At 59.6% G+C, this 131,936-nt stretch overlaps 6 protein-coding genes, 4 long non-coding RNA genes and 2 other non-coding genes across 37 annotated transcripts; 8 read left to right on the forward strand and 4 right to left on the reverse strand.

Annotated features, from left to right (window-relative positions):
- Positions 1 to 5,695: 5,695 nt before the first annotated feature.
- Positions 5,696 to 9,495, forward strand: LOC118353904 (uncharacterized). The gene is made up of 2 exons (XR_004813461.2): positions 5,696 to 6,729; positions 9,017 to 9,495. It is a non-coding gene; the product is annotated as an uncharacterized LOC118353904 (long non-coding RNA).
- An 18,096-nt stretch (positions 9,496 to 27,591) lies between these two features.
- LY6L (lymphocyte antigen 6 family member L) lies at positions 27,592 to 30,627 on the forward strand. Its single transcript, XM_035699287.2, has 2 exons — positions 27,592 to 27,853; positions 29,893 to 30,627. The coding sequence occupies exons 1-2, from the start codon at positions 27,592 to 27,594 to the stop codon at positions 30,111 to 30,113; spliced, it is 483 nt and encodes a 160-aa protein (XP_035555180.2). The 3' UTR covers positions 30,114 to 30,627.
- A 1,663-nt stretch (positions 30,628 to 32,290) lies between these two features.
- LOC112662411 (uncharacterized) lies at positions 32,291 to 45,779 on the reverse strand. Of its 2 annotated transcripts, XR_007401629.1 has the most exons (5): positions 42,996 to 45,779; positions 38,438 to 38,580; positions 36,977 to 37,567; positions 36,815 to 36,870; positions 32,292 to 36,695 (listed from the first exon to the last, which is right to left on the reverse strand). It is a non-coding gene; the product is annotated as an uncharacterized LOC112662411 (long non-coding RNA). The 2 variants fall into 2 exon arrangements; XR_003138504.3 differs by lacking the exon at positions 42,996 to 45,779 and having other exon boundaries at positions 32,291 to 36,695; positions 38,438 to 41,713.
- A 5,047-nt stretch (positions 45,780 to 50,826) lies between these two features.
- On the reverse strand, positions 50,827 to 53,111 carry LY6H (lymphocyte antigen 6 family member H). Its single transcript, XM_049092832.1, has 4 exons — positions 52,934 to 53,111; positions 52,403 to 52,526; positions 51,635 to 51,754; positions 50,827 to 51,337 (listed from the first exon to the last, which is right to left on the reverse strand). Exons 2-4 carry the CDS (start codon positions 52,467 to 52,469, stop codon positions 51,102 to 51,104), a joined length of 423 nt encoding a protein of 140 aa, XP_048948789.1. The 5' UTR covers positions 52,470 to 52,526; positions 52,934 to 53,111; the 3' UTR covers positions 50,827 to 51,101.
- A 1,265-nt stretch (positions 53,112 to 54,376) lies between these two features.
- LOC112662280 (uncharacterized) lies at positions 54,377 to 81,096 on the reverse strand. 8 transcript variants are annotated; one of them, XR_007401635.1, is made up of 8 exons: positions 80,497 to 81,096; positions 77,283 to 78,385; positions 76,160 to 76,300; positions 75,452 to 75,564; positions 68,298 to 68,987; positions 68,047 to 68,210; positions 67,225 to 67,779; positions 66,547 to 66,892 (listed from the first exon to the last, which is right to left on the reverse strand). It is a non-coding gene; the product is annotated as an uncharacterized LOC112662280 (transcript). The 8 variants fall into 8 exon arrangements; XR_003138359.3 differs by having other exon boundaries at positions 66,549 to 66,892; positions 68,047 to 68,444; positions 68,703 to 68,987; positions 80,497 to 81,095; XR_007401636.1 differs by having other exon boundaries at positions 66,550 to 66,892; positions 68,047 to 68,987; positions 77,283 to 77,446; positions 78,132 to 78,385; positions 80,497 to 81,094.
- Positions 71,472 to 73,215, forward strand: GPIHBP1 (glycosylphosphatidylinositol anchored high density lipoprotein binding protein 1). The gene is made up of 4 exons (XM_025450896.3): positions 71,472 to 71,626; positions 72,073 to 72,195; positions 72,577 to 72,693; positions 72,826 to 73,215. The coding sequence occupies exons 1-4, from the start codon at positions 71,497 to 71,499 to the stop codon at positions 73,059 to 73,061; spliced, it is 606 nt and encodes a 201-aa protein (XP_025306681.1). The 5' UTR covers positions 71,472 to 71,496; the 3' UTR covers positions 73,062 to 73,215.
- A 629-nt stretch (positions 81,097 to 81,725) lies between the features above and the next one.
- ZFP41 (ZFP41 zinc finger protein) lies at positions 81,726 to 85,853 on the forward strand. 2 transcript variants are annotated; one of them, XM_049092837.1, is made up of 2 exons: positions 81,726 to 81,875; positions 84,648 to 85,853. In XM_049092837.1, the coding sequence occupies exon 2, from the start codon at positions 84,840 to 84,842 to the stop codon at positions 85,428 to 85,430; it is 591 nt and encodes a 196-aa protein (XP_048948794.1). In that variant the 5' UTR covers positions 81,726 to 81,875; positions 84,648 to 84,839; the 3' UTR covers positions 85,431 to 85,853. The 2 variants fall into 2 exon arrangements, with proteins under 2 accessions (XP_048948794.1, XP_048948793.1); XM_049092836.1 differs by lacking the exon at positions 81,726 to 81,875 and adding an exon at positions 82,808 to 83,132.
- Positions 85,854 to 86,132: 279 nt separating this feature from the next.
- Positions 86,133 to 92,253, forward strand: LOC112662277 (uncharacterized). 11 transcript variants are annotated; one of them, XR_004813496.2, is made up of 7 exons: positions 86,134 to 86,272; positions 86,582 to 86,633; positions 87,075 to 87,412; positions 87,852 to 87,985; positions 88,145 to 89,171; positions 90,904 to 91,414; positions 91,814 to 91,952. It is a non-coding gene; the product is annotated as an uncharacterized LOC112662277 (transcript). The 11 variants fall into 11 exon arrangements; XR_007401632.1 differs by having other exon boundaries at positions 86,582 to 86,629; XR_004813483.2 differs by lacking the exon at positions 87,075 to 87,412 and having other exon boundaries at positions 86,133 to 86,272; positions 86,496 to 86,633.
- Positions 86,414 to 95,312, reverse strand: LOC118353925 (uncharacterized). 2 transcript variants are annotated; one of them, XR_004813615.2, is made up of 5 exons: positions 94,672 to 95,312; positions 91,607 to 93,260; positions 87,837 to 88,440; positions 87,045 to 87,311; positions 86,414 to 86,552 (listed from the first exon to the last, which is right to left on the reverse strand). It is a non-coding gene; the product is annotated as an uncharacterized LOC118353925 (long non-coding RNA). The 2 variants fall into 2 exon arrangements; XR_004813612.2 differs by having other exon boundaries at positions 90,890 to 93,260.
- Positions 95,313 to 96,181: 869 nt separating this feature from the next.
- On the forward strand, positions 96,182 to 101,263 carry GLI4 (GLI family zinc finger 4). 5 transcript variants are annotated; one of them, XM_049092835.1, is made up of 4 exons: positions 96,182 to 96,554; positions 96,769 to 96,941; positions 99,431 to 99,547; positions 100,240 to 101,263. In XM_049092835.1, the coding sequence occupies exons 1-4, from the start codon at positions 96,184 to 96,186 to the stop codon at positions 101,166 to 101,168; spliced, it is 1,590 nt and encodes a 529-aa protein (XP_048948792.1). In that variant the 5' UTR covers positions 96,182 to 96,183; the 3' UTR covers positions 101,169 to 101,263. The 5 variants fall into 5 exon arrangements, with proteins under 5 accessions (XP_048948792.1, XP_048948791.1, XP_025306676.1 ...); XM_049092834.1 differs by lacking the exon at positions 96,769 to 96,941 and having other exon boundaries at positions 96,264 to 96,403; positions 97,498 to 99,547; XM_025450891.3 differs by lacking the exon at positions 96,769 to 96,941 and having other exon boundaries at positions 96,269 to 96,403.
- A 7,051-nt stretch (positions 101,264 to 108,314) lies between these two features.
- On the forward strand, positions 108,315 to 111,733 carry LOC112662282 (uncharacterized). The gene is made up of 5 exons (XR_003138366.3): positions 108,315 to 108,407; positions 109,090 to 109,341; positions 109,870 to 109,978; positions 110,714 to 110,970; positions 111,598 to 111,733. It is a non-coding gene; the product is annotated as an uncharacterized LOC112662282 (long non-coding RNA).
- Positions 111,734 to 113,090: 1,357 nt separating this feature from the next.
- On the forward strand, positions 113,091 to 120,505 carry ZNF696 (zinc finger protein 696). 2 transcript variants are annotated; one of them, XM_025450893.3, is made up of 4 exons: positions 113,091 to 113,208; positions 116,215 to 116,322; positions 118,906 to 120,007; positions 120,315 to 120,505. In XM_025450893.3, exons 2-4 carry the CDS (start codon positions 116,289 to 116,291, stop codon positions 120,355 to 120,357), a joined length of 1,179 nt encoding a protein of 392 aa, XP_025306678.1. In that variant the 5' UTR covers positions 113,091 to 113,208; positions 116,215 to 116,288; the 3' UTR covers positions 120,358 to 120,505. The 2 variants fall into 2 exon arrangements, with proteins under 2 accessions (XP_025306678.1, XP_025306679.1); XM_025450894.3 differs by having other exon boundaries at positions 118,906 to 120,000.
- The last annotated feature ends 11,431 nt before the right edge of the window (positions 120,506 to 131,936 follow it).

Genomic DNA, 131,936 nt, shown 5'->3' on the forward strand with positions numbered 1-131,936 from the left:
TTTTCTTCCTGTAACTGAAGTAAGGTAAATCTCAGCCCTAATTCCCAGGGGCCTGGGATGGTTGGACCTGTGCTAACGCTGAACTTAGAGTGGAATGGCCTCAATTTTCTCGGCCTCCACAGGATCCCTTGAGCTGCCTCCTGCAGGCTCTCCTGGGACCGGCTGGTCACTTCTCCTAAAATGCTACCCTCTCGCCCTGGGGGGACCCTGTGTGGCTTCCCTGAGCCTGCCCACCCCTCTCCGAAGAGCACCTCAGGCCCCTCTCTTCCCACGTTTCTGACTGGGATGTGCCATCTGTTCTCCGCCGGGAATTTGGCTGAGCCCGGCCCGAGGCTCATGGCCGGGAGGGACTCAGGCTGCCCGGCACCCCTTTGACCCTGTCCCCAGGCAGAGGATAAACTGACCCTCTCCTCCGAGAGTTCTTGGGGAGTAGAGCAGAGCTGGACCCTGGAAACCCAATGACCCAGCAGCCTGCCCTGGCTGGCCTGGGTTCAGGGGGGCCAACTGGAAGTAGCTGATGGGCCTCAGCTGATGAGGGAGACAAAAGCAAAAGAAAAACTAAATCTCTTTGCTATTGGGATGCCTGGGTGGCTCAGGGGCGTCTCTGCCTCTCTCCATGTGTCTCTCATGAATAAATAAAATCTTTTTAAAAAAATCTCTTTGCTACTTACAGCCCATTGGCAGACGCGTCCTGGAAACGGACCGAGTGATGTTCCCTGTTCCCCTAGAGCTTAGCTGCCTCGGTGTTAGCACTGTGCTGAGGGCAACAGGCTATGCAGCCCGACCCCCAGGACCCTGTGAGTCTACTTGAATGTATAAAAATTCTTTTGTTTTTTAATTTTTAAAAAATTATTTATTCATGAGAGACACACACACGGAGGCAGAGACACAGGCAGAGGGAGAAGCAGGCTCCCTGCAGGGAGCCCGAAGTGGGACTCGATCCCGGGACCCCAGGATCATGCCCTGGGCCGAAGGCAGGCTGTCAACCACTGAGCCCCCCAGGGATCCCCAAAAATTCCTTTGGAAACTTCCTCTATCTCTAAACCCCAAGATACGGGTTGGTTAGGGTTAGGGGTTAGGGTTAGGGTTAGGGGTTAGGGTTAGGGTTAGGGGTTGGGGGTTAGGGTTAGGGTTAGGGTTAGGGTTAGGTTTAGGGTTAGGGTTAGGCACTCGGCCCACGGATACACACCCCAAGGGTCTCCTGACTCAGGCCAACAGAGCTTCTCCCAACAACAGGCAGCCCCCTCAGGGCCCTGGACACCTTGCTTCCAAAGCACCTGGGAGGCCTGTGCTGGCCCTCACCCTACCCCAGCCTGAGAGTCCGTGATGGGCACTCCGGGGACCCCGGGGCCGCCCTTCCCGCCCTCGGGTCCTGTCCCCCTACCTTAATAAGACCACCTTTTTACACCAAGATGTCTCAAGAATTCTTTCTTGGGCCGTGGGCTCTGGACCTCAGCAACATTCCAAAACTACATCCCTTGGTGCCCAAAGTGGGGTTTTGAATCTCTCCATCTGGACTCTGAGCTGCGGTACAAACTTGGTGAGAACTTTCTCTCCTCTTCCTTCACGCTCATTGCAGAGGCTTCTGAAGGAGTGTGGTCTTACTGGAACACTTTCCTGCTAGTTGTTCAGGCTGCAATCCCCCAACCCCGGGGCTAATCCGTGGGATGCAGAAAGCCTGCCTTTGGGCTGGAAGTTAGTACCGTGGCCTGGATGGTAGTAAAGTCCAGAAACTCAATGCCCTCTCTGTATCCTGTCCTTGTACCAAGTTGTCTGTCTTGGGCACGGGATAGCCATCTGAGTCACCAGGTGACTCATCTGGTGATCTAAGCCACCTGTGTGAGCTTCCCTCCAGTTATTCTAAGGTGATCCCCTCCATCCCTGGTCCAGCCGCTTCTGGTGGTGGGGCCTCCACTGGGAGCCGGCCAAAACCAGTGCCCGATGGAATCAAAACCCAACGCAGGACCGTTTGCTAGGAGGTTGGCCCTAAGGACCACACGTGTGGCAATGTGGCTTAGAGCAGGATGAATTGCTGTCTTCACTGGTTTCTGTCAATGTCCTCTAACTACTTAAACTACAAAATTGGGTAATCCCCCTCTGTAAAACTTTTCTAGTGTTTTCCAAGGGTTGAAAACAGTCGGTTCTTCACGGTGCGGCAAGGCAGGACAAGGCAAAGTATCCTGGTCTATACGCCAGTGCCCATTTGCGGTCTAGAATGCGATGGGGAGGGACGCCTGGGTGGCTCAGGTTTAGCACCTGCCTGGAGTCCCAGGATCGAGTCCCGCATCCGGCTCCCTGCATGGAGCCTGCTTCTCCCTCTGCCTGTGTCTCTGTCTGTCTCTCTCTGTGTATGTGTCTCTCATGAATCTTTAAAAAATAATAGAATGCGATGGGGAAGCGGGGGATGGGGGGACTGTAGCATCCCTCCTCCAGGGCCTTCAACAGCTGCGGTGACCATAGCGATTTTTTTCAGGGACCCCTGGAGCTGCTTTGACACCAGAAACATATCCCCCCTGGGACACTACCCAGGAGTCCTGGGGTGTTGGGTTGGGATTTTCTTGGTGAAGGACCTTCTCCCTCTCCTTCAGTTCCCAAGGACTCCCCCTTGGGATGCCTTTTAACCCACAGGAAACAATTCAACTTGCAAAATCTAGGAAATGACTGAGCTCCTGCAACACTACCTGGCCTCAGGGGGAACTGCCAGTTACATCTCTGGAGCAGGAAGCAGGGCAAATAGATGGAGGTACCGTAGGTCCATCCAGGCCTTCGGGGACTCTAAATTAGGACCTGGGCCTAAGAGGCCTCTTGCAGAACGTGTCTGGTCAGTAACCAGGCCAGTAAACTCCTTCCTGACAGAAAGGATGATAATTAACTAAATGGGCCTCCTCCTGATAGAATCCAGGTTATTGGAGGAAACACAGGCCATCCCTGACGGAGGGGACCCTGACACTCGACACTCTCGCTGTTACTCCTAATAATAGATGTGGGGGCTGAATGGCTATAATCAGAGCCAACTGATTGGGTTGGGTGCCGCGGGAACTTTAAGGAATAATCCCAAACAGCTGCGGAAAGTTCCTTTGTTTCAGGGAAGGTTCCTGTCTTCTCTAGCCCCGGGACATGGACTGCATATTTTCACTCTTGTGGAAAAAAATCAAGCTGGTATCTGTCCATCTGTCTGAGCCAAGGAGGTTTGTTTGTTTGTTTGTTTGTTTGTTTATTTATTTTTGCCAAGGAGGTTTAGAACCAAGAACCCTTTTTCTCTGCCTTCTGGTGGTACCTCACCGCTTTGGCCCCCACCCCAGCCCCCTCCACCTCCTGCCTCTGCACCACCCAGGCAAGGCCTGCATAACTGGTTCCTAGACCATCCTGGGGCCTCCTCTGCAGTGCTCTGTGGCTCCTCCCCCACCCCTCGCTGTGAAGGAGCTAAGAGCACCCCCTGGACTTAACACCGCCCACTCGATTTCCCTGCCAGGGTCCAAGGAAAAAATTGACAGTGAGGAACAAATTGATGGAATTCTAAGTGGGCTGTTTTAATATGATGAACCCTCCCTACACCTGCCACACAATCAGGTTTTCCATCCACTGCTCATCTATCATATTGGGTAGTTATTCATGTGGGAAAGGGTGGGAGGCTCCTTCCAGGGTGGTGTTCCCAGCCTCGGGGATCCAGAGGGCCGCCGCCCTAAGGCATGCCTGCCAGCCACAGGCCACCAGCTCAAGCTCTTTGTTTACAAATCTCACTGGCTGTCGAGCTGCCCCGCACCCCTGGCCTGGGTAAGGACACCCTTCCTTTCTATCATACAAATCTTACATACAATTGTAGGTCCTCCCTGAGTAAAGCCTAGAATAACAGGATGGGGTCTTTTCCCATTTTTCCCATTTAAAGGTAGTTTTGCACTTGGGACAGAGCCCCGTGTCCCTGCCTGCCTTTCTTCGGGCAATCCTTCGTTATTATTCTACCAAGATTTGCTGAAGGTCAAATAACCTCATGACCTCTGTTGCAATTTGTTAGCAAAAAGATGACTTAAAAGGATGGTTAAGGGGCAGCCCCAGTGGCGCAGCGGTTTAGCGCCGCCTGCAGCCCAGGGTGTGATCCTGGAGACCGAGGATGGAGTCCCACATTGGGCTCTCTGCATGGAGCTTGCTTCTCCCTCTGCCTGTGTGTGTCTGTGCCTTTCTCTCTGTGTCTCTATGAATAAATAAAAACCTTTAAAAAAAAAAAAAAAAGGATGGTTAATTTTGTCTGCCTCAGTTTTTCACGGGTAATTGTTAAAATAGCTTTCAAAGTCTTTGGTGACCTGAAACTTTAAAATCTTACTCCGATGACAAATTGGGATTGAATTCATTGGACGTCTAGGACTTTTCCAAATAAGATAAAGTGCCACTGAACATAGGTTTGCACCTTTGACTTCTTACTGCAAAGAAACTAAGGATATTTGGGTCTGTCGGAAAACGTGCTTTGTGCTAAATAGATTCATAAATATGCCGTCCAAAGAATTCTGGTGTGACAGTTCACCAGTGGTTACTACTAGTTAGTTCTCACTGGAGACTAAGGTTTCTAAGAGTTAAAATCCTGCTAAATATAATGAAGACTGGGGGATCCCTGGGTGGCTCAGCGGTTTGGCACCTGCCTTTGGCCCAGGGTGCGATCCTGGAGTCCCGGGATCGAGTCCCACGTCGGGCTCCCAGTGCATGGAGCCTGCTTCTCCCTCCTCCTGTGTCTCTGCCTCTTTCTCTCTCTCTGTGTGTCTATCATAAATAAAAATAAATGAATGAATCTTTAAAAAAATTATATATATATATATATATATAAATATAATGAAGACTGATGGGAAAAAGGGAACTATCTCAGTATGTGTAAGAAAGACCTAAGAAATGGGAATACATTTTTGTTGAAGGAAAAAGAAAGTGGTAGAAAGTTTGTGAAGGGAAATCTTTGGAAAGCAATTCTATGCATGGTCAGGATGGAGTGGATTTTAAAAGTACACCATTAGGGGGACCCCCAGGGACTCAGTGGTGGAGGGTCTGCCTTCCAGGGCTCCCCCGCATGGAGTCTGCTTCTCCCTCTGCCTGGGTCTCTGCTTCTCTGTGTGTGTGTCTCATGGATAAATAAATAAAATCTTTAAAAAAAATAAAAGTACACTGCTATAAAATTGAAAGTGTGTTTTCTCTCTGTTAAATGACAAACTTTTCTTGGATTGTTGGTCTGCTCTTGATAAGAAAATATAAACAAAATTGCTTTCTCTTTCCTTTGTCCAGGAAAACCGGTTTCTACATTGTGTCTTTAGCAGGTCTTTAATGATCCGTAATCCTACTTAGGCATGTGCTGTAGAACTTTCTAACGTTCTACCAGACTTCCTTGATATTTAAATTGTAAACAAAGCCTCTTTGACTCATTAGTCTTGTTTATATGGTATGTCGTGTTCTGGTATAGTGTCACCACTGGATATTCTGATTATTGAAGTGTTATGTGTCACAGAAATAACTGAATTTACTTGTCAATTACATCATAATGAGCGCTCGTGTCACACTGTTAGAAGGTCCTTTTCTGAGTTTTTGTCATTTCTAGTCGTTCTTATTCTCTTGTGAAACAAGTTTCATCTTCAAGGAGATTCGTAAAGAAGGAGGTTTAGGACAAATAAAGGTATTTGATATCTTTAGGTTATAAAGCTCAAATGGGTATGAATTTCCAGAACTAGCTACAAAGCTGCATTCAAAGGGAACAAGAATTAGATGGGCTTTTTTAAAGATTTTATTCATTTATTCATGAGAGAGGCAGAGACACAGGAGGAGGGAGAAGCAGGCTCCATGCGGGGAGCCCGATGTGGGACTCGATCGCAGGACCTCGGGATCATGCCCTAGGCCGAAGGCAGGCGCCAAACCACTGAGCCACCCGGGATCCCCAGGGAACAAGAATTAGTAACATGGGACTCAATGAACTGAAGAAGATGATTATTGATTATAGTTTTTATGACTCTTACCTGACACATTGCTCTGTTTGCTTTCCCAGATTAAGGAAATTACTCTTACGATATCTATGACTTTACAGAAACATGATAAAATATGCATTTGTGAACAAACTGACACATTTCACTATTCTCCGTACCTGGACCCTCTGAAATTCAAGAGGTGTCCAAGAGTATTCTTTCTTCCATGGCAACCATGGTCATTTGCATAAGTTTAGTAAGAATCTGTTCTCCTTGTGACAGGACATCACTGGAAACATTGGTTATTTTACCAAGACTTTGAGTAAAAGTCTTTGAGTGGAAAGACTTTGAGTGGAAAGTCGTATTTGAGGGACATGCATAGATTCAGGTATGACCAAACCGCTCTAAGGACTAAGGTTGAATTTGTGAAACTCAGATATGACCAAACACCTTTGAGGAACTAAGGTTGGATTTATGAAACTCGGATATGGCCAAACAGCTTTGAAGAACTAAGGTTGGATTTATGAAACTCAGATATGACGTAACAGCTTTGAGGAAATAAGGTTGGATTTATGAAACTCAGATATGACCTAACAGCTGTAAGGACTAAGGCTGACTTATGAAACCTGCCGCCACAAAGCCCCTTGGAACTGCTGGCCCGATGCCTGGTTAGAGTTCCCAGCAGCCTCACCAGTGAGTAAAGACTGTCACTTCTTGGCAGGTGCAGGAAACTCAGGACGCTTTGGGGACCTCGTGAAAAGGAACTCCCCCAAATCCACAGGTATTACAGGCAAGTCTGATGGTAAGCACTTGGCTTGGCTTCTAGCCCGGAGAGGCTACTCAGAGTTCAATCTAGAGAGTCCTTATACAAGTTTCCAGCAAAGTACGTTTTACGAGATCTATATGGCCCATCACCGTTGTTATGGGGCTTATATAAATAATAGGCCAAGTTTGCTAACAATTGAACTTATTTTACAAACAAATTAGTCTTGATTTGGCTATCTCTGAAATAAGGGTGATTTTTGTGAGAAAATTGTTTTCAATAACCCACCTTCACAGATGTTAAATTCCATTTCTTTCTTTCTTTCTTTCTTTCTTTCTTTCTTTCTTTCTTTCTTTCTTTCTTTCTTTTTCTTTCTTTCTTTCTTTCAAGATTTTATTTATTTATTCATGACAGACACAGAAACACAGGCTGAAGGAGAAGCAGGCTCCATGCAGGGAGCCCGATGCAGGACTCGATCTCGGGTCTCCAGGATCACGCCCCGAGCCCAAGGCAGATGCTCAATCGCTGAGCACCCCCCTCCCGGGCTGCCCTAAATTCCAGTTCTGATTGTCTTTGAATGTTGTTTGCCTGAGCAGAAAACTGGAGGTAAACTGCAGAGAAATGACCACAGCAGCTCACGTACAGTCTTGCTTGTTACCCTGTGGGGGTGATACCAAGACCCCATGGGCATGTGGTGAAACAGCTGGAAAATGGGATTGATTCCCCAACAGTGGTGTAACCCGGCTAGCACCCCGACCGACCCTGCATGGCTGGGATGACAGCGGCCCTCCTCCAAAGCCGGAGCATACCCCCCCATGGGGCTTGTAGAGACAGGGAGGACCCCACTCTCTTTATGATTGCCTTGGACGATTCCTCCTAACTAGGATACAGTCCAGGCTGGACCTCGAACAAAGAGGGCTTCTGGATGCTTTTATTCCTCAGTCGTATTTATGCTAGAAGTCCCCTGCAAGTAGGGACTTCTGCCAAGCACAGGGCGACCGCCTTTCACTAAGCTTTCGCACTGTCACCCACACATGCACAAGTGGGCCCTCCAAGGCCAGGTGGCCCGGGACACGCCGGCTACGGGCCCAGGACGCCCGGAATCCCACAACTGGCTGCTGACAGGACCGGGGCTGCGAGGCTGTCACCACGTCCACGGCCCCCCGGGCTGGAGCGGCCGTGGGACCCAGCTTCTTGGCTGCACACGGACTCGGCACTAAGCCACTGCCTGCCCAGCCAACCTTCCAAACGTAAAACAAGGGTGGGCACGTTGTGCGTCTCCGGCCGCGACCACCCGCACCCACCTCTGCTCCCTCTTTGGGGGATGTGGTCTGGCACGTGGCCGCTCTGAAGGGTCCAGTCAAAGCCCAAAGTGACCCCCGAAGAGCAGTTCTCTCCGAGGTGCTGCAGTAACACAAAGGCGCGAAGCGGGTTGCCAGCCAGGAAGGCCCTGGGGCCGGCCGGCTACCGGGCTCGGGCTCGGGTGCTCTCCGTGCTCTCCATGCTCTCTGTCCTCTCCGCGCTCTCCGCGCTCTCCGTCCTCTCTGTCCTCTCTGCACTGTCCATCCTCTCAGTCCTCTCCCCACTCTCCGCGCTCTCCATCCTCTCCATCCTCTCCGTCCTCTCCGTGCTCTCTGCACTCTCTGTGCTCTCCGTTCTCTGCGTGTTCTCCATGCTCTCCGCGCTCTCCGTCCTCTCTGCGCTGTCCATCCTCTCAGTCCTCTCCCCACTCTCTACGCTCTCCATCCTCTCCGTCCTCTCCGTCCTCTGCATGCTCTCCATGCTCTCCATCCTCTCCGTCCTCTCCGTCCTCTGCATGCTCTCCATGCTCTCCATCCTCTCCGTCCTCTCCGTCCTCTGCATGCTCTCCATGCTCTCCGTCCTCTCGGTCCTCTCTGTCCTCTCCGTCTCCGCATGCCATGCTGTGGCCACGCCCCAGGCTTCCGCAAAGTCATCTCTGGGTTTCCAGCTGGCATGAATGCTCACCCGGCGCTTTAGAAGACCCCTCTCGATCCCTGGGTGGCGCAGCGGTTTGGCGCCTGCCTTTGGCCCAGGGCACGATCCTGGAGACCCGGGATCGAATCCCACATCAGGCTCCCGGTGCATGGAGCCTGCTCCTCCCTCTGCCTATGTCTCTGCCTCTCTCTCTCTCTCTGTGACTATCATAAATAAATAAAAATTAAAAAAAAAAAAAAAAAGAAGACCCCTCTCTTTCCTTCACTGGTTAAAGTCCTGGACTGGAAGAGGATTTTTGGCAACTACCAGAGGATGCTTACTTGGGTTTTCCTTTTTGTTATTCTCCTCACGTTTTGCTGTCTTCTCGCAGGTCCCACCCCCTGGAGACGCCTTTTGCTGCCAGGACTTCCAGTCAACGCAGGTTCCTTTGGACCACACATGTGGTCTCCCCGGCCTCTCGCCACTCGTACAGGTGTGGGCCCTGCTGCCCCGCCTTGACCACAGATGGGCCCCCCCCCGGACGACGCCGTGCAGGAGCGGAAGTTACAGAAGACCAGACCTTCCAGCCTCGGCAAGCTCAAAGATTTAAGGGTCAAAGCTGTTCAGGGGAGAATGATGTGGGAAACAAAGGCAGAAGAGCAATGAAATGTCCTCACCGCCTCCAGCGCACTGACTCGTCCCCAAAACAGGCAGGGACCTTCCCCTCGGAGCTCAGCTGCCTCGGTGGTAGCACCCTGCGAGGGCCGCCGGCAATTCCAGCCCGACCCCAGGCCCCTGGGAGTCTACTTGAACATATAAAAATTCCTTTGGAAAAAAAATATAAATAAATAAAAATTAAAAAAATAAAAATTCCTTTGGAAACTTCTCTGTGTCACCCCCCCCCCCCCCCAGTACGGCAGATACATACCCCAAGGGTCTCCTGACTCAGACTAACAAAGAACTTCTCCCAACAATAGGCAGCCCCCTCAAGGTCCGGAGACCTTGCTTCCAAAGCACCTGGGAGGCCTGTGCTGGCCCTCACCCCGCCCCAGCCTGAGAGTCTGTGATGGGCGCTCTGGGGACCCCGGGGCAGCCCTTCCCGCCCTCGGGTCCTGCTTCTGCGCTTTAATAAAACCACCATTTTGCACCCGAGACGTCTCAAGAGTTCTTCCTTGACTGTCCGCTCCTGAACCCGCGCCTTGCCTACATCATCAGCTCTGGGGTTCTGGGAGCAGAGACCTTAGGTTGACCTGGACTTGGGATGCTGTCCATCCATACCCCACAACTAACAGAGCCCCCAGGGCCGACAGAGGGGCCCCGGAGCCTCTCCACCTTTGGTCGGGACTGCCCAGGCTGCCCACCCCCACCCCCGATCCTCCAGTTTCTCCCAACCCCTGACTCTGGCTTGCAGCTGTGGGGCCCTTCCTAGGACTGGGGCAGGAGGCTTTGGCAGAGAGGAGCTGCCGGTGCCTTATGTGGGACACAGACTCCGAGGCGGCCCATGGTCCTGCTCCCTGCTCCTTGCACCCTCCCGGACAGCAGGCGGGCCTGAGGCCTGCTTCCAACTGTTAACGTGGTGGAGGTGACGGCTTGTGTGTGATGATGCTCCACAGACCGAAGCCCCACCCAGAGGTAGATGCTCCCTCTTGCTGGCTTTGGAGAAGCCACCCCCGTGGGGTGGTGGAGAGGGTGGGGCCGGGGAGGGCGGGTGCCTGTGCTCACGTGATGCCAAGGTCTCCCCCATGCGGGGGGCCGACAGTGGATGTGCCAGCACACTGACATACTGGACGCAGCAGGTTCCGTGCAAGTGACCAAGCTATGTGCATGTTCCTTAAGGTTTCGGGTCCTTGCCCCTGCTCCCAGCACAGCCAATAAAAGCTTCCCACTCTCACCCCGAAATGACTCCGTGCTCCGAGGGCTCTCTCCTGTCCCCTTACCTGCTGCAAGGAATCATCTTGGGGTGACAGACCCCCCAGGTCGTGGGCCCTTTGTACCCGGGGACAGGAGGGGTGTCTCAGCCTGAGTACAGGCCTGCAGGACCCCCAGGGAGACCGGGGCCCTTCCTTGCTTTGGGCACAGGGTCGTGACTTAGCCCGCATAAAGGCAACCCTTTTGTGCTAGTGTTTTGGGGAGCCACTCGATGGATTAAAACGACCACCATTCCATGAGAACGATCTCTCTCTGCTCCTCCTGGCACGAGGAGCCCACAGCAGGAACAGGAGGACGCTCCTGGGGGCGCCTGGGGGTTCTGTCGGTGGAGCATCCGCCCCCGATTTTGTCTCAGCTCTCAGTCTCAGGGTCGGTCGTGAGCTCGAGCCCCACATTGGGCCCCACGCTGGGTGGGGAGTCTGCTTGGAGATCTGCCCCCCTCTCCCCCTGCTCCTGCGCGCTCTCTCTCAACAGAACAAAACAAAAACTCCCACCAACTCCTAAAGGGGCTCCGGGCCAGGGTGAGATAAGAAAATCCCAAAGCTGATACTGGATTCAAATCTTTTCATTCTTTCTTTGTTTTTTTTTGTTTTTTTGTTTTTTTTTGTTTTGTTTTGTTTTTTAGACACACAGAAAGAGGCAGAGACACAGGCAGAAGGAGAAGCAGGCTCCCTGTAGGGAGCCCGATGCCGGACTCCATCCTGGGACCCCAGGGTCACGACCTGAGCTGAAGGCAGACACTCCACCGCTGAGCCACCAGGTGTCCCTCAAATCCTTTTTCTTAATGAGGCCTTTGCTTGCTTGCTGGTCACCTTTGGCTATTGTTCAGAGTTCAGAAACGTTGGCCCTGACGGTGTTTCCATCAGTTCTCCCCGTGTTTCTGCCAAGGAGCGGGCCCTGGGAGCTGTCCCGCACCCCCCATGTTGCTTTGTCCTCCCGTCTTGGAGATCTCTCTCGATGCATTTAGGAGATTAGCCGTCCAGCTGTATTCATGTAGCAAATACTGTCTCAGTTTGTTGGTGGCTTCTCATTTTGTTTTTGGAACACTTCGGCATTCAGAAAGTTTAATTTGTATTTTACCGCCCTCAGCCTCATCGATCTTCCGCGTATGTGGATTTTGAGTCCTAGTTAGAAAGTCTTGCCAGGGGTCCCTGAGTGGCTCAGTCAGTTAGCGCCTGTCTTCCACTCAGGTCGTGATCCTGGGGTCCTGTGATCGAGCCCCACATCAGGCTTTCTGTTCAGCAGGGAGCCTGCTTCTCTCTCTCTCTCTCTCTCAAATAAATAAATAAAATCTTTAAAAAAAAGAAAAGCGCGGCCCCCACTTTCCCTGGAGCTGCCCTATTTCAGACCTTCAGGTCTGCGTCCCGATCCACCCGCCGCGTGTTCTCGTGACTAGTGAGAGATCTGATTCTCCCAGTCCCCAAACCCTGCCTGGCTGTCCTGTGACAAAGTCCATCCTGGCCCCAGCCATTAGAGATGAAAATTGGAAGACCACCTCCATGTGAGCCCACGTGTCCCCCTCCGTGTGAGTGACAGTGAGACTTGCTTCCCACCGAACACAGAGAAGGTGAAGTGACTGGGCAGGTGCATTAAGGGCCCTGATTGAGGGGGGAGGGGGGGGCGCCTGGGGAGCTCAGCGGCTGAGCGTCTGTCTGTGGCCCAGGGTGTGATCCCAGGGTCCTGGGACCGAGTCCCGCAGCGGGCTCCCTGGTCCTCGGGGAGCCTGCTTCTCCCTCTGCCTCTGCCTGCCGCTCCCCCACTTGTGCTCACTCTCTGTGTCAAATAAATATGTAAAATATTTTTTTTAATAAGGAAAAAATATCTAAGTGTGATTTGGACTTGCTTCAAATCTCAGACCTGCTGTGTTTCCTTAAACACTCGGAGCTGGTATGAGATGTGACCAGGTGTAGGACGCACCCCTTATGCGGTCCCTGGGATGTCTCCGGGTTCCTCTCACCGTGGGGCATCCACTTCCATTCTTTGTCTTTTGGCTGCTCCGTGCCCTTATTTTTTAAATGACGGTTATAACCAGTTTATTATTTTTTACCCGGCCTGCACGTTTTGGCCTTTTCATGGGGAGGGTCGGTCCACGCACAGCAGGCTCGCACGACGTGCTGTCAGCTTGAAGGCCTGTGCCTCGTGCTTTCATTCTTCCCAAGTGTCTCTTCTCTTTGTCCTGCATCCTTCTGGGTTTATGAAATATTTTCCATATTTCCTTTTCTCTTTTATAGACATATTTCATATACGATCCTTCCGAGGTGACAGCACGCGTCTTTGCCATACTGTAGTTGGCCTTGACTCCGCGCGGCCGCCCCAGCCCCCAGAGCTCAGGCGCGGTCACAGGAGGACTTGGTCTACACCGGTCCATTTATCTTACTATTCACTGCTCCGTGTTACTGACCGCACCACGCACACCGTAAACCCACCTTTGTGTTGAATCCAAATACCTCTCACTTCTGCTCCTCTGACCTTCTTCCTAAAGCTTCTTACTCCCATGTGTGGTCATTTTATTTACCTTGAAGAACTCCCTTTTTTATTTCTTGTCATCTAAGTCTTCTGGCAAGGAATTAGCTGCCCTTCTGTATAAAAACTTTTGTTTTCTGTGTCTCTGAATACTACCTTTGCTTGGCACAGAATTCAGGGTCGCCAGATTTTGTCATTTATCCTTTTAAAGATGCAGTTTCATTTTCGGACGGCTTCCATAATCTTTGTGAAAAGTCAGCTTTAGACCCTAGTTGCTTTTCCTTGGCCATGTCCCTTCCCTGTCTGCTAACGGAAGTGTCTTGTTCCCAGCCTGTCGAGTACAGCGGGCTCGCGCGGCGACGTCCTTTGCATTTATTCTGCTTAGAGTTTTTGGGATTCGCGAATCTGTGGTTTACCTTTCATCGTTTTGAAAAATGTTGCCTCTTCAAGTATTTCTTTCCCACCATCCTCCGCCCCTCTTCCTGCTATTCCAGGCTCCCGTGAGTTCGACCCTTTGGCTGTGCCTCTTGGGCGCTGGTGCTGAGTTGTTCTTTCTAGCATTTTGTTCTCTGAAAGCTTTGCTTTGGCTATTTGTGCTGTCCTGCCCCTCCCTCCTTTCATATTGTCTTCTGCTCTTGAATTCTCCCAAATGAATTCTTCAGATATTTTTTCTTTTCTTTTTTCTTTTGAAGATTTACTGATTTATTCATGAGAGACACAGACTGAGAGAGGCAGAGACACAGGCAGAGAGAGATTGATGCGGGACTCGATCCTGGGTCCCAGGATCACGACCCGAGCCAAAGGCAGACACCCAACCGCTGAGCCACGCAGGCGTCCCAGATATTTTTTCTTTTAAATGTTTTATGTATTCGTGAGACACACACACACACACAGAAGCAGAGACACAGGCAGAGGGAGAAGCAGGCTCCATGCGGGGAGCTGGATGCAGGACTCGATCCCAGATCCCAGGATCACACACTGAGCCAAAGGCAGATGCTAGGGATCCCTGGGTGGCGCAGCGGTTTGGCGCCTGCCTTTGGCCCAGGGCGCGATCCTGGAGACCCGGGATCGAGTCCCACGTCGGGCTCCTGGTGCATGGAGCCTGCTTCTCCCTCTGCCTGTGTCTCTGCCTCTCTCTCTCTCTCTCTGTGACTATCATAAATAAATAAAAATTAAAAAAAAAATTAAAAAAAACAAAGGCAGATGCTCAACCACTGAGCCACCCAGGCGTCCCAGATATTTTATTTTTCAATTCCAGAATATAGTGGTTAATGCGATGTGTTGTCTGCACTGGGCCCCGGTACCCTGATATATGGCCCAACACTGTTGGATGTTTCTGGGAGGGTGTTTGTTAATAAGATTAACATTTCAACTGGTGACACTTTAGTGAAGCAGGTTGCCCTCTGGAATGTGGGGAATTGGGGGCTCTCCAATCAGCTGAAGGTCTGAATAGCACAAAAGACGGACCTCCCCCAGGTGAGAGGAGCAAACAGCCTCCAGGACGTTGGCTCTTCCCTGAAGACTGGACCTGCCGGCCTCCATAGTCAGGCCCTTCTAAGAAATCTTGGTCTGTATGTAGAAACATTGTGTTGGTTCTGTTTCTCTAGAGAATCCTAACTAATACACAGAATATCCATTTAATTTGTTTTATAGCATCCCATTCTCCATCAAAACTCTGTCTTTAAATTTTTTTTTCTTCCTTTCCTCTATTTTACTGAACACAGTTGTCATTGTTATTTTTAAATCCTTTTCCAGGGCCACCTGGGTGGCTCAGTCTGTGAAGTCTCTGCCTTTGGCTCAGGTCATGATCTCAGGGTCCTGGGATGGAGCCCCATTCCCCGCTCCCTGTCCTGCGGGGAGCCTGCTTCTTTCTCTTCCTCTGCTGCTCCCCCTGCTGGTGCTCTCTTTCTCTCAAATAAAGAAATAAAATGTTAAACACACACACACACACACACACAAATAAAATCCTTTCCTGCTAACTCCATTATGTGGCCCATCCATTGGTCTGTGTGTGTCTTTCCCCCCTATTGTTACTGGTTGCATTTCCCTGCCTCCCGAGATCTACGAACTTTTTATCGTGTGCTGGGCATTGTACAAACCCGAACCATAGAGGCTGCGTATATCCATACATCCACAGGGCGGGGTCCCGCGTGTCCTCCTTACCAGATCAGTGGGTGTGAGGTACTAGTCACACCAACTCCATCACAAGCTGAGCTTGGTTGTGGCTGGACTGCAGTTTGAGAAAGACGCACATGACCTCCTATTGACCCCCCTGCCTCTGGCTGAGGCTTCGGTGGCCTGTCTCCCTGGCCCTGGATGGTGTGAGAGATCCCACCCTCCCCACTCACGGGCGTCTTTATGCCCTGCCACCCTCCCGTATGGTTTACCAATCTGACAACACCGTTCAGAGCATGTTCAGACATGGGACTGAAGCAGGCCTCTTCCTCTGTGGGGCTTTGCTGCCTTGCAGTTAGGAGACCCCTGGAGGTGTCACACTTCTTGCAGCTGTCCCTTCTAGGGCTCGGTCTCTTGCACCCACAACTCTGCATGCATTCCAAGTGGGAGAATGCGCTTGTAGAACTGGTGGTAAGATCTGCACACGTTTCCCTTGCCCAGAGCCGAGGCCGTGTGGACCACACGCGTCCCCTGGTGCCTGGAGGTGGCACATGGCCATGGGAAGGGAAGGGCCCCTGCATCAGGCGCCCTGGGCGGGCTTCCCTCCACTGGTTCCCGGGCCCCTCAGCCCTCGCTCCTGCCACAGCTCTCCAGCATGTTTTAAATACCACGTTTGCAGTCCGCCTGGCTTTTTCTCCGTGGTCCAGCGGAAGCATTTGAGGGCCTGGTCTCCCTCCTCTCACACAGGGGAGGCTGATGGCTCTGCTGTTGTGGGTTTGCTCTGCATCCCGATTCATTGGGATTATTTTCCACGTTGGCGGTTTTTATTACTTATTCTCTGGGATTTCCGGGTACTCTATCATCTACCAATGGAACTGATTTTACTTCTATTCTTTTTTTTTTTTCTTAAACATTTATTTGAGAGAGAGTGTGTGTGTGTGTGGGAGAAATAAAGGTAGAAGGAGAGAGAATCTCAAGCAGGCTCCACGCCCAGCACGGGGCTGCATCTCATGACCCTGAGATCATGACCTGAACAGAAATAAAAAGAGTCTAATGCTCAACCGAATGAACCCCGCAGGCGCCCCTTCTTTCCATTCTAATGCCTATTATTTTTCAGTAGTTGCTAATTGCCTCAGTGGGTACTTCTGATTGCATGCCAGATTGTGATGGGAACACTTCTGGTATTTTTCTTACAATGTAAGACGATGTGCTCGCTTCAGCAGCACATATACTATAATGTAAGACGATGACTTTGGGAGATTATAGGAAGCTGAGCCACCCAGGCATCCCAGATAATATTTTTCTTAAATACTTTTATTTTTTAAATTTTTATTTATTTATTCATGAAAGACACACAGAGAGAGAGAGAGAGAGAGAGAGGCAGAGACACAGGCAGAGGGAGAAGCAGGCGCCATGCAGGGAGCCCGACGTGGGACTCGATCCCAGGACCCCAGGATCACGCTCTGGGCCAAAGGCAGGTGCTAAACCGTTGAGCCATCCAGGGATTTCCCCTCTTAAATACTTTTAAATGAGAAAGGATATTCAGGGCAGCCTGGGTGGCAGCGGTTTAGCACTGCCTTCAGCCCAGGGCCTGATCCTGGGGTCCCAGGATCAAGTCCCACGTCGGGCTCCCTGCATGGAGCCTGCTCCTCCCTCTGCCTGTGTCTCTGCCTCTCTCTCTCTCTCTCTGTGTGTGTCTCTCATGAATAAATAAATAAACTCTTAAAAAAAAAAGAATTTTTGTGTGAAATCCATGCCCAGCCTTCTTTGCTGGGGTACTTTTTTCTTTTTTTGCTCCTGGGGTACTTTCTTGCTATTTCTATTTTCTACTGAATTTGAGATCTTCAAGCTTTCTGTCTCTCCCGGGGTACCTTCGGGTTGTATATTTTTCTCCGCAGTTATTTATGTAAAGGTATATGATGTAGTCTCTTACAATTTAAATTTTTTCTTGTTTCAATAATAACTTTGCTCTTGGTGTTTATTATTTTGTGTATGTCTACTGTCTCTCTTTCATTGATTCAGTTAGCTGCTTGTCTGGCTATTGTAATTTCTTGGAGAACCAAGGTTTTAATGTACTGAGTCTGGTTTGCTGGATACGCTTCTCACTTTCTCTTACCTTACAACTTCCTTCCCTCTGCTTTCTGCGGACTTGTTTCTCCTCCAGTTTGAGCTGAGATTTGACTTGTGTATTGCCAATTCTCTTCCTTCTCAATGAAACTGAAATTCAGGCTTTCAAATCTTTGTCTGTAGCACTGACACTCGAAGGACTCCATGACTACATAAGGAAATACTCACTTCAAACTTTATTTTTTTGAGTTTTTCTTTTTATTATTTCAGCTTCAGTGTGTCTTGCTTGCTGTAGAGAAGTCTGATACCGAGCTATTTTTTCTTTACATATATTTGGGCGCCGTAAGTACAAAGCACTATTTCTGGATCCTCTAAGCCACCATTTCCACCCAGCCGGTCTTTGTCTGCACCCGTGGCTGCCCCCGCCCCCCTCCCACTCGCACCTGCCCCTGATGCCCACCCCAGGCTGCACCCCCAGCTGTCCCCGGGCCCCCAGGATTGCCCCCAACACCCCAGGCTGCCCCCTCCGCCCCACTACCCCCTCCTCCGCCCCCAGCTGTCTCGGGGCCCCGCCCTCCCCACCGCTTCCCCCACAGCTGTCTCACGGCCCCCTGGCTGCCCCGCCCCCGGCTCGCACCTGTGCCTGATTCGGCGACCCCAGGCTGCACCCACCCCGCCCCTGGCTGTGCCCCCAGCTGCTCCGACACCCCCCAAGCCGCCAGCCCCAGGTGACCCCAGTCACCCCTGCCCCCGTGCCCGCACCTGCGCCCCCCCTCCCCCCGCCCTCACCTGCGCCGCCCCCCCCATCCGCAGGCCGGTGTCTAGGTGTCTACGCTGCCCTTCCGCTTCTTGTCTTCGCTCCGTTTCCTCCGTCCTCACTTCCTCCCCGCGGGCCCCCGGTAGGAGGCTCCGATCGCTGCTGCGGTGTCGTCCCGTCTTCCGGGGTTTCCGCCGCGTCCGCCCTGCGACCCTCGATCCGCGCCCCGCCGCGCCTCCCTGACCCCCACCTGCGGGCGCGCGGACCGCGAACACGGCTGCCCTCTGCCGGCGGCGCGGCGAAGTGCAGCGCCCTGCCCCGTCGGCCCGTCCGCTCCGACCGTGGGTCCCGCCCCGGGGCCGCAAGGACTTCCCCTCCCCCTCAGCCCTTCCGCTTGCCGCCGAGCCTCCGAGGGCTGCGCCGGGTCTCCGCGCCGCGGTGCGCACTCCGGCCCCGGGTCCGAGCCCCGCGTCCACCAGGGCCGCGCAGGAGCCGGAACCTCGCTGACTCCGCCACCCTCCGACACCCCTTGGACACCCCTCGGACACCCCTCGGACCCCCCTCGGTTCCCTCCTGCCTCTCGTCTCTACCCTGACGCCCCTGCAGGTGCCCCGGGGCCAGCCTGGGGGCTGCCCCTGTCTCCGGGGCCTGCCCAGGCCACTGCGAGGGTGGGGTTCTGCTGCTTCTCTGATGACCCGCACCCCCTTTCTTGCTAGAAACGAGTAAGTAGCAGAAGTTACCCTGGGGTCTCCAGAATTCAGTGTGAGATTCTAAATGTAGCGGTAGTGCGAGGAAAACAATTGGGTTTCATATATTGATTTTACAGCCAGTGACCTTGCTAAATTTGTACATTGATTCCAATAGTTGCTCTGTATCTCCTATTGGACTTTCTTTTTTAAATTTATTTAATTTATTTATTCATGAGAGACACACATTGAGAGGCAGAGACACAGACAGAGGGAGAAGCAGGCTCCATGCAGGGAGCCCGACGTGGGACTCGATCCCAGGTCTCCAGGATCACACCCTGGGCTGAAGGCAGACGTTCAACCGCTGAGCCACCCAGGCGTCCCCAAAATGGTGGTTTTATTAAAACCCTGGGACAGGACCTGAGGGCAGGAAGAGCTGCTGGCCTGGGACAGTGAGTGGTGGCTGATTATATACCTGGGGTTGGGTGAACTAGAGATAAGGGAAGTTTCTATAGGACTTTCAGCGGCTGACAAGACCCACAGGATACTGGAGGCCTTGCTAGTGTCAGACCAAGGTTGTTTCTCCCTGTAGCACGAGCGTGAAGACAGTTGGGGGCGTCCTGGAGGAGCGCTGTACTCGGCCCACCCCGAGTATCTGTCAGTGGGCTGCAGGCTATAAGGACATTTGATCGTACCTACATTTCCTTCTGGAAGTTACTTGTTATTGATAAGTATGCTTTGCTCTTGGAAATCAGTAAGACATTTGTAAACTGAGGGAGACTCCGTTCTTGCAGGACTGTGCCCTCTAGAAGTTAATATTTGTTTTTCCCTCCCTTAGCTTTAGGGCAGCCAGGAGTCTGAGGCACGACCCACACACCCCACCGGCGGGGTGGGGGTGGGAGTGGGGGTGGGGGTGGGCATGGTGGCCTGGGCCTCAGCTGGCCTTCTGCTCCCTCATCAGAATCACCGTGTGTGTATGATTTTTTCTGTCTTCCCTCTTAGCATAATGCTTTTGAGACTCATTCCTGTCACTGCATCCATCTGTAGTTTATCCCTTTACATTTGTTGGAAAACAAAGTTCCACTGAGTAAATCTAAATATTTTTTTGGCTTTATTCACCAACTCATGAGTCGGCATCCCATCCAGCTGATAGAAGGGTCCTGTGGAGCTTCATGAAATACAAGACCTTTCCGGGCAAAAGGCAGTGGGAGAAGCCAGCAGTCCCCTTCCCGCAGGCAGTGGGGGTGCTCGCCAGGGGTGCCCCGGGCAGATCAGCTCCCAGGTGCGGAGCAGGTAATTCCAGACTGACTGGTTTAAGCTTCCACTGCCAGGAGAGCTGCCAGCAGGGGTTGGTGCCCGGGGCTGGGCCTGGAGACCCCATGGGGGCTGTCGTCTCGCATGGAGCACCTTGCCAGGTGGCTGTGCAGACGCATGGACGAGCCTCTGTGAACGCGTGCATCCAGGTCCGTTTGGACCTGTCTTCTTATCCCCTTGGGGTAAAAGCCCAGGAGCGGGACTGCTGGGTCACGAGCTAGGGGTATGTTAGACTTTATAAGAAGCTGCCAAACATTTTCCCAAACAGCAGCTCTGGCCACGAGTGGGCTCCGGTTGCTCCCCGGCGCTGGCGCTGCCGTCGGTGTGGTCTCAAAGGACGTTCTAATGGCTAAAGAGGCTGAACGTCTTGTCCTCAGCTCTTTGCCATCTGAACTCCTTCTTGGGTGAAGTGTCAGTTCAGACCCTTTTTTGCCCATTTATCATAGAGTTGTTTTTTTTTTTTATTTCATCATATGCACTACTTTAATATACACAAATATTTACTCCTGTCTTTGGATTTCAATTTTATTTCCTTAAAGTGATGTGGAAAACAAAGACAGAAGGAAAATTGTCAAATTTCCTTTCAAGGGGAATCCCTGGGTGGCTCAGGGGTTTAGCACCTGCCTTCGGCCCAGGGCGTGATGCTGGAGTCCTGGGATCGAGTCCCACGTCGGGCTCCCTGCATGGAGCCTGCTTCTCCCTCTACCTGTGTCTCTGCCTCTCTCTGCCTCTCTCTCTGTGTGTGTCTCATGAATAAATAAAAGATTTTTTAAAAATAAGAATATAAAATAAATTTCCTTTCAACTCACAGCCCATCCGCACGTCCCTGAAACAGGCAGGGACCTTCCCCTCGGAGCTCAGCTGCCTCAGTGGTAGCACCCTGCGAGGGCCGCCGGTAATTCCAGCCTGACCCCAGGCCCCTAGGAGTCTACTTGAACATATAAAAATTCCTTTGGAAACTTCTATCTCTAAACCCTGAGGTACCACAGATACACACCCGAAGGGTCTCCTGACTCAGGCTAACAGAGCTTCTCCCAACAACAGGCAGCCCCCTCGGGCCCGGAGACCTTGCTTCCAAAGCACCTGGGAAGCCTGTGCTGGCCCTCACCCCGCCCCAGCCTGAGAGTCTGTGATGGGCGCTCCGGGGACCCCGGAGCAGCCCTTTCCGCCCTTGGGTCCTGCTTCTGCGCTTTAATAAAACCACTTTACTGGGACACCTGGTGCTCAGTCAGTTAAGCATCTGCCTTCAGCTCAGGTCATGATCCCAGAGTCCTGGGATCGAGCCCCACATCAGGGTCCCTGCTCAGTGAAGAGTCTGCTTCTCCTTCTCTTTCTGCCCCTCCCCCTGGCTCATGCTGTCTCTGTCTCTCAAATAAATTTAAAAAAAAAATTTTTTTAATCACCTTTTTGCACCAAAGACGTTTCAAGAGTTCTTTCTTGGCCGTTGGCTTCGAACCCTAATGTCTTTTCCTGCATCAAAAGCACCTTTCTGAAAGCAGAAGTTTTAATTCTGATGAAGTCTAATTTATGTTTTTCCCTTTACAGATCAGGCCGTTGCCTAAGAAACCTTTATCCAGCCAAAGTCACACAAATTACCTCCTGCACTTGTTTCTAGAAGTGTAAGCTCTTTTGTTTACATATTAGTGCCATCCCATAGATAAATGACCGATAATTGCACCCAGTGCTTGAGTAACCACGGCTAGAGATGTGGTTCAGATTCACTTTTGTCATGTGGAAGTCTAACTCTTCCAGCGCCGCTGACTGGAGACACAGCCCTTTCCCCCACTGAATTACCTTGATGACTTTATAAAAATCAATTGACCATATATGTGTGGGTTTATTTCTGAACGTGCTGTTCTATTTCATTGATCCATGTGTCCACCCTGAGGCCTAAAGCAAAACTTTCTTAATTACTGTAGTCTTCCAGTCTGACTTAAAGCCAGGTAATGTTGTTCTTCCTTTTCAAAGTGTTTTTGGCTGCTGTAGCTACTTTACATTTTCATGTAATTTTTCTATTCGTCTCTCCCAGAAGCCAGCTGGGGGCTGACTGAGGTTGCATGGAGCACCAGACCAGTCTGGGGAGGTTTGGAGCTCACAAGAGATCTCCCTACATTCAAGTCCTCTTTATTTTTTTTTTTTTTCATTTTTTTTGAGTCTTCTTTAATTTCTTCTGACATATTTTGTTGAATTTATTGCTAAGTATGTCATGTTTTGATGATATTCTGAATGACATTGATTTTTAAAATATTTTGTAATGATTTTTTTTTGAGAGAGAGCACGTGTGCATGGGGGAGTGGATTAGAGACACAGAGGGAGCGCGAGAGAGAGAGAGACTCTTTTTTTTTTTTAAATATTTTATTTATTTATTCATAGACACAGAGTGAGAGAGGCAGAGACACAGGCAGAGGGAGAAGCAGGCTCCATGCAGGGAGCCCGATGTGGGACTCGATCCAGGGTCCCCAGGATCACACCCCAGGCTGCAGGCGGCGCCAAACCACTGCGCCACCAGGGCTGCCCCAGAGAGAGAGACTCTTAAACAGATTTCACACTCAGCGCAAAGCAGGGCTTGATCTCATGACCCTCAGCCAAAATCAAGAGTTGGTTGCTCAAAAAAAAAAAAAAAAAGAGTTGGTTGCTCAACCGACTGAGCCACCTAGGTGCCCCCCCTTTTAAAAGATTTTATTTATTTATTCATGAGAGACACAGAGAGAAGCAGAGACACAGGAAGAGGGAGAAGCAGGCTCCCTGCGGGGTTCCCGATGCAGGACTTGATCCCAGAACCCCAGGGTCATGACCTGAGCCAAAGGCACTCAGCCACTAAGCCCCCCAGGCGTCCCTTTTGTAATTTAATTTAAAAATTTTTTATTGGAGTAATTGTAGATTCACATGGAGTTTTAAGAAATAACAGAGTGATCCGTGTACATTTTACCACTGTCTGCTGATGGTTACGTTTGCAAAACTGGATGTAATATCACAACTAAGATGCCTACACGGATGCAGTCCCCCAGGCCCACTCCCCAGGCACTCCCTTGTGTGTGTTAGTGCTACGATCTTAGCACCTGGGAGGATTCCTGTGTCCACCACCATGGTCAGGATGCCCATCAGCACCAGCACCTCCCTCCTGACCCTCTACAACTGCACTACCTCCCTGCCTCTCACCCCTTCCTCCCTAACCTCTGGCAACCGCTAACCTGCTCTCCATTTCTAGAAATTTGTCATTTCAAAAATTTTACGGAAGTGGAGTCGTACACTATGTTTCTTTCTGGTATTGGCTTGTTTGACTCCACTTAACTCCCTGCAGATTCATCCAAGTTGTGCGTATCCACAGTGGGCTCCGTTGACTGTCAAGGAGTGTTCAGGTGTGCACGGGCCACAGTTTCACCTGTTGAAGGACATCTGGGCTGTTGCCGTTCTTGCCATCACAACTGAAGCTGCTGTAAGCACGCACATGCACACGCGGGTTTTCTGTCTACACACACATTTCCACTGCTCTGAGATAAACGGCCAACAGTGCAGTTGCCGGATTCCACGGCAATTTCATATCTGGTTTTATACGATATTTCAAACTCTTTCCAGGGTGGCTGTACCATTTACCATTCCATCAAGTGAGGTGTCGGTGGGGCAAGGGCATACCCAGACATCTCAAGAGGTGTGGGATGCAGGTCGGGAGGTGACATTCCTGCCCAGAGCCCCAAAGCACCCCCTAGCCCCCATTAGAGCTGTGAGATGCCAGGAGCCCCGCTGAGCTGCCAGGGGTCAGAGCAGCTGCTTGGAGCAAGAGCCACGGTGGAAGGAGCCCTGCTACCCGTCCTCTCCCCCAACGCCGTGAGCAAAGGGCTAACGCCAGGACAAAGTGCCACCGGCCCTGTTCCCTTTGCCTCTGTGGGACGTGTGCCTGTCAGGGCCCAGGGGCCAGCCTCACTGATGAGGCTTGGGTGGTGCGGTTGACGACCCGGGGATCAGAGAGGGGGAGGGGGAGCAACAGGGGGTCCCGGTGAGAAAGCTAGAGGCACCTGGGCTGGACTCGGGACTGTGTAAGGGCAGGGACCCCGGGCTTCGGAGCACAGGCGGTGCCCCACGAGGCGGGCGCGGGGAGCCTGGTCCCGGCCTGCGGGGGGCTGACCACACTTGAGGTTTCAGCCAGGAGCTGGCTCTCCTGGGGACCTGGGGGAGAACCGTGGGCTGCCCCATCATGGACCCGAGCACTGCCCGGGGTGGTGCCGGGTGGCCTGGCGGGGAGGCTGTGGCTTGCCGAGCGGAGGTGACGCCTCAGCGTAGCGGGTGTACACGAGAGGCCCGGGAAGCTTCCTCCTGAGGGTGGCAGAGACCTGGCAGCGGCTCGGGCACCCACAGCCCTGGCCGGTACCCCGAAGCTCACTGGAGCCTTGCGGGGCTGGGGCAGTGTCACGACGGTCAGGGCACGTGTAAGCGGCTCAAGGTCCGTGAGGATAATGGGCCCCCAGTGTGGCCTCTGTCCTGGGGTCTCCCGTCCAGTTGGGGGGCTCCGTGCAGCCCTGGGGCTCTGCGGTACTTCGAGGTGCTCCGCTCTGCTTGTCCACGACATCAAGTACCCCCCACAGGCTGGGCCACATCAGGAGGGCTTCTGCGCACTCCGGCCAGGAGCTGACTCCCTCTGCCATGTCGGGTGTGACCCAGGATCACTGTCACTCACTGTCGCTTCGAAAGACAGCACCCAGAAGATTCTGTCTTTGTTTTGCTTTGTTTTGTTTAGGGGGAGAAAAAAGCTTTCTGGAGCAAGTCTGGGAAATGGAGATCACCAACTAGGAACAACGGTCCCCTGGCCCAGGCCTCTCCCGGGGTCAGGTCCTCTGTGTCGACTGCTGTCATCTGCATGTCCTGTTCAGTAACCAAAATTTACATTAAAAGAAAAATTATTCCCCATTTTCACCTAGAACTTTAGTCTGGCGCCATTGGATACAAGAGGGACAAAAGTATTATTACGGAAAAACATTCAGGAGTTGGTGAGCACAGGTCCTGGATTTTTTCACTATTTTAAAATAGGTTTATAGAGGTTGCTCAGCAACCAGTTTATAGGAGCCTTCAGACAGGGGCATAAGGGTGGGGGGCCCTCAAGGGGTCCCCCGTGCAGACGGCAGCTCATTCATGGCAAAGCAGTGCGTACCGCTGGGCCGAGGGTCAGTGGGAAGCGCCTTTCTGGGACCTGGTGCATCGAGACCCCAGACTGCTGCTCCAGACGTGTGGTCCCTCTGGGGCTATCTTGTCCCCTCCCATCAGCTGCCTCAGCCTGTCCCCCACCTGTCCATTAGCATGCTCAGTCCGCACTGTGGCCTGGGGAGACAAGGAGCCCGGGAGCCCCTCACCTGCCCTAGGACTGGGCCCGATTGGCTGCACCCCACTGCTGTGCTGGAACCTGAGCAGAAACCAAACACAGGCACGGAGGCCCCAGAGAGTGTGGCCCGGGGCAGCAGGACACACTGGGCTGAACCTAGACAGAGTATCAAGGCAGCCAGGGTCCAACGGACAAGGGGCAAGACGCCCGTGGGATCCCCCCAGAGGCACCCTCTGCCCCTCAGCTCAGTGCCTTGGTGGGGTCGGCCCTGTGGTTTCCACCCTGGAGGGACATAGTGCACACAACGTCCAGCCTGGGATGGTGTCTGAATTGCCACGGGCCATCCTCTGGGGGAGCAGGAGGTGACCCACTGGGCACCTGCTCTGGGATGGAGGACACTTTTTCTCTGTGTTCAGCTGACAAATGAGGGTTGTGGACGGGCCTCTCCAGTGGGCGGCCACATAGTCACAAAATGCTTATTGGGAGAATTGCTTGTGAGCCCAATGCCTGTCCCCACGGGGGGTGGGGCTTGGTGTAGGCCAGCGTGGAGCTGGCCAGGGGCCCACTCACAGCCCATGAGTCGGGAGCCCTATAAGTGCCCCCAGGGGCGGCCCTACCTGAGCAATCCTTGGGGGGCCCGGGCAAAGGCTGGCAGGTGTGCAGGACAGCACACCAGCGTCAGTGACACGTCCTGTGGGGGGAGCAGCGCCGCGGCGGCTAGGAGGTCCCAGAAGCAGAATTCTCTTTCCCTCCTGCTGCACCTGAACCTCAGCAGGGCCTCCTGAGCCTCCTGGTGACCAAGGGCTGTAGGCCCCACTCCGGCTCTTGGCTTCTGAAAGCCAAGAGATCTGGGCCTCGGGGCCCTCCCCTGTGTCCCCCCAAAACAGGGCTCTCTGTGGAAGGCGACCAGCGCTCCTGCACCCCCCGCAGGGAAGCAAGGGCAACTAGGAACTGAGGTCGTGGAAAGGGTCCTGCTGATGGCAGGCTGGCCTCCTGGCTCTTCTCTCACGTCTGCCTTTGCCTTCTTTGTGTCCCCCAGCCACTGCTGCCTCCCAGAAACCCCTTCCCCCGGGATCAGACCGGCGGCCAGGAGGGCAGCTGACGGTCAGCGATGGCAGCTCTTGGCCCCACCCTGACCGCCCTTGCCCAGCGATTGAGAGGAAACAGCCGCCCTGGAGATGGCCACCTGCTGCTCACGGGCTCACTGTGCAGCCAGGACAGCACCGGTCAGTCCTACTCTGCGGGGACGCACTTTGCCTCACCCCTCCCTGGAGAGACCCCTGCTCTGGCTCTCACAGGCTCCAGTGGCTGCAGCCGGGGCTTTAGGGGTGGGGGTGGGGATGGGGGCAGCGCTGGCCCTGGGCCCTGGGGAGGTGGCCTCAGGCTCTGGGTGCTGGGACCTGACAGCCCCCCTCCCCTCCCTGCCCCCAGGCCCCCCTCACAGCACTCCAAGGAGAAGTTAGACTTGGAGCCTGTGTCTGGTCCTCTCCGGTCTCCCCCCCCCTCTTCTCCCTCCCCCTTCCCTCCCCAGGTGCAGCCTCCACCTCCCCCTGGGCCTGTGACACCCCGGGGTGGGGGACAGGGACCCAGTGGGCCCGAGGCCCTGAGGCCCTGCTCCCGGAGCCAGCGGACTGACAGACGGAAGGACGATGGGGCTGAGGTCCCCGTGGCATGGACCGCAGGGGACACCCCGCCGGCCCCCCTCCTGCTCAGCAGCGGAGGCTGCGGTCCTTGGGACGGGGAGGCCCTCCCTGGGCGGGCGGGCCCTGCTGCCCAAGAGGGGCTGGCGGGTCCCCACGGCCCCCCACCCAGCGCCCGTCCTCCAAAGGCCAGCAACCTGCCGCGTGCTGGACGGGGTGCCGGGAGGGTGCTGGGCCGCGATGGGGGGGCGGCGCGGCCTGACGCGGGGAAGGGGGGGCGGGCTCGGAGGAGGGACGGGGGGAACAGGGGCGGGGGAGGGTCGGGGGACACAGAGGGGGGCGGGGGGAACGGGGGCAGGTGGGGGAGGGGTCGAGGGGGGCGGAAGGCACGGGGGCGGGGGGAGGAGGACAAGGGGCGGTGCCGGGGCGGGGCCGGGCAGGGCTGGGGGCGCGGAGCGCGGGGTGGGGGGCGGTGCCGGGGGCACGGAGGGGTGGGGCTGGGGGAGGACAGGGCCGGGGCAGGGCCGGGGCGGGGCCGGGCAGGGCGTCGGGGGGCACGGAGCGCGGGGCGGGGGAGGCCGGGGCACGGAGGGGGAGGGGCGGGAGACAGGGGCGGGGCGGGGGTGGGGCCACGGAGCGCGGGGCCGGGGAGGCCGGGCCTGGGCGAGGCGGAGGGTGGGCGCCATGCGGACCCGGGCGGCGGTGCTGTGGGCGCTGCTGCTGTCCGCGGGGCTCGGCGGCGGCGAGCAGCCGCGGAGTAGGGGGGCGGGGGGCGGGGGCGCGGGCCCGAGCGCAGCCGCCCCCCCCGCGCCGCCCGGGCTGCGGGCAGGCGGGAACCTGAGCTGCTACCAGTGCTTCAAGGTCTCCGGCCCGGCCCGCTGCGCGCCCGCCGCCTGCCACCCCGCGGACCGGGTGTGCGTGTCGCACGCGGTGATCCTCCGCAGCCGTAGGTCCCGGGCCCGGAGCGGGCGGGCGTCCCGGCAGCGCCCGGCTCTCCGCTTCCCCCGGCCTGGGGGTGCACACGCCCCGGTGTTCCCCTCCCCCCGCGGCAGCGGCGCCTCCACGCTGCTCCCCCGGGGACTGTCCGCGGGCAGGGGCGCCGGCGCGATGGACCGCGGAGGGAGGCCGGTCGCCCAGACGGCTGACTGCGCGGAGCTAGGCCGAGCGGGGGAGGGTGAGCCGGGAAGGCGCTGCCCGCCGCCGCCCCCCAGCGTCGCCCCCAGCGTCGCCCCCGCTGCTGGGCGGCTTTCAAAACCAGCTTTAGAGGAGACTATAAAGTGGGACGGGAACACCCTCCCTGCCCTCCTGAAATGTCACAGAGCAAACCACCAGAAATACTCCTTTATAAAATTATAAAAATACCCAGAGAGAACTGGACGTGGGGAGACCCATCTGTTCTGAGAAAGCCAGCGGGTGGCTGCGGATTCCGGCCAGAAGGTTCCAGATCCCTGGGCACCTGCCAACACCAACGGAGCCCCACCCCCCACTCCGGTTCCAGGCCTTGGGCCTGCCTGGAGCAGCGGTGCTCAGCTCCCCATAATGAACCACAGGAGGTGTCTTGTTGCTGGCCTTTCCAGTAACGATGCAAGAAAATCCATGTTGCACAACTGGGCTGAGCGGGTGAGAGGCACAGGCATGTGGCTGGTGTTGGGCCCTTGGGGGACCACTGGGACCTTGGGGGACCAGCATTAAGGCCCTTGGTTCCTTTCACCTTCACCTCCTAGAAGGCTTAAAATAACATTTCAAGACAGACCCAGCCGCTGCCTGTGCTTCTGGCACCTGGGCAGGAGCACAGAGTGCCTTGCCCAAGCTGCACCCCCTTGTTCTGGCTGCACCCCCTCCGGGCCTGGCTGCACCCCCCTTGGGCCTGGCTGCACCCCCTCCGGGCCTGGCTGCACCCCCCCGGGCCTGGCTGCGCCCCCTCCGGGCCTGGCTGTGCCCCCTGGCCCTGGCTGTGCCCCCTGTGGCCCTGGCTGTGCCCTGTCCGGCCTAGCGTTTCCTTATCGAGGGCGGGAATGTGCGCTTGCGGAGGACATCAGTACTGTGACTGCGCGTTGTTGGAACCTCTTCCACTGGTTTTCATTTTCCCTAAGCAGTTTCCTTGACCTGGGCTCCTCCCTGGGCTTCTGCTTCTGGTTTTGTGGCCTGGAGGGGGGCGGCCTGTTAGTGGCCCTCCCTGCAGGAACTGGACCATCTCTCTGGGCTCTCCTCAGGGGCCCCTTTGCCCCCACACCTCCACCTGAGCAGTGGGGAGAGAGCGCTGGGGACTCCGGGAGGGGGAGGAGGCCTGTTGCCCACCATCAGGTACCCCTAACCAGGGAGCCCCAGCAGCATTCTGGCAGCCCACCACCTGCCCTGACACGATGTCACACCATCGTCACTCATAGAACCTCACAGAATTCAACACGATGAAACCAGCACAACTCAGCACGACCCACAACATAACGTACTACCCCGTAATAAAGGGGGGGGGGTCTCCTCCTCTGCAGCTGGAGTTGTTTCGAGTGTTTTCCTTCCTTCCGATGGTCCCTTCCCAGGCTTCTGCCGCATGTCTCCAGGAGCCTGAGCCTCTGGAGCACAGGGCTGAGGCCGGGACAGAGCGAATAGCCGCCGGCACAGCCCAGGCCAGCCTCTCCTGCTTTCCCTGAGATGCTCCCCTGCACACCCCGAGAGTGGCCCGGGGGGGAGTCCAGGCCCTGCGTGGTCCGAGGAAGAGCCCCCCCCCGGGGCAGCAGTCCCCAACTCTGATTTTGTTGTGACCTCGAAGGTGACCCTGGGGAGCCACGTTCCCACTGCCCTGCGGGGCCTGTGGTGGGGGGTCCTGGTAGCCCTTGCGGGACCCACACATTCTCTGATTCTCAGGCTAACTTCGGGCTTTTGCCGTCACTGGGAAGCACCCCTCCCCTGCCTCCATGCCTCCTCCTGTGACCACCCGCCTTGCTCCCTGCAGGCTGGCGGCCACCTGCCACCTCCTCTGTTTTGCAGAAACAAAGGTGACAACTATGCTCAGCAAGCGCTGTGCCCCCAGGTGTCCCAACACCAACATGAAGTATGACTGGATATTGGGACCCAGGATACTTGGCAGCATCATCAGGCAGTGCTGCTCTGGATGTCTCTGCAACAGGGCGCCTGCCACACTGGAGGGTCCCTGGGCCCTTCCAAGGGGGTTCCTGCTTGGAGTGGGCCTCCTCTGGGTCCTGCTGTGAGCACCTGCCTTCCTGCCCCCCAGACCCACTGTATCCTCCCCCTCCTGCCTCTGCCCTGCCTCCATCCCTTTCAAGACACTGGGTGGGACCACCGCCCTCTGAGGTGGTAGGAAAATGCCATTGCCTCCGCCCGGCCCTGGCTGCTTCTCCCATCGCTGTCATGGGCCCCTTGCTCAGACAGCCCGGAGAATGCAGCCCCATCCCACTGAAGGAGAAAGGGCATTTCCCAGTATGGGGTAATGACTCGGCTTCCAATATAAGATTGCTTGCCCTGAACACACTGTCCAGGGCCCCGAAGGGGGCAGGAAGAGTCTGGGCAAGGCCAGAGGGTGGCTGCAGCCCTGACTCTGGCCCTGCCTTGCTCTGGTTCTGATGTGGCCCATCCCCTCCCCCTGGCCTGGCCCCATCTGTCCACAGGAGCCCAGGTGGAGTCATGCTGTGGGTGCCCACCTGTGCATGGAGACCACAGCCATCACTCCTTCTGGAGACAATAAACTCATTGCCTGATCGCACTGTGCCCCTGTTCCTTCAGCTGCTTCCGCCTGTCACCCCCGGACCACGTCCCTCCAGCCTCCTTCTCTACCCGTGTGGCTGGGCACTGTCCAGGACAGGAGTGGTCAGATCTGGACAAAACCATCCAGCTGGGCCAGCCAAGCGCAGGATGGCTCCTGGGTGGCCCCTGGGTTCTGGGCCTAACGCTGGGTTAGCAGGAGGCCAGTAGGCCACTGCGTGGACGTGGGGGAGACCCTGGAGGGTCGGAGCCTGGGGAATGTGGGTGGTGCCCATGCGAGGCACTGGTGTGCAGAGACGCTGGGAAGGGACGGCTGGGCAGTGGGGCCGTCGAAACCCATGTGTGGTGGGCAGCTGGGTTGGAGACAGGAGGGCTGGTGGAAGGGCTGGAGGTGCCTAGGACAGCCCCCCGCAAGGTGGGGGCACAGGTGAGGAGCACTTAGAGATGAGGAGAACCAATGAGAAGCTCAGGGCTGTGCAGGCTGAGCTGGGGCACCACAGGACACCCCAGGGATGTCCTGGAGGACGGGGCTGAGAGTAGGGCCCTTGTGTAGTGGAGGAGGAGGAGGAGGGCATGTGGGCAAGGGTGGCATCAACAGGCAGCACATCCCCCAGAACACGGGAGAGTGCTGAATCCACGCACCTGCCCCCATGCCCAGCTCCTCAGGCCTGCCCGGGCCCAAGTCTGCACACCTCCACCCCCCATGCCCCTCTAGTTGCTCTCCACTCCCCTCATCTTCACACCTCAGCAGGGTCTGCACCAGCCTGGCTCTAGGTCCTTACACCTGCCTTCCATGGCACACGTACCCCCAATCTCCAACTACTTGTCATTTCCCCTGTGGGCTCAGGTGGACTTGGCTGCTCCTTGGTGTCCCAGGACCTTTGCAGGTTCAGGACAACCCTGGGCCCTGGCTCACCTCTGGAGGCCACTGGAGTTAAGCTGCATCTCAGGTAAGATGCCCTGGGATTCCCAGCCTGGAGCAAGACCTCCCTTTCACTGTGCTTGTGAGTTTTCCTGCTGGATTTGAGCCTCACCTCATAACCTGGGCCGTCCGGGCAGGCCTGTCACCATCTATGGCCTGAATCTCCCCATGCGGGGGCCCCGGCACATGGGGGCATCAAGAGTGTCTGGTTCCCTGAGCTCTGGGCCAGCTGGAAAGCACATGCAGAGGGGAAATGGCCACGGGTGCAAAGGGTCAGAGGTCCTCCTGCAGAGCTGCATTTAGCTAGGAAGTGTGTGTGCGATCGGGTCAGGGGCCACCGTGCTTCCCTCTCCATGAAGATGGGAGCCTCTGGAACTGGGGGCTCTGCTCCCTCCTTTGGACAGGGGAACAGGGGTCGCAGGACCTCAGGGTAGCGTCTCAACTGGAAATCAGAACTTTTGTTGAATAAATGGGCAAATGAGTCACTAAAGAATTAGTGAGAGGAGCGGACAGGGAGAGTGGTGACAAGCGTTTAGCAAGGCTGGAGGCCCGGCCGGGGGCTCAGGGCCCTCAGCAGGGGCACCCGGTGGCGAGGGGACGGCCGCCCTCCGACCCGGCCCACGGGGGGCAAGTGCAGGGTGACCGGGGGGAGGGGGGGCGGTGAGCGTGCTAGTCGTGCACGAGTGCCGGAAGTTTAGCTGTCGACTCTCCAGGGGCCACTTCCCCGACACTCGAGGCTGGAAAACTCTAACCCTGGCGAGAGCCCACCTTCCCTTGTGGGGACGCCGGGGTGGCCCACCGCCCGTCCCCGTCCATGCTGGTCTTCCACCCACCTCCTTCACAAATAACTGAGTTTCTGATTCTGCTTTGCACCCCCATAGCTCTAACTATGAAACGGATTTGGGGACTCAGCGATCATAATCTCTCTCTTTTCGACGGCGGTCCTTGGTGCTGTGCGCAGGGCGCTACCCGGGGAGTCCCTGTCGGTAGTGGGTCTTGATGGCACCGACGGGCCTCGGCTGTCTCCGCCCGGACGTCCTGCGTGACGAGGGGGTCTCAGGAGATGCTTGCCAAGCGGCGCGGGGGCAGCACGGGTTTGTGGATCCAGGATGGAAAAGCGGCCGGTGAGGGTGGCCCAGTGTGGAGAGGGGACCCAAACATCCACAGGCCAAGGCCGCCGTGTGTGCCGTCTCGGGCCGTGCACTGGCTCACATGCCCACTTCACGTGCCGGGGAATCGACACGTCCAGTGGCCTCTGCAGGCTCCGGGCCCTTGTGGCCCCCACCCGCGGGTCGGCCCCGCTGAGCCTGGAGCACGGTGGCCAGTGTCCCCACTTTGCCCTCCGTGTCCAGATTTTCTCATTGAACAATAAATTATCCCGGGGGCCATTCTCCGACCAAACTAAATGGAAATACAAGGAAGGTAAAGTTGAACATCCCAAATATTTGAAAACCGGATGATCGCACTTCCATCAGTTCATCTGTCGAAGAAGAAGCCATCAGCACTCTTTAGTTCCTTGCACTGAACAGGAATAGAGATCAGTGCAAATTTACATTTTAACACGAGAGTGGCTTTTTGAGGAAAAGGTAAACTGAGGCCTCACAGGAAGGGGTGGGGGCTGAAATCAGTAAGCCGTGTGTTTAATCCTGCGCAGGCGTCCACGTGGCCAGGGCTCTGGGGCTTCGGATCCGGGAGCCGGGCACTTACTGGCCGAGCGGCTGCTCTGAATCTGCTCTGACGTAGTCGTGAGCTGTGTAAACCCGTCACTCACCGTCCGCTTACAAAGGGCGCTCCTTGGACTGCGTGTAAGTCACACTCCAGCAAAGTCCACTGAACTATCACAAGAGATTCTTTGCAAACCTCTATGGAATAAGGTAGAAAATTCAGAGGAAACGGAGTCTTTCCTGGTAAAAACACAGCTTACTCCATTTAACCCCAGAAGTCAAATTTCCAGGTTTCTTCTACAAAGCAAGCGCGACAAGGGCCTTGGGCTGGACCCGTTCTCCAGCTGATGCTGGTGATGACGCAGGGAGGGCGGTTCTAGTGTTTCTGTGCTTCGGTGCAACCTCAGAATATTGCAAACCCCAATCCGTGGCCCGTCGCCTGACACCCTGCGGGCGCGGGGGACCTGCTGCAGGAAGCCCCAGGCCCAAGGGAAGGGAGGAAGCAGCCTGGCCCGCTGCTTCCCGGCATCGTCCTGCAGGCGCGAGCAAGAGAAAACAATTGGAGGCCTGAGAATTAAAGAAAATACAATCCCATGTGCAGCCAACCTCGCAGTGTGTTTCAGAGACCCTAAGGGATCAATGTTAAAGCTAGAAAAATCAATAAAATCGTTGAGTAAGGCTGTAGAATATGAAATCAAAACAAGGTTGAGTGTCTGCTAAAACACTCACATGAAAACCCACAGCCTTTTATAAACAAGCAAGAGCCACCTAGAGGGCATAATGGGACAGAAAACCTCACGTACGATTGGGGGAAAGAAGACTTATCCTTGGAATTAAATCTGCCCCCAAATGTGCAAAATCTAAAGGACGAAAACTTAGTACGCTTCTGAGAGACACAACAGCAACCCCGAACAATTGTAAAGACACCTCTCGTTCTCAGACGTGACGACTCTAAACAGCATTGAAATGTCTGTTCTAACATAGATTTTTCAATTTAATGTTATTTCCATAACAATTATGACTGGTTTTCTTCCTAAACTGGACAAGTTGAAATATACATAAACAAAAACTTCTCAAGACCAGTTAGAAATACTCTGGGAAAAAGGAGAGTTGTGGGGACCTTGGGTGCTCAGTGGCTGAGCATCTGCCCCGGGGTCCTGGGATCGAGTCCTGCATTGGGTTCCCCGCATGGAGCCTGCTTCTCCCTCTGCCTGTGTCTTTGCCTCTCTCTCTGTGTCTATGTTTATTGTGAATAAATTTTTAAAAAATTAAAAAAAAATAAGTATGTCTTATTCCATCATTGAATAAAAGGTGAAAGTCAATATCTATATATTGTTTCTGATGTTATAGGGAATGCGAATGTTGCCCTCTTTCAATGCGCGGTAGGTTTTTTACAGACAATCGTTACCAGGTTAAGCTAATCCTCTTCTAGCCCTACTTATGAGAAGTTTTTCATGAATTTGTGTTAAATTTTTTTCAAAAGCTTTTTTCTTGAAATAATCAGGTGATTTTCCCATTTCATCTGTTCCTAAAGTGATACTCTTTTAATACATTTTCTAATTTCAAGCATTCTTTGCAATCCTGCATTAAACCTACCTTGGTCATCTTGAATTATTTTTTTAAGACTTTTTTATGCATTCATTTGCAAGAGAGAGAGAGAGGTCATCAGTAGTGGGGAGAGGCAGAGGCAGAGGGAGGAGCAGATTCCCTGTGGAGCAGGGAGCCCGATGTGGGACTCGATCCCTGGATCCCGGGACATGAGCCGAGGCCAGATGCTCAACCACTGAGCCTCCCAGGACACATCCTCACTGCGTTGTTCATTTCTTAAGTTCAAAGTTGGACCATTTTAGCTTCTCTTATTCTCTGTTGTAAGTGGTTAAGGATAGAAATCACCACTTCCTTGCAACTTCAAATTTTTGATATGTAGTTTTTTCTTTTCTTTTCTGGGGGTTTGCTTTTTACTTTTTAAAAAATATTTTATTTAAATTCAATTTGCCAACTTATAGTATAACCCCCGGTGCTCATCCCATCCAGTGTCCTCCTTAGTGCCCGTCATCCAGTCACCCCATCCCCCTTCCCTCCTCTCCTAGTTTTTTCATTAGTATGTGAAGATAGTTTTGCGTTGTCATTGTGATTTTATTTTTAATCCACAAATATATCAGAAGAAGAGCTTAAATTTACTAGCACAAATAAATTTGTACTTACTTGCTTGTATTAACACTTAGCTTAGGTGGGTGGTGACTGGAGAGTGTGGCCGTTGTGATAAACAAGACCCTTAGGGGAAATTCGGACCTTGAGGATGAAATTTACGTTTTCAAATGTAGTGTTTAAGGCTCCGCAGCAAATGCCCATTGTTCCTGTCTTGAGATGCATTAATTTTGCCGAGGGCAGGGGGTGAGGAAGAGACACCGACCCTGTCATTTGTGAGACAGGAAGTTGGAAGACTAAACTGCGTTCCTCGAGAGTCCGGGGAAGACATCGACGGCCCCCGAGCCCCGGAAGCTGGTGACATGTCGAGGCTGTGCCCGTGGCGCGGGAGCGTTTGGGACCTTCCCACGGTGCTCGAGCGTGCTCACCACTGCCTGGGTGTCGAATCAACCCTGGGATCCATCCGTACCTAAGTTTATTCTTTGTTTCATCCCCAGAGAGCTGAAAGGACTCGGAGAGAGACGTTCGATGGATTGGGAAGCAGAGGCAGAGCTGGGGCAGGGTTCGCAGGAGCTGCCATGCGCGGGGCTCCCGAGGTGGGGCGGTGGAGGGCCAGGCCCCCAACACCTCTGGTGCAGACCCAGCGTGGAGGGCCGCGGAAGCGGGTTGTCAGACACTCCAGGCCTTGGAGGGAGACACGGACGGGGGAAGCAGCCAAAGGTGTGACATTCATGCGTGATGGAGGGGCGAACACAAGGCCCTCGTGGGCCCTTTGCGGGAATGCTGGGGACGGCCACCGGAGTCCAATGTGAGAAAACAGGGCAGGTGCACCCTCCTCCCACCTGTCAGTGAAGCCGAGCGAGGTCCCCAGGTGGCCAAGTTCCAACCCAGGGTCCTCACTGAGGAGACGGTGCCAAGAGGCAGGGCTCCGTCCTGACCCACACAGCACAGGCCTCGTGACATCACGGGTGGCCCATCTGAGTGACCAGAGGTCCACTGCGTCTTCTGTGCTTGTTTACCCTATGGACTGGCAGTTGGCAACAGTGATGTCACGCTGCACCCGCCTCGGCGACCTGGGTTGATCCGGAAGTCCCTTCAGGAAAATGAGTTGAGTTCGGTCCTGTAAGCCAGTGAGTGGACAGTCCACGGCCACGACCCATGTGAGAAATACAGTACGGGGCCCCGGGGGGCTCAGCGATCCAGCATCTGCCTTTGGCTCAGGGCGTGACCCTGGGTCCTGAGATCGAGTCCTGCCTCGGACTCCCCGCAGGAAGCCTGCTTCTCCCTCTGCCTGGGTCTCTGCCTCTCTCTGTGTCTCATGAATAAATACATAAAATCTTAAAAAAAAAAAAAAGGATACCGTATGTGGGTGTACAGACACACACACAGGCACAAACTCACTGTCACCAGCACACAGTCACACACATGCAACCACGACACACACACTCACATGCACCTGGAAAGGACAGGGCAGCAGCTGACACAGCTCCTCCTGCCTCCCCCGGGGATGCCCTTGGAGAGAGAAAAATAAGGAGAATGGCAAAGGTACCAGGCACATTTCCTCGTCAACTTGTAACTAGTTGGTATCTCCTGGGGACAGAGAAAGAGGTGCTCTCACCTTGGCCTGCGTAGGCTCATCACAAATATACCAGGGTTCACAGGGCGCGGCCCCTGGCAAACCCCAGCATCTCCCAAGTGATTCCTGGGAGTTGAGGAGGAGCGTGTCTTATGATGGCAACACCTCTTCGGGAAGCGATGGCCTCGTGCACACTGGGGGCTTTCTCCCTACACGTGGCTCCCAGGGCGTGTGCGGTGTCGGAGGAGGGGCCGCGGGGGCACCCGGCTGGGCGGTCGCAGCTCCCTGTGCATCACTTGTGCGGGAGCCACGCTGCTTTCTTTCTAAGGACTGTGACTCTGGGGTGAGAGGAAGGAGCCAAGGCAAACCTGGGGCTCGGGTGCCAGGGCACCTGTCTCCCCGCCCTCCACGTGAGACCGTGAAAGCCTTGAGAAGAGGGTGGGCCTGGACCCCGGGGACTGGGGGGTGGTGGTGGGTGGGGGTGGGCAGCAGGGCCTGCGGGGTGAGGTGCTAGGAAACGGGGCTCATCCTTCGGCTGCGCAGGGAAGGCCCAGGAAGGAGCCAGGGCTTCGGGAGCAGCTGGGATAACGAGGAGAAGTCCGTTTCTCCGCTCGGGGGAAAGTCTTCTTTCTCCTGTGACCAATTAAACAGATGCTACAGTCACTTGGAAAGTCACTCAATTAAGAACATTGATTACACAGAAGCCGATGCTGAGGACCGAGCCAGGGAGGCGCGGAGCCCCAGAGGGTGGGGCGGGGAGCTGGGCTGCCTTGGGGGCAGCAGGAGTCGGAGGACTTGTTTTTTGCGTGGGTTCTTAAACCAGCCCTGAGACGGCGGGTGCACCCCTCGTAGGTCCTGCGACAGGAAGCGACTACTTGGAGGGGGTCCTATGGCTGCGGGTCCCTGACCCACCCCAAGCGGATGCTTCCCAACATTTGACGGCCAACTTGCTGTCGCTGGCGCCCGACCCGCAAATGGTGCGCTCCTGCCACAGGGGGACGGACGGGGCACATGGCCTCCCGGGGGCGTGTGGCAGGCGCTGGGGCAGAGGCTTCCCCTTCTGGTCACTTGCCGGCCCCAGTCCTGGGGGCCGCGGTGGGAAGGGCCCGTGCTGACTGAAGGGGGGTGACGGGCAGAGGATGGAACATGGGGGCTAAAACCAGGTCGATTGCCCGCTACCTGCTAAGGAACGGGATGGAAGGTGGGGCCCCAGGCCGGCCAGCCCCAGGGCGCTGCTCACGTAGCATCACTGTCCGGGCATCAGGGGCCTGTGCGGGCCCATCGCCCCTCGGAGGGGCCCCATCTGGCTGCTTTCCCCCAGTTATGAGGAGGGGGAGTTAGAGGCAGGCAGACGTGGCTCCGTGTGCACCTGCCCGCCATCTAGCTGTGCCCCCAGCGGCGGCCCCTGGTCCCGGGGGGTTCACTTGCCGCCCCCGGGAGTAGTAGGGCCTGTTCCCTGCAGGGCCCACTTCACCCCTCTGTGTGGCTAGAACCTCTCTTTACCTGAAGCATCCCCTTCACATGCGGCTGGGACTTCTGTCTTTGCACTGCCACAACGTGGGAGACTCTCGGGTTTGCGGGAAGTCACAGCCCTCACCCAGGAACGCCGTGACCCCTGGGCCCGGTCGGCAGGAAGAGGCCAGAACCTGAACGGCCGTTGCAGACACGAGTGTGAGGATTCGCAGGGAGTGTGGTCCTGCGGTCCCCTCGGCAGAGGACACTGCCCCCCGCCTGCCGCCAGTGCCCTGGAGACCCCGCTGGCTGCGCCCGTGAGGCCGCTTGGGGGCCACCCACGGCTGCCTGCGCACTGCCACCCACCCAACCCCTGGAGCTGCCGCACCATCAGCCCCTCGGAGGCCTGGGAGGCCTGTCCCTACAGACTGCAGTCGAGGTGCCGGCCAGGCTGGGCTCCCCGCCAGGGCCCCGGGGATCCTCCAACCCGGCGCAGAATTCTTGTGGGGCTGAGGGCTTGTCGTAGGTGGGGGCCCAGCTGGCACGCCCTCTCTGCCCTACAGGACCCCCATTCCCTCTCCTGAGCAAGTCCTCCTCAGGCCTCAGTCTCCCTGCCCTCCTGCCCCGCTTGCCCACACCCGGGATCCAAGGGCCTCGGCTGCTCATCTGCAAATCCCTGCACAGCAGCACCTGAGTAAGTGCCAGCTCAGCAACAGGGACAAGAATCTTGGAGGGACTTGGGGGCGCCTGGCTGGCTCTGTCTGTGAAGCACATGACTCTCTCTTTTTTTTTCAGTACATGACTGTTGATCTCAGGGTTGTGAGTTCAAGCCCCACACTGGGTGCAGAGATTACTTAAAATCTTTAGAAAAAAAAAAGAATCTTAGTGGGGGGCTGTGAGTTCTGCACACCACCACCCCGACGGTGGAAGGCGTCAGATAATTCTGGGAGCAAAATGCTGACCACGTCTTGGGTGACGACAGAGGCCATGGACCCGAGACCAGAGAGGGAGCAGCTGCCAGCTTCCCCACTGGATGTGTGTCACCGTGCGTCGCTCGGCAGGTGGCAGGGCCCCAGGAGCCCCGACCTGATGGTGGCCTCTGAGGAGTCCCGGCCTGTGCGGTGTGGCCGGATCCTGCGGTTTCCTCCCAGCAGAGGCAGGTGCCAGAGTGTACGTCTGCTTCAGGACAGCAGGTGGGCAGCGAAGGCCGTGGGGACATAGCTGGCAGCGAATTTGCCCCAGGTTTACTCTGAGATCCGGGGGTTTTCTCGGTGAAAAACGAGGGAGGTGTGTATGCTCGGGGGCTGTTTGGGTTTTACAGCTCCGGCCGTCGCATTAGCACCACAGGGTAGTCGGGCAGGTGGGTCCCTGACGATGGGACAGTAAAGCATGTAAGTCCCTGGAGGCCGAAGGGGAAGAGCCCACCTGCCCCTCATGGACGCCCGCCCACCGAAGACCGCCACCGGCATCTCGGGGGCCAGCCTGGTACCTTGGTCGGAGCCCCGGGGGCCCCGGACGAGCCAGCAGGTGGGTGCCAATGAGGCCGCCCGGTGGGGAGAGACAGGGCTCCGGGTGGCAGGGCCACTGCAGGCAGGGCCCCTCTGCCCCAGCAGAAGCCCCGGAGCTAAGTGAGCCTGAGCAGGAGCTGGTGCTGTGCTGAGTCGCTCCTGGGCGACAAGCAACCGTGCAGAACACGATTCTCTGCCGGTTCGGCAACCCCGACGTGTCTCTTCTGACGCAGGCACGCCCATCACTGCCTGCAGGGGCCACAGGGGTCCAGGAGCACCCCAATCCCAGCAGGGCTCCCACGGACACCGGGGTGGAGGTGGGAGAGGGTGGCCGAGCCAGTTACTGGTATGAGCGGAGGATGAGGCAGGTGGGGGCCCGGGGGCACCTCCAGGATTGCGGGGGGTGGGGGGCGGTACACACCCCATACCTTGTCCCGGGCCCTGGTCCCCCAGGCCCTGATGTCCCTGCCGTGATGCTGAGGCAGGGGCCACGATCCTTGGGAGGGAGCAGCCTGCTGCATCCCCGAGCCCCCAGCACCCCAGTAACACCCTCCTACCTCTCCCTGAGGTGGTGGCCAGGGAGGATAGGAGTCCTGCCGCCTCGCAGCACCCCGGAGTCACCCTAGAGCGCAAGGGAGACAGCACGTCCTCGGTGCCCCTGCTGGCTGCCCACCCTCCCTGGCGATACTGACCATCTGCTTATTTTTGCAGATGACCTGCGTGCCCTCGGGGCGGCCTCCAGTGGCCTGGCAGCTGCCTGGGGGAGGTGGGCCGGGTTGCTGCCTCCCCTGCAGTGTGGGAGCAAATCCCGTCCCCCGAGTGTGCCAGCTGCGGGTGTGGATGAACTCCGAGGATGCACGGCTTCGGTGGCCCGATGGCACGGACAGGCCCCCCCTCCTGCCGCTGCAGGGACCGCCGGGCCTGTGCGGGAGCCTCTGGCAGGCGAGGCCAGGGGTAGAGCACGCCCAACTCGGTTTACCCTCACGGACAACACAGCTTTGGAAGTATGCCAGCTTCCCAAACTGAGCTGACTCCACCATATTCGATGACAGAAACACGTGTGCTGACCCCGTCCTGCCGGAAGTCCTGTGGGGTTTTAGGATGTGGTGTTGAGGCTACTGAGTCCAGCGAAAATGACCCTAGAAGCTCCTCATGACCAAGAGGACCTTGGCTGGAAATTAGCGGGGGAGGCCACCAGGGGCCATCAGCAAATGGTCACCCCATCGGCACCCTGAGGAGGGGGCTTGCCTCCTTCCCCACCCAGGAGGGCGTGCAGGGCGCTCTAACCTCTGGGACCCCTGATGCCTCTAACGGTCAGTGGCCGGGCAGGGGTCGGGGCAGGAGGTCTCGTAGGAGACTACAGCAAGGCTGAGTCACGGGAGGACGTTGCTGGTCAGCGTGGGCCACAACCTAAACAGAAGCCGGACTCTGTTACCGCTCAGCCGGCTGGGCCGAGCATGGCCCCTCCCCGCGAAGGGCAGGTGTCACCGTCCACCATTGCATAACGACAGCTGGAAGCCTGAACCTGCAAACATCTGTGCTGCTGAATGACCACCTCTTGGCAGCTCCCACATCCTGGGAGCTGGAACGTGAGCGAAGATCACTCCTGCCACGAAGGAACAGGAAATGATGCTGTACTTTCAAGTGTCATGTAGCAGACATCATTTTCATTCCTCTGCCACAGGCGTGTGGAATAACAAAGGGCTTATAAATATACTGATAGAATTAAATTAAAAAGAAAAAAAAGCAGGCAGATGCCAACCATGATGCCAGGAGGAGAAAACATTCAGGGTGGTGTTGAGGCAGAGGACGTAGTGGGATGGAGCGGGGGGGGGGGGGGGGGGGGAGGGGGGTGCAGACCTGGCCTGAGCCCCAGCCCCGCTCCCTCCCCTGTGCCCGCAGGAAGGAACCAGTCCCTTTGCTTCCCTCTGGCTTCTCAGGGACTCCCCAAACCGCCTCCCTGAACCCGCCTCCCCAACCGGAGCTGGAACAGAACAATGCCCACACGCTCACACCGTCAGTGATAGTGGCAGGAACTCTCCCCTACTAAATATTCCATTTCTCACTGGAAGTTCTGATCATCTTTGGGCAACTGTTACAAAACAGAGGAATCTCTTGAAGTGTCCCCTCCTGGCCACGGAAGAAAGTAACATCTAGCTGCTGGAGGCTCCAACCAAGGGGCAGGCAATGGGGGGCCTGCACGAACCCCGAACCCTCCATCCCGGTCTTGAGCCCCGATCACCTAAGGCGATGTTTCCAACGACCCTCCTAGGCCGCAAATAGAGTCAGTTCTCATTATCCGAGATGGTTTTGTTCCACGGCGTCACGGCAAACACTGACTTAGCCAACGCTCAACACTGCTCTGAGGGGAAGCGCAGAGTTAGGCTCCCCGCAAGCCCCTGGCTGCGTGTTTTCATCAACCAACCAACAAGTAAATCTGTGCAAACCTCGCACCTAGTATAGAGAACTCCTACAACTCAAAAGCAAAAAAAACCAAATCATCCAGTTACAGACATTTTCCCAAAACTAAGCAAATAGCTAACAGCTACTACATGAAAAGGTGCCCAGTACCCCCGTCATCAGGGAAATGAAATGCAAATGAAAACCCAGTGAGACACCACCTCACACCTGTCAGGTTGGCTAGTACCAAAAAGACAAGAGCTAATAAGTGTTGGCGAGAGAGCGTGTGGAGAAGGGGGAGCCTCGTGCGTTGTTGGTGGGAATGTAAACTGCTGCAGCCGCTGTGGAGAACAGTATGCATGGTGCCCCCCAAAATTAAATACAGAACTACCGTATGATCCACCGATTCCGTCTGGGTACACAACCACAGAAATGAGAAGAGGACCGTGAAGAGGTGGCTGTACCCATGAGGGAGTACGCACAACAGCCAAGACGTGGAAAGAAGCTAAGTGTCTTTGGATGGACGGACAGATGGATGGATGGAGGGATGGGTGGGCAGATGGACAGATGGGTGGACACACAGACAGGCAGATGGACAGACAGATGTTAGGTGACACACACACACAGATGACACAGAGCTTCATTGTCCCATCAGACACAACAGTGTATGGTAGGTGCTTCCGTCATTTGTTGGGACTCACCTTCCCAGTCTCGTGCTCCCAGCCTTCGTCCGTGCTGTTTCGTGACCAGCTCACTCACTGCAGCTGCTACCGAGCCCTCCGCCCCGTGACTGCACACCTCTCATTAACCCACGATGGTCGTTTTGGCTGCTTTCAGACAGTGCAGCCATACACATCCTCACACACGTCTCCTGTATACGCATGTGACACGTTTCACTGGATGGTGTGCCAGGGAGAGACCGCTTGGTCATGGGGAACAAACTATCAGAGAGCACCCCACACCCCACCTGTTCCACCAGGCGGCTATACCACGGCGGGGCCAAGGTGCAGGGTGCGAGAGGCCCTGGCGTTGCACGTGGTCTCCATGACGTGGCCTCATCGGACTTGTGAACGTTTGCTAACCTACGGGTACGGCTGACTCTGCTCGTGACTCGCATTTCCCTGGTAACTAGTGAATGTGGACACTCCGCTGCCGCGTGCACGCTCCATGACACACTGCGCATTCCCCCGCAGGTTCCGGGGGGTCCCCTGGGCTCTACTAAACCTCCACAGAGTAGGCATGAGTCTTGGCTTGAGCAGGAGGGCTCAAGGAAACCCAGAGGATTTGAAGGCATGGTAACCATGGTGATCACTGCATGGGACACTCTCCAAGGAATGATCTCATTTCTGATCAGCTAATCTTTAGGTCTGTCCAGCTACGCTCCTAGGTAGACCAGCTCTCCCCGCCAAGGCCTCCCCGGATCAGGACCCCCCATCGTGTTGCCTCAGGAAGATGAACGCTTGTCTTTCTGACCCTCTGTGCGTCTCCTTGCCCGACTGGGCCCACGTGTTGCCTGGTCCCAGGTTAGGGGACAAAGGCCAGTGCTCTACAGGGGTTGGATCAGGGGCCCCAGGTTTTCCCTTCAGAACAGGAGACTTGGGGAGACAGTCAGTTGAAGGGAGCCGGGGCCAAGGGCAGTGCTAACTCTGGGGGCTCCAGCCTTCACAGCTGCGTGGACATGCACCTCCCCGCCAGCCCCCTCCTCAGTAACCCAGGACTCAAGACTTACCCAACTGCTGTTCTCCACCCCTCACTCATTCATCTTTTATTTCACTTGTTCATTCATTCAGCAAAATTGCCAACTGCCCGCCAGGCAGCTGGCCTGGGAGGCGAGTTCCGGGGGTCTCTGTCCAGGGAAGGCCCGGGGTTCTCGGCTCCAGATGAGCAACCTCCCAACAACCTCCCCACCTGGGAGGAAGGGGTGAGGGAGGCGGGGTGGAGCCTGACCCTGACACCCTGCCCACCTCGACCCCCGCCCCCCACACGAGCCAGACAGCTCCCAGGGCAGAGCAGCCCCCAGCCTCGCTTCTGCCTCCAGACCCTCCCACAGTCACTGAGTCGCCTGACCGGACAGACAATCGACAGGTCTTTCCAAACCCTCCCCCAGCCCTCGCCCAGCGGACACTCCCGGGCTGCTCTCAGCCAACCGACCAGCGCCTGGAGAGTGTGAGACAGGGGGACTTGGGGGGAGGTAAAGGGGGGAGACGTGCCTCCAGCCTGGGGATTCTGGAAGGGCAGGAAAGGCAGGTGATACGACACCACCTTGGCCACAGTCTCTCCGCCTCGTCTCTACACAAGGACCCATCCTCTGTCTCTCCATCCTCCAGGATGTCCCTCTTGATGTCCCGTGCTCACCCCATACAGCCCTGAGCTTGTCACCGGTTCCACCCACCCCAAACTGCTCCTCACCTGTGCCTTCACCAGGGCGACCCTCCGCCAGGCCACCAGCCCTCACCACCACCCAGCCGTGCTCTCCCAGCATCCTGAGTTCTCCTGCCCTTGACAGGCACCAGCCACCCTGTCGCATGCCCCAGGCCCCGACCCTCCAGGCCCTCCCTCGCCTCCACCTAGTGACCCACTGCTCCTTCTGAGAGCCTGGATGTCTCGCACATCCCTGCGGGGACCGGGATGCACCAGATCCTGTGGCTCAGCAAGGCCAGTCAGGGCACTTGCTCCCCAGATCACCTGCTGGGCGACGCACGGGACAGTGAAGCAGCCCCAACACGCAGGGAGTAGAGCCTGAGAACCCGAGCTGGACAGTGAGAGGATGGGAAGCCCCTCTGCACCATTGTGGACAGACCTGCATCTCCCGGTTCCTGCAGACACCCTGAGTACAGGGGCCCCGGCCGGGTGGTGGTGGGGCTAGGGCGGGAGGCGCTCTTCTCACTTCACCCGACGGGAATGTGGCGCCAGTCTTTGAACAGTTAAAAGAAAATGGAGAAGTCCCTCAGCTACTTCCCAGACCTGGGGTCCCTGCACCCCTGCCCCAGCAGCCCCCTCCAGAAGCCCAGGGGGGGAAGAAGGTCTGGCCTCTCCTGGTACCCTCACCTGCCTGCCCAGTGCTCCATCCCCAGGACCTGGAGCCTAGCACTTAGCTTCTAGAAAGTGGAAAATGAATCCATAGCACATAAAATCATGAGCTTGCTCTTCCCATCTCTCCTGGTGGCCACCCTCTGCTTGCCATGGGCTGTGAGCGGTGCAGATTCTGGAGCCCAGACCGCACCCTCTGAGTCGGGATCCGGGTGCAGGGCCTGGGCCTATGCACTCAAGCCCTCATCTGCTGGGACCTCCCAGCCACCGAGGAGCTAGCAGGGAGCAGCGACTCCCTCACTTGCGTCAGGGAAACGTCCACTTTCCTGCAAAACTCAAGGGCCTGTGGGTCTCTAGCGTGTGGATGTTGGGTGAAGGTGGGAGATCCCTGAGGCATCCACGTACATGTCCTTTCTATAGAACCTGAGGAAGCCGGGTGCCGGGAGGACCTTTGTCCAGCTCGGCTCCACCCACCTGCCGTTACCATGACCTGCGTCGTGTGCAGGGCCCCCCCCCCCCGCCCCACAAGGAGGAGATGGAAGCAGCTGGGGCTGAGGGAGTGGGGGGCAGGGCTGGAGGTGTGGAGAGACGCCAGACACAGATGGGATCAGACAGGGGCATCCCGGAGGGCTGGGGACACAAGCCCCGGGGAAGGGGGGAGAAAGACCCCAGGGAAGGTGCCCCAGGAGATGCTGTGCCAGAGTCTGGGAGGATGGCTGGAGGGCAAGCCTCAAGCCCCGAGAAAGGAAAGGCGTCCACCCTCCCACCCCCTAACCACCCCCTCCCCACTGCCTTCCACCAAGTCATTGCCGGGCCGCTGGAACCGGGTTCCTCTGCCTGCAAGCCCTGCCCACCATGCCCCCTTGAGCTGCGTGTATCCAGGGGACGCAGAGCTGGGTCACGATCAAACAGCAAGACATTGGGGTCCAGGCGTTTCCTGCAAACACAGTAAAGATCTCAGAGCGTCAAGGTCTTCTCTTTTCCAGGTCTGCTTCTTAGGGGTCAAGTGGGCACAATAAGACCTCTAACCGGGCGGAGGTCAGGTGCAAACGAGGAGATGGGCAGATACTCCGAGAGGGACAGGCCCCAGCCCCACGGGAGGGTGCCCAGCACCCACCGGGCAAGGAGGTGGGGGGCGTGCAGATCAGTAGGGCGTCCCCACCCACTGATCCTGCAGCTTCCTGAGCCCTCCAGACCCCCCAAGGGCCAGACTACTCCAGGGGGTGCCCAACCCCCTGTCAGGCCGCCACAATCCCGAGCTCACCTCCAGCGAGGACACCGAAGGACCAGAGACCCATCTCACTGTGAAGCAGATGCCTGAGTCCTCTGATGCGGCTGTGCTGACCCAACAGCGGCCCCGGGGTCTGGCGGCGCTGCGGGACACGCCGCGACCCACCGGGTTTGTCACCACCAGGAGACGGCACAAGAGAACCCGCCGCAGCAACTAGTAATTAAACGAGGGGCTACGTCGAGGATCAGCACGTAGTGAAAGGGTATTTCTCTCAAATTCATCAGCCGTTCGTCATGAAAAAAATCTAATGGAAATGTGAATAAGTGAAAGGTGTACGTGAATAAAGACCCATTTTCAACTCCAAGACCCGGTGTCAATTCAAGGCACCGCAGGGAACACCCTCGTGAACACAGACACGCCCAGGGCCCGGGTCACCGCTCAGCACCTCGCGGGGCCCAGCTAACGCGACGGAAACAACCAGAATAAGCCCTGAAGTACCGGGAAAGCAGGCTGGAGCTGTCCCCACTCGCAGACTGCCCGCTTGTAAAGCCTGAAAAGCTAGGAGATGGTGCCGACAAGGGAATATCATGGGGTGCGGGGCTGGACGGTAGCTCTTCCGCGCCTGTGCTCCCACGGCTGCCCCACGTCACCCCAATGCCCTCTGCACCCGCGCGGCTGTGAGCCCCTTTTCTGGAGTTCAGGAGCCACTCGGCAGCCTCCCAGCCCCTGGGTGTCCCTAGGTGACTGCTTCTGCCGGGGGCCCCACCAAGAAGGGCTGGGGGGGGCGAGAGCCTGCTCTCTGGCGCCCGGGGCAGCCCCCCCATGGCCCTGGCAGCAGAGATCCCCCCTGAAAGCCCTCCTTGGGCTCTGGGGCCGCAGGGCTGGCGCCCTGACGCGTGGGAGCACAGCCCTAGGGCTTCGAGCCGTGAGAGGCCCACCGCCTCACCCTCACCCCCGACACCCCGACCCTGCACCGCCCCAGGGCGCACACAGGCTGTGCCAAGACAGCCTCACTCAGTCCCCGTGGCCTTGCCCAGCCCCTCGTGCGCAGGCCATGTGCAGCATGGAGGTGCCAGGTGTGGGCAACCCCCTCCGCACACACCGCCAGCTGCTACCACGCGGACGTCCTGCCCCGGGAGCCTCGCTCCGGGCCCACCCCACCCCGCTCCTTCCAGCCCCCTGCCCTCTCAGCCAGGGGCACGTCTGCCTGGTTTGAGGATGGGCCCTCACCCCCTCCCTGTCCTGAAGTGTCCACCGGCTTCTCTGCAGACGCGCTTCTGTCTCAGAGAGGCCCGCACACCGTGGGTGGGGCCCCTGCAGACATGGAGGCCAGTGACCCACGGGCCCCGCGGCTTGTCTGCCCCCCACCCCGTCCTGCTTAGGCAAAGGCCAAGTGGGGGTGGGTGCTCCTGGAGGGAAGGGCACGAAGAAAACAAAAAGCATCACCTCACGACCCCACTTTCGTTTAAAGAAAAGGAGAAAGTCCCAATTACAACCAGCAAAACCACACGTGACCCAGCACTGAGACGCCCACGGAAGTACAGGCCCCGCAGGAGGGAGATGAGATGGCACGGGGCGCTATCAGGGCCCCGGGCGGACCGGGAGGTGCGCAGTGCTGTCGCGTGGGAAGCCCTGGCACGGCGGAGCCAGCCTCTGTCCCCAGCGTCACACCCAGATGCGCGGAATTGCGGTCAACACACCCGGTGTTATTCTGCAACTGGACAAATGGATTCCAACATCCATCTGTCAGAATAAATCTCAAGAAGTGGTGGTCAGCTTTTACAGACGCGCAGGGGGGCCTGGCCTCACCGGCTGGTGAACCTGCACGGACGCTGCTGGAGGCACACCCAGGGGCACACGCAGCCTCGCGCGCGGAGCACTCCGTTTCCAAGGCGGATCTTGGAGTCACCAGGAAGGGCGGGTGACGTCATGAATGGCGCAAGGAGGTTCTGACACCTGCCCAAGTGGCGAACGGGCTCCGGGTGGACCGGACACCTGAGGTCGTAGCCACATCTGTAACCGGATTAGAATACAAGATTGTTTCCTAAGATAAGGGCAGGGGAGGTTCTCCTAAGATCTGAAACCCAGAAATGTAAAAGAACACTGGGACTCAAGCCCGCGGACTTGAGGACGCGCACGTACGTACCAGGGAAACGCCAAGCACGAAGCTCCAGCTGCGTGGCAAGCAGGGGCCCCAGGAAGCCTCGCTCGCATCTGCAAGAAAAGACAAAAGCCACGACGGCAATTCGAGCCAAGGGTGGGACCTGCAATTACAGAAGACACACTCCTAGTCGTGACACGCTCGTGCCATGTCTGATCTCATGCTACGTTTCCCAATGGAGGTCGGGAGAAGGTTCTACCCTTGTGTGCCAGGCTGACGGAAGCCCCCGCGCCCACAGCAAAGCCAGGGGGAGCCGGGGAGGGACCAGCCGCGGCCGTCCTTTGGGGACATCTGCTCCTGCTGAGGGGACATCCTCCTGGCTCAGCCGCACGCTCCCCAAGCCCGCCGGAGATGGAGAAGCACTTGAGCCCATAAGGACACGAGGACGAGGGTGGTCACGGCAGCGTGTGACCAGAGACGCAGGGGGACCCCTGTGCCCTCAGGTGAGAGGTGATTAGGAAAAGCGCGGTTGGCTCCCTCAGGAGAATAACAAGCAGACGCTGAAAAACAAAAGGTCCGTGTGGACCAGGAAGGATGCCCTTGGAGGCTACTTCCGGGAAATAACCCAGCGGCACACGGTTTATTCGCACTGTCCATGCGCCAGCCGGACCCCAAAGGCCGCACGCACGGTGGGGCGCCGCCGCCAATGACCGCGCTTCGGGGGAGATGAGGCAGCTGGGGAGCAGAGCGCGGAGGTCAGGGCAGGCTCTCCCGGCCTCGCTGCCCCCCCCCCCCCGGGCCCTCTTCACCTCGATCCCACGGCTGGGAGAGCTCCCGGTTTGTTTTATACATTTCTCTCAAATAATAAATTCAGCACACACGGGGGGACCTAGAAGTTGGTTTGAAGCTGGTGTCCGTGGGTGGCCCCTCGTCCTCAGGGACCCCCCGGGGCCTCCACTGCGCCGCATCCTCGCTGGCGCCAGCTTCCCGCCTCTGAATCCTCAAGCCGCTCTTCGCCCTTGCCTTAGGTGACAGTGCCCGGTCCCTACGCTCCCCAAACGGCAGACACAAGCGGTGGGCAGCGCACTTTACAGAGGTCGGGGTGGGGCGGCGACGGGGTACATCGCAGAGCAAACTTGAAATGTCAGGGGGGACAAGTCCCCAGCCGTTTCCACCAGCGGGGAGAGGACGCGGTCTCCAGCGACCCCTCTCCTCTCTGTTCACCCCGGGTGTCAGCAGAGGAGCCCCACAGGGAACGCCAAGGCCGGCTCTTCAGCGAAGCCACTGGCCTTGCCCAGGAGTCCAGGACCCAGGAGCGACCATGGTCTGGGTCAGCCACAGGAGGACGAGGAAGAGCTGGCCAAAGACCAGACCCCAGAGAGGCCTGGAGGGGCTGCTGACCTCACTGAGCCTGGGCCAGAGACGACCCACGTGGCCGTGGAGTGCGGTGACTGGGCTGCACCCAGGGCCGTAGGGACAACTCCAGAGACCCACCGCTGGAGCAGGAGAGGCCAGAGGGGCACCCTAAGATTTACCTGTGTATCCTCCCCTGCCTCCCCCACCCGAAGCACCCAGTCCCTCTGCGCTTCCCCACAGGGCCCGCCTCCAGGGCCTGCCAAGGAGGCGCCCTTGTGTGGGGGAGGCAGGGGAATCCCGTTAAGAGGCAGAGTCTGGGCACAAGAGCGCTCCCAACACTCTGGGGAGCTGGCCCCCGAGTTCGATCACCCCAGGGCTGTACGAAAGAGCAGGTGAGAGCAGGACACGCAAAGTGTGGGTGCATGTGTGCTCCTGAAAGTGCAGGACACCGAGGGCCAAGAGTAGTGTGCACACAGATGTGCTCGTGTGGGGGCATGCCAGTTCAGGAGCTGCTGTGATGTCCGTGTTTCAGTGTCCACACGGGCGGAGTCTGCAGGAGCGAGCATGTGGATCTGTGCGCGTGCAAGTGTGCATATCTGCACGTCTGCTGTCTGTGTGCATGGCCTCACCTCCTATCCCGGCCCCATGATTCCGTCCACTCTAACCCCCTCCGCCTCCCCACCGCCTGCCAGGTCTGAGGCACCCCAGGCAGCCCCGCACACCCACAAACCCCCAGTCCCAGCACCCCGCACCTCCAGCCCGCAGCCTGGGCTTCCTCAGAGCCCCACCCCACACCCAGGCTCAGACCCGGGTCTCTGGACCAAAAGTGAGTTTATTTCTCTGCGGAAGATGCCCTTGCAGCCAAGCTGTTGGGCTCAGCCTGGATCTGCCTGGCTTCCCCTCAGAGACCTGGGGGTCCCAGCCCCCAGCCCGCTCCCCTGGGGCCTCCTGCAGACACTGGGTTCCCTGGAGGCATCCTACTGGCCGGGACTCAGAGCTGGTGGAGAGAGGGAGGCCTCACGTCTCAGGGAGGGGCCAGGGCCAGTAAGCTCGGAGCCCTGCTGGGGCAGGGGGGTGAGGGGGAGGGCCTCAGGGCCCAGCCCCGAGGAGGGCAGGCCCCAGGCTGAGCAGGAGCCCCCCAGCCAGGGCCCAGGGACTGCCCCCCGCCCCCGGGCCGCCGTTGCACAAGTCTCCCCCGCAACAGTCCACATCCACTTTTAAGATCCCCGAGTTAATGAAGCCCATCAGATAGTCTGAGAAGAAGTGCCGCTTAACGAAGTCACAGGACGAGGCACACATCTTGTTCACGGAATGGTCCTTCCTGCCTGGGGAAGAGGTAGCAGAGCTGAGACGGCGGGACCCACACCGGAGCCCTCTCGGCCTCAGGGCCCAGCCCAGGACCCAGCTCAGGACCCCTGAACAGCAGAGCCATGTTTTCCAACCCACCCATGCCATCTCAACTATACAGAAAGGGCCACACAGGGGCCGAGGCAGGACAGGCACCTGCTCACCTTCACACAGCAGGGCAGTGTCCTGCGCACAGACCTGTGCTCTTGGCCAAGGACAGAGGGGCTCAGATATACCCCCAACCTCTCCCCACCCAGGCCCAGGTCCTGACTCACTGCTACTGGGATCGGTGATCCGGACGCTGGCACACACTGTGTCCGATGGCTGGCACTGCTTTGGGGTGCAATGGCTTGAGTTGGTGGTCAGTGTGCAGTCCTGGCACCACAAGCCATGAGCTGGGCAGGGCACAAAGATGAGCATGACCAGAGGAACTGGGGGCCAGCCGTCCCTCTTGCCCCCTTCCACCCGCCTGCTGCAGGCACTGCTAGGACAACCAGGCCCCTGGCCAGGAGTGACCAGGCCAGACTGGCACCTGGAGGTCAGGCCTTGGGAGAACCTCTGCCTTCCAGGCGGTTTGGGGGGAGGAGCCCACCGCTGGAACTCTGGGAGCCCCCAGCACCCTCTGTGGCCCCACGCACACACGCACACACATGCCAGCCACGCAGCTCACACCTGCGGTGCTCTCCGGCACACCCCCACCCCCCACCCCTCCTGCAGAGTTCAGGTAGTTCCAAGCTAGAAAGGACGAGGCAGGACTTGATGGGAGGCCAGCTGGGGCTCCAGAAGCCAGGGAGGGAAGGGGCGCCCGGCAGGACCGGCGGCGCTGGGAGCCCCCGAGGGAAGTCGCTGGAAATCGCTTGCTTGCTCAGTGCCCTTTGGAGCCAGGAGGGCCCCGCGTGGCCTGGGCGGGTGCTGGAGCGTCACGAGTGAAGGCGACCGGCGCGGGGCGGCTGCGGTCGCTGGGGTCCGGGCGCAGGTGTGCATGTGACGGCCCCGTCGGAGGCCGGTGGCTCAGCAGCCCCGCGGGCCACCCCCAGACTCACCGGGCGCCGAGCACAGGAGGGTGGCCAGCAGCACCAGGCCGAGGCCCTTCACGGCCGCGGGCAGCATGCTCCAGGCGGGCTCGGGAGGGCGCGGGCTTGCTGGCGCAGGTCCTGGGGCGCGGGCCTGGCAAGGAGAAGCCGCGGTCAGGAGCCCAGCCGCCCGGCCAAGCCCCCCCGCGGCCCCCGAGCGCCCCCTCGGGATCGCAAGGCCCCTCCCCCAGCCCCTCCCCACAGCGCCCACCATCACCGCCTCCCTCCGGGGAGAGGTCCGCCGCCTCGGGCGGGGTGACAGCTCGAACGGCCCCAAGCCGCTCCTGGCACCTGTGGGTGCGGGGGGAGGGCGCGTCTCCTCCTCCCTGGGGAGCGGGAGGCGCGTCCGGAGAGAAAGGGGCACGGCCAGGTGCGAGCGCGCGGTACCTGCCGGTGGGGGAGGGGCGCCGCCGCGGCCCCCCCCCCGCCACCCCTGGGCTGGGGGCCCGGGAACCCCGCGCCGCCCCCCCCCCCGCCTCCTGCGCGCGCCCGGGCGCTCACCGCGGGTCGGGGCGTGGAGCGCGGGCCTCGGCCGGAGCGCACTCACATCCCGGGGGGCGCACGGGCTGCGGGAGGCGCGGGGAGCGGCGCCCTTCGGTCTCCCTGCGGACCGGAACCCGGGCGCAGCCTCGTCTTTCGGGGAACGCAGCCGCAGACGCGGACCCCGCGCGAGGGGCGGAGCGGAGCCGGGGCGGGGGCGCGCGGGGCGGGGCGCGGGGGCGGGGGCGGCGGGAGAGGCGCGGGCGGGGCGGGGCGCGGGGCGCGGCGGGTCGTGGTCCCGGGCGGTGCGCGCCCCTCGACAGCCGGCGCCCGGGCCGCGCGTCCGCCCCTCGGGTGCCCGCCGCCGCCGCCCCGCGCGCCCCGCCCCGGCGGCCGCCCTTCCCCCTCCGCCCGGCAGACGTCCCCTCGGAATTGCTCGGAAGAACGTTTACTGCGAAAGGAAGCGAGCGGAACGTGCGGGGACGCGGAGGGGGGGAGGCGCCAAGGTGGTTGGCGCAGGGCCTCGGCCGCGGCGCGCGTACCTGGAGCACCCCCCAGCGCCGTGGTCCGGCCTCGGGGCTCCGCGCCCCCGCCCCAGCCCCGCTGCCGGGGCCTGCGGGCCCCAACCGCGCCCGCCTTCCAGGGCCGAGTCCCGAGTGCTGGTCGCGGCGTTCAAGGCCCTCCGCCGCCGGCTCAGCAAGTTGCTCAGCTTTGTCTCTCGCCTTCCCGCCCCACAAAGCTGTTAAGCCCTGCGCCCTTGTCCTTGCTGTCCCCGTGCCTGGAATCTATGTCTGCTGAGCACTAAGCCCCGGCTGCTGTGCAAGGGTTGGGGTCGTTCCTTTCTGCCCTGCCTTCCTCCGGCCGGCAAGCACTCATGGAGGAGCCCCGTGAGCCCGCCCGCCGCTGCCCTGGGCCTGGGCCGGCGCAGTGGGGAGGCTTCTGCCCCCTTCCCCAGTCTTGCTTTACACAAACGATTATCACAGATGTGCCCTTGTGAGGTGTCGTCGTACTGTTGGCGGAGCACCTAGTGTGTCTTCTGTTCCAGACGCAGGTACTGTGTCCTCACAGCCTCACCACCCCCCCTGCTGCGAACTATTATTGACATCCCCACCTTATAAGGAGGAGACCAAAGCACAGAGCTTGAGCTCCCTGCCCAAGGTCACACACTGAGCAGGTGACACAGCCCAGGTTGGAACTGGAGCAGCTTGGCCTCAGAACCTGTGCGCCTCGTGCCCCGCCGGGGCTCCGGGGGAGCAGAGGCAAAGGACACAGACAGGCAACCCACCTGGGAGCCTGTGGTTCCCGAGGGTTCCATTCCAATATGAGTTCAAAGTCAAAATCAGCAAACATCCAAAGAAAGAGGCCTCCAAAGACACCACAGAAGCAATGAGGAGGAACAGGTTTAAGTCTCCACAAATTTTCTAATCTGAAAGTGTTAAATATAGAATATAAAATTAACCTGCCTTGTGGGTTTAGGATATATTAAGGGAAAGAACAAGGAATATCAAAACTGACAGTGCTTAGCTGAAAAACGGAGAGCCTCTGGAAACGAGAAACTTTTCACTGAAATTAAAAGGTCATCAGAAACTTTGATTAATGCTAAATGAAAATAAAATCCTTTTGAAAAACATACATGGTGTGGCTTCATTTGTATGAGACGCCCAGAATGGAAAAATCCAAAAAAGAGAGAAAGTAGACATGCGGTTGCCTCCACTGGCGGGAGGAAGGAACCGGGGCTCCCGGCTAATGGTCAAGGGATTGCTTTTCAAGTGATGGAAGTCATGCAACACGTGGATGTACTAAAACCCCCTGAATTAGAAACCTTAAAAGGGTGAATTTTACAGCAGGCGAGTTACGTTTCAGTAAAGCTGTCGTGTAAAAAACAACAAACAGCAAATGCAGGAGGCGGCATAGGCGCAAGCGAGGAAGGAGCTTGCGAACTGGAATGTGAGTCCACAGAAATGATCAAGAACACGGTGCGAGGGGCGCGGAGGGGGACACGGAAGGAGAGGGGGCACACGGCAGGCAGCACAGAGGAGAGAGCCAGTGTTTGAAGACCCTCTGCCTCAGAGCCGGTGACAGGGGGCCTGGTGGCTCAGGGGTCAAGCATCTGACTCTGGATTTCTGCTCCGGATGGGCCCCCGTCGGGCTGCACACTCAGCGGGGGAGCCTGCTTGAGTGTCTCTCCTGCCCTCTCTGCCCCTCCAGCTCATGTATCTCTCTCTCTCTCTCTCTCTCTCTCTCTCTTAAAAAGAGGAAAAGAACTGGTGAAAGAGCATCGGGCTCCCTGCATGGAGCCTGCTTTTCCCTCCTCTTGTGTCCCTGCCTCTCTCTCTCTGTGTCTCTCAGGAATAAATATATACAATCCTTAAAAAAACAAAAAGAAACAGCAGCTAGGCAGGCAGCAGGACTTGAGCAGCAGTGGAAACCAAGACAGTGAGGTGAGTCCCCATAAGGTGCTCAGAGGACAGTAATGGTCCATTGAGAACTTTTCACACTGTTTTCCAAAAAAAAAAAAAAAAAAAAGTGCAAAATAAAATTTTCAGATAGTTAACAGCCCAGACAAATTTTTTTCAGATAAAATTTTGGAGACGTTGAGAGAGTTTGCCACTAGCAAGAACTTTTATTTTTTTATTATTTTTTAAAGATTTTATTTATTTATTCATAAGAGACACAGAGGGAGAGAGAGAGAGGGGCAGAGACAAGGGCTAGGGGGGAAGCAGGCTCCATGCAGGACTCGATACCATGTCTCCAGGATCATGCCCTGGGCCCATGGCAGGCGCTAAACCACTGAGCCACCTAGGAATCCCCCTAGCAGGAACTTTTAAAGAATGTACTACAGGAGGAAAAAATACCCCAGAAGGAAGGGCCAGCTACAAGAAGGAACCGTGTGCAAGACACTGGCTTACAAGGGGGAAACTGAGTCAGCCTCGTCGTCTAGGACAGCAGGAGCTCTGTGAAGTTGGAAGACTGAACCGGGAGCGACAGCATGTGGGGCGGGCAGCAGGACTGAGTCTCAGGGTCCTGAGCCCCTTGCGCTGTCTGAGACATGGCGCGGCTCACAGGGAGCTCTAGGTCGTGCTCAGACGTTGAGGATGCAGGGAAAGTTTCCATGGGACCAGCAGAAGGGCTGGGGTGCAGCGTCTCCCGTGGGAATCCTACTTGTGCAAAGGCTGGGCACGGAAACAAGGTCGGTGTGTCTGGCAACCAGTGACCCGGGGGACCGGAGGGACCCTCCGTGGCTTTGGAATCCTGTTACGGATCGTGGACCGTGTCCCAAGCACCGTAGTGGGAAGTCTCCGAGCTACACGTCGCATGATACCCATCCGTGAGTGGGATGGTCAGTTGTGTGTCTGCTTGGCTGGTTCATTGAGCCCAGATATCTCGTCAAACATCGTTGTGCGTGTTGCTGTGAGGCTGTCTTTAGACGAAATGAACATTTGTATCAGTAGACTTCGAGTGACGCAAATTGCTCTCCATGGTGTGGGTGGGCCTCGTCCAATCAGTTGAAGGCCCAAATAGAACAAAAAAACTGACTTCCTCTGAGCAAGAGGGAATTCCGCCCGTGGATGGCCTTTGAACTTGAACTGAAACACTGGCTCTTCCTGACTCTCCTGCCTGTTGGCCTGTCCTGCAGATTTAGGACTTGCCAGACTCCAAGTTGACGCACATGAGCCAACTCCTCAAAATAAATCTGTCTGTATAAATATACACATCCCACTGGTCCTGCTTCTCTGGAGAACCCTGGCCATTACAGGGCATGACTTACGCCTGGGAAGTAAGGGCTGTTGGGCCCAAGCTCCCCGGGGGCTCTGTCCCTTTCCCCTGACGCCCCAGCCCTCCTGAAAGGGAGCTGGGATGGCTTCGAGTGCAGTGGTCAGCAGTGTGGCAGGAGCAGGGCCGGGAAGGGCTGAGGCCGGGCACACACATCAGCTGACACTTTGGACGATCTGATCCCTTTGGCTGCTGAGTTGAGCGTGGCCTGGAAGATTCTAGATCAGAACGAGGGGGCCAGTGAGGATTGTGGCTCAGACAGAGGGGCGGCACAGACACGGAGCAGGGGTACGGGTTCCCAAGACCTGGTGGGGCCAGGATGCTGCCCTCGGCTCTGGCTCGGGAAGCAGGTGGGCCCAGGGCAGGACGCTTCTCAAGTGCCTGCGGGGCTCAGAGGAGGGTCTGGGGTGGAGATGTCCAGCTGGTCCCAAGGGAGCAGGTGGATCACCAGGTGAGAAGGTGGGGGGAGGGCAGGGCTACCCCAAGCCCCTGAGGTCACGCCAAGTCGCCGCACAAGCGCCTGGCGTTCCTCGGGTGGATGAGCGCCTCACCGCACGGCCTTGTTGCCCGACTCCCAGCAACCCTGAGTCCAGGAGCTGTGTTTCCATCTGTTCTCCTCTCGAGGCAACCGGTACCACTTTGGCTCAAGTCCCAGCAAGGGCCTTTCCCCACTCTGGTGCCACTGTTCTGCGGAGCCAGTCCCCCCCAGGCTATGCCCCACACCTCCAAGTCCCCCCGAGCCACCTGTGCCCCCGCTGTGCCCGCGGGACTCCCAGCAAAGCCCCAGTGTCCTCCCAGCTTTGGGAGACTCCTTGGCCCCACGCCACCCTCCCCCTCCCGTTCCTCCTCAGCCCTCCTCACAGCTGAAATGCACCCCACGCGCCCCCACCCCTGCCCAGGTCTGCATCTGCATCTCCCACAGGGGTGGTCATCCCCCCTCACCGCGGCACAATCGGCCCCTTCCAGGCTGGCGTCCTAGGGGCGTTTCTGCCACCAGCATCCAGCACCTGCACGGCGCCACCTGCCACCCTCCTCTGCACCCTCCCCGTGCCAAGGGTCCAGACGATCTGAGGAACATTCCTGCAGGGGGAGGTGCACCAGCAAAGCCTCAGATGGCTGTGCTCCTGCGCTTTCCTTCCTCTCAGCCCTTGCTCGCTCCTCACCTGGAACACCCATCCTGATACCTCACACCGGGGACACCGAGGCCCTCCCACCCCGCGCTTTCTTTTTGCCGTAAACGGTTCTGGGCCCCTTCCCGAGATGGACCATCCGGTGGCCCTGGACCAATCATAGGTCCTCCCATCCCCTCCTCCAAAGGCACTGCATCTCTAGGAGCCGCCCTCATCCCGGCGCGGAGCAGCTGGGTGACCCTGTCCCCCGTGCCAGGGCTCCATGGTTGTCGTGCCCAAGGTCAAATCTCAGCACGTAGAGTCTCCTCAAAGACACCTGAACTTTCTGGATGCTCAGGTCTGCTCCAAACAACCCCTTCCCACACCTGAGAAGCTCCTGGGAGCAGCTGCACCGAGGAAACAGCTGCAAGAAGCCCTCGGGGCCCCAGGGTCCAGGATGGGAAACGGCTCCCAGGGGGGCCCAGACTATGGCAGGGAAGGCAGGTGCACTCAGGGCTCCTCACAGCTCCCCTGCTGCCTGCACTTATGCACACATGCGCCCACACGCAACGCACGCACTCTCGTGTGCACACCGATGCCTTTCCACTGCCTCTCCTGCACTGGCACACACACGCTCACTCACACGCTGAGACCTCGCTCCCGGGGGGTGAGCCCTCTGGCTCCCGACACTGCACAGGGCTCTGTACTCTCATGGGCGGCTCATGTGTCACCGTGTCACCGTGTCATTGTAGCTGGCCTGGCCGGGGACCTTTCTAGGAGGCAGAGCAGAGCAGTGGGGAGCGCCAGGCCCCGGGCGCAGATGGCAGGCGACCACGGCCAGTGTGTGCTGCTCTGGGCTCTGGGCAGGCCGTGTGCTCTCCTGAGCCTCGGTCCCTCGTCTGCGGGTGGGGCAGCGCTGGTCACCGTCTGGAAGTGTGGCAGGGATCGCACACGATGCCGCTGGGGAGTGCTCACTGGGCGTCTGGCCCAGGCCCTGGGAGGTCAGCACCCAACATGGTCATCCGTTCCCGCTGCGCCAGAGACAGTGGGGCCCCTGCCCCGTGGAGGCGGGGATGACTGGGCAGACAGAAAGGTGGCTGTGGAGCCCTGGGAGCAGTTCTGGGAGCCATCGGGGGCGGGGACAAGGCCTTGGAAGGAGACACTGAGCCAGGGCCTGGGGGGATGGGGCTGCCAGGAGCTCCCAGAGATGGGAGAGCAGGAGTGTTCCGGAGAGGAGCCAAGTGATTTAAGGGGAGGGAGGAGAAGGGAGGGGCAGGAAGGGTGGAGGGGGGAGGGAAGAGGGCCCCACTGCCCTGTCCTGGGGCACTGCCCTGGGGCATGGGCTGTACTCAGCCATTTGCTCCTAGTGAAGAGGGGACAGAGAGACAGAGGGACAGACGTCACTATGAGACAGGATTATAACAAGACTGACGCAGGCTCCCTCCCACTCCTGGACCGCTCACCCTGGGGAAGCCAGCTGCCCTGCGGAGGGAGTGAGGCTCCCCAACGACCCCCCAGGGGGGCTGGATGCTGACCCCCTCCCAGGGCCCCCTCGGATGAGACCACAGCCCTGACAACAGCGGACAGCAGCATCCTGAGGGCCCAGCGAGGCCGGGCCTGGATTCCTGGCCCTCAGACACCCACCCAGGAGCACGAACCGTATTGTCTTAAGCCCCTGAATTTTGGGGTAAGTTGAAATGTAGCAAAGGATAGCACGGGCGGGTAGGGCCTGACGTGGGCATGACGTGAGGGAGCAGATGTAGGCGTCTGAGGACTGGTGCTCTGGAGGCTGGCGCCAAGGCCTGGGTGCGGCTCTGGGCCGTTCCCCAGAGAGCACAGCTGTTGCCCTCGCCCTCCCGAGCTGGGTGGGCTTGGTTGCCAGGGAGATGCTGGTTCCTAACCCAGTTTCCAAGCTGCTCAGCTTCCTCCCAGTGCATGTGGGTCAGCTTCACCCTATCAGGATCTTTGCAAACAAAGAATAATAATCAGTCCTGATTAGCAGCTGATTAGAGAGGGCTTTCTTGGAAGAGGCCTTGAGTAAGCGCCGGGTAAGCGCCACCGAGGAGTCCCTGTGCTGCTGGCCCTGCCCTCTGGAGCTGGGGAGGCTCTGATCTCTGTCCTCCCAGCCGCACCCCCCCCCCAGCCCCCGGATCCTGGGGAGGAGCCGAGGTGCTCCCCCTGCCGGGCAGCCCAATCCCCAGCTTACCCTCAGGGCCAGGGTGATGCCAGTGGGCCGTCCCACAGCAGAGGCAGCTCCCAGGTCAGGACCAGGGACAGCGTCAGGAGGCACTGGAGCCCCTAAGGCCACAGAGGCAGCAGGACAGGCGACTGGGCCAGGCCCTGCAGGAGGGGCCGATGCTGGGGTCCTGCCTGAGACAGGCTCCCAGAGCCGCCTTGTGTTTTGGCCAACCCTGTCAGAAGCCCTCCCAGCCAGCCACGGTGGGCGACATGGCTGCAGTTCCCCAAAGACTGCCCTGCCCCATGGGGAGGGCCAGCCTCTCTGCCAAGGGGCGGCAGGGACACGTGTGCCACACGTCAAGCCTTTCCCGAGGCCATCCAGCCTCAGGGAGGGAGAAGGCTGCTGACCCCAGGAGCCCCCCAGAAGAGTGGGGGCACGCTGTGTGCTGGGCTGAATGGTGGCCCCAAAAAGATGTCAAATCCTGACCCCCAGAATGTGAACTTCTGTGGGAAGGTCTTTTGTGAAGGAGAGTAAGTTAAGGACCTGGAGATGAGGTCCCCCCGGATTTAGGGTGGGCCCTGCCCCCAGCACCTGGCGCCCTTGGCCAGGAAAGGAGAGAGTTGAGGCATAAACACACGGGAAGGGTGACACGTTCTCGGGAGGGCTGTGGCCATGGGCCGCCCACCGCCTGGAGCCACCAGGTGCCTGAAGGAGCAGGAAAGACTTGGCGCATCTTTGCGGTTTTCAGGCCCCACGACTGTGATTTGCTGCGGGAAACAGACTCAGGGTCCGAGGCGCTGCATGAGGTGAGGCGCAGGGACGCCTCCAGGCCAGACAAACAGCAGAGTGAGGTCCTGGCCAGGCCCCAGCTGGGGTGAGGGGCGTTGGAAGGAGGGCAGGCAGCAGAGCCTCCACGTGGGAAAGAAGCAGGGCTCCAGCTCCGGGTGGGGGGGCTCCCCCCAGGACCCCCGGGACCCGCAGGGCCACCCCCAGGGCACAACCCCAGCCAGCCAGCTCTGCCCACCTAACATGGCCTCCAGTCCCCTACCAGAGCGACACTCACTTGGCATGGGGAGAGGGCGGGCCACTCTCAGAGCCCTCCAGCTCCTCTGCCCCCACCTCCGCTGCAGCCCTACCCCCTGGCTTTCCCATGGGGTCCCCCCACCAGGCCTGACCTTTCCCTGCCCCCGCCCCTGGGAGGAGCTGGCGCTGAGCTCCCCCGGGGTCCATGTAGGGACCCCAGCAGGGACCCCAGGCAGAGGAGCGTGTCCCCTGCTCTCCACTCCCCGGTCCACCGTGCAGAAAGCCAGCACACGGGCCCAGCTGCAGGGCCTCAGCCCCCCTGAAGCTCCCAGGGGGTTCAGTGGAGGGACAATTGATGTTGAGGATTCTTGCTCCCTGAACGAGGTGCTCCAAGAGCGGTGTGGGGAGGGCAGGAGACCCTAGGACACCCTCTGAAGAACCCTGCACGCACATGTGCAAACACACACACATGCAAACACATGCACGGAGTCAGGCACTTGTCCCCAAAGACTAGAAAAGCCCACATCTTTGGGGAACACCCCCCGGTGTGGGACGGTGGGAGGGTGGCCCCAGCTGAAGGGAGAGATGGGGGCAGGGGTCGAGGCCCAGAGGGGAGACCGAGCCAGCTCCATCTGCCTGCTGGCCCAGCAGTATTCTGGGAGCTCTCCATCCATCTGTCATCCTCCCCAGGCCTCACCTGGTGGGGACTCAAGCATCCCTCACCTGGACCCCTACCTGGGCCTCACCTGGGCTCCTTGTACCCACTCCCACCCACGCCGACCCATTCTCTAGGGGAGGCCAGAGCGGCTTCGGCAAATATCCCTGTTTAAACATTTTGGGGGCTCCCGACTGTTGTCAAGATAAAGTCCAAAGTTCCCTGCGGGGCCCACAGGGCTGCAGGGCTGAACCCACTGCCTCAGCTCCAATCACAGTCCTTTTTTCAGCCCCTTGGAACTGCCAGCCTCCTCTCGCACTCAAGCCCTAGGTCCCAGAACAGGAGTGTGTGGACGGTTGCATCAACTCTGGGATTGGGGCCCAGCCCACCCCCTCTGGGGTCCCCACCCCAGTCTCACCCTGGGATCCACCTTGTGCCAGAGAGGGTGAGCCCCTCAGCTCATCGCTGTGGGCAGACACCCTAAGTCACACGGGGCTGCCCCACAGGGACACTGCGGTGCACCCTCCTCCCTGTTGGGCAGTCGGCTCTGACATATGCATTCAGGAGGCACTGTCCATGGCCAGCCTGGGTCACCCCAGGCCCGTTTCCAGTGGCTAACATGACCAGGCATCAGACTCAGAAAAACACATTGAATCCTGGGAGGAACCATGAGTAAAATAATGTGCCAACCTGTCAAGCACGAGCACCCTGAACATATGAGAACTCAGCCCAAGGACACCCTGACCAGGACTGACGTCCTAACAAAAACAAAAATAGAGGGATGCCTGGGAGGCTCTGGGGTTGAGCGTCTGCCTTTGGTTCAGGTCATGACCCCAGGGTCCTGGGATCGAGTCCCGTGTCAGGCTCCCTGCATGGAGCCTGCTTCTCCCTCTGCCTGTGTCTCTGCCCCTGCGTGTATGTGTGTGTCTCATGAATAAATAAGTAAAATCTTTTAAAAATTTCAGTAAACCATGCTGTAAACAGATGACACTCATCGCGGCTTTCTTGTTCCATTGACAGGGTCCTAGGACTTTCAGAATGGTCAGTGAGCACTGGCTTCACTGAGGGTCACCAGCTGCATTAGCCCCTAACAAGGGAGTCGGCTTGTAGCGGCAGCTTTAAAGCCAGGCAATGACGTCTCCTCTCCAACCACGCCGGTCCTAGACGGCACCTCCTTCCAGTACATAATCTGTTGCTTAGTGCAGCACCCTCAGTAATTATCTGAGCCTGATCTTCTGGAGAACTGGTTGCAGCTCTGATGTCAGCACTGCTGGTTTGTCTTGTACTTGCCTGTTTGGAGACAACTTCTCACTTCTCTCCTTCAACCTCGAGAACCTCTGCTAGCTTACAGCTTTCCCCTGCAGGCTCCTCATCTCTCCCAGCCCTCCTGGAATTGAAGAGAGTGAGGGCCTTGCTCTGGGTTAGGCTTTGGTTCAAGGAAATGCTGTACCTGATGTGATCTTCTATCCAGACCAGGAAGACTTTCTTCCTATCGGCAATAAGGCTGGTTTTCTTATCCTTCATGTGTTCACTAGAGAAGCACTTGTGATTTCCTTTAAGAACGTCTCCTGTGTGTTCACAGTGTGGCCGTGTGGTGTAAGAAAAGAGGGCTGGCTCTCCACCCGTCTGGGCTTTCCACATGCCTTCTCACTAAGCTTGGTCATTTCTAGCTTTTGACTTAAATGAGATATGTGACTTCTCCTTTCCCTGGAGCACGAGGGGTTATCGTAGGATTATTAACTGGCCTACTTTCAATACCAAAATATGACACAGAATCACAAAGTGAGCAAATGCTATCGGATAAAGTGTGAATAGACTTGCTGGCAAGGTTGCCACAAACTCATTTGTAAAAAAAAAAAAAAAAAAAAACAAACCACAGTATCTACAAAGCCCAATAAAACAAGGTGTTCCTGTCGGTATTTCTTGTTACAAATCACAATACCACAATGCTCTACTACTGTGACTCTTGGAGATTTTCATAATGAAACGTTTACATGTGGAGCAGGGCTAGACCTTGTCCCCATGCATCTCCTCGACTGCATAAGGAAAGTAAAAAAACAAGTTACCTAAACTTCTGTCACTAACTGAATCTGTTTTCTTTAAAGTTAGTACACAGAGTCCCAGACACCAGAAAGGGGATTCTGGGACCAGTCATGGGAAAACAGGAACATGGGGCACAGAAGAGCTTGATCCCAGGGCCCCGCTCGGCTGTAATAGTGTTTATTATGCAGTTTTGACCCAGTGTTGAGTCCCGGCTGTCAGTTCCCTCTCATGGGCACATCCCAAACACATCTCTCATCAGGCTTCCACACTTCAGACTCTGGTCCCAGGGCTGGGTACCAGACAACCAGGATCTGCCCCAGTGCCTAGAGATGCCAAAATTATTAAACAAGCCAGTCTGCAGGGATCGTGTAAAACCCAGCTACCCAGCCCTGATGGCCATTCAGTAGCCACTCCTGCAGCCTCCTGGCTGGCACAGCCCCTGGTGGTGCCCCTATAAGTCACAGAGATCTGACTTCCATCTTTCCCAGTGTCACCCTCCTGTGTCCCACCATCAAAAGAACCTTTACATTTTATAAAACTGATGTAGAAGGACCAGTGTTCAGGTCCCAGTGGTTCTGCTTACCAGCTGTGTGACCTTGAGCCTGCTCCCTTGGCTTTCCCATGTGAAGATGGGAAACATGCACAGGGTCAGTACCTGCACTAAGTGAGCAGGTGCAGGTAGAAATCTTGGTAGAATGCCTAGCTTCATAAACACTTACATGATTCTTCCCTACACCCCCAGCTCCTGGCATGGAACTGCACCCCCAACCTTGCCCTAGAGGTCATGCACGCCAGCATCATTCTGACTGGACATTGGCAATGAGCACCACACCACCCCCTTGCTTCCCTGATGGCTGACTTCTCAAGGTAAAGTCATTGCAGTGGCTAATGCTCCCACTGACTCCAGAAGAGCCAGATAAATCACAGAAACCATCTTGTTTAAACTCTAGAGAACTAGGGAAATAATAAAGACAAGAGGAATGAAAATCCAGACACAGCAGATCTGCAGACCAACCCTCTAAACAGCCAGTCTCCCGAGTGCATGATGCCTTGTGATTGCTGATACCTTGAGGATTTGACCTTGGTCAAGGTCAAACCTCAGTTAAAGCCGAGGCCACCCCTGGGTGACAAAGAAACAAGCAGGCAAAGTTAGAGAGTTGAGAGGACTCCAATGTATGGTTGGTCTCATATAAATTTTGGAATCTGCTTATCAGTTTCCACACACAAGAAGTTAAAAGCACTGTGAAGCACTACTACACCCGCTGGAATGGCTACAAGTTTAAAAATTGACAATACGAGTGTTGGTAAAGTTGTGGAGCAACTGGAGCTCTCCTACAGCACCAGTGGACACAGTGGGTAAGATCGTCCCTACAACACCAGTGGCGACAATGAATAAGAACTCCTACAACATGGGTGGAGACAGTGGGTAAGAACTCCTACAGCACCAGTGGAGACAGTGGGTAAGATTGTTCCTACAACATCAGTGGAGACAAGAGTAAGAACTCCTACAACACAGGTGGAGACAGTGAGTAAGAACTACAACACCAGAACTCCTACAACTCTTACAACAATGGGTAAGAATCCTACAACATGGGGTGGAGACAGTGGTAAAAATTCCTACAATATGGGTGGAGACAATGGGTAAGAACTCCTACAACACCAGGGGAGACAGTGGATAAGAACTCCTACAGCAGTGACGGAGACAGTGGGTAAGAACTCCTATGACACCAGTGGAGACAATAGGTAAGAACTACAGCAGCAGTGGAGACAGTGGGTGAGAATCCTGCAGCAGTGGTGGGAGGTGAAAGGCAGTCCATAACACAGCTGGCACCTGCAAGTCTCAGCCCCGTGTTCACCCAGTGGACATGAGGGCTTGTCTACACCAAAGCACGTGTGCCGTGTGTGCAGAACAGCCTGCTTCATAAAAACCCCAGACTGGAAACAAGCCCAGTGCACCCGCATTAGATCAAACACCAGCCTGGAGTTCCCGCACCGCGTAACACCCCCTGGCAACAAAAATGCATGTGGACAAACCTCGGACACACGTGGCCCCAGGGTTGGTGGAAGTGGTCAGACACGAAGCAGCTGATACTGTACGAGGCCATTTACATGAAGTTTGGAAACAGAACCAACATATAGTATTCGGGGTCAGAGCAGTGGTTACCTTCAGTGCTGGACACTGACCGAGGGACCCTTCTGGGTTCTAGAATGCTCTGTTTTGGTATGAGTGGTTGTTACTGTATATACGTGTTTTCATCAACATGTACACTTAATGTTTGCACACTTAGCTGTATGAACATTTTATCACAATCTTTTTCATGTAACAAAAAGACATGTGCTAGAATGTTCACAGACAAAAACCAAAAACTGCCCGCAGCTCAGCAGCTGTAGGGTGGATATAAAAACCATGATGTGTTCCCAGGACACAGCAGTGTCCAGCACTGAAATGAAACGAAGGACATTGGGACTCCTGGGTGGCTCAGTGGTTGAGTGTCTGTCTTCAGCCCAGGGCATGATCCTGGGGTCCCAGGATCGAGTCCCACGTCGGGCTCCCCACAGGGAGCCTGCTTCTCCCTCTGCCTGTGTCTCTGCTTCTCTCTCTCTCTGTGTCTCTCATGAATAAATAAATAAAATCTTTAAAAAAAAAAAAAAGAAGGACGTCTAAGCTCCACAATGTGGATGGACCTCCCAAGCCAGACCGCGGTAAAGTCCAAACACGAAAGGGCACCTGCGGTCGGCCTCTAATTAAACAAACAGGTTTCAGATAAAACCTTGTTTTTTAAGGCTAATAGCTTACAACTTTCCCACCTCACCCTCCTTCCTGCACCCTCCTTCCTGCGAGAACCCTCCGTCATGCACAACTTCTCCCTGCTTCCCTCTACTTGCTAGACGATGGGATGGTGCCTGAATCACGCATCGCTTAATCAAGCCAGCTAGATCTTCACATTTACTCCATCGAATTGTATTTAACACTTAAAAATAAAACCACCAGTTATTAGGGGCCAGCAGGAGGCACCTCCACAGAACAAAGCAGGGGAGGCTCTTCCATAGGGAGAGGGGCAGGCTGGCAGGAAGCATAGTGGCCCCTCATCAGCTGAGCCGTGACAGTCTCTCAGTGGGGTTTGGGAGGAGGACCCCTCCCTGTGTGGGGTGGTTCAGCACTCACTGCCCGTGAGGTGCACCTCTCGGTGCTGGGCCTGCAGTTGAGGAGAGAAGTAGGGCTGAGGCACCCCTGCTGGCCTCCAGGCTCCACTCTCAGGGGGAGGCTCCTTTTATTAATTTGCACACCATGCAGGTGAAGACCTGCCACCGCGGCTGCCACGAATCCACATGGGACCTCTCCGGGCCCGGTCACCCCCCTGGGGGCAGTGTCACCCCCCTGGGGGCAGTGCAGCTGCTCTGCTGCTGGGAGGAGCTGGGCAACCCGCTAGGCCTGCGGTCCGGCCCCAGCCCGGAGCCCTAGGAGGGAGCTCGTGCTCAGCCTGGGGCTTCCCTGGCTCCGTGACCCCCGCCACGTGCAGACCCCTACCTGGAGCTCCACCATCAGTGTCCGTCTTCCAGGCCCCCAGGGCTTGCACAGGCACACACACACTCCTTCCTTTGCAGGCGGTGCACAGGCCCAGGGGGGTAACTCGAATGGAAGACGGCAGCTGGGAGACCTGGGTGCAGGGTGCTGGGAGTCCTGCACGGCCTCCTGTTCCTCCCCCTTCATCCAAACAGTAGAACGTGCGCGTGCTCCTCAGCGCCTGCTGTATGCAGGTAATACTTTCCTGACTCAGGACACAAAGAGCTTCTTCGTGCCTTCATGTGGCTGCAGAGAACCCCTGCCACATTCTTTTCAGTTTTTCTTTCTTTCTTTTTTTCTTTTTTAAGATTTTATTCATTTATTCATGAGAAACACAGAGAGAGAGGCACAGACACAGGCAGAGGGAGGAGCAGGCTCCATGCAGGGAGCCCGAAGCAGGACCCAATCCTATGACTCCAGGATCACGCCCTGAGCCAAAGGCAGGCTCCAAACCGCTGAGCCACCCAGGGATCCTTCTTTTCAGTTTTTCTGTCATGTCAGCATGAGGGAGATTGATTTCTATCGAGACAACGTAAACAACACGCTCCATGTGCCCCCGACCTTAGATTTTCCCAAGGGAACCCCAATGTAAAGCACTGGCACCCCAGGCGTCTGGGGGCTGCCAAGGAGCCCCTCCGCAGGGGTGGGGGGTGGGGAGCAGGTCTCGGGGAGGCAGAGCCCGGGGTCCCTCCAGCGCCCCAGGAGCAGCGGGGCGGCCGGTGGGCAGGATGCTCTGATGGAGGCCTGTGCTCAGTGCGGTTTCACGAGATCCGCAGGCGTGCTTACACGTGAGAGGAGAAGAACCAGTTAGCCATAGCTCGCCGTCTACCCCAGCAGCTGCACCCCGACTGCCCCCTCAGGAAGTGAAGCCAGGGTCCTGACGGGGTCCCGGGTCAGGTCCGCACAGCGAGTCACCGCAGCCAAAGCCAGCCAGGGTCCCAGCACTTCCACTACAAAATGCAGTGGATCCATCAAATGGAGTATTATCAGCGTTAAAGAGGAGGGGAAATTTGCCCCACGCTCCGACCCGGGTGCACCTGAAGGCATGACGCCGAGTGACAAGAGGACACACATTCCCGGTTTCACTTCCACAAGGCTGCGAGTCACCAGGTTCAGAGACCGCAGGGAGACGGTGCTGCCCGGAGCTGCAAAGGGAGCTAGTGTTTCCCGGGCAGAGCATCGGTCTGGAACGATAGAAAGTTCCAGAGGTGGATGGTGGGGAAGGTGGGGCAACGGGAGCGCTGACAGGAGCCGCCGGGGGCTGTGGGCAGCCCTGCAGAGCTGGTGCCAGACACCAGGGACCCCCGGACCCCCTCCACGTGGGGCTCACAGGGAACGGGGAGCTGGGAGTCCCGGGGTTGATATGGGGGGCCCGGGGGGGCGAGGACTAGAGACAACTGGGGTGCGGATGTGTGCCAGGGGGGTCGGGGACACAGGCTGACCGAATGAACGACTGCAAGCCCGAGGGAACCGATGGCTGAGCTTCTGAGACCCGGAGAGTCAGCTCACAGGCTCCTGGTGTGGCCTGTCCCTGGGTCGCCCCCCACGGCTGCTTGTCTCTCAGGCCTGGGTTCCCGGGAAGAAGGGGGCTTGTGCCGCTTTACAAACCCCAGGAGCGGCCTGCCTGGATGAGAGAGACCCCCCAGGAGAGACCCCTCACGGCCCCCTGCCCGCCTGGGTGACAGGCTCTGGCCTCTGCTCCAAGAAGGAAGCCTCTTCCTCTGCTCCTGGGGACCGAGAGCATTATCTGCAGAGAGGGTGGGGAGCTCCTCCCCGGGGCAGTTGCAGCCCACACGGCCCCCCAAAGCCCCATTCCCCCGTGTCTGTGCACAGTAGCCAGCCAGGTGCCCCTCCTGTCCACACAGCTGCTAGACCTTTGCCCCTCCGTCAGAAACATTGTTCACCCTTCTCCGGGTCTGGGTCTGATTCAACGTGGGGAGGCTGAGGAGGTACAGAATAGGGACTCAGAGCTTGAGACAGAGCAGCACCGTATCCCTGAGGAAAGCAGGGCCCACGCCCCCCATCTCCTCTGCCAGGCCAAGAGCAAGTACGGCTGGCCGGCATGCCCTGCCCACGGTGACACTGAGGTCTGAGCCAAGGCTGCTGCTGCCAGGGAGAGCAGGGTGACCCGCGGGCTTCTCTCGGCTGGAGGACAGCAGGCCTGGGGGGCGGGGGAGCCCCAGACCAGCAACATCCACAAGGCCGCCCCCTAGAGCCAGGTCTGCCAAGCTGGGCGGAAGGGGCAGGGCCGGGTCCACACTGTGCAGGGCTCTGTGGGCAGGGTCTGGGGCCCTGGGGCTGCCTCTGGATGTGGGCTTGGCTAAGGGACAAGGGCTCTGAGCCCAGGGCCCAGGCCAGTCAGCATGTGGGCTCTAACATGGGCCTCAGCTGCCCGTGGGGCCACCAGCCCAGAGTCCTGACTCTGGGAGTGTCTCAGGAGCCAAGTCCCTGCATTGAGGGTCTGCAGGAGGTGCCCCTGCCCCAGAAGCCTGGGATCAGGGAGGGGCCCCTATCAGGCATGTTTTTGGACCAGAACGTCTGAAGAAGCCTGGGTCGGGAGAGGGATGGGCGCACACACACCCCGACCTGGGGGCCTGGGGTCCCAAGGATGCCAGGTGTCTGCCATCAGGGTGTCGGGTAGGGGCCCTAGCTCCCCCAGCCTCGACGGACCTCGTGCACACACATGGGCCAAAAGCCCTGGCCACCTGCTGCATCTGCATGGGCAGAACTGGACCTGCTCCTACCCTGGATGGGGCAGGGGGCACCAGAGTACCTGCAGGGGGCGGGGCTGAACGGGGGCCAGGGGGGTAGCTGGGCCTGAACCCTACAGCCCCTTCAGCCCCTCGGGCTGCTGAGCAGCAACAGCAGTTCATTTTAATCAGTGAAGTAGGCGGGATTGTTATGATCCCTGCAGGCTCCTCACAAGTGCTGGCCTGTTGGGGGGCAGGGGCACCGGGGGCACCAGGGACACCGGGGGCAGGGGAACCCCCTGGGCCTTCCTGGGAACAGCCCAGGGGCAGGGGGCGCAGCCTCCCCTTGAGGAATGAAGACGGGGGGTACAGAGCCGTGACCCCCAACAGATGGGACCCTGGCTGGGGAGTGTCCTCGGCCCCGGTGTGAGGATGGACTGGGGGCGGCTTCCTCCAGAAACTGAGGTGGCTCTGGGGACAGCGAGAGGGCTTAGCTCCCGAGGACTCAAGGAGGGACAACACCTCGGGGAAGCCAAGACTTCAGAGAAGTGTCCTGAGGGATGGAGGCAGGCGCTGTGCTACAGGCCCACGGGCACCGCTCCCAGGATCGAGACATCCTCTGCCGACCCTGAGGACCAGGGGACCAGGGGGCGGTCCCAGGCTCAGGGGGAAGGAGCCAGGCCCCAGGGCCAGCTGGCCTCAGCCCTGCTATAGGTGGCCGCACAGAGTGTCCACCCGCCTGCTGACAGAGACAGTGGCCCCAGGGGAGCCAGGGGAGGGCCAGGCGCTGAGGCACCAAGCCCCAGGCGGCTCCCCGATAACCCAGCCCCACTTTTCCATTGCCCCCAGTGGGGGGAAGCGGCTCTCAGGACGCCTTCAGGCCTGTGCCCGCAGAGAGAGAGCTGGCAGGGGCCAAGGCGCCGGGAAGGCAGGCCCGGGGTGCACTCACTCGCAGGCAGCTTCACCCCTCCACCACCTGCTCCAGCCAGCAAGCAGCACGGAGAGAGCTCCCCAGGGCAGGGGCACCCTAAGGTGGCGGGGACAGGGCAGGGGATGGGTGATGGCTGGAAGGAGTCTGGGAAGTGACGTGTAAGCAGGTGAGGGGATGAGCCATGGGGATCTAGCCCTCCAGGCAGGGGTGAGGGGTGAGGGGACAGGGGACAGGGGACAGCAGAGGCACAGGGAGGACACCCCCTGTGTTTTCATTTCATTTCATGCATCCCTGGACAGTGGGTGAGGCTGACTGAGTCTCAGGGGACGGGTGAGTGATGTGCAACCAGAGGGTCCAGGAGGGCAAGGTCCGGTGACCACGTAGCCAGGGCCTGGTTCCCACGGGTCCAGGTTTGCTGGCCGTGCCCCCCCAGCAGAGGCCGGGCCAGCCGAGCATGCAGGGGGGCAGGACGCCCCCCGCGATGGCTTCCTGTCCCCCAGGGCCCTGAAGTCAGGGGGGAAATGGCCGTCCCTGGCCTGCTGCCTGGCACTGGGGTCAGTGTCAGGCCCATTGTTTGAGGCTGGAGCTGGGGGGGGCCTCCGGGAAGCCCCTGAGATGGCCTCTGTCCCACTTCCCACAGATCCAGAGCCCGAGCGAGAGCCGGACCGCGCAGACCCCGCAGCGCCCGGCGGGATGACGGCGCTCCCGACTGTCCTGCTGGCCCTGCTGCTGTGCGGACGGCCAGGTACCGGGCAGGGCCACCCCTGCAGCGAGAGGGGACAGCTCAGTGCGGCCAGCGGGGGCCTCGGGGTACCCGGCCTGGGGGCAGGACGCGGCATGGGGAGAAGGGGGCGAGGCTGGAGTCTGAGGCCAGAGGGAGGTGGACGTGGGTCCCCAGACCCCACCTCTTTGAAAGGCAGGCTTCAGGGTTCCCTGCCTGTCCCCCCTCAGTGTCCTTTTCTGTCAAACAAGCAGGGTTTACGGCGGGGGGGGGGAACAGGTGCTGGAAGGGACAGGCCCCCACAGCCAGTGACCGGCAGAATTGGCAGGGTCACCAGCTGGGAGCCCACGGGGAGGACAGAGTGGGGAGGAGGCGGCGGAGGGGGCGCCGGGCAGGGCAGGCGGGGACGCAGCACTGGGCCCCGGGCCAGCCGTGGGGGTTTACGGGCGTCCCTGTGTGGCACCGCACAGGGCGGGCGCAGGACAAGGAGGAAGAGGACGACGACGCAGACTTTGGGCTGGACGGCTACGACGATGACGACGACGACGAGGAGGAGGAGGCAGCCAGTGTGAACGCCGGCGGCAGGGGCCAAGGTGCCCACCCCCCCAGGGCTCAGGCACCCACCCCTCTTTGGCAACACCGACCGAGCCTCCGCCTGTGACCTTGGCTTGGGGGCCGGAGGGCAGGGGAGAGGAGAGAAGAGCCCTAACGGCGCGCACCAGCTGTGACCCTCGGCTGCCACCCAGAGCAGGGAGCCCGGAGCAGGGGTGGCTTCTGGGCAGGGAGGCTGAGCAGGAGTTCCCGGGGCAGAGACGGGCGCAGGGAGGCCCAGCACGGGTGACCCCCCCCCACCCTCGAGGCTCCGGGCTGGTGGGCAGGGCGGGGAGGGGAGGGGGGACAGGCCAGTCCTGAGGAGGGGAGCAGGAGGGCCTGGGCCTGGGCCTGACCCCCCCGCCCCCACCCCGTGCCCCCAGCGCTGCTGCGGTGCTACTCGTGCCAGTCCCTGCACAGCGGGGAGAGCTGCGGGCGAATTCAGAACTGCATCCGCAGCCACAGCTTCTGCAAAGCCGTCATCTCCCACGGGAACACGGGTGAGCCCGTCCCCCACCCCCACCCCCACCCCCACCCCCACCCAGAAGGCCTTGCACCCCGGGAGGACCTGCTCCCCATGCCCAGCCGTCCAGCCTGACGGCGCCTTTGTCGCCCCACTCCATCCCTCCCAGAGTCGGGCCCTCTGACCACTTACTCGGCGTGGTGTGCGGATGCCTGTAAGCCCATCACCAAGACGCTGGAGGGGACCCTGATGACCCTGACCTGCTGCCAGTCGGCCCTCTGCAACCTCCCACCCTGGCAGGACCCCCTGGGCCGCGGGGCGGGTAGCCCCCAGGGCGACACCGCAATGGTGGCCACTGCTCTGCTGCTCAGCCTTCTCCCCGGCCTCCAGGCCGTGGGGTCCTGAAGGGGGACCCGGGGACCCACCCCCACCCCCACCCATACCCCCACCACGGCCTGGCTCACACCCTGGACGGGTTCAACCACAGGGTTGTCCAGTGCCTCACCCACCCGGCCCCCACCCCAGCTGTGGTGAATAAACTCGGAGCATCGTGCACGGTCCCGCCAGCCCTGGTTCTGCTCAGCCCCTCGGCGTTTCCTATTTCCTGCCCCTCTGGCCTCCCGGCCACTCCTCCTCCTCCTCCCCCCCTACCACTGCCGGGGGCAGGGTGAGGGGCCAGGGCCAGGCCTCGGGGGCTCCCAGGGCAGGTCCATATAGCCCGGGTGCAGAAAATACGCATCCTATGCCGAGGAAGGCGGCCACATTCTCCTCCCACCCCTGAAACACCTCCACCCACGACTGTTGCCAGGGTTCCTAAGATGAGGACTGGGCGGGGGGTGGGGGTGCCCAGTGCCCTCTCTAGCCAGGCGGCCACCACTGGCTGCTGGGCTCGTGGCCTTCCTTGACCGGTGCCCAACAGGACCCTGGGATAGGAGGGAGGAGGCCTGGGTCTGGGCCTCAGTTTCCCCATCAGAGCAGTATTGAACAGGCTTACAGGACCCCTCGATCCCCACCAACTCAGCAGCCCCTGGGGAGGGAAGCCCCGAGGCCTGCCCTGCACATCAGGTAGCTCCGGCAGGTGGAGAAGCCTCCCACTCTCCGCTTTCTTCTTTCCTTATTAATGAAAAGCTCAAGGCCTCCCTGGGGGCAAATCCCTGGGGTGGAGGAGACAGGGGTGTTTTTCCTCTCCTTCCTCCCTCCTGCTGCTTGGAATGCTGGCTGGGGCTCCGCAGCCACTTTGCACCATGAGGCAGCACAAGAGGCTGGTGGGGCAGCATGGAGGAAGGGGTGGAGATCGCTGGTGACCAGGAGCCCCACACTGCCTACCCCGGGACCCCTCTCCCTGGGAGGGAAACCAATGGCTGTGGGGTTGAAGCCAGTCTCACGTCTCTGCCATTGCCTCCTTGCACACTGTCACACACGCACTCCTGCAGGTACCTACACTCTCGTGTTCCCTCCGCCAGGGCGCACACTCACCGACACACGCTCACCCACACAGTGCCCACTAAAGCACAGCAGATAAAGCACAGCTCGGGGGTCACCCTGTCTGGTTTAAATGTTCGTTAAGGCCACGCCCCACGCCCCCCCACCTGGGTGAGCCGTGCCCGCCTGCGCCGTGACCCAGACGAACCCCTTCACCTCCCTACGCCCCCACTGCCCCAGCTGGGTCTCCTTGTCTGCTAGGTGGCAGGTCGGTGGCGCCCCAGCAAGCCCGACACAGGGGTGGGGCCAGACGAGGGCCAGGACGCAGCTGGATCCCAGGCCAGGTCCAGCCCGAGGCCCCAGTGCACTGTCCCCAGCACGACATTTAGGCCCAGGAAGGAACTGCCGGCCGCAGGTCAGGAGGTGGTTCGTGGGGCCACTGCCTCCCAGCCAGCCGCATCCTCCCGGCCTGGGAGCACGTCCTGCTGGGTCGCCACATCCGTGTCCCAGAACTGCCATCGCTGTGAGCGCGAACCCAGGGGCCCAGCGCGCTCCCTAGGGCTCTGGAGGTCAGAGGTCTGAAATGAAGGGCCATGTTCCTCTCGGGGTCTTTGAGGGTCCACCTCATGCACTAGCCTCCCTGGGTGGAGGGAGGCCCGTGAATCAGCGTGTCTGGGACAGCTTTCCAGAAGACATTAGAGTCTGAGTAAAAAGAGGGCCCCTGCCCACGCGGGTGGGCCTCACCCAACCCACTGAGGCCCAAATGGAACAAAAAGCTGGAAAGGGCAACTCCACCCTCTGGAGCTGCCCCAGACCCCGCGGCTCCCGCTTCTGAGGCCTCCAGGCTCCAGCTGGGCCAGTACCCACGCTCCTGGGGCTACAACCTGGGACCCCTCGCCTCCACGCCCCCTGAGCCAGTCCTGCGGCCACCGACCACCCACACCTGCCCTGCACGCCCCACAGGCCCGCCTCTCTGGGGAGCTGCGCACCTCGCTCTAGGGGAGCAGGGCCTCCGGCCTTCCCTCCTGGCCGCCTGACCCGCAGCTCCCAGCACTTCCTCCACCCTCCCACCCCTCACTCCTTCTCCCTCAAATCTCCCTCCACCCCCATCCTGAAGGCCTCTGTGATGACCTAATCCAGGACAATCTCTCATCCCAAGAGACCACATCTGCATCACAGCTGCAAAGTCCCGTTGCCCGAGAGCCCACACATCCCAGTCTGCGGGGACTAGAACGCGGGTGTCAGCCAGTCATTACGGACTCCGCACCCCCCAACAGCAGACGCCCCACCGGACACCTGCCGCGCTGGCTGTGTGCTGGGCCTCGGGCCCACGGCGGGTAAAGCCCAGGCCCAGGGCCTGCAGAAGGGCTCACCTGGTCACAGGGGCCACAGCCCGAAGTCTCAGCCGCGGGTGGCCCCTAGCAGATCTCCTGCCGTCCGGACGCGCCTCAGCTACCCTTGCCTTGCCTGTTGCTAGATTCAGCTTCTAGAGAACCAGGATTTTCCAGGTTGAATATACGATGGGTCGGTGGGGGAGGGGAGACAAACCATCCAGGGGAGGGACAGGCTCCCCCACCCTGCCCCCGGGGCATGGCCCCCCTGTGTCACCCTCCGCCTGTGGTGGCAGAGTTGCCGGGGTTCGCGTGTCTCCAAGAGGCAGTCCCCCAATTCGCACACACCCTTCCCTCCACCTGGTGCGCCAGCGCCCACCCCCAGCGCTGGCTGTCGCTGAGCTGGGTGTGGTGCCTGAGGCCAACTCGTGGGACCAACCCTAACCACACCTCCCTCCCCGGAGCTCTGACCACCTGGGGACCGTGGGTATCTAACACCCCCAAGGAAGATGCCACTGAGGATGCAGGGCCCCAGGGCGGGGGTGGGGGTGGGGAGGGTGCCTGGCGCAGGCAGGTCCCAGGGGTGCAGGGGAGACAGTGACAGAGCCAGAGGGTGACAGGCCCCCCCTGAAGGCACTCCCCTTCGGGCACTGGGGCTGCCAAGGTTACCCCAGCGCTCACCCTCCCTTGGAGCGCAAGTCTGGGGAATGGGGCTGGTCCACACCTGCGGGTTGTCTCTAACTCACTGACCTCAGCGTGCATAGGCCTCCCCAGAGAGGCGGGCCTGTGGGGCGCGCAGGGCACGTGCGGGTGGTCGGTGGCTGCAGGGACTGGCTCAGGGGGCGTGGAGGCAAGGGGTCCTAGGCTGTAGCCCCAGGAGCCCGGGCCCATCTCCACATTCCCGCGGAGAAGCAAGATGAAGGAAGAGGAGAAACACAGGTGGCACCACCCCACCTGTGCCCACGCTCCCCACGGTCCCGCCCCGCCCATGCCGCCCTCCCCCCCACCCGTGCCCGCCTTCCCCACGCCACGCCATGCCCGTGCCCGCCCTCTCCACGCCCCGCCCCGCCCGTGCCCGCCCCTGAGGTCTGGGCCCCAGCAAGGGCCTTCTGGACCTCAGGCTCTGTGCTCACCCAAGAGGACGCCTTGGCTCCCCTAGTCTGCGGACTGGGACAGTCCCCAGTGCCGTCAGCTTTGAGGAGCGGGAGACCCATCTAATTGCACCCGGAAGGACCCCCGTCCTGGGAGCATGGAGCCCAGCAGCCCAAGCACCGGGGTACCCCCGGGACTCAGCAGGGGAACGCTCTGGGTGGACTCCATCTCCTGAGCAAGCGTGTGGTCTTCGTGGCCGCCGTGGAGGCAAACTCCAGCCCAGCCTGGACCCTGGGAGCCTGGGCCGCGGAGCTCTTCGCCTCAGGCCCTGGGTATTCCAGGGCCCGGTTTCCAGGTCCGGGGATTCACCCCGGGGCCCGGATCCTCACTCAGAATCCACGGAGTCGGCTCCTCCAGGGACCCCGCTCCTGGCCCGAGACCTTACCCTGGGCTGCAGCTGCCCTCCATCAACCAGACCTCAGGCTCAGGCTGGCACTGGTGGGGGGCAGCCCCAGGGGACCATGACCCCCCGAGGGGCACTGATTCAGACCACGCCTCTCCCGGGTATGCAGACGGCACTGCTGCATGTGGGGCCCTGTGTCACCGGAGTGTCAGGGGGTACCCTGCCCTGCCGGAGGCTGAAGAAGGAAACTCCAGGGTTGAGGGGTACACTAGTCAGCTCCGGCTGCCGGGAGCACCAGACCCTGGGGGCTGAAATGACAGAAACGTCCCATCCCACAGTCCTGGAGGAAGAAGGCTAGGATCAAGGTGCCAGCGGTACCGGTCCCTCCTGAGGGCTCTCTCCTCAGTGTGTAGACACCGTCTTGTCCCTGTGGCCTCACAGGGTCATCCCACGGTGCTTGTCTGCATCCTGGTCTCTTCTTGTAAGGACACCAGTGGGCGTGGATCAGGGCTCTCAGTGACTTCCTCTACCTTGATCACCTCCTGCAGCACAGTCACCCTCTGAAGTCCTGAGACCAGGACTCAGCAGATGGATTTGGGGGACACAATCCAGCCCCTAAGGAGGGCCTGAGACAGAGCTAGCTCCATGAGGGCGCACAGAGTGGCGTCAGGCCTGAGCTGAGCTTAGGGTGGTGATTGCCAGGATGGGGGAGATGGGGCCTAGTGGTGATGGCCTGGCCCAGGTGGGGACCTGCACAGAGATGGGGGGCCGGAGCACAGGAATTCAGCTCGCAAGCACCAGGCCCTACCCAAGGCCTCCTGCTGGCCTCCTCAGTACTGTCCACCTGTCTATCAGGGTGCCCAGTGACCTGTCACGGCTGCTTGTCCTACCTATAGCCCCCACTTCAGACCCCCAGCAACCCTACCCCCACCACCAGGATTCCCCAGGGTGCCCCCCCTGCAGAGTCGGTGGTCTCTACGGTGACTGGGCTGGCTCCAGCTGCAGGGGCTGTGCTGCCGTGTGCCTGCGGACCCCAGTGCTTGCCCCACAGGGGCCCCTCCCGGCCAGAACGACTTTCCTACCGGGGTCTTTCCCACCGCACCCCAGGCCTACTGAGAAAATTCGTAAAAGGAAACCTCACTAAAAGGGAAGTCGGGAGTTTGGGCAGGGGGAGCTCTCATGCCCTCCCACCCTCACCAACCACAAATCCGAACCACAAATCCGAACCACAAATCCGATGGGAATGGAGCGGCCCTCCCCACGCTACTGCGTTCCTGCTCCCTCACCTCAGGGCGGGAGGAAGGAAGGTTTCCTCCTCCCCTGGCAACAGCCCAGCCAATGAGAAGCCGTCACACATCCAGCTCCCAGTTTAGTCCAATGGGCTTTCAGTTGACAGCAGCCCCTCGGCGCTCCACTTCATCCTTTGCGGGGCACACCTGCCTGTGGTTTTGCTGGCTTTGGCTTGCAGTTCTCTGCCATTCCTGAAAAAACAAAACAAAACAAAATAAAACAAAACAAAACAAAACATTTTTACTGGTAAAATAACTGGAAAATGTATTTTATTTTTTATTTTTATTTATTTTTATTTTAAAGATTTTATTTATTTATTTTTTTTATTTTATTTTTTTTTAAGATTTTATTTATTAATGAGGGACATAGAGAGAGAGGCAGAGACATAGGCAGAGGGAGAAGCAGGCTCCATGCAGGGAGCCCGATGTGGGACTCGATCCCCGGACCCCAGGATCACGCCCTGAGCCCAAGGGAAGGGCTCAACCGTTGAGCCACCCAGGTGTCCCTGGAAATTTTACTTTTAAGCTGGAATCATGCAGAGGCCCCGCCTCTGCCCTGGAATCAGCATCACGGCACTCCCGCCCCGCCCCACCCCCCTAGGAAGGTCGTGGCAGCCGTGGGTGCTGGAGCCCCGCACTTTCCCTCCTCAAAGCAGCAAGGATGTTCAGCCTCCATCGGCACACCCCTGACCCCGCGGCTACGCCCAAAGTAGTCTGTCCTCCAGACGCCAGAGCCCCTGGTCTGGACAGGCCTCCTGGGCAAAGCGTGCCCGGTGCTGGTGCTGCAGTGGGTGACCGCAGGCACCTGCGTCAGATCCTCTTGTCTAGACTGAGAGCTGGGGGCACGAGGCACCCCTTCCAAGAGCCCTGCCTACCCGTGGACGAGGAAGGACACCTGTGTACCACAGGCTGGTAGCACAGGACAGGGAGAGGCCGCAGGGCCTTGGCCCACCTGGTGAGCCTCCAGAGCCTGCCCTTCACCCCAGGACACGTGCAGGTCCTTGAACCCCCGAGGGTGCTCCTTAAGGGCCTAATGCTGGAAACTTCTGGAGTAGATGGCATGGGTCAAGGCTCTGCCCTGCGGCTTGGATGCTGTCGAGAATCTTCCTGGGAGCTGCTAAGACAATAAGGAGCCCGTGCAGCCCCAGGGCTCACATGCTGGCCAGGCCTCACGTCGGAACAGGCCACTTCCCAGCTGGGTGATCTCGGCAAGCCACATAGCCTCTCTGGGCTCAGTGCCCTTTCCCACAAAACTGGAGGAAAGCAGGACCCATCTTCTGGGATCCCCGTGGAGGCTGCCAAAGGTACCAGCAGCCAGGCTCTGGTGCTCTAGTGCCAGGGGTGATGTGGTGGTCCCTGCTCTGACCCCTGGAGCTGTTCCTGGGAGGGGGCAGGGGGTCCAGGCTCTCACACTCTTGCCCCTCCCAGCATTGAGTCCATCCGGTCACCCCCCTCCCTTCTGCTCCCCTACAATGGCCCCTGACCTGGAGAGGACAAACAAGCACACTGGGCTGAGGGGCCCCTACCCAAGCTGTCTCACCACCCCTGGGGCCACCTCAGGGCCCTGTGTGCCCCCATCCAGTCCTGTCCCCCGGAGCAAGCCCAGGACCTGTCAGCTGGAACAAGGGGCGCAGACACTCCCTGGGCACTCTGCCCCTGCAGCCTCCATCCTCCCCAGGGGTCGCTGGGACTCCTCCCCTCTCCGGCCCACCCTTGGCTCCCTTGGGTCAGCTGCCATTGTCCACGCACCCCCCTCACCGCCACCTGGGGTGGTCTCAGGACTTCCTTTCTCCCAAAACAGGAAGCAGGTGGCCACGGTGCATTTCCTGTCCTTGTTCCCCCTATGAGAACCAAGGATGAGGTGTTGATCCCAAAGCAGGACGTCCCTGAGGATGCAGCTTACTGAACGCTGGCCCTCTGGTGACCACCGGGTTTGCAGGAGCTGATGGACCCCGGGCCCACCTGGAGCCTCCCACCTCCCGTGTGGCTCCATGTCGCCTGACACTCAGGCCTTTGGGCCTCCGGGGAGGCTCGCAGCTCAGACGCGTGTCCTGCCTGAGGGCGCACCAGGGAGGGTGCACAGGGCTCTGTGGGGGGCTGGTGGGGCGCTGGTGGCTGGCTGCAGGGTCTCAGAGAACAGGGGGCAAGGGTTGGGGGGAAGTCTCTGCATGGCTCCCCTCACCCCACATCCTCCCAGAAAGAGCCCAAGATGAGCAGTGAACACGGCCGGCCTGTGCCAAGACTCAGCTCTCCTCCCCGCCTCAGGGGACGCCCCTGAGGGGCCCAGTCCCCTAAACCCTGACCTGGGAGCATTCTCTGATGAGCCAGCTGTGGAGACGACGGCTGCAGGAAAGCCTTCCGTGCCAGATGGCTGCCGGCCACATGGTCACACAGCCCCACAGTCAGGGAGAAAGGGAAGCCGCGCAGGCGCCACCAGGCCTCTGGGCCCAGGGCGGGCCTGACCGGGAACTGGGAGTCCCCACTGGAGGGAAGTGGGCAACGCCCCCTGGCCTGCTGCCACTCTGCCAACACCCTCATAATGCCCCTCCCTGTGAGCCTGTCAGTGGGGCGCCCACATGGTGCAGATGGGTGAGCATCGGGCTCCTGATCTCATCTCGGGTCCTGATCTCAGGGTGATGAGTTCAGGTCCCGGGTTGGGCTCCGTGCTGGGTGTGGATCCTAGTGATGAATGAATGAATGAGTGAGTGAATGAACGAATGAATGTTAAGCCTGTCAGCCGATGAACACGGGGAGGATCGTGTAATTGGAGGAGCATCCTTCCCACTCGGCTTGTCCTAAAGTGTAGGCTCGAGGGGTAAACGGGTTAGCTTTTCTGTGTAAACGGGTGTGACCCATAGTGGAAGAACGTGCCCCCAGGTGAGGGACCAATGTTTCTTGGAAGAATACGAAACCTGAGGGCGCCACTCCTGGGTCTCCCCCTGCTCGGCGGCCGAGGTGTCACCGAGCCCCTGCTTGCATCCCGGCCTGTGTCGGGACAGCGGTTCTGGATGCTGGCTGCTCAGTAGAACCATCTGGAGCGCTCTCAAGTTATACCAGTGCCACTTGGGACCTCTGGAGGTGGCATCGGTAGCACCTGGAGCTCTGCGGGGGTTTCAGAGACGGCCTGACCAGCACACCTGCTCCATGGGGCCTGCTCACCGACTGCGGCGGCCACCGGGGGCCTCCACGGCCCCGGGGCAGACTTCACCCGCTCTTACAGGGCACCTGCAAAAAAGGTTTTTTAAAGGACTCTAAGATGATTCTAAGTGACCGTTTTACCGCGGTCCAGAGTGAGATGCTGTCAAACAGCATCACTCGCCACAGAGACAGCGTTCATGAAAGGAAGCGGCCGTGGACGTGGGAACCTCATTCTGCCGTATTTCAAGAACTTGCTCCCCACCCAGCTTGTGCAGAGCCTCCAGCAGCAGGAGGGCGGGCTCCCTAATAGCTCAGGTGACCGTGGCCGGTGTCAACCAGAGGGCGCCTTCTGGGACCAGGGCGTGGACATCGTGTTTTTGCAGCCGCAGGCTTCACGGACTAGAGTTCAGTGTGAACACGACCCTGATTCCCCGGGGACCAATCATTCGCGTGGCCGCCCTCACTGCGCAGGTCTGCAGCGCCACCTGCCCCACGCTCCTGGTGGGCCTGGGCCTGGGAAACCCGCTAACCAGGAGAGGACAGGGTATGTCACACACTGGAATGTGCTCTGAAAAAATTGCAGGGCGGGGTGGGGGAGTGTGGAGGCTGGGGAGGCTGTGGTGTCTAGAGCCTGCTGCCCTCCCCAAGTGCGGGCGGCACCTGCGACTTGCTTCTGAGCCAGAGTATGGCGGCGGGACAGACAAGATGTCACTCCTGCAGTGGGGTGGTGTTGTATGATGGTGACCGGAGGTCACTCCTGTAGTTATGTTGTTGTATAAGGACGGTCACGAGCAGTCACTCGCACTATGTTCTACAAGACTCCCCCTCCCCGCGAACAGCCACGCTGGGAGGGGGCCGCATGGCAGGGCCCGGTGGGGGGGGGGCCAGGGCCCACCTCAGCCTCCAGCCAACAGCCAATGAGAAGCAGGCCCTCGGCGGCGCGGCCCCCAGGAGATGGGTCCTGTCCTGTCAACCACCGGGGGAGGCGACACTCGAGCCTCCCGCTGAGACGGCAGCCGTGGCGCGGCCAGGGGAGGGCAGCCGAGCCTGGACACCCGTCCCCCGCGAACGGGGGATCAACAAGCGTTGTGAGCGGCGCAGTTCCAGGGAACCAGGAAACGAGTACACGTGGGGTGGTCCCTGGGCTCGGAGGAGCTGAGGGAGCAGGCGGGCGGCACGAGGGTGCGGGGCAGACGCGGCGGGGACGCCGGGGCACCTGCTGTGCGGAGGGGGGGGGTGGGGGGAGCGAGGGGCGGGGCCTCGGGGGCGGTCCTGGCAGAAACGGAAAGGAGGCGGCGAGCTGGAGGGCGGAGCCGTCCGCGGCGTACCACCGAGAGGCCGGGCGGGGCCCCTCCTAGAGCGGCGCCGGAAGGGGCGGGGCCCCCTAGAGCGGCGCCGGAAGGGGCGGGTCCTTCCGGGGGCGCCGGGCCGGGCGGCTGGCGCGGGGGTCCAGGCTGCGGCGGCGCTGCGGCGGGGCTGCGGCGGGGCGGGGCGCGGAGGTCGCCGGTTCCCGGACCCCTGGCATCCAGCCGGGGGAGCCGCCGGTTCGTCCCGGGCCCCGCGGGGCGGCTGCGGCGTCGACGGTCCCATTGCTGGGCGTCCTCCTGGCGCCGGGCACCGGGCAGCTTGAACGGGGCCGACCGGACGAGTATCTAGGACGATGCCCGAGCAGCAGCCGTGCGGGCGCCGGCCCCTAGCTAGGGGTGCGGGGCTGACACGGCCGAGGCCCCGGGCCGCCGCCCGCCGTCCCTCGGGGCCCCGCCTGCAGGAGCCGGGAGCGCGGAGGAGCCGGCCGGCAGCGGTGGGTACGGCGTGAGGCGTCTCCGCGGCGGCTCTGCGCTTGGCTGTCTTCCTGCCGACCGGACACCGGCCTCCGGGGGGTCGATCGGGTGCCGCGGAGGGCCCCTACTTCTGCACGCTCCCCAGCCCCTGGGCCTCCGGTGCCCTCAGCTCCGGCTCCCGCCTGGTGGGCACCGCAGCCTCCCGGAGCCGGCCTGCAGCAGGGCCTGCGGGCGACGTGGCCCGAGGCCAGCCTCCCACCCCCCTGTCCCGACGTCCTGGGCTCCCTGCCTTTGCCTGCGGGAGACGAGGGAAGCCCAGGCACCTCCCCGGTGGCTTTGACGATTCAAAGCATCTATTCCTTAAAACATCACTAGGGGGCGCCGGGCTGGCTCAGTCCGTGGAGCCTGTGACTCTTGACCTTAGGGTCTTGAGGTCGAGCCCTATGTTGGCCATAGAGCTTACTTTAAAAAAAAAAAAAAAAAAAAAAAAAGCAATGGTGTTTTCACGCACAGCAGTTGGATAGACGCAGATTAAAAAGGTGAATCTACATCACCGGGAGTGTTACTAGGGCATCACACAGGCCACGGTGCCCTTGCTGAGAACCCTGTTTGCAAGGAATGTTCGGAGGATCAGAACAGGACCGGCCTGTGGAGCTTTAAAAAAAAAAAAAAAAAAAAAAGCGGTTTTTCTCAGTCTCCTGGAGATGCCTTCCACGAGCACGTGGAGAGTCTGAAGTGTGCGGAGGCCATGCTGGGGTTCCGTTAGCACGGAGAAGATGCAGCTCAGGAGCTCAGGGATGATGCAGAAACAAAACAGACGAGAGATCCCAACCAAGGAAATAGGAGCCCTGCGGGTGATGCTCCTGCGAACCCCGGGGGCTGCTGGATCCCACTTGAATTTGTAGCGGAACTGGGCACCCGGGGGGGGGGGGGTGGAGGCGGGGCAGCGCCAGAGAGCAGGCCAGGTCAGGGTATAGGGCTCTTCAGTATGAGGGAGGCCCCTGGGGACCGCCCCTGGGGACCGGGGCAGGTACATGGTGGGGGTTTGCGGCCGCCGTACGGAGACAGGCCATGGGAGGAGGGCAGGGGCGCCCCTAGGGAGCCAGCCCCAAGTTTGGTCCATCTCAGACTCCAGGCTCTAAGTGACAGGAGGGCAGCTCCCAAAGGGGGGACGCAGGTGCATCCTGCAGCCTGTGGCTCCAGAAGCACATCATCTGGTCCCAAATACACGAAGTGGAGGAGGAGGGGGGAAATGAGGGGAAACCTCCAATGTGGGGACCACACAGAGTTGTTGGTCCCCTGGACACAGGCATGGAGACCCCGTCCCCCAGGAGAGGGTTAGGGCGAGTGTTCTGTTTGGTCACGTCCAGTGTGAAAGGCTCATGTCCAAGGGAACACACGGACAGGGAAGGGGCCAAGGTCCCCGGTGGCCCCCGTCATCCGTCCCTGAGCTCCTCCGTACCGCAAGAGCCCACAGCTATGTCCTCCCCACACACGCCTGTAATCTAACCTTCATGGTTTGGCTTCTCCGGCAGCACAAGGATTGGTGGCGTCCCCTCTCTGGTGCAAGCTTTCTGCTCCGGAGCTCTCGTTACAAGCTCGGGAAAACGAAGAGCTGTGTCTAATGGGAGAGCTTTCCGAAGAAGTGGGGAGTCCAGGCCCTGGCCTTTCTCCCTAGCCCTTCCTGGCTTCCGGTGGTCCTTCCTCTCTGCTGGGAACAGAGAAAGATGGAGAAGCCCACGGGCAAAAAGAAGGCACAGACCCCAAAGGAAGAAGTAGAGGTGCTGAAGGACGCTCCCAAAGAAGAGAATGTGTCTGGGGGGAAAAAGCCCAGGAGGTCCTCTGTGGCGAGGAAGCACAGCAAGGAAGCCAGCCTGAGCCCCGAGGATGAAGAACATTTATTTGACGCCTTCGATGCTTCGTTTAAAGATGACTTTGAGGGGGTCCCTGTGTTCACTCCTTTCCAGAGAAAGAAGCCCTACGAGTGCGGGGAGTGCGGCCGCGTCTTTAAGCACAAGACAGACCACCTCCGCCACCAGCGGGTACACACAGGAGAGAAGCCCTTCCCGTGCGACGCGTGTGGGAAGACGTTCCGCCACAGCTCCGACGTCACCAAGCACCACAGAATCCATACTGGAGAAAAGCCCTTCAAATGCAGCGAATGCGGGAAGGCCTTCAACTGCGGCTCCAACCTCCTGAAACATCGGAAGACGCACACCGGGGAGAAGCCGTACGAGTGCCAGGAATGCGGGAAGACCTTTGCCTACAGCTCCTGCCTCATCCGCCATCGGAAGCGTCACCCGCGGAAGAAGCACTGAGTGTAGGAAGCTGCCGAGCCACTGCCTGTGCCGATGGGGCCCGTGGGGGCCGCGCGCCCGCTGTCCCTCCTGAGTGCCCGATGGGTGCCGGGCAGCCCCGAGCCCCATGCACCTGCGCGCCGCCCCGCCGTCATCAGGAAAGTCAGCCTGCACAGTAAGCAAGTGCCCGAGCGTGGTACAGACCTCTCCGGTGCGAAGCAGCCCTGGATCAAGATCCCGTGATAACGCGGGAGGCACCTGTGGCCGCGGCACCAGAGACGGGGTATCCCCCGCTGTCTGTGCCCGGAGGCCGCGGCTTCCGGGGAGCGGCCCAGCACCTGCAGCCTCTGCCCGTGGCGTCTGCTCTGCTTTCCGCCCTCTCACCTGCTCCTTGGGGGGACTCCAGTCTGCAGACTGTGGACCTGCCAGGCCCCGAGCCCATCCCTGTGCACCAGGCAGGAGCCTGCAGCGCTGAGCTAGACAGCGGTGCTCCGCGGTCGGTGCCCTGGTGCCACGCCACCCACCTGCTGTCCCTGCGAGGCTGGCCGTGGTGACAGTCCTGCGGTTTGTGCCCCGGCTTCCCCCCTCCAGCCGTGCAGCACCAGCCCTGGAACCCCTGCCCTCACCCCGTGTCCCTGGGAACTGGCCCCTCCTGCCTCCACCCAGCCCAGCCCCTGCCACGGTGAGCGGCCTGACGCGCCGTGTGGATCACCCAGGATCTACGGGCTGCCATCGCGGGCAATTCCTGCCCTGGACATGTGGGGGCCCCAAGGATGTGAGGGCAGCTCAGGCCAGCCTGCATCTGCCACGGGGGTGTCCAGAAGGGAGCCAGTGCGCCCTGCCCCCCAGGGGTCAGCGTCCAGGTCAGTTTCACGTCTTCTCACCTGGTCCCCAGGCCCCATCTCCCCCGGGCGAGTCCCCACTCCGTGCCCACCCTAGGCTGCCCTCCAGGAGTGATCCACATGGGGCTCCTCGCTCTGCAGAGAGCTGCCAGGGGTCCCAGAGTTTCCAACGGTGTGAGGAGGGTGATGTGACAGTCACTTAGGAGGCAACAGGGCTTTTACTAGGGAAATGATGCACTTCCAGCTGTTTGGAGCCCCAGAATGGCCTTGGTCTTTGGGGAATATATCCTGCAGGAAGGTCCTGAATCAAGAGAGACGTTTCTCCATCAGGTCACAGACGCCAAAGGGCAGATGCTCTCAGCGGAAATGCTTCTCCAGGTTGGTAGGTGTTTGCTCCTGTTCTTTCTTTTCTTTTTTTTTTTTTTTTTTAAGATTTTACTTATTTTCTCATGAGAGACACAGAGAGGAGCCACAGGCAGAGGGAGAAGCAGGCTCCTTGCAGGGAGCCCGATGCTGAACTCGATCCCGGGACCCGGGATCACGCCCTGAGCTGAAGGCAGACCCTCAACCGCTGAGCCACCCAGGCTGCCCACTCATGTCCTTTCTAAAAGCTGTGCTGTATGACACCTGAGCTGGGCACCCCTGTCCCCCAGCCCCCGGGCACAGCAGGCCCTCCCACACCCGACTCAGATCGCCCCAGGTGGGGCAGGAGATCCCGGGGGGTGGGGGCCACAGTGTGTGACCCCGGATGGGAGCATAGCTGTCAGGGACCTTCCTGGGACCTTTGGCAAACCTTATGTCCATGCTGTCCACTGGGTGGCAGGGCTGCATCTGTCTCCGCACTCCGTGCTTGGCTTGTGGCCTGTGGTCATCCCGGGCCTCATCCTGGTTGTCAGAGACGCACACTAAGCTTTCCAAGGACACGGGCACGAGGTCTGCAATTTACTCTCAGATGTTCGGCAGAGACAGTAAGGAGACGTGTATGAGCACCGGGTGCGAGGAAGCACACTGCTTGGGTGTCAGCGGCTCCTGCGTCCAGAGCACAGTTGGCAGACGCTTTCTGTAAAGGCCCAGGTGGCAACTTGTCAGCTCCACGGCCCTGATGCCTGTCACCACTCCTCTCCACTGTGACCTGGGGCCACAGTCCCCAATGACACAGAAGTGAGCGAGTGTGGCCGTGTGCCAGAAAAGCTTCATTCACAGAGACGGGTGGTGGCCAGAGGGGGCCGCTCTAGGTGAAGGGTGCATGAGGGTCAGAGTCCCCCCCCCAGGTTGTGCTGGAGGCCTGTGGAAAGAGACCGGGGGTGGGGGGGCTGCGGGGGCTGGGTGCTCATCCCAGGGTGCCGGAGGACGGGGTGGGGACGCTCACCCTGGGTGGGCGTCCGGACCCAGGGGCATCCGCTTTGCCTTAGCCCGTCCCAGGATGCATGTGCTGTGTGACATGGGTCACGTGTTGCAGCATGTTCCCGGCCGCCAGCTTCCTGGGCACCACGGCCTCGCGGTGAACCCAAGAGAAAGGTCTCCTATGGGGGGCATGTGGGCTCTCTCTGGTTCAGGGCGTTACAAATAGTGTGGAGATAAATACCTTTTCTGTATTCAGGGCAGCAGGATGGGTCTCCAGACGTGGTACGACGGTGGAGATGAGCCTGGCCGGGACCCTTCTCCGGGCTGTGGCGGTTGGCGCCCCGGCAGCGCACAGACAGCGGGTTTGCCCTCCTCTCCAGCGGCAGGCAGGTGCGTTTTCGTCCGTGCCAGTTTGTTAGGAGACAAAGAAATAGACTCCCACCCAATATGGCTTTGCTCTCTGGAGAGGAGGTGGGTGGTGAAGAACACAGGGGTTAGTGACCTTGCCCAGGTGGGACCTGGGCCTCTCTTAACCTCGTGCTGCCTCAGTTTCCGCAGGCATGACGTGGGATGCTGACGGTGCTTAACCTGACTCGGTGACTCACGTGAAGTCCTCAGGGCACTGCTGCTTCACCCCAACTGTTTTAAGGATGGTGGCTCTGGGGGCGCCCGGCAGGCTCTGTGGGTGGAACCTGCGACTCTTGATCTCCGGGTTGTGAGTTCAAGTCCCACAGTGGGCGTGGGGCTTCTTGCCGGGTGTTCATGTTCGTAGCGAGGCATGGGAGGTGGCCATGCCTGCCGACAGCCCTTGGCGCCTCCTCCAGGAAAACCACAGCTGACTTCACCTGCATCAGCAGGAAAAAAGAGCAATGGGAAAATACTTATTTTAAAATGAGACTTGGAAGTCTTACAGTCATGAGAAAAATCACGAAATCAAACTCAGATCAGTTGGTGGTCTTGTTTGCCTTGGCACGGCTCTGGCAAGGCAGGGGGTGTCTCCTGCGCTCCCCGCCACCGCATCCCGCCACCACACACCGAAGTCAGATCTTCCCCGTGAATCTGTTTTGAGGGTTTCTCAGTTCAAATGAAGCTCCTATCCTAGGAAAAGGAAAACCCTCCCAATAATGAGACTCAAACGAAAAGACATAGCGAAGGCTCTAAAATACTGAGACCTTGCTGACACTGAAACAGGATTGGCCAGAGCTTCCCCAGGAGCCGTTAAAGCCACGTGGGGACATGCAGCCCTAAGCACTCAGGACTCATCAGCAGAGCAGCTAGAGACCAGAAGCTGAGCCTCTGGCTTGAGAAGTTATAAAAAACACAGCGGAATAAATGCAGAGTGACAGAGTAGCAAAACCAGTGTGTCGGAGGCTGTCGTGGGAAGGAAACAGGGGGGCCCCGTCCTGGCCGGCAGTCCAGTGTGGGGCCAGGAGGCCACGGGAGCAAACGCGCCACCGCAAATGCTGAGAAGTGACAGCAGGGGCGTCAGAGATCAGAAAAGACAAAACTCCGCGACAGGGAATGTGAGCACAGATGAGCTGCGGAGGCCGCCCGAGAGCCAGTGGCCCAAAGACCTGTAAGCGCTGCACACGAGTGTCCGGAGCTTAATTCTCCCCCCCAGCCCCCCCCCCCCCCCCCGCCGCGCAAGGATGCGAGTCCAGATGGCGCACAAGTTGAGTTCAGGCACCTATTCCAGTCTCCTTCGGGCTCAGAGATTGAAAAGCGGAGACACCTCCCCTTACTTTATGAGCTGGGACAGCCGCGAGTGTGTGCGAGTTTCAAGCCCAGAGCTGGAAACTGCCTCCAACGCGGCAGGAAGGGATGGTGGAGTGGGGCCAGAGGTTCTGTCAGGAAGGCAAGTCAGGCTCAAAACTGATGTGTCACATCAACAGATTGAGGGAGGGGCATATTATCATCTTTTATGTTTTTAAAGATTTTATTTATTCATGAGATACACACAGAGAGGCAGAGGGAGAAGCAGGCTCCCTGCGGGGAGCCTAATGTGGGACTCGATCCCAGAACCCCGGGATCACGCCCCGAGCTGAAGGCAGACGCTCTACCGCTGAGCCACCCAGGCACCCCCCCATATTATCATCTTAAATGTTGTGAAACTATGTCCCAAAATGCACCATCCTAGAATTGTCTAAACCTGGTAGAGAACATCTATCAGAACCTGGGACAGCACTGCAGCCTGGGGTCCCGGGTATCTGTGTCCCCTTCGAGCGCAGGAGCCAAGAGACCCACCCTCGGGGCTCCCCCCGCACCCCCCGCTCGCGCTGCCCAGGGGCCACACGAGGACGAAGAGGCACACCTGAGATTATAATGGAAAACCCTTAGTGTGTTATCAGCAGATGATACCACGTCTACTAGAATCTGAAAATCGACTCCAAGTACGGAGATTAGTAAGGGCTTAGCAGGCTTGCCAGGGCAAAGGTCAGAATCCGAATTCCCAGAGGCCCAGGTGCAGAAGCAGCGAAGCAGGAGCCCCCAGGCGCCGTGGCCTGTGGTACCCCCTGGACGAACGGACACACGGTGCGCAGAGCCCAGACGCGGGGACAGCATCGGCCTGGACAGGGAATGAGGCCCAGATGGTGACGAGCTGGTGACGAGCTGGTGACGAGCTGCTGCCGAGCGCAAGAAGCCGGCTGGTGTGGCCCGGGCTTGGAGGGCCCAGAGCACCGCGCACAGCAGCATAGGAGAGACTCCTGGGCGGACAGTGCAGGGGGACGGACGCAGGGTTTCTGTTGGGAACAATACAGAGGCTGCGGGTGTCGGTGTCGGCGCGGGGGGGTGCCCAGCATCGCACTTGCTGCTGCTGCTGCTGTGTTCACTAAAACAATGAACAGAACGTGTATTCCCCACAGCGGAAACAGCTAATGAATCTGCTGTGCTGTTAGCAAAATGCAGTTTTAAAAAGCTATGGATCGGGCAGCCCCGGTGGCGCAGCGGTTTAGCGCCGCCTGTACCCCAGGGCCTGATCCTGGAGACCTGGGATTGAGTCCCACGTCAGGCTCCCCACGTGGAGCCTGCTTCTCCTTCTCCCTGTGTCTCTGCCTCTCTCTCTCTCTCTCTGTCTCTATGAATGAATAAAACCTTTAAAAAATAAAAAGCTATCAATCTATTTTTAGCAACAAAAGTAGCTTTTTTTGGCAAGTTAAGGATGTGCCATAGGGTGCTAGCCCAGAAACTTGGGTCATCAAAATCCCGTGGGGGCACTCTGGTATGTGCGCCCAGAGTCCGTGCAGCGATCTGTAGAGCGCGTGTGGGATGTCAGGAAAATTGGAAATAACCCACATGTACGTCAGCAGCGAAGCAAGCAGATGCCCGTCCATGTCTGTGGCTCAGAACAAAGGAAGTCGGTCGCCCAAGATGCTGCTGATGAAGCGCAGAAGCCAACGGGGCGGAGCAGCGGCCCGCGGGGACTGGGCGCCCGGCTTCGGTGGCCTCCGGTGTGTCCCGTTCACCCAAGGGCTACGTGCGTCTGCAACACTCCTGTTCTAACTTTAACTTTGCGGAAACGAGCGCTCTCCTCCCGGGTCTGTCCGGGCCCAGGCCTGGGGTGCGTGGGTGGAGCCCCGGCCAGTCCCGCCTCCAGGCCTCTCCAGCCCTCCCCACCTGTGTGCTCGCAGCTTCCCTGCAGCCAGCCAGGTGATAACTGCGTTTCTTTGTTCAGAAGGTGTTTCCGTGAGAGCAGCTCACCTGTCAAGAAGTTCCCGATGAAGCGTGCATAGAAGGGAACCTCCCAGCTAACAAGGTTCCCCAGTCCTGAGCCCCGAAGAGGCGCCCAGGCCACTGAGGAGGCAGCCAGGAGGCCCCTGGGTGAGCAGAAAGGCAACGCCCGAGGGCGGTGGGATCGGGGCCCGGCCAGGAAGTCCACGGGGGGCGGGGGTGCTGCAGGTGGGCCCCGTCTGCCTCCCACCTCCTCCCAGAGCCCCGTGAAGGCGCTGAACCCCCCAGGGGCCTTCGCTGCTTCTCAGCCGCTCCAAAGGCCACCATATCCACCTTGCTCACCTTGCACCGCTGCCGGCGCTGCCGGCACACCTCTGGCCCCGCCCACCCAGGAGGGGTAATCCTGAGCCTGCCCAGCCTGGGAGGGACCCCACCAGCAAAGTCAGTGGCTTCCCTGGAGTCCTGGGAATGTCCCAGAGAAATGCTTCTTCCACATGAGAACCTTTGGGGTGCCCCCCGCTGAGCATGGTTCTTGTTGCCGGAGGGCAGTTACAGCAGCATCCACGGAGCACCTCGGCACCTGGCCCACATGGAGGGCGCTGGGTTGGCGGGGAGCCACGGAGGACCTCGAATGGAATGGACACGGGGACGCCAGCAGATGTCCCAGGGACGTGCCGTAGATCGCCCTTCACGCTGGGATCTGTTCCTACGGGCCTCATGCCGACCTCGATCTGAGGGAAGGTGGGAGCCAGCGCTGTGGGAGACTGGGCAGTGAGTCCACATCGCAAGCGGGGCTCTGCTTCCTCCCCTCCCTACAGACTGGGGGGCTGACCTCTGGTCACCCTTGCCAGGTCCTCTGCATTCCTGGGGAGCTGTAGGCACCAGGGTGTCACCTGGGCTTGATTTCTAGTGACCTCTCATGTCCATCCCGAGTCCGGACACCAAGACTTGTGACCATTCCTTTCCCCAAGACACGCTGCGGAGGACGGCTGGACTGAGCGCAGCCTTGCGGCCTCGGTTCCAGGGAGGACAGCCCAGGGCGCCCGAGTCCTGGTGCTCATGACAGACGCCTGTGACACTGGGGACACATGGACATTTTCTCTGGAGCAGGACAAGTGAGGGCAGGTTCGCAGCCAGGTAAAGGAGGTGTCCCCAAGGGCCAAGGGAGCAGCGCTGGGACCGGAAAGGGAGTGGGCTGAGGGCCAGCGCAGGGTGGGAGCAGCCACAAAGATGATGGGCAGGCTCCGTGTCTCCTGCCTGAGGACACAGCTCTGCTCCGAGCCTCCAGGGACCTCTGCGCTGAGCTTAGCAATTGTGTCTCCCGCGTCCGCCTCACAACTGCCTGTTCCACAGCCCACAGCGCCAGTGGCCCTCTTGACCAGAGTCCTGCCGGGATCCAGGCTGGCCCACGGGGGCAGGTGGACGCTGCTGCCCGTGGTTGTCTGCAGCTTCCGGAGGCGTGGGCTTCCGAGGCCTGTAGGGTGAGCACCCAGGGTCCCTCGGCCCCAGCGCACACGTCGCCCCCGGACTGGGGTCCACAAGAGCGCCCTGTCCCATTGTGCGCCCCAGGTCCCTGCAGCAGCCCGGGGCAATCTGGTTTTATCACGCACTTGTTTACTTGTCAGCTTGAGCACTGGGCGTCGTGGGATTCTCACACCCCGCACACCTGGCAGGTGGAGGTGGCTGCGGGGCTAGATGCTCTCACTCCGCTGGTGGTCGTGCACACGGGAGACATGACTTTCCAAGCACGTCAGATGAACTTTGACGTTATAATCTCTTCACTTCTTCAGTCTTTAGAAAGCGAGTATGTTGCACGTCTGGGGGACGTGTTGTCCTCGTTCTGTGGTTTCTGTGGTTCACCTTTCACGTGGTGCTTTCTTAATCCAGGTGAGTGTTGCACTGGTTCGTTTCTGGCTGCCTCCCCAGCACTCATCCCAGAACGTGTCCTTGTGCTGCTGCTCATGGATAAGGTTTTCTTCTGTAATAAAAGTCTGCTCTAAAAAAAAAAAAAAAAAAAAAAAAAAGTCTGCTCTGTTCACTGGGTCCAGTCATCTCCCTGCAGTTTGGGGGTGCAGTCAGGACCCCCCAGGGAGGTGCTGGGTCTGGCCTCAGGCCTGCAGAGCCAGACACCCAACTGGCCACTGCCTCAAGGTAACCAAACTTGTAAGAGACTGACATAATCGGAGAAGGAATCCACTGACTTAGGATGAGAGTGACTCCTGTGGGACAAAATACTGTGTCCCTCTGTAGACACAGCTGTCCCGGCCCCAGGTTCTGGGGGACTAGAGGTTCCTTGGTTGCCTGATGCCTGCGGTCATAACCCTGGAGGGGGTCTGGGAGACCCCGACCTCGTGAGACCCTGGGATGATGCCCTGCAAGCACTGAGTGCTGAAGAGCCTGGGTTGGGCCCCTGTCCCATACCCTTGCTCGTTTGCCTTCCAAGGAAGAGCTGTCCTCTTGAGGGCAGCCCTGCCCCCCAGAAGGGTACACAGGAATACCTGGAGACATTCTTGGTTGTCTCCGCTGAGGGGAGGGGCCACCAGACCCTGCAGAGCACAGTATGCCTGGGGGCAAGGACCAGGCCAAGGATGGGACTGCAAAGTCCCCGCACAGTCAGGTGATGGGGAGACGCCCGAGGGCAGACAGAGGAGCAGCACTGTGGGCCAGGGCTTTGGGTGGCAAAACCAGGGGCCAGGCAGCTTTCTGCAGAGACCCAGACACTTGACAGGAGGCCTGTTGAGGCTGAAGAGCGGGAGCCGAGCCTCCAAGGCATCTGGCACCCCACTAAAGGGCCACACAGGAGGGGGTGAGGGGAGACTGAGGAGGGGGTGGGAGAGGCGAGCCCCAGCCACCTCTGTGCGTTCGTTGGGGGCCATGTGTCCAGAACAGAACTCGGCTGTGGCCATTGCCCCATCCCAGAAAGTGGGCCAGCTGCCACACTCCAGCCCAAACGCCAGGTTGTCGTGCCCCACATCCCAGCAAACAGCAGGTAATGTCAGTTTGGTCCCCAGCACGGCCCTACCCAGCCCACACTCTAAACCACCTGCCTCCTCCTGCCTCCCTAAACAGATCTTAAAATGTGCATCAGGCGTCACTCCCCTGCTCAGGACCCTCAGTGGCTCCTGGTGCAGATCAAATCCGGGCTCCTAATCACGGCTTCAAGACAGCTTGCCCCCCATGTCCCATTCTCCTTCCCTCACCCCCGCCCCCGCTTGCTTGTTCTCCTCCAAACCCTTGGGGACACTCATGCCTCAGGACCCTGGCACATGCTCTTCCTTCTGCTTTGAATCTCCTCCCTCTAGTGACTAGCTTGCCCTACTCTCCTCCCTCTCCTCTCGTGTTGCTTGCTTAGGGAGCCCTCGTCGGACCACTAGGCGCTTCCCTGCGTGCTTCCTTGGGGCGCTTACGCCGGCGTGGGTGCGGCCGTGTTCCCGTTTGTTGTGTGCTTTCTCCCGCACCCCGCACACTAGGAACGTGGGCTCCGCTGCGGCGGGGACCTGCCCTGCTCCCAGCGGCACCCCGGCTGCTGGCCTGGGCCGGGCATTAGGTCGGCGGAGGGGAGCAGCGCGGTCCGGCGGGCGCGGGGCTGCCCGGGGGGAAGCGGCCGCCCAGGGCTTCGGCCGCGTCCCACCCACGGAGGCGGAGGCGGCGCCTGCCCGCGGTCACCGGGCCCTCCTCGCCCCGACCACCCAGCTTCTCTCCCGCCTGGCCCCGCCCCGCGCGCCCCGCGGCCCTGGCTGCCCTGGCTGCCCTGTGCTGCCCGCCGGCCGGGCTCGGGGCTCAGGGTCGTCAGAACAGGCCGGCGGGGAGACTCCGGCTCCGGGGGACCCCGCGGCGGGCTCGGGGATGTTCGGCCGGCCACGCCTCGGGAACTCGGGGGGCCGCCGGGAGGGGTGTTTGGGGCCCCCCGGAAGGAAGAGTTCGTTCCCCGCAAGCTCTCCAGCGACTGCCGGCCGGCGGCAGCAACCCCGCGAGGGGAGAAGGGCGGCACCGAGGCCGCTGCCCTGGGGCACTTGGCCGTGGAGCCCGCAGCCGCGGGCCCGGGCCCCGCCCCGCGCCACCGAGGCGGGGTCCTCCGGCGCCCAGAGCGTCCCGGAAGTGCGTGCGGGGGGCCGGGCGCGGGCGCACTTCCGGCCGGCGCGCGGGCGGCCGCCTCCCGCTCGGAAGGTGAGTGGGCGCCGGGCGGCGGCGGCGGCGGGGATGCTCGGCCCGCCCGCGCTCGCGCGTCGTCCCCCCGGCCCCACCGCGGCCGTCGCCTCGCCCCCGCGCCGCCGCGACCTCGGCCCGGGCCCGGCCGGGGGTCGCGGGTGGGCACCCCGGGGCGCAGACGAGGCCTCGGTGGGGCGGGCCGCGGCGGGGTCCATGTGCGGGCCGGCCGGCGCCCCGAGTCCGTCCCTGCGGGGGGCCGGTCCCTCCCGCAGCCCCGCCGCGCGGCGCCGGTGCCCTCCGGGTGGCCGGGACCGCCCCCGCCCCCCGAGGCCGGTGCAGCTTGCCCGCGGCGCCCCGTGCCCGCTAGCGGCGTCCTTCTCCGCCCCACGGGGAGCCCCGCGTCACCACAGCGCCAGGGAAAACCCTTGTCACGTCGGACCGGACCACTGTTGCGACCGAGCTGGAGCAGGGGACCGGGCGGCTCGGGGCACCGGGGCCCGCGGCGCGGGGTCAGAGAGGCGCTGCCTCCCCAGCGCTCCGTCGGCGTTGCGGCCAGGAGCCCCGCGCCCCGCACCTCCCGACCCTCCAGGGCCCCTTCCCCGGAGTCCCCGCCTGCTCCAGGCTCTGGGCTGGGGCCCCGCACACCCGCTCCTACGGGGCCTGGCCTGGCCCCGCAGCGGCGCTGGTGCCGCCCGTGTGGCCCGGCTGCCACCCCAGGTCCCACACGGCACCCTGGCATCCTTGGCCCTCTCCCCGCTCCCCTGGGGCTGATGGGCAGCTGGCCTTGCCCTGGCCCCCCTCAGCCTGCCATGGTTTTCGTTTCCCCAGGTCCCAGGTGTGCACACCTTCAGCAGGCCCCAGGGAAGATGGCGACCCTGGGGGACGGTCAGGAGCCCCCCCGTGTCCCGTCCCCTGTCAATCTTGCATCACCAGGGACACCTGGACCCCACCACAGCGAGGCCCGGCTTCACCTGCACGGTCGTCAACACGGTACTCACCCTGCGCTGCACTCCCTCCACCGCCGCCCACCACCGGCACTGCAGGCTGGACTAGAGGCAGCTCGCTGGCCACTGGGGCTCCTGCACCCTTGCACTGGGGTCGGGCCGCGGGCAGCAGTGGTTGAGGCTGCAGACCGAGCCTTGTGAGCAATGGCTCCCCGTGGTCCCCCAGGGCTGTGTTTGGGGTTCAGGGAAGAGCAGCCCCCGTGCAGGGCCCTGTGTACTCCCATCTCCCTTTGTGAGCCTTTGCCCCTGCCCCAGAAAATAGCACCCAGAGTTCTGGGCAGGCTGGTCTGGATTGGGGCCCCCAGGGATCTGCAGGGGTGGAGCTGCCAGCCTGTCCCACTCTCCTGACAGGGTCTCAGGATGTCAAAACCATGGAAGTAGCCAGTGCCTGGTTGATGCCCATGGGTGGGTCTTGCTCACTTCAGCCATCAGGAAGTCCCAGGGCTCTAACCATGCCACACGTGCCACAGGAGCCCAGGCCTCACTCCTCACAGCTGACGACACAGATGAGCCAGTGACAACAGGTCAAGAGTCTGGGCATCCTAAAGAGCTAGCCCAGGGGGCGGGGCTCGCTCTGCGTGCGGGGTTCTCACCCTTGGTGAGTGCTGGCGTGACACAGTGATGTGATGACAGCTGAGACGTGCTAGCTCTGTGCCGAGGGCTCTGTGCCAGGGGCTCTGCGCAGGTTATCCTGAATCCCAGTGACCACCCTGTCAGGGCGTTAACAGATGAGGACGGTGAGGCTCACAGGTTGCACATGGCTCAGTGCAGGATCCGAACAGGAGCAGCTCCCAGCCTCCTGCCCAGCCCTGTGGTGGGCCACACTGGGGATGTGGGGTGGGCATGGAGCTGGGCGCTGCCCAGGAGCAGCACATACTCTGCAGGCCTTCGCTGGCAGAGAGGCCTCTCCCTGAAGGGCGGTTTCAGGGCTTTGCCCAGGGCTCCCCCCCCTCCCCGAGGCTGTGCCCTCCGTCCCCACGCAGTCAGGATTCCGGGGCCCGCTCTTCAGCTCCGGGTTCCCATGCCGCCCCTCACAGCAGCCTGGCAAGGCAGGACCTCCTATTCCTGTGTTCCTGACAGGGACATGGAAGCCCAGACAGGAGCCTGTGGATGCCAGTGGGATTCAGAACACATCAGTCTGGCTCAAGTCTGGCTCCTGAACCCCCCCCCCTCCCCCAGTGCGCCCAGCAAACAGGAGCGGGGAGGGGCTGTCTGGAAGACCCGCTGACCCGGCCAGTTCTGCTGGAGAAGAAGACTGGTGCCCGGGACACAGGTCCTCACCCAGAGCAGACTGGAGCTGCCCCTGATCCAGCAAGAGCCTGGACGGCCAGGCTTTGTCCTTGGGTCACAGCCAAGCGCCCTCAAGTGCCCAGGGGCCCTGCCCAGTGAGAGGGAGTGGGGGCTGCAGCCAACAGCTTCAGCACTCCTTGTGCTGATCAGAAAAGGGGGGGGAAGGGGGTTGCGTCTGCAAGGAAAACCAGGATAGCCCTGAGGAAGAGACCGTGGGGCCTCCAGCAGGCTCTGCAGGAGGGCCAGAGGGAGGAGTGGAGGGTGCCTTCATCCCGTCCTCGTGGAGACCAGCCCAGCGTGGAGAGCTGGGCCCCAGGACCAAGCCCTTCTCCAGGACAGAGGCTACCCCTCGCTGCCTCTGGACCTCGTTTCCTCCACTGGTGGGTTCCTTGGTGCTTGGGTCCACAGACCCCCTCAGAAGAAAGACCCCAGCATCTCAGGAGCCTGCCCCAGGCCCTCCAGCTGGTGAGGCCAGGCCCCCTGGAGCCCCAGCCTCCGGCTCCCACACCAGAGTGGGTGAGGTGGGGTCTGCCCTGTGAAGCCTGGGGTCCCTCCCCGGTCAGGGTCCCATCGTCTCCCACATCCACCTCACACGAGAGCCAGTTTCTAAGTCTCTAGCTGGGCACAATGCTGGAGGGCGTCGGGGGCAGAGGGCATCCTGGAGCAGGGAGCAGCACAGGGCACTTGGCCTGGGCCCTGGGGATGGGGCGGGCATGGAGCGGGTGAGGTGACGCAGCAAAGAGCTTAAGGCCACCTCGCTCCGGACCTCCAGAGCAGGGAGTTAGGCAGGTGGGCTGTGGAACAGGACAGACTTTGGGAGCCAGGGCTGTGCTGGGCTGGCCGAGGGGCCTGGCACAATGCTGTGCCCGCCATAGCTTGTGCTTCCAGAGCAAGTTCTGGAAGGTATGGTCTGGAACCCTGCAGCAGGAGGGGCAGTCTGGGCAGGAGCAATGATGGAGAAGGATGTGCAGCTCCTGGGGTGGGGAGGAGCTGCGTGCCTGGCCTTGGCACCTGAGACCTGAACTCTGTCCCCGTGTCCAGGTCCAAGCATGCACTTTCTCTGCCATTTTCACCTACAAAGAGCACCCCTTCCAGCCAGAAAAGTCCCGTCCCCCCCCCCCGCCCTCATGGCCCCAGAACAACACCCCCTGGAAGGCCCGCCCCAGCAGCGTGGTGTCCAGGAGCGGCCCAGGCTGGGGGCCTCCCCTGAGGCACAGCAAGCCTATCCCGTGCTGCGTCCCAGCCTCCCTGGAGGTGCCCAGGGTTGGGGGACACAGTGGGCGGGTGCCTCAGAATGGCACCCCAAGAGCAGGTGTGGGGGACAGCCCAGCCAGCACCCAGGGCTTTCAGAGATGGTGGCAACCGATGGGGGGGCCAGGGAGAGGAACGTGTGGATGTCGCAGCCAGAAAGCTCACGTTCTTGGGACTGCCCGACCCTGGGGAGGTGCTGGGAGCGTTTGGAAGGCTCTGGTGGCTCTTGCTGGGACACACCCCCGCCCCCAGTCCAGAGCAGCCAAGCGGTGCCCTGGGGCCCCTCAGGGAAGGCTGTCCCATGGCTGCACCCCTGTCTCCCAAGTGCCTCGACCCTTGGGACGCACGGGACCAGCAGGAGGGCGAGGAGGTGCGTGGTGTGAGGAGCAGGTGGCGTTCTACAGGCAGCTGAACGAGGCCCGGGCTAGATTGGGAGGAGGGGGAGATGAGCCCCCGTCCCCTGTGCCCCCAGACTCCCCTGGCTGCAGCCCTGAGGTGCCCTCCCAGCCACTGCAGGAGGAGGAGCTGTCCGACCTGGATCTCCAAGATGTGGAGGAGGTCCAGATTGGCAGAGATACCTGCTGGCCAGGTGAGTGAGCGGAGCCCTCCCCATCCCTGCCCAGGTGGACCTACCTGTGCTGCCACATGCCAGGCTCCGCGCAGTGCCCTGGGTGCTGGGCACCGTCGCCAGGACAGTGTCTCGCTCTGTCCCCGAGGGCCCCTGCCTTGTTCAATCGCGGTCTGCCGCTGAGCCCGAGCTGTAGCCCTTTGGCAGCCCCGGAGGCACGGGCCCTTCCCCCGGCCGAGCCCTCCGCCTGCAGTAGTCCTCTAAGTCAGGCTCTGGTCTGCGTCCCCTTTTCCCCACAGCCCCTTGCGGCACCCCCCCCCCCCCAGGGAAGCCCTTGGGCTCTGCCTCCCCTAACCGGGAGATCCTAGAGGTGTCAGGTCAGGGCCCTGGAAGCAGACCCTGCCGGTGTCTGGAGGTGAGCAGCGCAGGGGAGGGGGGGGGGCAGGAGACAGTTGCCACCTAGACTTGGTTCCTGGAAGTGCCCTGTTGCGGCCTAGGCTGCAGAACCTCAGGAGAGGGGCAACCCACCCCACATCCCTGCCAGGAGCCTGGGTGGCACCTCTGGGAGCAGAGGGCTTTGCTGTCTCCCTCTGGGTCCAGGTCGGTGGGGGCCTTGCCCACCTAGGTCTGCGCTTCCCGCTAGTCCCGGCACCCCCCGGCGGAGGGAGAGGCCGACGCCGGGGATCCACCCGCCCCTGCGTGTATCGTTTCAGACTCGGAGGCAGAACCCGCGCAGGCCGCGTCGTCTCCCCGCCCCCGCCGCCCCGAGGACCAGGTGGACCAGGCCGGGGGGGCCCTGAGGACCCTTCTGAGGAGCCTGCCCCGTAGACCCAAGTGTGGGGACCGCTTTGGGCAGGAGGCCAGCCTGGAGCGGCCCGCAGGCCACCAGCCTCCGGGCCCGGCGCCCCGCCCCCAGCAGAGCGGCCCCTGGTGCACGACGCTGCGCGCCCCCGGGGCCTCCGGGATGGCGGGGGAGCCCGCGCGGGCCGCGGAGCTGGGGGGCGGCCGGGACGCGGGGCCCGGGGCGCGGCAGGGGGGCCCGCGGGGCGGGAAGCCACACCGCTGCGAGGCCTGCGGCAAGAGCTTCAAGTACAAGTCGCTGCTGCTCAAGCACCAGCGCATCCACACGGGCGAGAAGCCGTACGCGTGCCACGAGTGCGGGAAGCGCTTCCGCGGCTGGTCGGGCTTCATCCAGCACCACCGCATCCACACGGGCGAGAAGCCGTACGAGTGCGGCCAGTGCGGCCGCGCCTTCAGCCACAGCTCGCACTTCACGCAGCACCTGCGCATCCACAACGGCGAGAAGCCCTACAAGTGCGGCGAGTGCGGCCAGGCCTTCAGCCAGAGCTCCAACCTGGTGCGGCACCAGCGGCTGCACACGGGCGAGAAGCCGTACGCCTGCAGCCAGTGCGGCAAGGCCTTCATCTGGAGCTCCGTGCTCATCGAGCACCAGCGCATCCACACCGGCGAGAAGCCCTACGAGTGCGGCGACTGCGGCAAGGCCTTCCGCGGCCGCTCGCACTTCTTCCGGCACCTGCGGACGCACACGGGCGAGAAGCCCTTCGCCTGCGGCGCCTGCGGCAAGGCCTTCGGCCAGAGCTCGCAGCTCATCCAGCACCAGAGGGTCCACTACCGGGAGTAGCGGGCGGCAGGCGGCGGGCCCCCGCCTCCCCCGGCCCCTCCGCACCGCCAGCCCCGCGCCCCCCGCCCAAATAAATGCTTTTTCATGGATGGAAATAGGGGTCGCCCCTGCCTGTCTCTACAGAGGAGCGGCCGACCTTGGGTCCTCACTGACCCGCCCGAGGCCTGGAGCCCCCCTGACTTCCCTGGACGCGCAGCCAGGTGTTTCCCGATGCAGAGAGCCGAGGAGGGGCAGGTGGGGTCAGCTGGTGGCCGCCCAAGGCAAGGTGCCCCTCCACTACCCGAGCCACGTGAGGAGTTGCCCAGGCTTGGCAGCTGCTTCCAGCCCCTGGGAACACGCCGGGCTTCCGCCTCCGGACAGGTGCAGGCGGCTGCAGCCAGGCCTTGGCTTAGACCGTAGATCTGCCCTGAGCTCTGGGACGTCAGCCCAACACAGCGCAGGCCTGGCTGGGTGGGGGAGCCTGTGCCTTCCCGCCCCACCTGCCCCCTCCTGAACACTCTGGGACCCCACCCGCGCCCACATTGAGGAGCTGCCCAGCTCCTGCGGCCGCAACTCCGAGCCTCCCCTCCCCAGTTCTCAAGACTTCGGGCTGGGACTCCGTCCCCAGGCCTCCGTGGTTGAGCTGCCCACCTCTCTGGGCCACACCCCCATCGTGCGCCCCCACTCACGGTGGGAGCAGCCATGGGGGACAGGAGCAGACATCAGGCAGTCTCTGGACATCAGCTCCGGGGCTCAAGGCAGCTGCTCAGGCGCCTTTGTTGGTGCACTGTGGCCTGAAAGAGGCGGAAAAGCCGCCTTCTGGCTCCTTCCGCCCCATAGCTGCTCCCCCAGCCGCTGGGCTTCACAGGGAGCCCAGGAGCCTGGCTGCACGCAGATGCCAGCACCACCACCCAACCCGGTCGGCGGCCACCCAGGGCAGGGCCTGGAGGTCCTCCACTTGGCCCTAGACCGTTCCACAGACGCCTGTGCCCCGTGCACCTGTCTAGAAGGATGGGGCGGGGCAGGGCCTGCATGGGTAGGAGGGGACCTTTTATGCTATTCAGCCCTTCAACTGATTGCGTGGGGCCCACCCACATAGGACAGAGCGGCCTGTTTCAGTCTACTCACGGAAATGTTAATCTCATCCAGGAACAGCTTCACAGACATACCCAGAATGGTTTGGGTTTTGTTGTTGTTGTTGTTGTTGTTTTAAGATTTTATTTACTTATTCATGAGAGAGAGAGGCAGAGACACAGGCAGAGGGAGAAACAGGCTCCACGCAGGGAGCCCGACATGGGACTCGATCTGGGATCCCGGAGTCACGCGGTGAGCCGAAGTCAGGCACGCAACTGCTGAGCCACCCGGGCGTCCCACCCAGAACGGTTTGGCCAGATATCTAAGCACCCCAGGGCTCAGTCAAGTGGGCACATAATATTCACCTCCACAAGCACGGATGAGAATTCTACTGAGGCCGCAATGTTGGCCTAGTTTCTCCTGCTATAGGTGTGCTCTCACCATGACACAGCCCCAGATGAACGTCTTTCTAGTTCAGCCACGAGAGGGGCATGGGCTCCACCATCCACCCCTGGGCCAGGGGCTGTGACCCGGGGAGCTGGGCTTACTGACTGCTGCGCAGCCCGACTTCCCGTCACCCCGCCTGCCAGCTGGGCTGGCCGGGATCTGTGGACTGAACCAAGTGTCCTCCAGACGCTGGTCTTCAGTTGATTTCCACACTGGGCTCCCCCAGGATTTGTCCTTGGGACCCTGATTGATGAGTGCGAGCGCAGAAGTGGAAACTGGCGCCAGGCGCACGGGATCACCTGCTGTGTGATGTGCCCCAGGCAGGCGGGAGCCCCGGCCCTGCATCCAGCTCCTAGGACATTCAGGCTGCGTGGTGGCCCCGCCCTGCCACTCGCCTCCGTGCCGTCGTGGGCAGGGTACACACCCTGCGCCTGCGCTGGTCTGGGCATGATTCTCCACCTCGTGTTTGTGTGAGCGCTCCACGGGATTAGGTGAAGCAGCAGAGCACAGGCCAGTCAGGAGGTAACAGCAGGAGCTCCTAGCGTGCATGGCCTCCACCTGGAATTACATCTTTCCCAAGATCGTTTATTAGGTCTACGCATTCCTGGCTCACCCGCTCAATAAGCCCTTCCTGAGCACCCGCACTGGGCTGGGGGTCCCCACAGCAGGTCTCACCCCACGCGGGCCTCAGGGCCCCCGGGCTGGTGCTCTGTGCCTCTGCTGCACCACAAGCACTCACTAGGGGTCACCCAGGCCATCAGTGCTCGGATCCCCCGCTTTAACTGTTACGCCCAAGGCTCTCCGCTAAACCAGGTCCGGCGGGGTTTTTCCAAGCCCGTGGGAACCAGGCACGCTGCCCTTCCCAGAGATCCCTGTGGAGGAATGTCTGAGTGGGGTCTGAGCTGGACCCTGACCCCCGGAGGGGTGAGGCCGGGGCCGGGTCTCGGGGGCGCGACTGTACTAGCTGCGACGGCGGAGAAGCTGCATCCTGGTCCGCAGGTGCGGAGGGCAGCGCCCGAGCGGGGAGGAGCGCGGCCCGGCCGCCAGCGACCCGGAAGCGGCGAGGCGGCCGGGAGTGCGGCGGCAGGAGCGCGGCCCCTCCCCCCTCGCCCGCCGCCCGCCCCTCTGGCGCCCCCAGCGGCGGATCCTCGCCGGGCGGGCGGCCCGGGCCGCGGAGGGGGCGGGGGGGGGGCGCTGAGCGACAACATCCCAGGCCGGGCGCTCGCTGCATCTAAGCGACCCCGGCGGTGCGTGCTGCAGGCACAGCGGGGTCACTGCGCGGGCGGGCGGCCGCGGGCGACGTGCAGGAGACCGGGCCCGCCTGCAGCCAGCGCGCGGCCCCGAAGGCCCGGGGACACCACACGGGACGCCGCGGCGGCCGGGCGCCCGGTGGAGCTGGAGACCGAGGTGCGCTCGACAGTCCAGGCGGCCGTGGTGACCGCGGGGGCACGGGCCGCTGGGCGGCTGGGCGGCGCCAGAGACCTCTGGGCACAGAGGAGCCCTGCGCCCGCCGCCTAGGGGGACGGAGCCTTAGTCGGCCAGCAGCTGCAGCGACGCCCTGGAGAGTCGGGGGGCGAGGGCCTCACCAACGTCACTGACGTGCCAGGGGTCCAGCGTGCTCGCCTCTGCCGGCTCCACATCTGAGAATCCACACTGGAAAGAAACCAGTGAGTGACGAGGACCTGGCGGAGCCTCTGGTGGGGCTCAGGCTGTGGGGGCCCAGGGTTCACGTGGACAGAGACCCTGTGAATGCTGTGCTTGTGGGAAAGGGGGCTGGCTCACAGCGGAGCCGGGCGCGGGGAGCGTGCAGGTGCGCGGCTACACAGGCTCTGGTAGGCTGTGCTGGAGGGAACCTCATCACTGCCACCATGCAGGACAAAACCGTCACTGAGCAGCTTTAGCATCTAAGTGTCACTGGGAGGACGCGCCCCCGCCCCCCACGGTGCGGGGCCACGGCAACGCCTTCAGGCAGAGCCCCGAAACAGCGGCACCTTCTGCAGGGAAGCAGCTGGGGGTGAAGCTCTCCTTCCCTCGTGGTCACGCCAATGCCATGGCCAGAGCACTCCTTCCAAAGCAAGCCTGTGGGAGAAAGGCCTGCAGGCCGGAGCGCTGCATCAGGTGGTGGTCTAGAAAGGCGCGTGTTCCGTGGAGACCGGGTGATTTCTGAGGCATGGTGGGCGCGCACTGCCAGTTGACAGGACCGCAGAGATCACCACACTTGGCCTGTCTATTGTACATTGGATGCTGGGAGCCCACTGGGGACACTCAAGAACAAGAGTGGAGACCCCAAAGGGCTGTGACCTCATTCCCACACCCAGTGCAGCTACCCTCACTTGCAGGAAGCAGAGAGCTGTCAGGCCACTGCGACAGGTCCCACCAACCAGCCCGAGAGAGGGAGGCTTGTCTACAGTCTTCTCACACCCTGGGTACATGTCCAACCACCTTTTGCAGCCTGCCCTCCCTTTTGCCCAGGCTGGGCCTCTTCCTTGGAGCAGCCCCACGCACCCCCTATCTTGGCTTTGGAGATCTCATGCTGAGCTCAACGAATTCTCACGAGGCACTGGCCTCCCATAAGGCCCCTTGGCTCGCATTTTCTAGGATCTTTTTTCAGGGATGTGAGCACCCACTGAGGTGCCACACGGTTACTTCACCTGGAGGGCCTGCTAGATGCCAGGGGGTGGGGGGTGGGGGGACAGGCCCAGGTCGAGTGGGGAATCTGGGTTTACTTACAACACCCCCCAGTGATAGTGACGGCGTTCCAGGTCTGGGGACCTCTGGTCTCACCTGCCCTGAAAGGAGGAGCACCTGCACAGGAGCCCGGATACCACCGGCCAGGCCCTGGAACTGCTGGACGCTCAGCTGGGCTTGGGCCAGAGGCTGTGCTTACGTCCAGCTGTTGCAGCCGAGACTCCTTCCCAAGCACTCAGCATCTTCAGCAGGCCGCAGCGGTGGACAGCGATGCGCCCCCCCCCCCCCCCCCCCCCGCCGAGCCCAGGCTGCAGGATGCGCGGCCCCCGCCCTCCCCCCAGAGCACTGCAACCACCGGGGCTCCTTCCCAGCCACATACCGGGGGCCCTTCTAGAGCCAGACGCCCGCTGGGGCCCCTGCTTGCCTCCTTCCTGCAGCCTTCAGGGCCCTGCCTGCCCGGTCCCCTTGCCCATTCGCTCCGGGTCTCCGCGTCCCCGACCATTTCTCAGAGGCTCCACGGCCGCGGGCCACCCTACACCTCGGACAGCTCCGGGCATGCGCAGTCGCCCTCGGGCGCTCCGGCGCCCCAGGCCGCGCGGAAGTGCCGGCGGGGCGGGGCCTCCCGTGGGCTCGGGCACACCTGCGGCTCTGCTCTGCGGGCTCGGGGGCTCGGGGCGGCAGAGAACAGCGGCTGGAAGACTTGAAGAGGTGGATGGCGGACGACCTGACCCAGGCCTTGAATGCCGAGTAAAGCTGGGGCAGCAGGGGGGTGGCGGTGGGCCGCAAGGGAGACCCGCCGCTGGAGCCTCCAGAGCACCCGGCTGAACAAGCAGTCCGGCACCATGCTGGGCACCTGCCACCATCCCATTCACCTGAAGCTCCAGCTCCAATAGCCGTCACCTTGGGAGTACTGACTGCCCAGGAGGTTCTGGAAAGTTCTGTCTTGACCTGAGTGGCTTTACAGGAAGAAGAAACGTAGATAGAGTCAAGCAGGACACTTAAGTTGTGGGAGTTTTAAATATGTCAAATTATATCCTAATAAAAAACATTTAAAAATATTAAGCATGGGCAGCCCTGGTGGCTCAGCAGTTTAGTGCCACCTTCAGCCCAGGGTGAGATCCCTGGGTCTTGGGATCGAGTCCCACGTGGGGCTCCCCACGTGGAACCTGCTTCTCCCTCTGCCTCTCTCTGTATCTCTCATGAATAAATAAATAAAATATTTTTTAAAAATTAAAAAAATAAAAATATTAAGCAGTACATCTCAGGAAGAGTCAATAGTGTCCCACGGAGCTGATGACGCTCAAGTTCAGGGGCAAGGAAAGAGTGATGACATGGGACAAGCTCAGGAGACACCTGCGAGGAAAAACCCCAGACCACAAACACGCCCCAAGAATGTTACAGGCACCTGAGCTGCCCGTCAAGTGTAAGGACCATGGAGAATGTTCTAGAGCTTTCGAGGCTTAAATGAAGTCTCCTCTTGCTCCATGCCATGGTGCCCTCTCCCAGGCAGGTGGTGGCAGACGGACCTGCTGGGTGGACAAGTGGATCGGGGACAGGAAGCAATCTGCCCCCTGTGCCCACAGATCACTCAGTCTCGTTCCCAGCCGTGGTTCACTGTCCACCGTTCGGTGACTGGTTGCTGCCCCACGCCAGGGGGTACCTCGTCCCATGGGGCAGCCTGAGGGTCAGGCGTGGAGGGGCGGCGGCCTTGCCGTGGTGCTGCTCTCAGAATGCAAGGTGGCAGTAAGGGAACCTGGGTCAGATGCTGGCAAGGGCAGCTACTAGCTGCATAGTTTGGACAGATGACTTCACCTGCCTGAGACCTAGGACAGGGCGGGCAGTCCTGAGTTACCGGCCGTGGGCACCTGTGCACACCTGTCCCGTTAGCTGCCCTGAGCCCCGGGGCTGTGTGGCTTCCCCCCGGGCAGGGGCCAGGGCTTTCCACCTCACACCTGGGGCCTGGCACCCGGCGCAGGTGGGGCGCAGGTGGGAGCGCACCCAGGCTGCGCGGTCCTCTCTGAGCCAGTTTCCCGCCTGGAGGTCAGGGTGCTGGGGGCGCAAGGCGCACGGGGGCTGCGGGCGTGTTCCGTTCCTCCCCAGGGTCCAAGCGTCTGGAAAGGGCGTGACTGCCTCTCAAGGATTAACGAACTCCCAAACCGCTAAAATCTGCTCCTGCAAGACCGGACTTCGGTTTTCTCGGACGAGCGGCCCCCGGGCTCCCGCCGTGAGGCATCTGCGCAGGGGCCGGGCGACGGGGTCGGGGTGGGGGTCGGGGTGGTGGTGGGGGGAGCACCTGCCGCCCGGGGCGCTGCAGACCCGGCCCTCAACACCCTGGGCGGGCGCTCTCCCCGAGCTTCAAGTCGGACCCCGTGGCCGACGCCCCTCCGCGACTCGGTCCCGCAGGCCCGAGGACGTCCCCCACCTCTGCGTCACTGTGTGAGGCTCCTTTACAGTCATTCAACGTCCGGTCGCGTCTAATGTGGGTTTTACTTCTGATGCCTTTTCGTCTTCTAGGAATAAACATTCATCAAATCTAACCATTAAATACATTTTCCTTTTTCACAAAACTAGCTTAAGGAAGCATCACCGGGAAATGAACATACAGTGAAATCCTAGCAAACTATTCTAACTTGTGTTTCAAAGAGGATTTTAAAAATTCTAAATAGCTTCTCAACAAGGACACGTGTGCTCGGGGCGCCGCTGCACGTTTCCAGGTGGTTTCCCCTCACTGGGTGGGCCCACTGCGGCCTGTGGCTGGCCGCTGTCCTCTGGGGCGCAGGAAGCACCCCAGGCCCTGCCGCTGTGGGGCTGATCCCGGGGTTCTCCTCCCGGAGACCCGAATGCCTCTCTGTCCATTTCTTCTGCGCGTCCTGCTGACTCAGGGTCCTCTGCATCGTGGGGTTCCTTTGTCTGAGATCCTCGTTTTTGTCAGTAGCACCAATTGTGATGTCATGGTCGCGTGTGGAGCCATGGCGCCGGCTCAGTGCCTGCCCCTGTCGCCAGCCGGCCAGGTCCCCGGGGGCGGCGGCCTCCCTCCTCACCGCTGCACAGGTGGGCGCACCCCCGCAGACGCATGGGGTCCCCGTCCGAGGCCCGCAGCCCGGGGGCAGTGCCTGGAGCCCACCGGTTGAGCCAGCAGTGGCAGGGGGGCCTCTCAGGCTCGCCTCATGCCTCCATTCTGTGTGATCGCTTTGTGTTTTCTGGGGGGAAAGTGAGGGAAAGGCCGGCACGCGGTTCTCTCTGAGCAGCAGTCCTGGTTTATTTTTAAGAGAAGGAAGCAGATCTTAGATGTTTTCAGAGAGCCTGCCTTGTCACGTCGGCGCGGAGGGCAGGAGGCAGACCAACAGCCGTGGCACACCTGGCGGCCCTGCTCGGTGCCGGGAGGGGGGTGGGGGGGGCAGACCTGGGCTCTGGGGCCCGCGGGCTTCTCCGCTTCCCCGGCTGCTTTGGCTGCTTCGGGGGCTGCCGCACCTGCACCTGCCAGCCCTGCTCCCATCATAGCAGGAGCCTCGCAGGCGGGCGCAGGCCCTTAGCATTCCGGGTGCCACCTGCCCCGGCTCTTCTCCATCCTGCCTCTGGCCTGGCCTCCTCCCCCCACACCCGCCCCTCCTACCCCGGGTCTGTCCTTGCCTCCTACTCCCTCCCCCGGCCCAGAGGAGACACTGCTGTCCCCAAAGCCGCTCCAGCTGAGGCTGAGTCTGGTGAAGTTTACCTCCTCCCTTTCGGCTTTCAGACCCGGACCCGGCACCCCAGAGTGAGGAGCCCATTGTTCTGTGGGAAACCCTGGAGGAGACAGCCCCGCGGTGTAGGGCGTGGGGGGGCCAGCAGGCTAAGCACCTGCTGGGTCCTGCAGAAGGCCTTGGGGCCCCAGGTTGGATGCAGCCACGACCGTGAGCCGGGGGAGGGGGACAGCCTCCCCGTGAGTCTCACCTGGTGCTCCCCCCCACCGCCCCGGAAGCCTGGACGGGCCACTCGGGACTGGCAGGTGCGGGGAGCCCAGCTCCGCAGCTTCCCTGGGGCAGCGGCTCCCACGGGTGGGGCAGTGCGGACAAGCTTTGGAGCCCAGCCGCCCACCGCCGCGGCTTGCCCTCCACCCATGAGGACCCGGCGGCCAGCCGCGCACAGGCACCCAGGGGGCGCAGGATCCCTGCCCCCCCTTGGGTACCCTCAGCCTCGGGTTTTCCGAGGGTTATGACAAAGGCTGCGATGCCACCCGCCTGTGCTGTCCCACCCCTTGCAGAACGTGTGTGCCCCAGGGTCCCGTCCTGCCCCAGCCTGACACTGGCCCCCGCGCAGCTTGCCCGGGCCCATCGGGGGTGGGAGGAGGCAGGGTCGCTAACCTGTCTGGGCCCCGTGCGACGGAGGCGGAGGCGGGGTGGAGGGGGGACTGGCCAGTGGGAGGGGGGACGGGGGAGGAGTGGCCTTCTGGAATACCCGAGGTGATCCACCGGAATGTGGAGGGAAACCTTCACTTCTTCGAGATCATCCTTTTAAATTTTTGTTTTTGTTTTAGGATTGTGTGTATTTATTCTTGAGAGGCACAGAGAGAGGCAGAGACCCAGGCAGAGGGAGAAGCAGACTCCCTGCGGGGACCCTGGTGTCACACCCTGAGCCAGAGGCAGGTGCTCAACCGCTGAGCCCCCAGGCGTCCCTAATGTTTTATTTTCTGTGTCTTTTAATAATTAATGAGAAAGAAACACTGCAGAGCGCGGTGGGGGTTTCCGGGTGCCACCTGCCGGGAAGATGCAGGGTTGGGGGGGGTGCCTGCAGGCGGCCCTTGGGGGCAGGAGGAGGAGAGGCTGCAGGGCCGGCCCAGGCGGTGCGGGAGGCCGCAGGTGCTGCAGGTGCTGAGGAGGCTTCCGGAGCCGCCCCCGTCCTGCCCCCTTCTCGGACATCCTGGGAATGGGCACTGCCCTGGCGGGGGTGGGGCCTCAGACCGGGGCTCATTCCGCCTGCCAGGCGTCCTCCGGGGTCTGGACCACCCTTTCCCTTGGCCCCGGGGGGCTTGCACACACCTCACCTCCCTGGGGCCCGGCTGTGCTGGCGTTGCCCAATAGGGGACTGGGAGGGCCGCGGGCCTTCTCCCAGGTTCCCACGGCGCCTGTTCCCGGCCCGGCCCCAGAATGAGGCGGGCGCCCGGGCAGAGCCCGCCCACGGGGCCTGAGCGCCAGCCTCTGTGGTTTCCAGCCACGGAGACTGGGAGCGTCTGTGGGCACAAAATAGGATATCCTGACCCAGGGAGGGCCACCTCCGTTTTCCCTGTGCCAGGTCCTTCCTCTCGAAATCCCCTCTTCCACGTCTGCAAGGTAACCCCCCACCCCCACCCCCACCCCCGTCCATCTCTCTCTCCCCCTCAGGGTTCTTAATATGAGGAGAGGCGACTGACGCAGTGACGGGGTACAGACGGGCTGCGCTAGCAGAGGGACAGACCCCATGCGTGGCTGGGGCACAGGCCAGTCGGTGTGTTTGGCCTTCAGCCCCGCCAGGCCCTACTGACCCAGGGCCGGGCCCTTACTGTCCAGGACCCCCGCCAAAGCAGCAGCGTGAGCAGCAGCAAGTCCTTGGCACCGTCCGGGGCGCACACCGACTTGGAAGCTGGGGGGCAGCCCACAGGGTGAGGAGCTGCTTCAGCAACGCTGGGCAGGCGGGGTTCCTGGCAGTCACCTCTCCTCTCCCCTGCAGGCCCGGACCTGTGTGGCCTCAGACTCCAAATGACCTCGGGGAACAGAGGGAGGGGACCACTGCCCGGGAGGAAAGGGCTGCTCCAACCAGAGGGTCCCAAGCAGATGCAAACAGTGGCCCCCTCACACACACACCCTGGAACCTGCCAGAAAATAACGTCAGGATGGAGTCACGGCTGTGGCCGGCAACAAAAAAGCCCTCTTCTGGCCCCTGGTTGTCAGAGTAGTTCATGCAAGCCAGGAGGGGAACCCAAACCCATTTTTCCCTATTATTATTTTTAAAGGTTTTATTTATTTGTTCATGAGAGACAGAGAGAGAGAGAGAGAGAGGCAGAGGGAGGAGCAGGTTCCATGCAGGGAGCCTGAGAAGGGACTCGATCCCAGGACCCCGGGGTCACGCCCTGAGCCGAAGGCAGATGCTCAACCAAGGCAGATGCTCAACCGCTGAGCCTCCCGGGCGTCCCTCTCCCAACCCTTTGTAGAACGGTTTGGGAACCCTCGGCCTCGCAGTGCCTTTGTGCGCTCCCGATTCTCAAGGGTGTTCTCTTACGAAACCACAGGACAGTCACCAAATTCAGGCGCACGGATCCAACCCTTGAGCCCAGCACAGCCTCCAGTTCTGCCTCGTGGACCGTGTCCACTGGGGTCACCGGCAGTGTCCTTCCTGGCGTCATACCCTGCCCTGGCCGCGCTCCCTCGGCCTTCCTCCTCCAGGATGGCTTACTGGTTGAGGAGGGAAGACAACAGGCGACATCTGACCACATGTCACAACGATCACTCGCCAGTGAAGAGCTGATGGACACGGTGGGCCTCCGCATGGGGTGCTGTGGGCACCTCTCTGCGGTATCCCCTCTGCAGACGCCGGACCCTGTCCAGTGACGAGGAAAAGGAACAACCGAGTGAGCTTATGAACAGGGGCTCCCCCAGGAGCCTCAGGAGGCCCCAGCCCCCACCCACACCTTCACTGGGCCCTGGGGGAGACCCCAGCACAGGCCTGGCGAGGCTGGGGTAGGGGCAGAGGGAGAAGCCGATGTCCCGCTGAGCAGGGGCCCATGCGGGGCTCAGAGGCTCACCATCCGGAGCCTAAGCGGCTGGCCCGCCAAGGGACCCATGATCTCTCTGCTGCCTTTCTGCTAGGCCCATGATCCGTATTTGCCTCTAAATAAACCAAAGGAGCCCTGTCCCCACTCCGAGGGGGCCGCAGGAAAGCTAACCATTCTCTGAGGTTGTCCTGGCCCCAAACCCGGTACCAGATCCCACATGGGGCCCAGGACAAGAGCTGAAAACCCACCCGCCCGCTGGCATCATCACAACCCCTGATGATTGATGAAAGAACACCTGTTGTCCCCTGACACCACCTCTGTCGGGACCATACCCTGGAGTCCCGAAGGAACAGCACCCGGGCCCCAAGGGACGACGGCCGCCCTGCCCCGGGGTCTCCCAGAAGCTGTGCAGGCTCTTCTCTGTCACCCACACCCGGCAGGAAGCCGCCCCACCTGCTCTGGCTCACGTCTGCCTTTGGCTTGTGAGAGGCCTAGAGCCCTCTCGGCTGGTCCTGGGGCCGCCCCCAGGTCCTCGGGCCCTGACTGGACGGGCAGTGAAGGCCAGTGGTGGCCGGGCCTGGGTGCAGGTGGGGGGTGCCGGGTGGAGGTGGCGAGTTTCAGGCGCAGGTGGGGGGTGCCAGGCGCAGGTGGGGAGGGTGCAGGGTGCAGATGGGGGGTGCCAGGTGCAGGTGGGGAGGGTGCCGGGTGCAGGGTGCAGGGGGGCTCTCCGCAGCCGAGCAGGGTCCGCGCGCCAGGAGGGAGCGCGGTCCTCGGAGAAGGGGCCGCTGCGGTGCTCCGTCCTGTCCGTGGACCCTCGCGGCCCGGGTCCCTCGCGGGGGCTTCCCTTCCCCAGTCCCGCCACCCCACCCCCGCCGGGGGCGCCTCCACCTTTCTCCACCCGCACCGCCTCGCCCACTCGGTCACCGCACCCGGGCCTGGCTGGAGGCCGGCGGGCGGGAGCGGGGGGTCCCGGCTAAGACCCGCGCGGGAGGAAGGACCAGCGCGCCTGATGCGGAGCCCGCGCGGGGAGCAGCCGAGTGCACGGCCTCCCGCGGCCTAGAGCGTAACCGGAAGTGCCGCGCCGCCGCGCTGGGGATCGAGCGCTTCCGGCGAACGGTGGGGCTGGAGGTGAGTGTCGCTGAGGTGCTGCGGGCGGTGCCGGAGCGGGAACCCGGGGCCCGGGCGCGGGTCCGTGTGCTGATGCGGGGCTCTCGCTTCGAAAGAGCTGCACGTGCGCCGTGCGGAGTGAGAGCCTCAGGGGAGTCCCCGCCTGACCAGCGCGGCGGCCCCGACCTCCTCCCCCGACCATCCTGAGGGCCCCGGACCTCCTCCCCCTGACCATCCTGAGGGCCCTTGTACCTCCTCCCCTGACCATCCTGAGGGACCCTGCACCTCCTCCCCCGACCATCCTGAGGGCCCCGGACCTCCTCCCCCGACCATCCTGAGGGACCCCGACCTCCTCCCCCGACCATCCTGAGGGACCCTGCACCTCCTCCCCCTGACCATCCTGAGGGCCCTTGTACCTCCTCCCCCTGACCATCCTGAGGGACTCTGCACCTCCTCCCCCCGACCATCCTAGGGACCCGACCTCCTCCCCCGACCATCCTGAGGGACCCCGACCTCCTCCCCCGACCATCCTGAGGGCCCCGGACCTCCTCCCCCTGACCATCCTGAGGGCCCTTGTACCTCCTCCCTTGACCATCCTGAGGGACCCTGCACCTCCTCCCCCGACCATCCTGAGGGCCCCGGACCTCCTCCCCCGACCATCCTGAGGGACCCCGACCTCCTCCCCCCACCATCCTGAGGGACCCTGCACCTCCTCCCCCTGACCATCCTGAGGGCCCTTGTACCTCCTCCCCCTGACCATCCTGAGGGACTCTGCACCTCCTCCCCCCGACCATCCTAGGGACCCGACCTCCTCCCCCGACCATCCTGAGGGACCCCGACCTCCTCCCCCGACCATCCTGAGGGACCCGGACCTCCTCCCCCTGACCATCCTGAGGGACCCCGACCTCCTCCCCTGACCATCCTGAGGGCCCCTGACCTCCTCCCCCTGACCATCCTGAGGGACCCCGACCTCCTCCCCTGACCATCCTGAGGGCCCCGGACCTCCTCCCCCTGACCATCCTGAGGGACCCTGCACCTCCTCCCCCTGACCATCCTGAGGGACCCTGCACCTCCTCCCCCTGACCATCCTGAGGGACCCCGACCTCCTCCCCTGACCATCCTGAGGGCCCCGGACCTCCTCCCGCTGACCATCCTGAGGGTCCCCAACCTCCTCCCCCGACCATCCTGAGGGACCCTGCACCTCCTCCCTCTGACCATCCTGAGGGCCCCAGACCTCCTACCCCTGACTATCCTGAGGGACCCCGACCTCCTCCCCCTGACCATCCTGAGAGCCCCGGACCTCCTTCCCCGACCATCCTGAGGGACCCTGCACCTCCTCCCCCCGACCATCCTGAAGGACCCCAACCTCCTCCCCCTGACCATCCTGAGAGCCCCAGACCTCCTTCCCCGACCACCCTGAGGGACCCTGCACCTCCTCCCCCTGACCACTCTGAGGGCCTCGGACCTCCTCCCCCTGACCACTATGAGGGCCCCAGATCTCCTCCCCCTGACCATCCTGAGGGACCCCAACCTCCTCCCCCTGACCATCCTGAGGGACCCCGACCTCCCCCTGACCATCCTGAAGGACCCCGACCTTCTCCCCCTGACCATCCTGAGGGACCCCGACCTCCTCCCCCTGACAGTTGAGGACCCCTGACCTCCTCCCCCCGACCATCCTGAGGGTCCCTGCACCTCCTCCCCCCGAACATCCTGAGGGACCCCGACCTACTCCCCCTGACCATCCTGAGGACCCCTACACCTCCTCCCCCTGACCATCCTGAGGGACCCCGACCTCCTCCCCCGACCATCCTGAGGACCCCTACACCTCCTCCCCTTGACCAGTGCAGCAACCTCTGGGACAGCCTCACCTGATATTTGTGACGGTCACCAGGGGTTGCTTCATTCCCAGCTGTTTGCACACTTTAACCTGCCCTATTTTTTAGTTAAGATTACGTTGCTTCCAAGGTTTGTTCCAAAGCAAGTCAGAGGTGCAGTGTCATACAGTGAGCACCTGTGATCTCTGTGCGGTAGCTCCCCACCAGCGAGACGTCGGGGTGCCTGGAGGCCCCGTGGGTCGTCAGCTGCTGGGCGTCTCCCGCATCTCCTTGCTCTGCAGGTGTTGGCCATCCTGAAGTCTCTGCTACCTTTATTTTTAAATATTTTTAAAATTTATTTATGATAGTCACAGAGAGAGAGAGAGAGAGAGGCAGAGACACAGGCAGAGGGAGAAGCAGGCTCCATGCACTGGGAGCCTGACGTGGGATTCGATCCCGGGTCTCCAGGATCGCATCCTGGGCCAAAGGCAGGCGCCAAACCGCTGCGCCACCCAGGGATCCCCTCTGCTACCTTTAAAGTACAAAGTGATAGTTATGTTACCTTTCTGAATTACAAATGAGGGAGTTATATTTAAAAATACAGTGGCCTTTTGTCAGCTTTTTTGTGTGGATTACTTGACCCTTACTGATTTTTCTTGTTTTCTCATTAATACGTAGTGGTCCTTATGTATTAAGTACATGAATCTTTATGTTATAAATATACCTTGTCCCTCGGGTTTTCTTTTTTCATTTCTTTGTTTTTTTACATTAAATTTCCTTGTGTAGTTAAATCTGTCAGACTTTACCTTTGGTGTTAATCACAGCAAAAAACATTCCACAATCCAAAACTGCACTACTCAAATTTTTATTTTTTTGGTTTCATATTTTTATATTCAAACCTCTGTAATTATCAAGAAGCATTTTAAATCCCTAGCTATGTCTCCAGACATCTGAGGACTGACCAGAGATGTGGGGCAGGACCAGAGCAGGCGGCTAGACCTGTGCTCTGCACCTGCCTGGGTGGGCCCAGGGGGCCAGCCTAGTCAGGACAGCATTCCCAGAGGGTACCTTATGGAACACTACTAACTGGGGAGTCTGTTTAGTCATGACTTTGATTTCTGGCTACAGAACAGGCCCAGTGGAGTCCCCAGGAGAAGGGACTTTTTTCCCTTCACTTCCCATCACTTTCTCCCCTGTCTTCTTTCTTACTCAGGCAGGTGTCCCCACTCCTGGTGCTTCTGCAAGGCACAGCAAGGAGAGCCCGCAGGCCTGGGTCTCCAGAACACCATGGACAGGGCTACCCTGGTGGACACACATGCAGGTGAGGGGTGGACAGCCAGGTGGGGTCAGGGAGGAGGGGACAGCTTAGGAATAGGGGCTCCAGAGCCTACCTGCCTGGCTGCTAGGGGATGTAGCTGGGCTTGGGCAGCACCTCCCTGTCCCCTTCTTTGCCTGGCACAGCTCCCACCCCTTCAGCCTGCTGGCCTCAGCACTCCCTGTTCCATCCCTTTGCTCCCCTGACCAACGTCTGCACCCCTGTCTCTTCTCTGGCCCCCCTGCCTGGAGATTTCTTAGAATGAGATTATCAGTTCTGGCCCTGTTTCTCGGCCAGCCTCAGACTAGGTGACCCTGAAGAGTGTGATGAGTGAAAACCCAGGCCCCTCTCTATTCTGAAGGTTTAAGGCCATGTTTATGGGTCGTCGGAGCTGAGGACTCCTATCCAGTTTATTGTTGTTGGTGTTACTACACCGTGAGACAACCAGTGCACAGGACAACAATGTCCTCCCCTGCGCACGGATGCCCGCACTGCCTCAGGCTCTTCACTGTCATACTCTGATGTGTCGGGTTCGGCAGTGGGAGCCTGCGTGGAGTACGGCCATGGCTCCTAGAACACACTGCACACCCCCCACACACCTGTACCTGTTCTCCTTTGAAGTCAGAGAACCCCTGTGTCCCGTGATTCAGCTAACCTGTGTCTACGAACAGCACTCATCCCTACTTTGGGTTTTGCCTTGGAGCTGCCCTTCCAGTCCTGGACATCTAGGCTGTGCCTCTCCCTCCCTGCCTCCCTCCTCTGACCTTAATCCTGGCCCGGCCCAGGCGCGCTTCTCCACAACCCTGCGGTTTGAGACTAAATAATAATGTAGCAAATATCAACTTACCCAGAGAGGTGGAAGAGAAACAGGTTACAACCAAACACAGAGTTTTAAAGGGAATAAAGAGCACCCTTCTTGGTTGCTGGCTCCTCGCACCTGCCACAGGATCCGTGGCCTGGAAGTGGAATAGAAGCAAGTGTGAGGCCAGTGGTGGGCCTGACAGGTCTGGTGTGCGTCACTCTGGAGACTGGCTTCTTGGCCAGGGGACTGAATTTCTTAATTAGAAACCACGTTGTAACCTTTGGGAAGACTTCCCTCCGTCAGGGTTTCTCAGCCTTGGCAGTGGACATTCTGGGATGGAAGACTCCTCGTTGTCAGGGTGTGTTGTGCATCATGGGATACTTAGCGTTCCTGGCCTCTGCCCACAGGATTCCAGTAACGCCCCCTCCCAGCTGGGACAACCAAAGATATTTTCCGATGTAGCCAAACTGCCCCAGTTGAGAATGAGGGCTCCAGGTTTAGGGCTCCTCGGTGCCCCCTGGGAGGTTGTCACTGTAAGAATGCCCTTCCCCTACCCACCCCCCCCCCCCTTGCTGGTGCCTGGGATGGCCTCGGGGCAGGCAGTTCAGGGACCTGAAGCCTGACCCACAGGAGCTGGAAAGGGTGTGTGTGCCCCTCCCCCCATTTTAACTCTGAATAACTCCTGCTTCAGTGCTAGGGGTCAATTTCTGGAACATCTAAGTGTGCCAAACCACAAGACCAGACACGGGGGCGGGGGGGGGCTCCCAGAGGCCTCCTGCCTCGGCCTGTGCCTGGGGCCTCTCCCCATCTCCAGGTGCTCAGTGGGACAGCCCCTGCATTAGGGAATCCATGGAAAGTGGCTGTGGGTGCCTGCCTGTGCTAAGCTGCCCCGGGGACCACTGGCCTTGCCCCTGCCCCTGCCCTGCAGAGGCCTCTACCCCCTGGGCTGCCGCAGCCCTTGAGAAGTGTGGCTGCGGTGTGGGCATGGCCCCTGTGGAAAGCTGCTCTTGAGGTCAATGGGCTTGCCCTGGGGGGTGCCCTCCTTGAGCCAAGTGCAAGGCGGCATCCTTGTCTCACCTCCCAGGTGCCCCTGTAGGTGCAGCAAAGGTGGCAAGAACTGCCCAGTGTTTGGCGACCACACCCCTAAAGTCATTTATTTAAATGGGTGCGCGGTCTGTGCCCAGGAGCCAGTGGGGCCAGGCTGTGCTCAGCCAGGACGGGTGCCCCTCAGCCCAGCCGGCTCTGTCTCCTGTCGCTGGCTGTCGCTTACTCTCGGCACTGACCTCTGAGTAAGGATTCTCTTGTGTGGACCAGAGGCCCTTTGTGCTGGGCTGTGGGGAGCTGTCAGGGACAGAGTTGTCTTGGGAAGTCCAGGGTTGCAGAAGTGAGCTTCTGGGGCCGGAATGTGTGCCACCCAGGACCCCTGCTTTGCTGCCAGTTGTCTTTGCCTTCCAGGCCGTACAGCAGAAGCAGGGGCACCCAGAGCCTTCTGGGTTTCTGTCTCCTGCTCTCCTGAGCCTGAGGGTAGAGGCTCAGGCTACCGTAGAGTCCCAGCGGAGGGTCCTGATTGATTAGCTTCCTGCCCTTGCCCACTCCTGGGACCATGGGCATCCGGTGCTGGGGAGAACTGGGCAGGGATGGGCTGGCACTACAGGTGTCTGCCGCCCGCCCGCCCACCCTTACTGTCAGCGGCGTCTTACCCAGATGGCCACCACCAGTCCACGTGGCTGCGTACCATCAGAGCTTCTTTAGGCCCCCAGTCATACCTGTCTGACCCTCTCTTCCAGCTTCCCTGGCACCGGCATCAGGTGACAGCCAGGCTTCTGGCTGTGCCGCTTCAGTGGCCGAGCGTGGGGCGCAGGCGCAGAGCGCAGAGCTGACGGTAAGGCAGGAGGCTTTGGAGGAAGAAGGGACATGGCATGGAGAGAGCACACAGGGGCCTCCCTGGACACATGAGCCCCCGGACCGCTGTGGGAACGAGGGGGCCAGAGACAGCCCCAGAGGTTCCCCTAGGGTTCCAGAGGTTTCTAAGACACCCGGAGGGGATACTGGCCATGAGAGCAGTGCGCCGCCGGGGTCAGAGGCCGCCCTGAGAGCTCTACCGGACACGGGCGGAAGAGGCCCTGGGAGGGGGCGGCCTTACCAGTGCAGCACCTGCGACCGTAGCTTCAAATGCTATTCGGATGCGGCGAAGCATCAGAGCATTCACTCCGGGGAGAAGCCATACTCCTGCAGCGACTGCGGGAAGGCCTTCATCCACAGCTCACACGTGGTCCGCCACCAGCGCACGCACCACGGGGAGAAGCCCTATGTGTGCAAGGAGTGCGGGCGGGCCTTCAGCCAGAGCTTCAACCTGGTGCGGCACCAGCGGACTCACACAGGCGAGAAGCCGTATGGCTGTGCCGAGTGCGGCAAGGCCTTCGGGCAGCGCTCCGACGCCGCCAAGCACCAGAGGACGCACACGGGCGAGCGGCCGTACGCCTGCAGCGAGTGCGGCAAGGCCTTCCTGCACAGCTCCAACGTGGTGCGTCACCAGCGCACACACCGCGGCGACAGCCCCTATGAATGTCAGGAGTGTGGCCAGGCCTTCAGCCAGAGCTCCAACCTCCTACAGCACCGGCGAGTGCACACGGGCGAGAAGCCGTACGCCTGCCCCGAGTGCGGCCGCGCCTTCAGCCGCAGCTCCTTCCTCAGCGAGCACCGGCGCATCCACACGGGTGAGAAGCCCTACGCGTGCGGCGAGTGCGGACGCGCGTTCCGGGCCCTGTCCGGCTTCTTCCGGCACCGGCGCGTCCACACGGGCGAGAAACCCTTCCAGTGCGCCCAGTGCGGCCGCGCCTTCCGCCTGAGCTCGCACCTGATCCAGCACCAGCACATCCACGGTGCGGAGTGAGCACCCCCCCCTCCCCCGGGGGGACGGGGAGCAGGCCCTGGACCCTGCATGCCCGGGGGGGGGGGGCAGTGGCCCTCGTCCTACCCGCGGGTGGAGGGGGAGGGAGCCAGTGCCCCGAGGTCTGGCCCATGGGGAGCCCCCCGGGGCATCTGCTGCCCCGGCCCAGCGGTCGGGGCCAGGAGGAGGCCCAGGGAAGGCTGCTTTCCTGGGCGGGGAATGCGGAGTTCCCCGCAGGAGGAAGAGGTGTCCACCAAAACGAATTTCACCTCTTTAACACTTCTTGCTGACGTGCAATTCACATAGGGTGAAGTGCATAGAGCTGAAGGCCGGGTTTTATGAGATTTGACAACTATAGCCTGTTTTGACCTTGAGAACTGCCGTGAGGTCTCCATCCCACCTTCAAACCAAACCCCCTTAGCCTCCAAGGCAACCAGTGATCTTTCTGTCACTCTTTCTGCTCATTCTAGAACTTAAATAGAATGATTCAACATCTACTTTTCCGACTGACTTCTTTCCCGCTGTTTAACGTTTTTGAGACTTATCTATCAGGAGTTGTTTGCTTTGGGTTTTGTTGCTGGTTGCTGGGGTTTTTGGTTTTTGTTTTTTTGTTTTTCTTAGTTCCATAGCACTTTTTAAAAGGCAAGAGTCACTTTCTACTTTGTATCAAAGCTCTGTGTTTGTATCTGTGTGTCTTGTCAAGGTAGGAGCTCCTGTAGCCAGAATGATTTTTATTTTATTTTATTTTTTTAAAGATTTTATTTATTATTTATTTATGAGAGACAGAGAGAGAGGCAGAGACACAGGCAGAGGGAAAAGCAGGCCCCATGCAGGGAGCCTGACGTTGGGACTCCATCCCAGGTCTCCAGGATCAGGCCCTGGGCTGAAGGTGGTGCTAAACCACTGAGCCACCCAGGCTGCCCTATTTTTTTTTTAATATTTTATTTATTCATTCATGAGAGACACAGAGAGAGAGAGAGGCAGAGACACAGGCAGAGGGAGAAGCAGGCTCCATGCAGGGAGCCCGATGCAGGACTCCATCCCGGGACTCCAGGATCATGCCCCAGGCCAAAGGCAGGCACCAAACTGCTGAGCCACCCAAGGATCCCCCAACCAGAATGATTTTTAACACAGCCCTCCATACAGAGTATGCCAAAGCAGAATACCTTCCACCAAAGGGTGTTGGTGAAATATGTAGGGGAGTATGTGAAAGATGCTTACAGAGGAGACAGCGAGCTTGAGCAGAGGAGGCAAGAACACAGATCTGCTGTGTTTTCACACCAAGTATGTAGCTTGAAGAACTCTGCTCAGCCTCATAAAGGCAGTACAAGAAAAGGAAGTTTAAGATTTAAAATTTGTCCTTTTTTTTATATTTTACTTAACATACAGTATAGCACTGGTTTCTGAAGTAGAATTCAGTAATTCAATATTTGTAACTTCTGGCTGCCTGGGTGTCTCAGATGGTTGAATGTCTGAACCTTGTTTTGGGCTCAGGTCTGATCTCAGGATCATGAGGTGTGATCTCAGGATCATGAGATCAAGGCCCGTGTTGGCTCCATGCTCAGCAGAGAGTCTGCTTGGGATTCTTTCCCTCTCTCTGTCGCTCTGCCCCACCCTGCTAGTATGCTCTAGAAAGAGATAAAAAAGAAAAAAGAAAGGAAAAGATATTTGTACTTTCAATAAATGTTTCCTAAGCACTTAATTGCCCAGGCTCTCTGCCACTGTTCTGAGACAAAACCACCATGACACGTGCATTCAGGGACTCTACAGGTTAGAGAGTGAAAGAGATGAGGAAAGCCATGCGTGTCATGCCCAATAAAATGCCCAGTAACAGGAGTACCTCCAGGGAAGTAAACATAGGATATGCACACAGATGATCAGGGCCGGGGAAAGAAATTGGGATGAGCTCCCAGGAGTGGTGATTCCTGAGCCGGTTCTTCAGAATATTTAATCAACAGATGGACTAAATGTTTTGTATGAAGCAGAGGTCAGGGTGTGCTGGGGGTGTGAAAGGGTATGAGAAATGTGCTCACTCAGGGAACCTTGGAATCTGCGGAGAAACCAGAAAGTAAAATTTAAGTGAATTCATTATTCATAACTTAACATTTTACATCACATCATGACAGGGTCGTGGATACGGATATTTGTTATTTGTCAGGAGGGGCAAAGTGTCTTCGTTGAACATTCTAGAACTCTGCCGTAATGAATTGGATGAGGTCATTTTGTTGAAAGTTTACTGTAACCACTAAGGTCAATCTGAGCAGTCACCTGGCCATGCGTCCTAGGGTCCAGCTTCATGATCCCAGTCTGCCGTGGTCAGGCTATGGTTTGATGCTACTTCATGGTTATTATCTGCTCTAACTTAACCACTGATTGTGAGTTACTGTGGGTCCTGTAACTGGCTGGGACCTCCAAAATAGCAGTACAAGTCTAGGGCTCTTGTGGGCATCGATTTCTTTTTCAGATGTGGGCTTAGGCCCAGGGTTATGCAGAGTTGCCCTCAGATTGGATTCAGTGACACCACAGACATTGGGCTGCTGACTCTTGGGCCAAGGGTGAGGTAGAAACAGCCCAGGACTCCCACACTGAGCCAAAATATTCAGATAGGCTGAAGGGTCCCAGGTTCATGGTTCCTCTCAGATACCAGTAGAAATCAAAGCAGTCACTCTGGAGGAGAGCTTGTGCTACTTAGACCTGCTGTATTCCTGTTGAGAAGGTCAAGCAATGACCTCAGAGAGCACCCAGCACCCAGGAAGGTCTCACTGAATGAGGGTCAACAAAATAGCAAACAGACATAAACCTCAAAGAACTGCAGATAATGACATTGCCAGTAACGTAGGCAAGAGAATAGTTATGTATGACGTGTGTACAGGAATAAGACAGTCACAGCAGTGAGAAAACAATGAGGGACTATCAGGCATGAACAGGCAGTTTTTTTTTTTTAATTTTTATTTATTTATGATAGAGAGAGAGAGAGAGAGGCAGAGACATAGGCAGAGGGAGAAGCAGGCTCCATGCACTGGGAGCCCGATGTGGGATTCGATCCCGGGTCTCCAGGATTGCGCCCTGGGCCAAAGGCAGGCGCTAAACTGCTGCGCCACCCAGGGATCCCAAACAGGCAGTTTTTAAAGAACTTTTTAAAGATGAAAAATACAATTGCTGGACTAGAACTCAGTGGGGTGGGTTAAATAATGGATTAGACGCTGCTGAAGAGGGCATTAGTGTGGGGGAAGATCTATCCAAGGAAATCGAATACCACACAGACAAGGAGAGGAAAAATCCAGAGAGAATGTGACAGGATTTGTAAAACAGAATAAGGCTCAACGTGGAGCTGATAGGAGCCCCAGGAGGAGAGAGTGAAGGAGAGGACACAGGTGAGGCCCTGCGATGATGCACCCCATGATGATGCAAATCCCAACTTTATTAGCTCCTGGCTACCACAGCCCACCCCGTCCCATTCTCCATCCAGGCTCAAGTTCTCATACTGTGCAGGGTTGAGAATGGAGCTGAAGGTGAGGTCAGGCAGCGAGACAGCAGCGAGCTCCACCTGGGGAAGATGAGTGTTTGCATCACAGTGTTAACTGGCCCAGTCTCCCCATAATCCGGAAACCAAATCATGAAAGGAGAGGACACTGAACTCGTTACCAGTACACTGGAAGTTCCAGCCCTCCTCCAGACCCGGAACCACCACCTTCAACATGTGAGTCACAGAGGACAACTGCAAACAAATAGTGCCAGTCTTCAGCTCAGAGTGCCTGGAGGGGCCTGGCATCTGTACAGGCTCATTTCATTCCTCACAAGGACAAGATTCTGCATTTTACAGGACAGAATTATTCTGGGCCCCTGTTTATAGTGTTCCTACAGGCTTTTCCTTATTTAATGAAAAACATAAATTCACAGATCTGGGAAGCATAATGTATATGAAGCAAGAAAACGAGAAATCCACACCCAGACACAGCATGGTGAGAGCACAGACTAGAAGAGATGTTCACGTCCGAGAGAAAGGCTTTGATCACCCACAAAGGAGCCACAGTCACACCATCAGCAGACTTCTGTGAGCAACACAGAAGTGGCATTTGGCTCGGCCTCTTCGATGTGTTGGGAGGAAACACTTGCCAACCTAGAACTGCACGCCCTGCAACATTATTTTTCGTAAAGAAGATGGAAACAGACATTCATAGATACATGAAATACAAGATCGTTTATCAGTAAGGAACTTTCACTGAAACAACCTCTGAAGTTTATACAGCAAAGAGGGAAAATGATCGCAGGTGATGGTCCTTGATAGGAGACAGAACGGGGAGCAAACAAAATGACCAAGTGGACTCCATCCAAACACTCCGTATATAAGAGCAATGTCGGCTGAGATACAGGACCACAGTGTAAGTGAAGGCAGGAGCAGACGGAGGCGTGAGGCCACCAAGGGAGCGATGTCGCACGCAGGCGGCCGTACGGATGACGAGCTAGGCTGCAGCGGGAAGCGGGCGGTGCCTGACGACACCTGGAGTCCGGGTCCTTCACGGGAGACCGCGAGCCGCCCAGAGACGGGCCGGGAGCTGCTGTGCCTGTACCGGGGGCTCGTGGCCAGTGAGCGTCGCCTGTGCCCGCGGACTGCTGACCACCTTCGCTCCTGCGTGGTGGGGAGCCAGCGTCCCAGGCATCCAAGCAACGTTCTGACGTGCAAGTGAGAAATTAATCCAGAGGGAGGGCGTGCCCGGGCAGCTCCATTGCTGGAGCGCCTGCTTTGGCTCAGGTCATGATTTTGGGGTCCGGGGGTCGAGCCCACATCAGGCTCGCTGCTCAGGGGGGCATATGCTTCTCCCTTTGCTCATGCTTGCTTGCTCTCTCTTCTCGCAAATAAACTAAGATCTTTAAAAAATATTACAAAAGGGAAAAGGCAAAGAGGCCAGTAAGGAGGCAGACAGATTATGACCAGCGAGAATTCCAGGAAAAAACAGAAGGTGGTGGGAGTGGGATGTCCAGGGACCTCCTGCGATCCTCCCCAGGACGGACGACCCGTGTCGCTGCGGTGGGAGCACCTGCCGGCACCCCTGTGAGTAAGCAGCACGGCACTGCAGGGCCGGCGGCTATGTGCAGAGGCCTAGAAGCACACTCGGGGCAACCCCTGGGGGACCTCACACTGTGCAGATAGAAGGCAGTGGACGGAGGCTTTAAACATTACACGTGAATGGGGATCCCTGGGTGGCGCAGTGGTTTGGCATCTGCCTTCAGCCCAGGGCGCGATCCTGGAGACCCGGGTCTCCAGGATCGAATCCCACGTCGGGCTCCCGGTGCATGGAGCCTGCTTCTCCCTCTGCCTATGTCTCTGCCTCCCTCTTTCTCTCCGTGTGTGACTATCATAAATAAATAAAAATTAAAAAAAAAAAACACATTACACGTGAAAATAACCTGTAGCCTAAAAGCTGCCGCGTACTCGTGATGCTGGTGGTTAAACGTTATTTTCCAGTCCGCAAATTGACCAAAAAATGTGTCATGACTTCTTGTGAAACATCTTTCCAGGAGGCGCCGCGAGAAGATCTCCAGAACACGGAGGACCTGTGCGAGAGGAGCGAGGGGGCTCCAGGGAGCAGGGCTCCACAGGTGGTGGAGGATGGCCCCGGGGTGGCGGGAGCAAAAGCAGAGGTCGGGGGCCAGGTCTGGTTGCCAAGCTCACTTGCAGGCACTGTTATTTACTGTCCTTCCACATGCAGAACACACTTACCCCCCTTTCTTTAAGATTTTTTTTTCTAAATATTTTTTTATTTACTTATGATAGAGAGAGAGAGGCAGAGACACAGGAGGAGGAAGAAGCAGGCCCCATGCCAGGAGCCTGATGTGGGACTCGATTCTGGGACTCCAGGATCGCGCCTTGGCCCAAGGCAGGCGCCAAACCGTTGAGCGACCCAGGGATTCCCCCCTTTCTTTAAGATTTTTACTTATTTATCAGAGAGAAAGAGCACAAGCCAGTGGGGGATGGAAGCAGAAGCAGAAGTGGGTTTCCCGCTGAGCAGGGAGCCTGACACGGGGCTCGATCCCAGGACCCTGAGATCATGACCGGAGCCAAAGGCTGATGCTTCACGGATGGAGCCCCCAGGCGCCCCGACACCTACCCCTTTTATGGCACCAAAAGTCCCACCCAGCTGCCATATCAGGCACCAAGGCTAATCGAGTCTCATGATTTCCATCAGGTCTGGAGGTAGAGGAGATGCCTCTTAAGACAGAGACCTATAAACTACAAAGAAAAAGTATCTGACCTTCAGCAATTGGATTTTTTTTTTTAAAGATTTTATTTATTTATTCGTGAGAGACACAGAGAGAGAAAGAAGTAGAGACACAGGCAGAGGGAGAAGCAGGCTCCACGCAAGGAGCCCGACGTGGGACTCGATCCCAGGACCCTGGGATCACGCCCTGGGCTGAAGGCAGATGCCAAACCGCTGAGCCACCCGGGGATCCCCCTGCAACTGGATTTTAAAAACCTCCCATCCCTTGCCCCCCTGGAGCTACAGAACCTGGAGGGAGAGCCTGGCGGTGGGTGCGTGGCAGCCCTGCCCCGGGGCCCTCCTGCCCGCCTGTCTGGGGGGCCCTGCCCACAGTGGGATGGGGGGAGGGGTGGCACACAGGCCTCGCACGGACCGTCACACTGTCCCCCGAGTCAAGGGCTTGGGGTCCACCCTCACTGGGGACGCCCTCTGTTGGTCCCGGGCAGGTTCCCTGTGTGGGAACCGATGGGAGCACGGCCCGGCTCCTGGCCAGGCAGCCCATCGGGCACAGCCTCCCCCGGTCCCTCTGTGAAGAGAGCCCGAGAGGCAGCTCAGTGGAGGGGACACGCCGCAAAGGACACAGCACGGGGTCGGCGACCCCCCGCGTGATGGCAACAAGCAGTTCGTTGTACACGGTCCCCAGTGCTGCTTCCACAGTGAGGAAAACACAAAGGACGTCCTACTGAGCAGAGCCGGGCACTTAGAATGCAAGGTGTTTGCTTGCGGCGTCCGTCAGGGGGCCACACCAACGTCCCCTCCAATCCCGTCCGTCTTCTCCATGGACACCCAAGCCCCCAAAACCTGCCGAGAAGACCCAGGTTCTCGGGGAGAGCCCAGGACACAGGGCAGGACCCCAGGGCGGCAGGACCCACTCCTCCGGCCCCGGGGCACAGCCACACACCAGGGCTGCACAGGGGCCTGGGGACCAGCCTCCCCGGGTCGGCCAGGCCCGCGGCCACCTCCTGGCGGGGGTGCCACCCCCGATGCGCAGGTTCCCAAGGCTTTGCGGGAGGGAGGTCCGATGACAGGCATGGCGTTGGAGGCATGCCAGTTGGGGGCACCTGTGCGGCCCACGAAGCAGGGGACGCTGAGCGGGGCTCCAGGCAGCTGAGCATGGATGTGGCCGGGGCCGCGCACTCGCTGTCCTCTGCCTGCAGCCCGCGTGCTCCATGTCAGCAGCGGCCCCTGCCGCGTCTCCAGGAACCTGGCAAACGCAGGGAGGCCACGCTTCCCGAACTAGGAGGGGGACAGGGCCCCTCAGCGGGGTGGAGGCCTCATCCTGCACCAGACATCACAGGTGGGAGAGTGTGGCCATTGGCCACACGACAGGTGAAGGCCACATCCAGAGAGAAAAGGAGCAAACAGAAGAGCCCTCCCGAGCCCAGGTGCTCAGCAACGTTCCCCTTTTGTTTTGTCTCGCATGTGGTGGGCAGCAGGGGGAGGTTCGCTGAGCCATAGTGAGTGGTGGACAAAGCCCCGCGGGGAGGGGACCTGAGAAGGCTGCCCTCTGTTCCACCTTTTTTATTTCATTTTTAAAAGATTTTATTCATTTATTCATGAGAGAAACAGAGAGACAGAGGCAGAGACCCAGGCAGAGGGAGAAGCAGGTTCCACACAGGGAGCCTGATGTGGGACTCGATCCCAGGACCCCGGAGTCAAGCCCTGGGCGGAAGGCACATGCTCAACCGCTGAGCCACCCAGGCGTCCCTCTGTTCCACCTTTTTATGTATTTACTTATTTATTTATTTTTTGGTTCCACCTTTTAAAAGAAAACCAAATGTCTCAAAACCAAGGCTGCTTTCCTGGTGGTGACTGGTGAGGCAGAGGCCGAGGCAGGGGGAGGGACAGGGGCAGGGGCCAGGGTGAGGGCAGGGGCAGGGCCAGGGGGCAGGGGACAGGGCCAGGGGGCAGGGAACAGGGCCAGGGGGCAGGGGACAAGGCCAGGGGACAGGGCCAGGGGGCAGGGGACAAGGCCAGGGGACAGGGCCAGGGGGCAGGGGATAGGGACAGGGAGTAGGGCCAGGGGCAGGGGCCAGGGCAGGAACAGGGACAGGGTGCAGGGGGCAGGAACAGGGGCAGGGACAGAGGACAAGGGCTAGGTCAGGGGCCAGTGCGGGGCCAGGGGCAGGGGCCAGGGTGGGGGCAGGGGCAGAGGCAGAGGCCAGGGCAGGGGCAGAGACAGGGCAGGCCGTGCATGGGCTGCGGCCCATCCTCCCCCAGGAGCTCCGCCTGACTGCACAGTGGATGTGACGCGCTGCTGCTGAGGCCAGCGCAGCCCCAGGAGCCACCGCAGTGGACTGGTCGTCTGTCCCAACCGGTCAGGCCATGGTCAGGCCACGGTCAGGCCACGAGAGCTCTGGGCACAAAACAGCGAGGGACCCAGGGCTGCTATTCACAGGGAGGAGAGGATGAGGGCGGAGGGAGCAGGTGGGGGACCGGAGGGCGGGGTGGCTGCAGCCTGTTCACCACTGAATACGAACAGTCTTTGCTCTGATTCTGACCTTCCTTACACACGCCCCAGACTAAGAGCTCCCCTCCGGGGCGCTTGGGTGACCTGGCGCTTGAGCGTCAGCCTCTTGTTGTCGGCTCAGGTCATGGTCTCAGGGTCGTGGGATCGCGCCCCGCGTTGGCTCCGTGCTCAGCGGACAGTCTGCTGAGATTCTCTCCCTCTGCTCCTCCCCCTCCCCTGAAATAAATAAATAAACCTTGAAAAAAATTTTATTTATTTAAAAAAAATTTTTTATAAAGCTGATTCCTTTTATTTTCTAATTTTTATTTATTTATGATAGTCACACACACACACACACACACAGAGAGGCAGAGACACAGGCAGAGGGAGAAGCAGGCTCCATGCACCGGGAGCCCGATGTGGGATTCGATCCCGGGTCTCTAGGATTACGCCTTGAGCCAAAGGCAGGCGCTAAACCGCTGCACCACCCAGGGATCCCGAAAAAAATTTTTAAATGAAAACTCTCAGGGCACCTGGGGGGCTCAGCGGTTGAGTGCCTGCCTCCAGCTCAGGGCGTGACCCTGGGGGTCCCAGGATAGAGTCCCTCATCAGGCTCCATGCAGGGAGCCTGCTTCTCCCTCTGCCTGTGTCTCCGCCTCTCTCTCTGCGTCTCTCATGAATAAATCTTAAAAAAAAAAATTAAATAAATAAAAAGGAAACAAAAGCAGGCAGCTCTTCCCAAGTCTGAGACCACCATTACCCTGATACTAAAACCAAAGACATCACAAGAAAGCCACAGACTGGTCTCCACTTAAGTACAGAAGCCGAAGTCCCCCACCCCACCCTAGTAAACCAAATCCCACAATACACAGCAAAGATCCTACACCGCGACCAAGTGGTGCAGGGGCGCAGGCAGGGCTCCCAACGTGAGACCCCCTGTCGATAGGAGAGACAAACACAGGATCATCCCAAGAGATGCAGAAAAAGCAACTGCCAAAATCCCCGGGAGACCGTAACTGTCGGGGTGTGAGTACACCTGCAGCAAGAGAACATGGGGTGTTTGTGATGACATTTTATTTTGTGGGTGCTGCACCCCCGAATATAGCATAAAATGGATATAAAATGTTAAATGCTTATAATTTCATCAACGCTAGAGGGATCATCCCAACCAGAAAAAGCACCAAGAGAACACCTAGTGGAACGCCACAGCCTTGCTTGGCGCAGCCAGTGGAGGGTCAGAACTGAAACTCTCAGTCCCCAAATGATGGCTTTTTAGCAGGCTGTCGCCGACCGGAGTCTCTGGGGAAACAGGCCCTGTGCCCAGCTAGAGAGCCCCTGGAGTCCCGAGCTGCTGGAGCTGGGCTCTCGGGGCAGATGGAGCAGGTCAGGCTCTGGCCTCCGGGCAGACGCGCCCACCAGGGAGGGGAAGGCTGCGAGGTGTCTGCTGTGCGCTGCGCAAGGGGAGCCCCGGGTCTCCCTGGAATCCCCAACGCACAGACCTGGTCTGGACCAGCTCCCGGGCACAGAGCCAGCACTGTCAGCTGTGGGATGTCGGCGCCGCAGGGCAGGCCTCAGGCCCAGGGGACTGTGCAGACTGGGGACAACCCTCCAGGGGAGCTAAACCCCACACAGCTGGACGGGCAGGAGCACCTGCAGATGCCCATGGGGGGGCCGGGGCAACAGAAATCAGGTGTGTGCGATGAGCCATGTGGACAGACATGGACACTGAGCATGTCCCTGCATGAGTCCTGCAGGTGGGCACCCCCCCCGCCCCGCGTCTCCCCCTCCACCTAACACTTTCCAGGTAAGTACCATCCGCAGGGGTGGAGGCAGCGCTGGTGCCGCGCACACCCAGGGGGCGGTGACTGTCACATGCAGCTGAGCTTATCTCCACAGCTCCTGGGTCATCAGAAGAGAGACGCACACACATTTGACAGAATGCCATTGTGAACCGTGGGGACTCAGCGTCTGTCCTGCCCATCCCTGGGAATACTCGTGGAGAGGCTTTCGTCCCCGGTGCACAGAATCCAGACAAAAGGTCGACCCTGGAAGTTCACACCTGGCTTCTCGAGCTTCGTGCCTTTGCCCTTTCCCCGGAAGTGACCTTAGTGGTGCCAGGTCCTGGGAGAACTGGGGTGGTCTTGGGGACGCCGCAGAGCTCACAGCCAAACACCCAAAAAATGAAGTCAAGGAAATTCCACTTAAAACAGCAGCAAAGGGCAGCCCTGGTAGCTCAGAGGTTTGGCACATGCCCCCAGCCCAGGGTGTGATCCTGGGGTCCCGGGATCGAGTCCCACATCGGGCTCCCTGCATGGAGCCTGCTTCTCCCTCTGCCTGTGTCTCTGCCTCTCTCTCCCTGTGTCTCTCATGAATGAATGAATGAATAAATAAAATAAAACTTTAAAAAAAAAAAGCACCGGGATCCCTGGGTGACGCAGCGGTTTGGCACCTGCCTTTAGCCCAGGGCGCGATCCTGGAGACCTGGGATCGAGTCCCACGTCGGGCTCCCTGCATGGAGCCTGCTTCTCCCTCTGAGTCTCTGCCTCTCTCTCTCTCTGTGTGTGTGACTATCATAAATAAAAAAATAAAAATAAAAAAAAGCACCAAAGACAGAATACTTAACAAACAAATCTAACCCAAAAAAGGTACAGAACTTATACTCCAAAAATTTGTTGAAAGAAATTTTAAAAGAAATAAATATCTTGAAAGATACCCCAGGGGTTCCCTAACAGAACCCAGCTCGCGGAACCCTCAGATTCAGTGGAATTTCAAGGGACCCTGAACGGCTGAAAGAATCTTTAAAGAGGGGCGCCCGGGTGGCTCAGCAGTGGAGCATCTGCCTCTGGCCGGGGACGTGACCCCGGGGTCCTGGGATCGAGTCCCGCAGGGAGCCTGCTTCTCCCTTTGCCTGTGTCTGTCTCTCTCTGTGTCTCTCATGAATTAAAAAAATGTTAAAAGATTCAGAACAGATATTTCTGCAAAGAAGACCGACAAACGGCCAATCAGCTCAGAAAAGATGCCCATCGGGGAAATGCAAATCAAGCCCATGAGAAATACCTGGCCACGAGGCCAGCAGCCGTTCTCCCCACCTCCGGCTGAACACAGCGGGTGCAGGGGGTGCTGGTGGAGACGTGCCCCAGGGGCAGGTGGGGCTGAGCAGAGGCGCCCGGTGCCCCCCCCCGCCAGGAGCAGCCCCCCCTGCAAGCCTGGGGTCCCACA

The sequence above is a fragment of the Canis lupus genome, chromosome 13 (genome assembly GCF_003254725.2).
Source record: "Canis lupus dingo isolate Sandy chromosome 13, ASM325472v2, whole genome shotgun sequence".
Classification (NCBI taxonomy): domain Eukaryota; kingdom Metazoa; phylum Chordata; class Mammalia; order Carnivora; family Canidae; genus Canis; species Canis lupus.

Excerpts from the sequence above, each read along its gene's own strand:
- LY6L (XM_035699287.2), top strand. The coding sequence starts at position 27,592 with ATGCGGACCCGGGCGGCGGTGCTGTGGGCGCTGCTGCTGTCCGCGGGG. Across the intron at positions 27,854-29,892 it reads CGCGGTGATCCTCCGCAGCC|AAACAAAGGTGACAACTATG; the intron begins GTAGGTCCCGGG and ends TCTGTTTTGCAG.
- LY6H (XM_049092832.1), bottom strand. The coding sequence starts at position 52,469 with ATGCTGCCCGCGGCCGTGAAGGGCCTCGGCCTGGTGCTGCTGGCCACC. Across the intron at positions 51,755-52,402 it reads CCTCCTGTGCTCGGCGCCCG|CTCATGGCTTGTGGTGCCAG; the intron begins GTGAGTCTGGGG and ends TGCCCTGCCCAG. Across the intron at positions 51,338-51,634 it reads GATCACCGATCCCAGTAGCA|GCAGGAAGGACCATTCCGTG; the intron begins GTGAGTCAGGAC and ends CCTCTTCCCCAG.
- GPIHBP1 (XM_025450896.3), top strand. The coding sequence starts at position 71,497 with ATGGCCTCTGTCCCACTTCCCACAGATCCAGAGCCCGAGCGAGAGCCG. Across the intron at positions 71,627-72,072 it reads GCTGCTGTGCGGACGGCCAG|GGCGGGCGCAGGACAAGGAG; the intron begins GTACCGGGCAGG and ends GGCACCGCACAG. Across the intron at positions 72,196-72,576 it reads CGCCGGCGGCAGGGGCCAAG|CGCTGCTGCGGTGCTACTCG; the intron begins GTGCCCACCCCC and ends CCGTGCCCCCAG.
- ZFP41 (XM_049092837.1), top strand. The coding sequence starts at position 84,840 with ATGGAGAAGCCCACGGGCAAAAAGAAGGCACAGACCCCAAAGGAAGAA.
- GLI4 (XM_049092834.1), top strand. The coding sequence starts at position 98,671 with ATGTGCAGCTCCTGGGGTGGGGAGGAGCTGCGTGCCTGGCCTTGGCAC. Across the intron at positions 99,548-100,239 it reads CAGAGATACCTGCTGGCCAG|ACTCGGAGGCAGAACCCGCG; the intron begins GTGAGTGAGCGG and ends GTATCGTTTCAG.
- ZNF696 (XM_025450893.3), top strand. The coding sequence starts at position 116,289 with ATGGACAGGGCTACCCTGGTGGACACACATGCAG. Across the intron at positions 116,323-118,905 it reads CCTGGTGGACACACATGCAG|CTTCCCTGGCACCGGCATCA; the intron begins GTGAGGGGTGGA and ends CCTCTCTTCCAG. Across the intron at positions 120,008-120,314 it reads CAGCACATCCACGGTGCGGA|GGTGAAGTGCATAGAGCTGA; the intron begins GTGAGCACCCCC and ends CAATTCACATAG.